The sequence below is a fragment of the Schistocerca serialis genome, chromosome 11 (genome assembly GCF_023864345.2).
Source record: "Schistocerca serialis cubense isolate TAMUIC-IGC-003099 chromosome 11, iqSchSeri2.2, whole genome shotgun sequence".
Classification (NCBI taxonomy): Eukaryota; Metazoa; Arthropoda; class Insecta; order Orthoptera; family Acrididae; genus Schistocerca; species Schistocerca serialis.
In genome coordinates, this window is record NC_064648.1 from 60,756,022 (window position 1) to 60,900,200 (window position 144,179).

Below are 144,179 nucleotides of genomic sequence, written 5' to 3' on the forward strand. Positions count from 1 at the left end.
TAAGGAGATGGAACCTGGATAAACTGACAGAAACAAAGGTTGTAGAGTTTCAGAGAGAGCATTAGGGAACGATTGACAAGAATGGGGGAGGGAAATGCAGAAGAAGAAGAATGGGTAGGTTTGAGAGATGAAATAGCAAAGGCAGCAGTGGATCAAATAGGTAAAAAGACGAGGGCTAGTAAAAATCCTTGGGTAACAGAGTAAATATTGAATTTAATTGATGAAAGGAGAAAAATATAAAAATCCAGTAAATGAAGACGCAAAAATGAATACAAACGTCTCAAAAATGAGATGGACAGGAAGTGCAAAATGGCTAAGCAGGGATGGCTAGAGGACAAATGTAAGATAGATACTGCCTACAGGAAAATTTAAAGAGACCTTTGGAGAAAAGAGAACCACTTGTATGAGTATCAACAGCTCAGATGGAAACCCAGTTTTAAGCAAAGAATGGAAAGCAGAAAGGTGGAAGGAGTATATAGAAGGTCTATACAAGGGCGATGTACTTGAGGACAATATTATGGAAATGGAAGACGACGTAGATGAAATGTGAGGTATGATACTGCGTGAAGAGTCTGACAGAACACTGAAAGACCTAGGTCGAAACAAGGCCCTAGGAGTAGGCAACATTCCTTTAGAACTACTGATAGCCTTGGGAGAAGCAGCCCTGGCAAAACTCTAGCATCTGGTGAGCAAGATGTATGAGACAGGCGAAGTACCCCGACAGGTGTGAAAAATACTTAACTATCAGTTTAATAAGTCACGGCAGCAACATACTAAGGAGTTAATGCAGCAAAAATGCCACATGAAGAGTGATGTTTTAATTTATTACTTATTTACCAATACCTGTATTCAAGACACACTTTCCACACAGTACTCACGTCTACAATTGAATGTACCAAAAAATTACATCATTGGAGGACACACAGTTCAGGAGATATTATGTCATAAACACGGAGATTAATGAAAAAATACTGCATCATGCTACATGTTTAGGTATTACTTTGTTGCCACTAAGTCTATTCACCACACATTTCGCAGGCAGTAGCCACATATGCCAACTGGCAAAATTATGACACTGAACATCACACAGTTACGAGATGTGAGCTCATTAACATTGAGCTGCCTGAAAATGGAACTGCAATGTAAAATTTGCTGGAGATACAAGTGACATACATGTACAAATTCGTGCGAAAACAAGTATATGTGAAATATAGTTCAGGCATGTACTCTTGCAAACCTATGCGTAAGACTATCATACTAAACCCTTGGAACGAGTTCAGCCAAATTTGGTACACCTCTTACTTACAATATGGAAAGAAATATTGTGGGCGTCAGAACAACCAGCCTCATACTGGGGTGAATGTGAGAACGTGGAGAGAGAAGACGGGAGGAGGTGATGGACAGAGAAAGGTAATAGGAGGACATTAACAGGAAGAGGGTTAATAGGAGACTGCTTAATATAATATTGAAATAAAGACATACCCAGTCAATATTAGGTTCTCAGCCATTAGTATTCTATTAAGGGATCCGTATTTGGTAATCCTTTAAGAGCATGTGCCTCTTTTTCCACTATGCAACCTGTTTGATACATGTACAGCCATATTCTCTTGGCTAGATAAACCGTCACCATTTGCAATGAAAGAGTCAACAGCTTGTGGTCTTTTGGCCTGCCGACTCTCCCATCAGGGAGCCCTGGTTTCGATTCCCAGCCAGGTGCAAATCTCAGCACTTCGCGCCTGAAGACGTCACGTAGCAGGTGTGACGAATTGTGTCATTTGATGACAGCCACTGTAACAGTAAATTTTTATGACAATTCGTAAATCTGTGAGATGGTTTTAAACTTGGCAGGGTACAGGCCAGAGTGCTACAATTTCATTCTTTTGGTTTTCTTTTCCTAAAAACATAAGACAGTGTTGTATACGACTTTACATTCACTACGCTCGTGCACTCTAGTACCTTGCTACTGACATGCCAGTGAACTCAGTAGCTGATTTACAGGTTGCCAGAATAACATGCGCCTCTATTACCGGCCTATAGCATATCGCACCGGCACCTTCTGCAATATTGTGGCCGTTCTGCAGAATTTTTAGACACTTCCATTGTCAGAAGTGCACTGGAAGCTATACCTGAGAAGCATGACCCAAGAAGAAAGAGTCCGATGGCTGCATGGATACTGGTATTTTAAACGACGTTTTAAGGAAGAGCTATGCAAAACAAAAGTGGAACGAAGGAAGCAATTCGTGGAGGCTAACTTAGAAACCGATCCCGGGAGTGTACCATATAAAATAGTCTGCGAGGAAATATGTTCACCAATAGCGTTATCCATATCCACGTTCAGAAGGAATTACTCGCTACAGAGGAAAGGTGCTGCTCGATACCCACGGAATCCAACAGATTTTTTTTTTTTTTTTTTTTTTGTGCTGGAACGTATCTACGCCCTTACAGATTCATTAATGTTCTGAAGGGCGGGACTAACATTCTTGACTAAGAAATGTAATGAACTGAATGTAGATTCATCATAATGTAATGTAGAGTATTAGGAAAAAATCCGCATCCATAGGCGTCTCTGAGGAGGCGGAGGTGGCAAGACGGTGCTTGGCACATGTACTGAAAGAAAACCTGCAGGCAACTTTTCTCCTTGTGGTGCTTGAGCTGCAATGTAGTCACTTTCTTTGGAATTGTTTCAAAAACTTTTTTTTTCATTCCAGTCCATAAAAATAGAAAATTTTTAAAATAAAATATTGGATCACTCCTTGCAGGATGACATGGTCCCATGGTCCCTGTGGATAGGCCCCATACGCCCATTTCATAAGCATTTGCCGGAATTATCAAGGGTGGCTTAACTTGCCAATAACTTCAACTGCGGGAGCACATACTGAACTAATGAGCATTCAGAATTATTTGAAATCATTTCAGTGTGTCTTTGTGTTCAGTGTGATACAAAGCATAGACGTTACTTAGCGAGTCTGAAACGAGAAATTTTGCTGTTAAAAGATTCATGCAGTTAATTTTGGGTCTGAGCCACTACTCCTGCACCTTTTCAGTGCTCTTCATGCTGTATTACCTATGATCACAAATGGGTCAGAGTTTGTCCATTCATTACATCATATTGGCATTGTAAATGAGCTAACTTCTAAAAAACTAGAGAGGAAGTACAATTTGGTTAGCTATCGAATTTATGTGAACTATTACAATTAAGTAAGTTTCTTAAAAAAGGATCTGATTAACTTTTTGCATTAACACTTTTTGACATTATACAAATTCACAAATTTTAACACAAAAAATTTTGTTGAGGGGCCTAAGAATGTTTACACGGAGGCCAGAAAGTCTAGTGCCCTCCCTGGCTGCAGGTACGTGTATCAATATGGAGTAGCTGCTCTTTTACGAAAATACACACCAATTACTCTGTCTTGAGATCTGTTTAAAGTCAGAAAAACTGCGCAATCAGAAATAAAGGAATTAAATAATGTAAGAAACACCATTCATTGCACTCATTTCCTCTTTAAAGTAACAAACCATCATATGACTGTTTCACTGTTTATTTAACTCAACAGTACAACAGTGAACTTGTGGTGTGTGCCTTTAAAAAATACTGTATAACTGTTGCCCAGGAACATCAAGAACTGTTTACTTATATACATGTCAAAGTTAAATTTTATTACCTGTAGTTTGATGACTTGCTTTAACATCTGAACTGTATCATAGTGAATCGTGTCAAGATTTGCGTGTGACATGAAATTTGTTTTGCTTTTGTGAGTTGCAATTTGATCCTCAGTTTTGTGTCTCTAATGAAACTACAATTACTTCAGTTGCTGAAATTTTTTACGTGTAGTACAAACAACAATCATATAAGGACAGGATTGTCTTCACATTTTGTATGTTTCAAAATGTTACTATGTCTGGTGAATGCTTTAAATGGACTTTTTGTGTCATGATGAACCAAGTGGTCTACAATAAACCATCTGTAAATTTTACAACTAAATTCACCAATTTTTTTTTCTTTTTTCTTTATTTTTATTTCATTCCCATGCTCCATTCGGGCAGGGGAGGGCTGTCAGCAGCACAATCTGCTGCTCTTCAGCTCAGAGATATTACATGAATTAAAAATGACACAAAACAAATAAGGCAGTAAAAGGGGAATATAAGAACATAATGGGGCTAAAAATACACTGACATGGAGGCGTTCACTGTGGGATACAGTTAAAAAAGGCCCACTTGCAAACAGAAACACACTCGATGATGTATGTAGCACTTAAAACACACTGGAGTCACAAGCCCAAGATGAAAGTAAGCCACAGCATTAAAATCCACACCAAAACAACAGGACTTCAAAAACACTGCACTAGGTGTGGCACACATGACAAGGATTAAAATCATGAGAAAGAAACTAGGAGAGACCTGCTGAGGGAGGGGAGGCCTGAAAGAAGGTAAGAGAAGGGAACAGAGGTGGCAGTGGGGGGACAGGGGGCTGGAGATGGTGGGATGGAAAAATGGGGTCGGATGACACACCAAGGAGCAGGAGAGGGGAGAGGAAACAGGCTTAAAGGAGAGTGAAGAGGCAGGTAAAGTGGGCCTGGTTGTAGGATTAGATGGCGTAGGTGTTCAAATGGAGGAGGCAGCAAGGGAGATCTGCTAGAGGGTGTGGGGGCATTGGAAGGGGTGTATGTTCTGGAGAACAATGATGAGTTAATGGATGATCTCTATGGCCATAGGGGGTGGGCAAAGGGAATTAGGGTGGATGGGCTGATCGGTGGGGTGAACGGTGACAGTAAGCTCGGGGCTGTTGAGAGGGGGTTTGGTGTTGCATTTGTAGAAGTAAATTGGAAGGGATTTATTGCAGGTCTTGCAGTAAAGAGGAGACGCAAGGTTAGGACACTGTTTTAGAAAAGTGGGGGGCTGCACAATGGAGGTAGGTTGGGGGTTTCTGCAATTTTGGATGAGGTGATCATTGTACAGGGGGCACCGCTGGCAGCAGTAGGACTGAGGAGGCGACAGTGAAAAATGAGATCTCCCTGAGTGAGATGATCAGTAGAGGAGGCAGACTCTGTAAACATGCGCATTAGGAAGGTAGGGCCAGAGTCGTCGTAGATGCCTCGGGCTGAGCGGATTTCTAGGGCAGGTGGGCATTCAATACCACCAATACCTCTGGTAGACAAGGAAGACAGGGCTTATCAGGACTCAGAGATGGGAAGACTGGAAAGGACAGCAACGGTGACGGACGACAGCAGTGGTGGCGGCAGCAATGGGCAACAGCATTAGCTGGTGACGGGCCCCATCGGTTGACGGCGATGGCACCAGTGTAGGCAGTGATGGCACCAGGAGTACGTGGCGACGGCACCGACAACGGGCAGCGTTGGACAGCAGCAGATGGCGATGGGCACCAGCAGTTGGCAGTGACGGGCAGCAGCAGCATCGGCTGCAGCAGATGGTGATGGCAGTGGCAGCAGGCAACAGGGGGAGCTTCCAAAACATCGATTCCGCCCATGAGAGTAGTCCAGCAGCAAAAATCTTCTGGCTTGGAAGGCGTGGGAAGCCAACACACAGGAAGATAAATTCCCCAAGCTTCTGCCATGTTTATATTAGACTGCCACCGTATGAGAGCTTTGAGGATACACTGTAGTCGCTGTTTGGTTCTCAGCCGCAATTCAGCGTTTAAGCATTGTAACTGCTTATTATACTGTTTTCTAACTCATTTTTGCAAATTGCAAAGTTCTTTCTATGTGGATAGTCATGTCACAGAATATTACCAGCACAATATAGTGGGAAGGCGTGACATTGTGGTGTGTCGCAGAGTGGGTGAGAGCCACAGTTCTGCAGACAGTCACCGGGGGCAGTGTGGGCGGTGCCAGCAGTGGTGTGGTGGGTTGCACGGCGGCCCCTACAGGCGCTCAGCTGATGCGGCTCCTGGCTGGAGGAACTGCACTGCAGACCGACGGGAGGAGAATATGGAAGCAAGTGGGGAAATCTACTGTTTTATCTGGTAACATCATAGTAAAGGTCCATTCTCTTTAGTTAAATGTGGGCCGATTGTATAGTTCCCAATGATAAGTGCATTATGAGGTGTGAATATTGATACTAATGTGACAATGTAATTAAACAAAGGAGGTACAGTACTGTACAATGTTTGGTGAATATACAGAGGTAAATAGAGTCTGATACCAGAAGTGACATTTATAGTGACAGAACTCACACACAGTAATCTCAGTAGGTTGCAAATTACAGTAGTTTGATGCAGCACCTTTTAGGCTGCTGTGAAATACTTTTCACCAATCGGATATTGGAGTAGTTGTTTTTATTCGCAATGAACTGAGTTATTTTTCAGTCCCCATTGTCTTTTCCAAAGTTAGCCTAGAAGCATACTCTACACATTTTTGCCTATTGTTACTGTGCATTCTTTGGTTAAAAGAAAGAATATTTATTGCAGAGGAGGTTGCTGGACTGGTTGCCTCACGACAGCATCTCCATCAGATGCCTCTCGTAGCACTTCCTGTCTGAGATCCAGGGTTGTGCGGCAATCTGGAGTTCTGCCTCCCCCCCCCCCCCCCCATCGGCCCCCACCACGGGCAGCGCAGCCACCACATCTGCGTGACTATTGCATGGTGCACAGTGTGCAGCGGCATCCACCAATTGTCATCCCTGGCATTTGGGTCGGCAGAGGGCACAACAGCAGCTGGGCCATAGCTGGGTGACCATTCACTGTGGCCATGTACTAAGGTATCGTCTGCTGTGAGCTGCTCCTGCCATCTACCACCGCACTCCAAGAGGCACCTCGCCCCTTCCACGTGTCCCTCCCTTGCTGCGAAGTGCAGGGCGGTCCCCCTCCAGAACGTCCTCCCACCCCCCGCCTCCGTGTCGGCCCCTGCGGTGACCAGCATCCTCAGCTCCCTCGCTGCCCCCTGCACAGCTGCCTGGAACAGCCTACTGCCTCTCTTCTCTGCAGACAAGCTCCTGCAAAAGAACACAGAAATTCCCACTTCTGCTACAAACACATAACACACAAATGGCGAGGAAAATTGCCATACCAGAAAAAACAACTATTCTAAATACAAATCTGTCCTAAAAGAAAGCTACTAAATTCCCCTCCCACACTACAAAACTGTGTGGAACTCTGCATGTATTAAGGTACAGCAGATCTGTTCTATCCTCCTTATAAAAAATCTTCATTCATCATCAAATTAAAAATTACTTTAAACTACCTCTAAATAAATTAGGTTGTCACATTTTGTCTCATTGATTCCTCGAAGTCACCCCCCTCGATCTCAAGAAGCTGTAGCTAACCAATCTCTCACCTCCACTACATCACACAATTCTTGCAGCTAATACTAGTTCTCTGTCTGCAGTTTAACTACCAGAGTTTGTAATGTTACTTGAATTACGTAACCATTACAGCAGCTCACCTGAACCTCTCGATACCAGCAATATTCTACTGTGTTTCTGTAAAGTAGTTGACATATTTCTGAGACAACATGCAGATTTGATTTCATTAATGTAGAGGTACTTTGATACATCGATATGTTTATATTGCAATGACATTATTCTTATGTCTATTCTTTCTTTTGTCACTATGATCTTTGTAGTACTTGTAACTCTGATTTTTGGGCGCGTAAGCGATTATTAGTTGTTAGAGTGTCGGACCTTGAGAAAGTCAAGTCTTGGACGTCATGTTGGAAAGACGCATATTGTAGTCAGCTTATAAAATGTGAACTTTAACAGTGAGGAAGATGTTTTCAAGTATGTTTTGTACTGTGAAGTGATGTTGTTTGTGTTACGTGATATTGCAACAAAAGCAATAAAAAGGAAATGTAACTTAAATTCGGAGTGCTGATTATTTTTTTACATCACCATTGCGCTAACTTTCAAAGGTTTAATCTTCAAGAATGGTTTGTGGAACACATCTATAAAACGTTTGAATTCAGCAGAATAAAACCTATGCCTCTTTGCATCTGAACTTGGAATCATCACCACCTAGATTTTCGACGATTGAGCCATGATTTTACAATGAGACCAGCGTGGGAAACACGAAAAGATGAGTGCCTAGTTTATTCACTATTACATAAAATGACTTTATTAACTCTTCTCTAATGACACCTGCCACATAATAACTTTGTTGTTGCCCAAAAATGCAGTATTTAGCAGCGTGAGCCACATCACAATCATTATTAAATTTTGACCTTTGTTGTGGTAGGGTTGTTAGAAGGTCCATGCAAGAAGAATCCCATCTCAAGGTTTTCAAAGAGGTACTTCTCTGATCGATGAGATTTCGGGATTGCAGCCGGATCATGTAGACTTCTTGCCACGATATTCCGGCTGGCAATCGTCCAGCCATCTTCAGGTGAGTGTCCATCACTGGAGACTGCAAGTTCCCGGTGTCAACTTTATGGCAAAAAATTGGCGCGAAAACGCATGCACATTGGCCTCCGTCACAGGAGCGTCCTCTATCGAAATCCATGCCCTCTGGAGCTACTGTTCTATCTGCATGCGTAAAGGTGAAAACTACATGTCCGCCCTCTGTCGGAATGCTCGCCTGCGTCGCTAAAAACAGACGTCAGATGTCGCCAGACACGTCACAATGAATAAAATGTCTTCTCGCAGAGGAAATTAGAGAGACCACTGGATTCCAAGCCTTGTCCAGTTGAAAACCACCATCACGATTTATAAGATTTTGTGCTAGGTATATCTCCACAGATTCTTTAATTACTGAAGCCCAGAAAGTTTTCGCTGGGGCCAAGATTTTCGTGGCAGAAAAATCCATAGCGTGTCCTGTGGTAATACAGTGCTCAGCTACGGCCGACTTACTGGGCTGCGAAAGGCGAGTGTGGCGTTCGTGTTCAACGCACCTTTCACGTACTGTGTGTGTCATCTGACAGACATAAGCTTTGCCACACTGGCAAGGAATTTTATAGATCCCGGCCTTCCGCAGACCCAGATCGTCCTTTACTGAACCGAGAAGGGCACTATTCTTCGCCGATAGCCGAAAGATCACTTTAACTTGATCTTTCCTTAGGATCCTGCCTATTTTAGATGAAAGGTTGCAGACATATGGAAGGACACTCACAATTGCCAGCCGAAATATCGTGGCAAGAAGTCTACATGATCCGGCTGCAATCTCGAAATCTCATCGATCATTCAATACGCCAAGAAAACTTCAAGAATCACAGGTACTTCTCTAATACGCAGCCAAAAAAATTTCAGTCCGTTGATTGGCCACTTTCTTTACACAGCCTCACCAAATATTGAAAGTTTCTGATACACAGACAACAATTTGATCAAAAAATTTCAGACATAATAAAGAGTGAGTTTATAACTCCTCCCCCATATTAAAAACTGTGTGTCTGTGTGTGTGTGTGAGACTTTGTGTCCCCAACAGCATGTGCACCTGTGTGTAACATGTACTATCATGCTGAAATGTATCAGAACGACCCGAATTGTGCTTCGCCTTATTTATATGCAGCCCACACGTTGAAGGTCCTCTACTCTCTTTTTGGTACAGTTATTTCACTACACAAAACAGTTACTGCAAGTGGTCACAAGTGACAGCTGCTCTGTATGGCTATCAGTCTTGATGCAAATTAGTATCACAATAATGCAAATATCACGAGACAGTTTACTACAAGTTACACAGCCATTACATTTGTAAACACGAACTTATTACGATGAACGACACTTAAAAAAACTTTCACTTTGAAATTATATGAAAAAAATTAGGATCTGAGAATACAATACAGCAACTATTCTTCCAGTTAACTAAAGATGAAATATCTTAAATATGGTTTCAGTCACATGTAACAAAGAATGCGCATGCTTAAACTTTAAATGACATGACAAAGTTTTGTGCTGACCAGAGATTCGAACCCAGCACTTAATTGGCTGCTTCACTAACCACAGTGAAACATTAGAAATCCTAGCGAGATGACAAACTGAAATGACAAAACGAAAAAGTTTTGCCTTACTGGGCTTCGAAGCCTGCAACCTATCGATGATGACTTCTAGTCACGAGTAGATGTTAAATATTGGTTTATGTTGTCAGCAGCGAAATGTATGGGTCGGAATTCTACAAAACATAACGAAAATTTGTGCTGACTAAGAATTGAGCCTTACACACGTTGTTGCTGACTACATACAAAGAGACTTTGACTATTGAATTCCTTTTCACCAGTGGTTAGGAGTGGTATGTTTGAACCTGACATGTTATGAGCAAAATTTCTGTGTCTGACTTGGAAGTCCAAACCAGTAAACATGATTATTGCTGATATAGCCCACAGGCATTGAAAGCAATAATAATTTGTCATATGTAATTTGGTGTGGGCATGTTACAACTTGAAATTACAAACCAGGGTTCGTGCCCAGACATGTGTCCTTTGTGAAGATCTTGAGGACTTTACAATCATGGGAAAAAAAATGAAACGATGGAAATGTATCATCTCAAAGGGATCAAATGTAATGAAAAGGGAGATTTTACTTCGAATCCCAGTCCAGCACCACTATTTTCCACATCTCAAACTCAAATACAATAAGAATTAAGTGCCCTGTGACCCTGCACAGCAATTGTCCCACTGGTAAAAAAAAAAAATATTATGTAAGAAAGGTGACAGACTTTCAACCTGGCATGACTTCCCCCTGTCAATGCCTAACCTATACTGACTCTTCTCCAGGTTCCTAGATGTGGACAGATGCTGTTTGTGCTTGCTAAAAATGATTGTGTGATGTGAGAAACAAACCCAGGCTTTCAGTATAGGTATCTAGCATCATTTCAATTTACCTTTTTTTTAACTAATAACTCTTACCACAAATTAAAATTCATGGAAGTGACAGGATTCGAATCCACTACATGCAGACTAGAAATTGGCTGTCATACCCAGAATTTTTTCATTTCACTTTTTAAACACTACACCATCTTTTTTTCTACACAATATCCTCTACACCAAAGTTTATTTTATTTTTTTAGGACATCAGTGCCAGGCAGCAGTGACAAAGAGGGCAGGGGTCAAGAATTCGGAGGCGTGGCCACCGTGCCACCACTCTACCTGTCACCTATCCACTCTTTTTTTTTATGTACGGACTTTTTTTCAGGAGACGTTGGCCAGCACCAAGCAGACGGGGGCAAGGAGGCCAGTGGTCAAGGATTCGGACGCATTCCCCACAGTCGTTTAATGGACAAAGTTAGAGCATATGGTCTATCAGACCAATTGTGTGATTGGATTGAAGAGTTCCTAGATAACAGAACGCAGCATGTCATTCTCAATGGAGAGAAGTCTTCCGAGGTGAGAGTGATTTCAGGTGTGCCACAGAGGAGTGTCGTAGGACCATTGCTATTCACAATATACATAAATGACCTTGTGGATGACATCGGAAGTTCATTGAGGCTTTTTGCGGATGATGCTGTAGTATATCGAGAGGTTGTAACAATGGAAAATTGTACTGAAATGCAGGAGGATCTGCAGTGAATTGACGCATGGTGCAGGGAATGGCAATTGAATCTCAATGTAGACAAGTGTAATGTGCTGCGAATACATAGAAAGAAAGATCCCTTATCATTTAGCTACAATATAGCAGTCAGCAACTGGAAGCAGTTAATTCCATAAATTATCTGGGAGTACGCATTAGGAGTGATTTAAAATGGAATGATCATATAATGTTGATCGTCGGTAAAGCAAACGCCAGACTGAGATTCATTGGAAGAATCCTAAGGAAATGCAATCCGAAAACAAAGGAAGTAGGTTACAGTACACTTGTTTGCCCACTGCTTGAATACTGCTCAGCAGTGTGGGATCCGTACCAGATAGGGTTGATAGAAGAGATAGAGAAGATCCAACGGAGAGCAGCCCGCTTTGTTACAGGATCATTTAGTAATCGCGAAAGTGTTACGGAGATGATAGATAAACTCCAGTGGAAGACTCTGCAGGAGAGACGCTCAGTAGCCCCGTACGGGCCTTTGTTGAAGTTTCGAGAACATACCTTCACCGAGGAGTCAAGCTCGGTACGGGCTTTTGTTGAAGTTTCGAGAACATACCTTCACCAAGGAGTCAAGCAGTATATTGCTCCCTCCTACGTATATCTCGCAAAGAGACCGTGAGGATAAAATCAGAGATATTAGAGCCCACACAGAGGCATACCGACAATCCTTCTTTCCATGTATAATACGAGGCTGGAAAAGAAGGGAGAACCGATAGAGGTACTCAAGGTACCCTCCGCCACACACAGTCAGGTGGCTTGCGGAGTATGGATGTAGATGTAGATGTAGATGAGTTACTCTGTTGTTTTAATGTATGATTTTTTTATTTTAATTTTATTTTTATTTTTAATACTTCATCCAGAAAACCATGTCTGCACAGAAACTATCTCAGCTGAGTGACAGCTTTGAAGTTTCTGTTCACGATCGTTTGTTTCCGAGGTTTGTTTGTCAAATTGATCTTCTCGTAATCCTGGGCACTTCACTCACTGGAAGCTCCATGCAACCATTTTGGATGCTCTGGGTAATGGTGAATGTAACGCAGAAGAACTTATACTTCTTTTGGTTAAAAGACATTTTGACACACGGAATAAAATAACAAAGGGTAATTAAAAGTACACTGTCTTACATCGTGAGGATAAAGTTTTCTGCCAAGATTTCTTCAACACAAAGTAAGGTGCTTCTGAGCTATGTATTTCACATTAGATCTCTGTTGTGATTAAAATTCTTCTGGGTATTATGCAGCATCATTGCTAAAAACTAACAACAATAATAAACTAAAACTGATGTTTCAGCCGAATTGCAATGGCCTTCCTCAGGGCATGACTGGTTTTGCATGGGGATAGGTGCTTCTATTTATTACAGACTATCGATGTCTGATGTCACTGTTGTAAAACTTTTAATTGGCCCTCTAATATGATTTCTGTTTCCTTAAGAATAAATAAATAAATAAATAATATATACGGTATGACAGAAAGAGAACAACGATTCGTTATGTTGTTCTTGTTTTTAAGTCTTTTCCTATTCACTATGCACACTATGTTTCATATAATTATATTTACTAAAAAATTTACAAAGTTTTTCTTATAGTTTTTCATCTTAGTGATCCACACGGGGATGGTGCGGAAGAGATATGTTGTTTTGTCGTTCAGGCGACATCAGCTTATACCCGGCTCTCGAGACTGTGCTAGCTTGCGATGTTTTACTTAACATCTGTTCATTTCATTTTCTTCAGTTAATCTGCTGTTTGTCCTTTTAGCCAGTTTACAGCATATCTTTATTGTAAATGCATATGGCATGTCACTAGGATTCAAAAAATCAGCAAGAAAGATGTTGGGATACTCTTCATGTTAGCGTGACTAACATTTTTCTGATAAATCGCAAAATGTCTTTCACTTGAGTGCACCTGTGTTCTTCGGTGTCTATTAGGTTGCAATTCTCACATGTTGGTGAATCACCCAGATGAATTGCATGAAGTTTTGCTCTGGTTGCTACTTTCCTGTTTACTACCCTGTACCATGTAGCTGTCACATTTGTTGGTACGTGAGGGGTGCTGATATTTTTCCAAATGACCTTATAGTTGTAATGTGGGTATTTTTGTACAATCATGTTTCTGCTTTTGTTTTCCATTAATTTCATGTATACGTTCTAAACTTTTACCATATTCAATGGGTGAACTCTGGTTTGAGTATAACTGAGTTCGAATAAAAATTGTTGAAAATGAGAAAAGCAGCAGACGCCTGTTGAACATCTATGGGTGGATTCAAGACAGTGGGAGCAGTTTCGCCTAGTCAGGCTCATGGGTGTCTTCTTCCACAGTTCGTATGTCGACCACATGAATAAAGCTTGTGACTATCTCCCAACTTCAATGAGATTTAATCGTCCAATTTCCGACAGAGGGTCTACGTGTTAAATTTTATCTTAAAAACTTTACAATGAGATACAAAATGATCCAAAGGTAAGAGAAATCTTGCTTCCACTTCGTATGCGTAAAACTTGTGCCACGTAGTTAACTTTAGAGACCATGTGCATATTTGCAGAGTCTGCCTTTTGGATGTCGTGAAGTCTTCTGATGCTATATTCTCCAACACTGGCTGGCATGCTGGCAAGGACTTTCCTAGAATTTGTAGCTGTAGTACGATTTATATTAGACCTGTAGTCAACATCCAGGATTTGCGTATGTGTGACCACATTGGGGCCTCCTGTGTTTTGCAAAGATGTTCCACACTCAACATTCGTGATGTACAATTTAGTGATGCTTAGCTTCGCACGTGATGCAAGTTCATATTTGCTGATAACCTGTAATGCCCTCTCCACATCACTTTCACTGGTGGTCATGAGGCGCACATCATCTGCGTATGCCTAGAATACATCATTTTGGCCGTGTATATGTAGCCCTCATAGCTGTTTCTGCCAACTGGCCAGCAGGGGCTCAGCAGCAATGGCAAATAAAGCCATCGACACAGGACAACCCTGTCGGACCAAACTCGTGAACGCAAGTTGCCTGGTTAGCCGACCATTAATGAGTTTTGATGTGCTGTTCTTCAAACTCTGCCAATGATGCTGACAAAGCATTAGGGAAAATCCAGTGCAGTCATTCTCTTGAGAAAGCACTGATGGCTCACCCTATCGAAAGCCTTCTCGACACCTAGTGACATTGCAGTGCACTGACACCTGAGGAAATGTCCCATAGCTCTGATGTCCTTATATTCACAAACACTTTGGATAATTGATCTGTCTCTATCCAGACAAGTTTGAAATGGACAGGTTACCTCAAGTATTATTTGCAGCCTGCGGGCAAGAATGCATGCCATAATTTTGTAATCACTATTTAGTAGAATAATTGACACACTGTGGGCGTTTCCGAACTAGCACTACGATTCCTTCCAAAATTCCTTTGAGATTTGCATGAGAATGCATTAGTTCATTACATACTGTGGGCTATTTAATTTCATCCGCGTAAGGAAAACCTCATGAAACTCTGCCAGGAGGCTGTCAGGCCCCAGTGCTCTGTTTTTGGGACTCTGCACAATTGTGGTTACCAGATCATCATCATCAATCTACTCTATAAGACTCCGAGATGCCACATTGCTATGTCTGCCTTGAAGATTTTGTAATAGTTGTTCTGCTTCGCAATTAACAGCCCTGGCCGACATTAGGTCAGCAAGATGGCCACAGGTTTCCTTTATAGTGCTGCTCTGTGTTGTCAAAACAGCCCCGTCAGTCCTGTTAAGTGCTGTGGCCATTTTCTGTGTCCTCTCTTCTGTTCACGTATGACACGAAATATAAGATTTTTCACCGAAAGTAGCACCCTGCATTACTGCATGTATTTGTAATCCTAACTGTTTTCCCACCAGAGCAAAAATTTTTCATCTGATTTGTTTGATCGCAACATAATTTTCAATGACAGATGCATCCATTTTGTGCAGGTCTGGCAGTTTTCCTGTACCAGAAGCTTTTTTCCCATAAAGTTTCAACATTTTGCTTAGTCACAGTTTCACGGATTTTAACCACCTGGCCACAGAAGAATTATAGGATGTGAACTTACTTTCGCATTTCTGCCAAGTTTTGCAGGAACACTCGTGGCATTCGGCACCTGGAAGCTAAACTGCCATGTAATGTTTGGCACTGTGGGTGCCCTGTCTCTCCACATTAAAGTACGCATCATTTATGACGGCGGCCAAGTTTAGGTTCGTTCTGCGCATCTGACATCACAAAACACAGTCAGCCAATGAACAGAGAACGACGTTGCCAGATCTCGACTGCAGTACAGAGCATGGACGAGTGTCTTCAGTTTTAGAAACGTTCAGTCATAAATAAAGTAATAGAACAAAAGCAGTGTCTTGATAGCAGACTTTCTTTTATAGAAAGTTTGGAAAAAGCATTCTTTATACCAATTGCTTCATATTCTATTAATTAATTAAACCAAACAAGCAATAAGACTCCTAATTCAGGCGATAGCAAGGAAAGGTGTTTGTATCAATCTCACGAACCGCTTTTTCGCAACAAAGAACAGCGGTAATTGTTTATTTCCTATTGTACTTCGACAAAGCGTGAGTAATTCATAGTCATACCAACAGTTTTTGTCAGTATTTTGCGTGACATGTTAGAGTCCTCCTGGCGTTCTGTGGATAGACGAGCTGCGTTAGTGTAATGTTTAAGGTGTTGGGCTTCTATGCCAAAGGTTATAAGTTCAAACCTTGTGCGGTGCGTAATATTTTCATTATTTAAAAACAATATCGAAGTGCCTTACTTCACGAATTATATTCGTTTGAATGCAATTTTTTGAAATTTCTAGTGCTTTGTCTCTTCATTAACCCTTTCGCTGCTGCAGACACGTGCTCCCCGCATTCCGCGCTGTGCGCGGTTTTGTCATCACTGCACTGCTTGCCTGTGCAGACACATGGTGTTCCCACTGCTTTGACACACTTATCATTCGATTTCACAACAACTATTTGGCCCAAAAATTTGATTTTTACACGTCTTCTTGACTGATACCTTCCCCCCTCAACTTTTACCTCTGCAAACTCTTCAAAATTTTGTGCAATGGTTTAAAATATTTAATGCTGCATAATAACTGTGTTGAACATCGAAACAAAATTAAGTCATTTATGGGGGGAAGGTATCAGTCAAGAAGACATGTAAAAATCTAATTTTTGGGCCAAATAGTTTTTGTGAAATCGAATGATAAAGTGTGTCAAAGCAGTCTGAACACCATGTGTTTGCACAGGCGAGCAGTGCAGTGATGACAAAATCGCGCACAGCGCGGAATGCGGGGAGCACGTCTTTGTAGCAGTGAAAGGGTTAATACGGCCGTGGTGGCTTTACTTCATAAACTGCGCGCTCCCCCCTAAACATAAACTTGTGAACTATGCTATACTATGGCGCTGCTTCTATTGGCTTGTGCGTCGTGTGCAACTGGCAACGCAGCAATCTCCCGCATCTGGGCGGGCATGCGCGAGCCGCCAAGATAAAAGAATTGAACTATAGTTGTGCACACACAAGTGCAGCGTGCTCAGTACAGCTGGTGGACCACACTTCTATGTGCAGGACATTAGTATCTAAGTTGTTGGATACATATAGCCTAACCAAGCGACTTGCCAAGTAATTAGTAATTAGTAATAAACCCGGGTGCGTCACGTTTTTGTACAAACACGTGTTAGTTAAATGAAACTCTTTATTTAATTTTGTATTCTAATTCAGCGCACAGGTTAAAATTAGGAGCTTGAGCTTTGGGACTTACGCCTCATTTGAAATCTCCTGCTAAAATGGTATTATCATAATGAACTCTGAATAGGGGGAATTTTCGTATCTAATAGATCTCCGCTCACTTGCTTTGTTTACTGCTACCAGATGGAGCATGTATGTTAATTGTCTGGCAGTTGTAGTCACTACAAGCTAACCCTCTACTATTTGTGAGTTGTTCACTGTGAGGAACATTATTATATTCTTTCGAGAGTATCGCTGTCACTAACTCATTTCCAGTTCCAGTTACAGCACTATGCCCCAAGATACTGTATAGTGTGGTGCCTGTTACTTCTTGAAGTACTTGTAAAATAATATAAATGTGTGCCGCATACAGAAATCCTTGAAGCTATTAAATTTCAGACAGCTGCATATGCAGTTGATGTTCAAACCTGTGATTCTGCAGGCTTGAGAGGGATTCATAATATACTATGTTTCATAAATTCAATTCTTTCATCATACGAGGTTAGTATGAAAGTCAAGAAAAAGTGTCACATACATATCCGCCACCTGTGACTTGGTACGGGTGAGGTAACCGTTCGTGATCATTGCTTCACTGGAAGTTGAAGGAGTTTCATCTCTCTATCTGCCATGGTCTCGTCCGCCCAGTTCTTCACAAACACAGATCTGAACATGGCATCTGTGGCTGTACAGAGGAATTCTCTGGTATTTTTATGGAGAGCTGCACATGCATCTTGTTGTGCTTCCGTGGGGGTCGGCACACTAGCAGCGGGTGGCGGGTGAACAGGTTCAGACTGACTATGATTAGAACCTTCCTCTGAACTTTCATTTAATTTCCAGACTGCTTGTTGGATCTTTTCGCACATCAGTGGAACAATTTGCTTAGAAGCTTTATGCACAATCCTCCATTCTATTTTTTTCTGTGGGAGCGGCTTTTCGGCGGGCTTGCAGAATTTTCTGCTGCAGTATCCCCTTCAGGTTCACTGACGTTCCACTGCACGGACAGTGCATCCAATGTCGGAATACTATTCAGAACTGGGTCATTTAGGGCTTCCTTGGAATGTTCGGCCAGTTGCACTGTGGCTGAAATGCCCTCCACTATTTGAGTGACTTCTGTCGGAGTAACGGCAGTAGTAGCATTATCAGTCTGAGGAGTGATCACAGGGGGACCGTTGGACGGGAGTCAAGTGACAGCTGCCACATACATTATGGGCATGAAGGACTCAAATGTCCAGCCCGTCAGCAGCTAGGCCACGAGCCGTCATAAGCATTGGACCCACATGTACCCTGGCGAGCTATGTCCTAGGCTGCCCTTCATACATGACAATAGTTCGGCAGTTCCACTGTAAGTTGTCTGATACCGTTCAGCACCGGACACTTATGTGAGATTGACAATTTTCTGGAATATTACTGAGCACTTTCCCATTAGTCAAGACTACTGCATTTATTTGCTCACCCAGAACTTGGAATGGAGATTCAAAAATCCTTACTGTTCTTATGCAAACACCAGTGTGGGGAATAGTAGCTTCGCTAATGTTTGTCAGAATGCTTGAATCTAAAGGTTCCTTCACTATATTTGACTATTTTCTCAGAAAGATTGGCATTAATCAACCTGACATACACAACAGCACCCACAATCCAGAAATAGATAGCAGTTATGTCATCACAACCTATCTTCACAGATCCTTCAAGAAAAGATTTTGACGATGCCATTATGGCCGTATCACTTTAGGACATGGTCTAAAAAAGATATGAGGATGGTCATTACAGATTGAAACCGGTCATCGTCTAAAGAATTCATTTGTGATCAGAGACTGGAATAAAAAAGCATTTTACAGATTTAGATTCATAAAAGTCCGATTTAACAAAGTTCCAATTAAAGGTGAACTTCAAAGTGTCTGCTGTGTTAAGTTGACTCATACCAGCATCTTCTGACATTCACAAATACACAAACACTACAGTGGAAAGCTGCAGTAAGCCCTCAGACTTAGCACAGGTGAGCAAGACACCGCAGCTTGCAGCAGTGGTCCACACTGAAGTTCACTTACCAGCAGCAAAATGTGCGCATGTCTGATTTGGAAATACATGACAAAAAATTCTGTGCTCACCGGGAATCGAACCTCACACATCTCTCCACCAGTAGGTAGGAGTGTCTGACTGAGTCTAAACAAATACATGTTGTTATTGTTGACAAAGCATGGAGAGGCAATTAAAAATCATAGCAATTTGCCACATTTACTATGACTGCTGGTTATACCAAAATAATCAGTACTCTGAGGGTAAAAATTGGGCCCATGTAGTGACAACTCACCAGAACTGAGATAGCTGCATCCTCAGGTGGAGGAGTGTGTCGGGCAGCTGTGGGCAGCACAGCTGCAGCAGGACTCTGGTTGTGATCGCTGTGGGGCTGACAGTGAGTGCCGGGGGTCGCCCTTCTCCTTTTAGTAGCTGGCGCGCTGCACAGGGAGGCAATGGGTTCACAATGGTTCGAATGGCTCCTAGCACTATGGGACTTGACTTCTGAGGTCATCAGTCCCCTAGAACTCAGAACTACTTACACCTAACTAACCTAATGACATCACACACATCCATGGCCGAGGCAGAATTCGAACCTGCGACCGTAGCTGTCGCGCGGTTCCAGACTGTAGCGCCTAGAACCACTTGCCCACTCCGGCCGGCAGGCAATGAGTGGGTGGGCATGTTCATACAGGGGCCAGGAGGCTGCTTGCCACAGGTGCTAGCGTTGACGGACTATTTACAGCAATAACAGAACATACAGTGCCAACAATAAAAGTGTCACTTAATATGACTGACTCACCAATTAACTAGACTATTTCTGCACTGCTTCTCCTACATTCCCCACTAGCATAGCTTCAGGTGCCAAACAACAAATTGTTCATAGTGAAGCCCAAACCAAAGCCCAAACATAGGGGCCAACAATTTTGCTACACTGACAAAAGAACTTTTAGACAGAATTTAAAAGCAGTTGAAGTCAACTTTTGGTTGTGAGGTTTTTGAAACCTAATAGAGGAGTGCTGAATGATATCACTGCAGAAAAACAGAGAGAGAGAGAGAGAGAGAGAGAGAGAGAGAGAGGTGGGGGGAGGATAGTGAAAACACTCTAGTCAGTTGCGGTATCAACTTACTATGGAAACTATGTGAAGCCTGTCATGGATATGCAGAAGTTGTTTGATAAATTGACATTATGACAAACAGTGGAAAACTACTGTGCAATAATGCATGAAGTCTGAGGGAATGAAGAAAAATTGACAGGAATTACAACAGCTATGCTAAAAAAGTTATCAAGAATAGTTTCAAAATTTGCTTTTGAGTAAAGCAAATAGAACTATATATGCATGTAATGTCTCCGTAATTTGACTCCTAGAAAAGACAGCAGAGGTGATGTGTTTCTCAAACAATAACTTTCATCTTGAGAAGTTTCGAATACAAGCTACCATTAAATGAGAAATATGGGCTAGGCAGTGTAGGCAATATTATCTCATGGACAATGTTTACAATCATCAAGTGATACAAAGAGCATGGCATGGATATTTTTAAAAAATTCAAAAGCAAAGGATAAGACTGTAATAGTGTGTGCGAATTTTGTGTGTGTGTGTGTGTGTGTGTGTGTGTGTGTGTGGTATCAGATAGACAGAGGTAACAAATGGGTCATTCCATGACAAGTGGCCTAAGGGTCCCCACTCGTCCATCTTCAATTTTGATGAAATTTTTACAGGATGTACATATAGAACTTACATGAAGCACTGCCAAATAACACCTTCATAAGTAGTATGGTGGGGCCAGTAGCCACCTTTTCGTAAAGGCTCATTTTTTGACATTGTGACTGAAATGAATAAATGATCAACTTTGTTTTACCACTTGTTCAGGATCTAAGAGACCTGTTGTGCTGAAACTTTGTGATCCTGTTCAACTTTTTGGGTAAAATAGCTTTGTTGCAGTACAAAAGGTCAAACTATGGTAAATTCATCATAGTGTGCTATCAAAGTAGCTCATAAATCTTGCAGTGCCAAATTTTGACTATATTGCCTTGTATCTACTGAAAGAATAATTTTCTGAAGCTGATACCCTAGTTATCTGCAACCTGTCAGCATGTCACAAAGCTCTGCAAGTGGCATCCAGATTGCTCAAATAATAACTGAGTTATCTGAGCTCGCCTTGTCTGATCAGAAAAAGTTGTTTTCATTTTGGAGGCAGACCAGTTTAGTGTCAACAATGTTTAGTGTCAACAATGGAGTTTGGTAACATTCTTCAACAATCAGTCTGAAGCACATTATTGTGTAGTGAAGAGTGTTCAGATGTTGTGTGTGCCTTTTTAAATGATGTAAAGTTTGTTGTCATTACTGGATAAACATCTTTTTTTCGGTAATTAACAATTATTTCAAGATAAGGGGTGACTCTTTAGAAATGTTTATCAGATTATTTTAATTTTTTTCTGTTGTATTCTCATTATCTATGATTGTTTCATATTTTTCAGTTGAAATATACACTACTTCTACTTTATCTAATATTGAAACAAATGGCAATTGGAAGCATAAATTTAATTGTAGTGTAATGGATATCAACGAGGTTTCAGTACCATGTGTCATTGTCCTTGCAGATAATTCTGCATGCCATCTGAAAATACACACACATCAACAAGGCTTCATGCCAATCAAAGAATTTTCAGTACAGCAACAGGAATTAATAAAGCAGTTAAGCCTTATCGAAAATGCGCAAATATTCCTTCATCACAAAGCAATACTTGTGGTCAAATATGATTTTCTACAGAGATCTTGTTGTAATCATTTTGGTGCAAAAAACCATTCTATTAAAAAGGGTTACGGATTGTCAATGTGGAAACAGCAAAACAGTTGCAAGCCGTGACTAAGAGCAATGTGAAACCTGTTCGGAAGATCTGTCCAACTTGCAGAAACAATTTTTAGCAAAGAAAGCAAAAAAATCACAATCAACTTCAAACCAGTCAGAAGATGAAGCATATCCAGAAGTATCAATTAATTCAAGTCTAACTGCTTTTAGGGTCTCCCCTCTAAAGTTTCAGAGAGTACCAAAAATGGATGTGAAAGGTTACGCAAAATGAAAACTAAGCGAAGCTCAAGAGGCAATTGCAAATAACATTTTTGCTGCTGGAGGATTCACCCCAAAAGATCTTCAAACACCTAGTACAAGCAAGACATGTCCTGATTGTGAAGATTATAAGCAGCTGATTAAAGAATTGAAAGAGAAGTTGCAATTTTCAATGCTGTCTGAAAAACTGCAAATATTGGCATTAGTACCACAAAGTTGGACTGCAAAACAGACAATGCAAGAATTTGGTGCTTCAGAAAGAAAATTTTAACATTAAAAACTGAGCAGAAAGCAAGGTTCAGAAATGGCTGCATAGTACCAGGGACAAGAGAGAATCATCATTTTGTGCCATTAAATGAAAAGCAAGTATGTATTAGAAGAGTATCAAATGACACAAATTTTTTGGGGGCAAATGTTGACCAAAGTCATATAGTTTCATTCAGAAATATTACAGCCTTATAACCGGGCCAATATATTGCCTGTATATATGATGGAAAATGATGGATTGGAAATGCGTCTTAAGCTTCAGAAGAAGACAATGATGTTATAGTCAGTTTCATGCACCCCAATGGCCCTGCACATTCATTCTATTGGCCAGCTAGGCAGGATGTTTGTTGGATTCGAAACCAACACATTATTTCTGTCATTCCAGCTCCATCAGCAACAAGAATGAGCTGACATTATAGCTTGTTAGAATCAACCGTAATTGCTATTAGTAACAAATTTCAGCAAATGAATCAATAATAACTGAAATATTTGGCTTGGGAACCACAAAGAGTACAACTGGCACATATATTTTTTAATGTAATACAAATGTACGTTTATTTGGTATGACAAGATTTATGGGCCACTTTGATACCACACTATGGTTAATTTACTATAGTTTGACCTTTTGTTTGACAGCTAGGATATTGTTCCCAAAAAGTTGAACAGGATCACAAAGTTTCAGTATGAGAGGTCTCTTAGATCCTGAGTAATGGTAAATGGAAGTTGATCATTTATTCGTTTAAGTCGCATTGTCGAGAAAAGTAATGGAATGAAAGTATAAGTTTATTAGTTCTTATATTCAAAGTCTCCAAAATAAAAAGAACTTTTTATGATCAAACAAGGTGAGCTCTTTTCAATGGTGCCAAGACAAATCAAATTTGAGTGATCCCTTTTGAGATATGACCTTTTGAAAGTGAGCCAAAATTGACAGATTAAATTTTTAGCACACTTTGAACTTCGATAACTCAGTTATTATTTGAGCAATCTGGATGCCACTTTTGGAGCTTTATGACATGCCAACAGGTTGCAGATACCTAAAGCTTCAGCTTAAGAAAGTTATTCTTTCAGTAGATACAAGGCAATAAATTACAGTCAAAATCTGGCACAACAAGATTTATGAGTCACTTCAACAGCACACTATGATGAATTTACCACAGTTTGACGTTTGTTTTACAGCTAAGATATTGTACCCAAAAAGTTGAACAGGATCACAAAGTTTCAGCACGACAGGTCTCCTATATCCTGAACAATGGTAAAACAAAGTTGATCATTTATTCATTTCAGTTGCAATGTTAAAAAACGAGCCTTTAGGAAAAGGTGGCTAGCGACCCCACCACACTGCTTATGAAGCTGCAATTTGGCAGTCCTTCACGTAAGGTCTATATGTACATCCTGTAAAAATTTCATCAAAATTGGAGATGGTCGAGTGGGGAGCTTTTCTAAATTTTGGCGACTTGACACGGAATGACCAAAATGCTAGTTGTATCTAACTGTCCCACAGTGCTGACGTTGTGGAAGATATATGAAACACCAACAGATGAACAGCAAATATAATTTGCTGTACCCTAGTAGAAGAAAACCCGATGGGATTCGCTGGACAACCTGTAGTAAAAAAACAGAGAACTTCAAGCAAGACAGGAGGGCAGGAATTTGGCACCTGCTCCTCCAGCAGGTAGCACAGTGAGGTAACCAGTACACAGCTTTCCTGAGTGTTTGTAAAAGGTAACACATGAAACATATTCTGGGTGATGGCTGAACAGAGACGAGAACAAAATGTAACTGTACGGCGCAGCATTGAGTGGATTATTCTCTTGGTGTTTGCTCACGGTGTGTATGAGCAGCCCCTGTGCTCACAGCACATGCTTTACTGGATACCTGGCCAGGAGTCATAATCTCTTCTTTGGAGCCTGTGGTCTATGGGTAGTGTCTTTTATTTGTAATCAAAAACATACTCGGTCCCAGGTTTGAAACTCTTCATTGCTCAAATTTTGAATAAAAATCATCACCATTGGTGGCTAACGACTTCCGGTATCAGAAGTCACCCTCATTCAGCCAACAGCCTGGTAGGAGGGTGGAGGAGTGGATAGAAGTTCAGGGCACTATCTTTCCCTTGGGATTGGAAACTGCTCCTAAAGGAGGAAGAATTGGCAATGATCAACAGCACGAAGATGTAGAAGCAATGGACAACACTGCATTAAAGACACATAATGTGCATCAACGTGACATGTGACCTGTAATTGAAAAAGTGTCATAATGGCACCTCCATTCAAACCTCTGCTAGGGGACTGCAAAGGGGGATGTGACTGTGACAAAAAGATTGAGTAAGCAATGAAAGGATAATGTTCTGTAAGTCTGAATGTGGAATGTAAGGAGTCTGACTGTGGCACGGAAGCTATAAAACAAGGAAAGGGAAATACTGAGAATGTATGTAACCATAGTGAGGGACAGTGAAGTGGAAAGGAAAGGATTTCTGGTCAGATGAGAATAGAGTACTATCACAGCAAAATGGTTCAAATGGCTCTGAGCACTATGGGACTTAACATCTGTGGTCATCAGTCCCCTAGAACTTAGAACTACTTAAACCTAACTAACCGAAGGACATCACACAACACCCAGCCATCACGAGGCAGAGAAAATCCCTGACCCCGCCGGGAATCGAACCCGGGCGTGGGAAGCGAGAACGCTACCGCACGACCACGAGCTGCGGGCACTATCACAGCAGCAGAAAATGGTACAACAGGAATAGGGTTCATTATGAACAGAAAGGTATGAGAGAGAGTGAGTTACTGTGAACAGTTCAGTGATAGGGTTATTCTCTTGTGGATCAACTGCAAACCAACATCAAGAATGATAGTTCAGGTATACATGCTGATGTCACAAATTGCAGACGAAGAGACAGAAAAAGTATGAGGTTATTGATCAGGTAATTCACAATCTAAAGGGAGATAAAAATCTAATAGTCACAGGGGGACAGAAATTGAGTTGTAGGGAAGGAGCAGAAGAAAGGATTACACAAGAATATCGACTTGAGACACGGAATGAGAGAAAGATTAGTTGTGTTCTACAACAATTTCAGCTGGTAATAGTGAATGCTCTGTTCAAAACTCACTAGAGATGGAGGCATAAAAGGACCAAAATATGGGATGATTGAGTTAGATTACATCATCATCAGACAGACATTCCAAAATCAGATAATGAACTGTAAGGCATATCCAGGAGCAGATACAGACCCAGATCACAATTTAGTAGTGATAAAGAGTAGACTGAAGTTTCGAGGTGAGTTACAAACAATAAATGCACAAAGAAGTGGAGAATGGTTGTACAAAGTAATGAAGGGATAAGCTTGAATTTCTCTGAGGCTATAGATATTGCTATAATGAACAGCTCAATAGGTAGTTCAGTTGAAGAGGAACGGACATCTCTAAAAACGACAATAATAGAAGTTGGAACGGAAAAGATACGAACAGAGAGCTAACTGTGAAGAAAGAATGGGTAACAGAAGAAATACTTCTGTTGATCAAATGGAAGAAGGAAGAACAAAAAGGTTGAGGGAAATTCTGGAATAGATAAACGTAAGTCAGTTACAAATGAAATAAATAGGAAGGGCAGGGAAGCTGAGGCAACATGGCCACATGAAAAAAGAAATCGTAAAAGAAATGATTGTCAGAAGGACTAACATTACGAGTGCAATGGTAATTCCACTGTTAAACACAGAGGAGTGAGAGGTAGGTAGAAAGAGTAAACTGGAAACCTCTCTGATGGAGAAGACTTGTCCAACCACATGATACAGGAAGAAACAGTAGTCAATAAGGAAGAGATAGTTGATGCAGTATTGGAATCAGAATTTAGAAGAGCTTTGGAAAATTTACGATCAAATAAGGGAGAATGGATAGATAACATTCCATCAGAATATCTAAAATCATTGGGGGACATGGAAACAAAAAGATCTATTCACTTTGGTGCGTACAATGCTTGAGTCTGATGATATACCATCTGACTTTCAGAAAAATATCAACACAGTTCCGAAGGTTGCAAGAGCTGAAAAGTGTGAGAATTATTACAAAATCAACTTAACAGCTCATGAATCCGAGTTGGTGACAAGAATAACATACAGAAGAATGAAAATAAAAACAGAAGTTCCATTAGGTGATGATCAGTTTGGCTCTCGGGTAGGTAGGGGCACAAGAGAGGCAGTTCTGACATTGTAGTTGATAACGAAAGCAAGAATGAAGAAAACTCAACACACATTTGTAGGATTTGTGGACCTGGAGAAAGCATTCAACAGTGTAAAATGGTGCAATATGTTTGAAATTCTGAGAAAAATAGAATAAGTTATAGGGAAACATAGGTAATATACAACAGGTACAAAAGCCAGGAGCATACAAGAGGAACAGAAGACCAAGAACAAAGTGCTCAGAGCCTACTGTTCAATCTATACATCGAAGAAGTAATGATGGAAATGAAGGAAAATTTCAAGAGTGGAATTAAAATTCAAGGTGAAATGATGTGAATGATAACATCCACTCATGACATTGCTATCGTCAGTGAAAGTGAAGAATTACAAGGTTTTTTGAAAGGAATTAAGTCTAATGAGAACAAAATATAGACAGAGTAAATCAAAGAAAAGTGAAAGTGATGAGAAGTAGCAGAAATGAGAACAGCGAGGAAGTTAACATCAGGACTGATGATCAGAAAGTAGATGAAGGGTATTATGCTACCTAGGCAGCAAAGTAACCCATGACGAACCAAGCAAGGAGGACGTCAAATGCAGACTAGTACTGGCAAAAAAGGTATTCCTGGTCAATATAAGTCTACTAGTATCAAACATAGGCCTTAATTTGAGGAACAAATTCCTGAGAATGTACATTTGGAGCACAGCGTTGTATGGTAGTGAAACACTGATTGTGGGAAAAGTGGAACAGAAGAGAATCGAAGAATCTGAGATGATGTGCTACAGAAGAATGTTGAAAATTAGGAGGACTGATACGGTAATCAAAGAGGATGTTCTCCACAGAATCAGCAAGCAAGGAATCTCTGGAAAACACTGACAAAAAGAAGGAACAGGATGATATGACATCTGTTAAGACATCAAGGTATAACTTCGATGGTGCTAGAGGGAGCTGTAGATGGTAAAAACTTTTTTGAATGTTTCCAGCAAATAATTGAGGGCGTAGGTTACAAGTGCTACTCTGAGATAATGAAGTTGGCACCGCTAAGGCATTCATGGTGGGTGACACCAAGACAACCAGAAGACTTATGAGTTGAAAAAAGAAATTATTTAATATTTATTGTGAGTTATACTGCTTGCGGGGAGGGGGCGGGTAGCAAAATAATTTTGTAATTAAGTTGCTAGCATATTGTGTAATGCATACAGCCAATTATGTGGCTCACAAGGCCACTGTGTGTCCTGTACTGTGTTTAATGCATGATCTAGTATGACAGGAATGCCAGCTCTTGATTACTCTGACTCATACATCTCACTTCTGATTAAGTGCCTCATGATTATGAGACATTGGCTTTTAATATTCTCAAGTGTGATCATCAATATAGCTGCAAGGCCATCCATCTGTGCCAACATTGTGTGAGACGCTTGTGAAAGCTGCGACTCTCAGGAGCTGGGCTTTCAACCTGTGCACAGGTCTGGCTGTCAGCTCTAAAGTGCCATCATGGCAGCCAAGTGCATACAGCGAGACCTCAATGTGCCACCAATGATGCAATGGTAATACGCTTTAGCACGCCTATAAGTTGCAACAAGCCAGAATTTCCCACATGGCAACAAGAGAAATGTGAAGTTGTGAATATTTTGCTGTCCCCTTGGCCAGTGGTGCAGCACACTAAAATGATTCATGTGTTGGCTTTGGACAACATATTTAATCATCTTCAACTTGTTTTTATGCAGCATGATGCCATTTAGAGCTATCATACTGTCAGCTGCAGCAGTGGTAGCAAACAACTGAAGGCTTCTTTTTGTGAAGTGGCCATACATCACGGCACAGGCATTCACCTGGTTTCACCAACTGCGACATAATTGCATATACAAACAGTGATCCAATACTGTAAAATGCTTTTTTATTTCAGTTTCTGATCACAATATGAATTCTTTAGACGATGACTGGTTTCAGTCTGTATTGACCATCCTCAGAATCGATTCTACACCATATTTCAGATCCATGTGACGATGCTATACTGATTATATTTATATGTTTTGACGATGCCATTATGACCGTATCACTTTAGGACATGGTGTAAAATAGATCTGAGGATGGTCAATACAGACTGAAACCGGTCATCGTCTAAAGAATTCATATTGTGATCAGAAACTGAAATAAAAAAGCATTCAGCTGGCTGGCTATAAACTGCACACGTCACTGTCTTCCTTTCGTGCCCACAGTAGTAGTCTCGCTAGATACACCGTCAATGTGTCCTTTGGTCAGAGGCTTCATGCCGAAATGCATTGCATGCATGTGTTATACCAAAACAAATCACTGCAAATGAGGACAGATTGCTTAAATGTTGAGATGGGCCATGATTTATTTAGTTAACGTAACTGCTACCAAAAACAGTTCAATTTGGAGCCTGTCATGAAAAGACAATGACAGCATTGTGAGCTATCAGCAAAAGGGAATAAATGAAGGAGTACTGTACAGCACAGATACATCTACATCTACATTTATACTACGCAAGCCACCCAACGGTGTGTGGCGGAGGGCACTTTACAAGCCACTGTCATTACCTCCCTTTTCTGTTCCAGTCGCATATGCTTCGCGGGAAGAACGACTGCCAGAAAGCCTCTGTGCCCACTCGAATCTCTATAATTTTACATTCGTGGTCTCCTCGCGAGGTATAAGTAGGGGGGAAGCAATATATTCGATACCTCACCCAGAAACGCACCCTCTCGAAACCTGGACAGCAAGCTACACCGCAATGCAGAGTGCCTCTCTTGCAGAGTCTGCCACTCCAGTTTGCTAAACATCTCCGTAACGCTATCACGCTTACCAAATACCGCTGTGACAAAACGCGCCGCTCTTCTTTGGATCTTCTCTATCTCCGCTGTCAACCCGTCCTGGTATGGATCCCACACTGATGAGCAGTACTTAAGTATAGGTCAAACAAGTGTTTTGTAAGCCACCTCCTTTGGGTCAGTTTCCCGAAAAGAGTTGACCAGTGCAATTCGCCCGGAAAACATGCATTCACTTAAGAGACTGGCACTTGTTTAGTAACGAGAAAGTTGACTGCTCTTCTCTAGCGGTGAACTCACCACCCCAGTGCCGGCAGAATGGCCTGATTCGTGTCCGCAGGAACGCCTGCAGTGGCTCACACCTTGAAACTACGACAGCGAGAGAGCCGTCCTTTCACTCCTGAGAGCGATAGTTACGGCACGAGGAGGGTATTCCTACCACAGCACTTTTTTTGCACTCAGCATCCTGCGGCCGTTTCCCTGTCCCTGCTATGCCACACGACAATTTACTGCGTGGGAAAACGCGCCGTTTGTCGGCGGGTAAAGTGTTCGACCATATCAGTTCCCACACCAACTATCAGTCTGCTGTTTGGAGAACGGTAGAATGGATGATAACGTTATTTGCTGTCGGTGTGTGCACTTTCGGTTGTGAAACCACACAATCAGTCTGTTGTGTGAAGTATGATAAGAGTGGATCATAACGTTATTTACTGTCACTGTGTGCACTTTCGGCTGTGAAACTCTATGTAGACTGTGTTTTGTGAGGCTTCCCAGGGAAAGGTGTGTGGTCCGTTTTTCTTTCCTGAGAATACTGTTACAAGAAGCACATATCTCAATATGCTTCAGAACTTTCTTTCACCATACATCTATATCTACATTTATACTCCGCAAGCCACCCAACGGTGTGTGGCGGAGGGCACTTTACGTGCCACTGTCATTACCCCCTTTTCCTGTTCCAGTCACGTATGGTTCGCGGGAAGAACGACTGCCGGAAAGCCTCCGAGCGCACTCGAATCTCTCCAATTTTACATTCGTAATCTCCTCGGAAGGTATAAGTAGGGGGAAGCAATATATTTGAAACCTCATCCAGACACACACCCTCTCGAAACCTGGCGAGCAAGCTACACCGCGATGCAGAGTGCCTCTCTTGCAGAGTATGCCACTCGAGTTTGCTAAACATTTCCGTAATGCTATCACACTTACGAAATAACCCTGTGACGAAACACACTGCTCTTCTTTGGATCTTCTCTATCTCCTCCGTCAACCCGACATGGTACGGATCCCACACTGATGAGCAATAGTCAAGTATAGGTCGAACGAGTGTTATGTAAGCCACCTCCTTTGTTGACGGACTACATTTTCTAAGGACTCTCCCAATGAATCTCAACCTGGTACCCGCCTTACCAACAGTTAATTTTATGTGATCATTCCACTTCAAATCGTTCCGCACGCATACTCCCAGATATTTTACAGAAGTAACTGCTACCAGTGTTTGGTCCGCTATCGTATAATCATACAATAAAGGATCCTTCTTTCTATGCATTCGCAATACATTACATTTGTCTATGTTAAGGGTCAGTTGCCACTCCCTGCACCAAGTGCCTATCCGCTGCAGATCTTCCTGCATTTCGCTACAATTTTCTAATGCTCTCTCTCTCTCTCTCTCTCTCTCTCTCTCTCTCGCTCTGTAACACACACACACACACACACACACACACACACACACACACACACACACACAACACAACACATTATTGCTAAACTCAGAAGTCTTACCTGGCATCTGCTGGTGGCTCTCCGAGCAGACGACTCACTTCAGTGACATCTTCTGGGTACTTGAGCACAGAGTCTGCCCAGCTCTGCATGGCCATCACCTCAGAGTGGTCCTTTACGAAGGGGACGGCAACCACAGCAAGGATGGGGCACGAGAGCCTCAGTGCAAGTAGAGCTACATCCGACGCAGTCTCCACTGCCAGCTATGCAGCCACCTGCTGCTCACACACAGCCTCCAGGGCGAACCAGCTGTACTTGTCAGCTGCTGCCAGCAGTTGGGGGACCACACCAGGCAGTTGGTGGGCCTAGAGGGTGTACACGTAGCCCAGCAGCTGCCTCAGCACCGCGCCCTCCACGTCCGTGACATCGACCTGGCCGCAGGTGGTCTCCGGAGCGTTGTGCCTGAGGATTGCTTCGAACGTGGGACTCCCGTCTGCCAGGACGGCCATGTGTGCCACCAGCCGCGTCACCCAGCCACCGACGTCACCAGGGCACTGACCCCGTCGCCTGGTAGGGCGCCCAGGTCCGCGGCCGCGGTCTCTTGAACCTCAATGACTGGTGACGTGGCGGATGATTCTGAAACACAGCATCACTGTGCCAACCTCATACAGCACTCTCGACTCTTGTATGATGCACAAGTTGACGTGTATGGAACAACAGCTCGTAAATGTTGTCCATCATAAAACTATTACAAAGTCACGATATCCAGTCTGTGTTAAGACTCGTGCCACACACGAAGAGCTGCTTATCTCCAACAACACAATTTTCTGTCTACAGAGTAATGTTGCTCGATAATGATGTCTTTCCAAATGGAGATAGTAACCATCCCAACCTCTCCAGTTTTGTACGAAAACTATTATACTTGATGCCTGAAATCTGTATTACTCGCTCTTAAGGGGGGTAGGACATCAAACGGGCCGACTTGGAGCAGGAGAGGCACCACAGGACATTTTAATTTCCACTGTCTATACTTTTACAAGTAAGTTCATAAAACTTTGTCAGTATGACCAGGAAGGATTCAGGATTCACACTTGTAGCAGCGAAAGTTCAAAAACATAACAAAATAATTTTGTTTACATGTGAAATTTCATCGTTTTTTCACTTACTATTGGCTCCATTTATTGCTATAGGTACACTTTTCTTCATAAGTAAGAGAGACTGTTCAATGAATTTTGCACAGCATACAAACCATACTTACAGGTGTCTGAAACTCTAGAATCTATTTAATTTATGAAAAAATGAAGGAGCTGTTACGTTTTAAACTTTATGTTTAGAAAAAATCAAATTTTGTAGTTAATTATCTCAATTTTTACCACAGATTTTAATAGATTTGGAAGATTCTAGAGTTTCATACACCTGTAAGTATGGTTTGCATGCTGTGCAAAATTCATCAAAGAATCTCTCTTACCTGTGAAGAAAAATGTACCTATAGCAACAAATGCAGCCAACAGTAAGTGAAAAAATGATGAAATTTCATATCTAATAAAAAATTTATTTTGTTATGGTTTTGCACTTCCACTGCTATGAGTGTGAATCCTGAATTCTTCCTGGTCATGCTGACAAAGTTTTATGAATTTATTTGTAAAAGTATAGACAGTAGAAAATAAAATGTCCTGTGGTGCCTCTCCTGCTCCAAGTCGGCCCGTTTGACGTCCTACCCCCCTTAACAGTATTTGTGCGTGTCTTGTAGGAGCTGCTTCACACAATGCAGTGACCATCGGCTGCTAAAGTTTGGGGTGACTTAATAGCAAAAACTGCCACGGTTGTAGCTGTCACACTCAAACTACAAATCCTTCTCAACATTTCAAACAGATTCTAACAAGACAACACCAAACCACAAATTGGTAGGTTGTTCAGCAACTCGTAAAGAATGTGTCTTTCAATTAGCTGAGACATGTGATATAATTTTGTAACTGATGTCGACACCAAAAACGTAAGAGACGGCTCAAAACAGCATGGATTTCATTTATCTTATTTCTCAGTTGCAAGTACCGATTCCAGCGGATCAAATTGTTAATTACAGTCCACATTCAGTGTTTGTAATTTCTATATTAGGTGGTCACGGTAGTCACTGAAACCAGCAGCGCAGCCGACCTGAATGGCCGAGCGGTTCTAGGCGCTACAGTCTGGAACCGCGCGACCGCTGTGGTCGCAGGTTCGAATCCTGCCTCGGGCATGGATATGTGTGTAATGTCCTTAGGTTAGTTAGGTTTAAGTAGTGCTAAGTTCTATGGGACTGATGACCATAGACGTTAAGTCCCATAGTGCTCAGAGCCATTTGAACCAGCAGCGCAAATAGCTGCCCATTATTAATCCAGTTAATTTAACACCCTAAATTCGGTCGAGGCATAATATCGACATATACTCTGATATTAACTACACGCACCATGTCTCTATATTTCATACTTTCTCACTAACGTATTTAAGACTGATGATCTGTGCCTAACAGCCTCATTGTCCTGTATTGCAAGACACGCTTCCCTTGGTTAAATTTTCTCCCTCATACTATATGATTACAAGCGATCACAATTTCTCAACACCCTCTTCTTCTGCGAGTTAATCTCAAACAACCGTCTGTTACCTAATAGAGCAAAGACGTGTGCCTCTTGTCTGTTGATCCAGCACACTTTGTTCTGTGTGTCATCGTATTTTCACTGTTGGTGTACCGTATTTTGTGGAGCGAAAATCAAGAACCAGACCAACATTAACGTAAACGAGTGTGGGAAACCGCCTATAAACCACACTAAGTTGAGCTGGTGCAGCACCAACTATGGTCGATAATCTACCGTGCGTTATTTCGACTTCGCCTAGATTAGATTAAGTACTTGTTCCATAGATCATGAATACGACACTTCGTAATGATGTGGAACGTGTCAGGTTAATAAAAGGTGTCTATATAAGATATTACATGAGACAAAATATTTTGACACTCAATATTTTTTTTATATTGAGGTTGGGAAATTACCCACTTACTATATCCAAAAATTCATCTAATGAATAGAAGGAGTTGCCATTAAGAAATTCTTTTAATTTCCTTTTAAATGCTATATAGCTATCTGTCAGACTTTTGATGCTGTTAGGTAAGTGACCAAAGACTTTTGTGGCAGCATAATTTACCCCTTTCTGAGCCAAAGTCAGATTTAACCTTTGGTAGTGAAGATCATCCTTTCATCTTGGATGAGCTCCAGCAATTATTCTCCTTACAAGCTTTTGTGCAACGAACACTCCTGTACTCAATGATGAGTTACCTCAGAATATGATGCCATACGAAAGCAGAGACTGAAAATAGGCGTGGTAAGGTAATTTACTCAGATGTAAGTCGCCAAAATTTGCAATGACCCTAATAGCATAAGAAGCTGAACTCGAACGTTTCAGCAGATCATCAGTGTGTTTCTTCCAGTTCAACCCCTCATCAATGCATACACCTACAAATTCTGAATATTCTACCTTAGCTACCGATTTCTGATCGAAATCTATATTTATTAATGGTGTCATTTCATTTACTGTGTGGAACTGTATGTACTGTGTTTTGTCAAAGTTTAATGAGAGCCGATTTGCAGAGAGCGACTTAATGATTGTCTGAAAAACATCGTTTACAATTTCGCCAGTTAATACTTGTCTGTCGCGTGCGATAGCTATACTTGTATCATCGGCAAAAAGTACCAGCTTTGCATCTTTGTGAATATAGAATGGCAAGTCATTAATAGATAATGCTTTTACACTGCACGTTACACTATACGAGTGACGAATTACATTTTCCCCGCTTACGTCGGTATTGGTCGTTTGAGAGGGGTGATCGTCTGTCATGGCAATACGGCACCTGCTAGCAACGTGAAGGAACTGTGGAGCGGCCCCTGCAGCGCCTCCGCTCATCCCAGAGTCAGGGACGCGTGACGTCACGAAGTGAGCTCAGCACACAAAACAACCATCACACGCTGGACTCCCAGTGTAGGCAGGGGCAGCCCCCCCTCCTCCCCCCAACCACTCGTGGCCTTCCGCTGACGACCGGTACTGAGGCCACGTGACATCACTCGGTCTAGCGCTTGCTGTGGACGTCACCGTCATGAGATGACCCGTACCGTGTCGTCCCTGATCTAGAGTGGGCCACGTGACTAGGCTCGTGCTCTGTCTATCTTCGCCCACTGACCCTACTACCTTTGAGGAAAGGAAAATTTCGACAAGTGAAGGCGTTCGATACAGTTCCACATTGTCACCTGATAAACAAAGTAAGAGCCTACGGAATATGAGACCAGCTGTGTGGCTGGATTGAAGAGTTTTTTGCAAACAGAACACAGAATGTTGTTCTCAATGAAGAGACGTCTACAGGCGTTAAAGTAACCTCTGGCGTGCCACAGGGGAGTGTTATGGGACCATTGCTTTTCACAATATATATAAATGACCTAGTAGATAGTGTCGGAAGTTCCATGCGGCTTTTCGCGGATGATGAACTAGTGTACAGAGAAGTTGTACCATTAGATAATTGCAGCGAAATGCAGGAAGATCTGCAGCGGATAGGCACTTGGTGCAGGGAGTGGCAACTGACCCTTCACATAGACAAATGTAATGTATTGCGAATACATAGAAAGAAGGATCCTTTATTGTATGATTATTTGATAGCGGAACAAACACTGGTAGCAGTTACGTCTGTAAAATATCTGGGAGTATGCGTACGGAACGATTTGAAATGGAATGATCATATAAAATTAATTGTTGGTAAGGCGGGTGCCAGGTTGAGATTCATTGGGAGAGTCCTTATAAAAGGTAGTCCATTAACAAAGGAGGTGGCTTACAAAACACTCGTTCGACCTATACCTGAGTATTGCTCATCAGTGTGGGATCCGTACCAGATCGGGTTGACGGAGGAGATAGAGAAGATCCAAAGAAGAGCGGCGCGTTTCGTCACAGGGTTATTTGGTAACCGTGATAGCGTTACGGAGATGTTTAGCAAACTCAAGTGGCAGACTCTGCAAGAGAGTCGCTCTGCATCGCGGTGTAGCTTGCTGTCCAGGTTTCGAGAGGGTGCGTTTCTGGATGAGACATCGAATATATTGCTTCCCCCTGCTTATAACTCCCGAGGAGATCACGAATGTAAAATTAGAGAGATTCAAGCGCGCACGTAGGCTTTCCGGCAGTCGTTCTTCCCGCGAACCGTACGCGACTGGAACAGAAAAGGGAGGGAATGACAGAGGCACGTAAAGTGCCCTCCGCCACACGCCGTTGGGTGGCTTGCGGAGTATAAATGTAGATGTAGATGTGTGTTGGGTCTGTTTGAAACTTGGCGCTGTCCCACTACTAATGCCATCTCTCATGTTTCAGTTCAAACATGGCATATTATTTCTCTAAATGTCACACTCCCTTCGAATGAATCCGTACACGTTTGCTTCTACGGGAAGCGTTACACTCACTGTGGTGATCGCTCCCCGTGACGTCACTATAAAGTGAACATGCTGTTTCGACCTCAGCGCTATTAATCGATTTTCTTTTCGTATTGAGTTCTGAGGAGACACCATACTGGATTTCGTTGTTTTAGTTTAAGCTTCTATTTGACGGGTTTTATATTACGATGTACGTCGTATGAATATATGCTGTTTGAAACATTGAGGATGGGAGGTCTCTGTGTACAGCATCGCTATAACGCTACTTAAATTTCCTAATTGTTCAAATGCAAGCTCTCAATTACACTGAGACTGAATATATTTTATGCTCCTAGGTTTCCATCCTTCTCCGTAGCGCAGCGGTAGCGTTGCCGCAAGGGATCCCGGGTTCGATTCCCGGCAGGGGACTGGGTGTTGTGTGACATTCATCATCACTTTCATCATCATTGGCATGCAAGTCGCCAATATGGCGTCAAATAAAAAGACTTTCAATACGGCGGCCGAACCCTGAAGGGGATGTTGTTGTTGTTGTTGTGGTCTTCAGTCCTGAGACTGGTTTCATGCAGCTCTCCATGCTACTCTATCCTGTGCAAGCTTCTTCATCTCCCAGTACTTACTGCAACCTACATCCTTCTGAATCTGCTTAGTGTATTCATCTCTTGGTCTCCCTCTACGATTTTTACCCTCCACGTTGCCCTCCAATGCTAAATTTGTGATTCCTTGATGCCTCAAAACATGTCCTACCAACCGATCCCTTCTTCTAGTCAAGTTGTGCCACAAACTTCTCTTCTCCCCAATCCTATTCAATACCTCCTCATTAGTTACGTGATCTACCCACCTTATCTTCAGCATTCTTCTGTAGCACATTTCGAAAGCTTCTATTCTCTTCTTGTCCAAACTAGTTATCATCCATGTTTCACTTCCATACATGGCTACACTCCATACAAATACTTTCAGAAACGACTTCCTGACACTTAAATCTATACTCGATGTTAACAAATTTTTCTTCTTCAGAAACGATTTCCTTGCCATTGCCAGTCTACATTTTATATCCTCTCTACTTCGACCGTCATCAGTTATTTTGCTCCCCAAATAGCAAAACTCCTTTACTACTTTAATTGTCTCATTTCCTAATCTAATTCCCTAAGCATCACCCGACTTAATTCGACTACATTCCATTATCCTCGTTTTGCTTTTGTTGTTGTTCATCTTATACCCTCCTTTCAAGACACTGTCCATTCCGTTCAACTGCTCTTCCAAGTCCTTTGCTGTCTCTGACAGAATTACAATGTCATCGGCGAACCTCAAACTTTTTATTTCTTCTGCATGGATTTTAATACCTACTCCGAATTGTTCTTTTGTTTCCTTCACTGCTTGCTCAATATACAGATTGAATAATATCGGGGAGAGACTACAACCCTGTCTCACTCCCTTCCCAACCACTGCTTCCCTTTCATGTCCCTCGACTCTTTATAACTGCCATCTGGTTTCCGTACAAATTGAGAATAGCCTTTCGCTCCCTGTATTTTACCCCTGCCACCTTCAGAATTCGAAAGAGTATTCCAGTCAACATTGTCAAATGGCTTCTGTAAGTCTACAAATGCTAGAAACGTAGGTTTGACTTTCCTTAATCTTTCTTCTAAGAGAAGTCGTAGGGACAGTACTGCCTCAGGTGTTCCAACATAGTTGTTGTATACGGCGCATTTCCTTTGCAACTGAAGTTTTAGTTTCCTTTATTTTCTCTCGTTCATGTTTTGTTGCCACAGTATTACTCTGCAATACCGGGATACAGTAATATCCTTTGTAAGAGTATTGGTTTTTACCAGTCAAAATCACAAAAATTTAACGGAAAACTAAAACAATGGAAAATTCCCGGAATTCTAAACAATTCCGGGGTTTTTCCGGTTTTCTCCCGGATGAAAATATTCACGGGTTTTTCCCGGATGTCCCGGGTCGTATAAACCCTGCTCACAGTTATTTATAACCATTTAAATAATCGTTGCAAAATGTAGGTGTGGCCGTGATAACGGTTACTCCAAAATAACCGTTTGGCCCGCCTCTGGGCGTCGCCCCGCGAGCGACTGTTCCAGAACCGGCGGGGCAGCGGCTCCGGGGTCACGTGACCCCCCCCCCTCCCCCTCATTCGCACTATATAGCATCGAACTTGGCCAGCCCTGACCTTCGCTTTCTAGCAGGTTTCCTTTCTTTTTCGCTCCAAGGAGTGAGCACTGTCAACGCTTCCTGCGCCCCCAGATCACGTAAGACACAGATTGACCGTCCTTACGGCGGAACAGGCAACCGTAAAAATAGTTTTCCCGTCGGTCAACAGATGTCGCAGGCGACGCTACAATGCTAACTGACCTGTCCACGTCGCGGAACTGGCAACGCTGTATCTTCGGTGACGTGAATGACGCTGATTTGTGTTCGGCTAGAGCGCTGCGCGCGAAATGCATTCGTCACACTGAGTGCTGACTGTAGCTCATGATCGGCTGTGGTTTTTCCTGAGTTTTCAATCGAAGAACGTACGAGGGCTATCCACAAAGTACATAACGTTTTGGAACTAAAAATAAATAAAGTATTGGAAATTTTTTTTATTATAGACAGATGAAAGCCTCACTTTAGTACTACTTTTCTACATAGTTGCCATTTAAATTAAGGCACTTATCGTAGCGATGGACGAGCTTGGAAATTCCTTCGTCGTAAAATTCGGCCGCCTGCGCCTTCAAGTTCGAAGTAATTCCGAATGTTGCTGGAAATATTAAACCATCTAGTTCCATTTAATTTTGCCTTCACGTTGTAAATCAACTAAGAACAATGAACAGTGCAGATTCAAGACGCACACAGCAGTCGATGTATACAGAATGCAATGCACACAACAGTCGATAGGACAAGTGAAACTCATGATGACGCACGCCTACGTGAAGTAGGGCTCTCCTCAGCTGGCGTGAAATGAATGCTACCCCATGCGTTCGGACGATGTTGCCACATATCTCACAGAACGGAGTGCCACCTAGTGGCTGGTGCCACAAGTAAGGGTGTGACGCTGTTGCCGCCTGGTGGTCGTTCCCTGACAAGGGTTGCCTGCTAGACCAAGCGATCGGGCAATCTGTTTCCTACGTGATCTGGGCTGCGGCAGAACTCTGCATTCCGAACTACCAATTCCGTCCTCCGTTCTCTCAACCTTGTTCAGTAATGACACGACTGAGATCGTAATCGCATATTTTGACACGTAAACCCTAACGTCCCAGACGCGACATCACAGACCGCTAGCGTTATTTGTTGCTCTGTTGCTAATGCGTATTGGTGGGGCGTTATCTAACTGTTCTTTCCCGAAGCTGCCGTGGTTTCCTTTGCCAGTAGCCACTTTAATGTGACGTGGAGCTATACTATTACTGCTTCTTTCGTGCTAGCGGTCTCTGAGACCGCACCTGGATTCAGTAGCCGAGTCTTCCGTCTGCTTTTCGTGTCACGGCCCGGCCGCTGTGGCCGAGCGGTTGTAGGCGCTCCAGTCCGGAACCGCGCTGCTGCTGCGGTCGCAGGTTCGAATCCTGCCCCGGACATGGACGCGTGTGATGTCCTTAGGTTAGTTAGGTTTAAATAGTTCTAAGTCCAGGGGACTGATGACCTCAGATGTTAAGTCCCATAGTTCTTAGAGCCATTTGAACCATTTTTTCGTGTCACGATCCCCGACTCTGAGGATACTGTTTTAAAACGGTCTGAGGACAGCTTAGGAAGTCATGTTGGATTGGATAGTGGGAATGAAATTGAAAGTGAACACAATTCGGAATAGGAACAATGCGAAAGTGAAGACCAGTTTATTTTGCCACCTGTGACATTCTTGAACAAAGCGAGCGAAGTGATAAAGACGGAATGGTAGAGACTTGGTTAAAAGTTCTGATATGTACATATTTGATTGAATATCGCTGGTCGTAGATTTGGCAATATTTTTCCGCATGTTCGACGTGGGAAGTGGCGTGAATGCGTTGTCTTTCACATTTCCTACAAAAACGATACTCAGGTGAGCGGCTTTAATTTTTTGAGGAAGCTTACGAACTTGTTGCTGACGCCACAGATAATAATCTAGTCAACCACTATCACATAGCCCGGTGAACCTGGTCTATCAATTCAGCTTGTTTTGGGTGTAGCAGAACCAAGAGTGGAAGTCGTCGTGGAACGATTGGAGAAACTCAAAACATCCTCCATCAATGATTCAGACACGAAGAGAATGACATCTTATGTTTTCCACTGTTGCAAGAAACCAATCTAGCTTGATTTCTCTACCAAAAATTCAAGCTAGTGCAAAGAAAACCTCTGGGAAGAAAACTAAAAGCCTGAAAACTACTAGTCTAATTTTGATTTTCTTGAATGATTTGTGTGTGTTTTGAATGTCTTTATTGTGACACGTATAATAAAAACTAAAAATATAGCAAACGGTAAAATTTAGGGTGCAAAGTATTTAAGTTTTCGTAGCATTAACATTATTATGTAATACATTCATTTTGGGAAACTCTTTTTGTTTGAATGCGTTTTATCGTAAAAAAAATTTAGAACTTACTTGAATACATTTCTTGTGTAGTATTAATGCAACCCTCCCCCCCCATGAACCACGGGCCTTGCCGTTGGTGGGGAGGCTTGCGTGCCTCAGCGATACAGATAGCCGTACCGTAGGTGCAACCACAACGGAGGGGTATCTGTTGAGAGGCCAGACAAACGCGTGGTTCCTGAAGAGGAGCGCCAGCTTGGATGATTATCCGATCTAGCCTTTTAACAGCAACCAAAATTGTCTTTCTACGCGGGTATTGCGAACAGCTGAAAACAGGGGTAAACTACAGTCGTAATTTTTCCGGATGGCATGCAACTCTGCTGTGTGGTTAAATGACGATGGCGTCCTCTTGGATAAAATATTTCGGAGCTAAAATAGTGCCCCACGTTCGGATCTCCGGGTGGGGACTTCTCAGGAGGACGTCGTCATCACAAAAAACAAAACTGGCGTTGTACGGATCAGAGCGTGGGATGTCAGATCCCTCGATTGGGCAGGTGGGCTAGAAAATTTAAAAAGGGAAACGGATAGGTTGAAGTTAGATACAGTTGGTATTAGCGAACTTTGGTGGCAGGAGGTCTAGAAGTTCCGATAAGGTGAATACAGTTATAAATACAAAATCAAATAGGGGTAATGCAGGAGTAGGTTTAATAATCAATAAAACAATAGGAACGCGGATAACCATACTGAAGGCATTATTGTAGCCAAGATAGACACGAAGCCCACATCGAGCACAGTAGTACAAGCTTATATGCTAACTAGCTCCGCAGATGAGGAGGAGATCAAGGAAATGTATGATGAGGTAAGACAAATTATTCAAACAGTTAAGGGACACGAATATTTAATAGTCAAGGGCGACTGGAATTCGTTTGCGCTAAAGGAAGAGAAGGAAAAGTAGCTGGCGAATATGTAGTGGGGGAAAGGAGTGAAAGAGGAAGCCGCCTGGTAGATTTTTGCACAGAGCGTAATTTAATCATAGCTAACACTTGGTTAAGAAGCGTAAAAGAAAGTTGTATACGAGGAAGATCCTGAAGGTTTCAGATTGATAATATAATGGTAAGGCAGAGATTTCAGAACCAGATTTTAAACTGGAAGACATTTTCAACGACATATGAGGACTGACCACAATTTATTGGTTATTAACTGCAGATTAAAACAGAAGAAACTGCAAAAAGGTAGGAATTTAAAGAGATAGGACCTGGATAAACTGAAAGAACGACACGTTGTATAGAGTTTCAGAGCAGGGGAACGATCGACAAGTATAGGGCAAAGGAACACATAGAAGAAGAATGGGTAGCTTAGAGAGATGAAATAGTGAAAGCAGCAGAGGAGCAATAGCTGAAAAGACGAGGGCTATTAAAAATGCTTGGGTAACACAAGAGATATTGAATTTAATCGATGAAAGGAGAAAATACAACAATGCAGTAGATGAAGGAGGCGAAAAGGAATACAAAAATGGCTAAACAGGGATGGCTATACGACAAATGTAAGTATGTAGAAGCATATATCACTAGGGGTAAGATTGATGCTGCCTACAGGAAAATTAAGGAGGCCTTTGGAGAAAAGGGGTCCACCTGTATGAATATCAAGAGCTCATATGAAAAATATAGAAGGGAAAGCAGAAAAAGGTGGAAGGAGTATATACAGCGTCTATACAAGGGAGATGTACTTGAGCGCAATATTACGGAAATGGAAGAAGACGTAGAGGAAGACGAGAAGGGAGATATATGATACTTCGTGAAGAACTTGGTAAAGCACTGAAAGACTTAAGCGGAAAAACCAAAATGACGTTCACAACTACTAAAAAGAATCGAGCAACGGCTTTCTCTAAAGTATAGTGGGCGATGTGGCGAATGTTCCGATTGTATATCAGGTTACCTTCCATTCGAATAGTGGGTGCACTAAGCGACTGTATGTGACTTATAAATTATACTACCCTACTACAGTGGGTAGTATTCAAAGAACTATGACTGACGACCGAACAACAGGGACGTACATGCATTGAGAATAAAAAATAGTGCATTGAGAATGGCTAGCTACTAGCTGAAATCTGGATTTGCGTAATAAAAACTTAGAAGGACGACTGATTGCTACACTCTATAGTTTATAATAAATATTTTTACTGGTGCTGAATTATTACACATACAGTCAGTGATACTTCAGTGATACTTTCTGTACCACTGTAAACAGCGTTCGCAGTTTGTCCTTTGACCATTCCTGAACACGAGAATGACCAGAACTCTCTCAATCGCTTTGTATCACTCGTTCAAGCGACCTGCCATACCCAACTTCTGGGACGGGAGAAAGTTCTTTCTCACAATCTCTGTAGAACCTTGCAGGTATCTCATCCGGCACGGATGCTTTTCCACCGTTGTGGGTTTTTAGGTGATTTCGTATTCGCAATAACTTAATATCTTACATTTCGGTGTTAGTGCGAAGACTGAAAGGAGGACCCTTATCCCGATCTCCCCGTAAGAAATAATTTAGGAAGAAAGAAGAAAGTGCTGGGCTACTACAAACGATTATTTCATTTCCAGACATCCATATTTAGCAAAGTATTGCCTATGAAAATATGATCGGTGGCGTGAACAAAATCGTACAGTCAGCAACTTTACATTTTACACTCTACAAATGTTCTACGAGTAGCTCCTCTGCTGACACGAAACAGACCCAAGCGGAATTCAGGCTCGTTCCACACATTACATAGCAACGTCCTATCAGTGATCAGTACAGAAAAACTGATGCGTCCCTAATAGACACCCTAAGGAAAAAATCACCCGTTAAGTGTCCAAGGATTAGAAAAGCAACTGAAATCACTCAACAGAGGAAAGTCCACTGGACCTGACGGGATACCAATTCGATTCTACACAGAGTACGCGAAAGAACTTGCCCCCCTTCTAACAGCCGTGTACCGCAAGTCTCTAGAGGAACGGAAGGTTCCAAATGATTGGAAAAGAGCACAGGTTGTCCCAGTTTTCAAGAAGGGTCGTCGAGCAGATGCACAAAACTATAGGCCTGTATCTCTGACGTCGATCTGTTGTAGAATTTTAGAACATGTTTTTTGCTCGCGTATCATGTCATTTCTGGAAACCCAGAATCTACTCTGTAGGAATCAACATGGATTCCGAAAAAAGCGATCGTGTCACACCCAAGTCGCTTTATTTGTTCATCAGACCCAGAAAATATTAGATACAGGTTCCCAGGTAGATAGATGCCATTTTCCTTGACTTCCGGAAGGCGTTCGATACAGTTCCGCACTGTCGCCTGATAAACAATGTAAGAGCCTACGGAATATCAGACCAGCTGTGTGGTTGGATTCAAGAGTTTTTGGCCAACAGAACGCAGCATGTCGTTCTCAATGGAGAGACGTCTACAGACGTTAAAGTAACCTCTGGCGTGCCACAGGGGAGTGTTATGGGACCATTGCTTTTCACAATATATATACATGACCTAGTAGATAGTGTCGGAAGTTTCATGCGGGTTTTCGCGGATGATGCTGTAGTATACAGGGAAGTTGCAGCATTAGAAAATTGCAGCGAAATGCAGGAAGATCTGCAGCGGATAGGCACTTGGTGCAGGGAGTGGCAACACGGGCAAATGTAATGTATTGCGAATACATAGAAAGAAGGATCCTTTATTGTACGATTATATGATAGCGGAACAAACATTGGTAGCAGTTACTTCTGTAAAATATCTGGGAGTATGCGTACGGAACAATTTGAACTGGAATGATCATATAAAATTAATTGTTGGTAAGGCGGGTGCCAGGTTGAGATTCATTGGGAGAGTCCTTAGAAAATGTAGTCCATCAACAAAGGAGGTGGCCTACAAAACACTCGTTCGACCTATACTTGAGGATTGCTCATCAGTGTGGGATCCGTACCAGGTTGGGTTGACACAGGAGATAGAGAAGATCCAAAGAAGAGCGGCGCGTTTCGTCACAGGGTTATTTGGTAAGCGTGATAGCGTTACGGAGATGTTTAGCAAACTCGAGTGGCAGACTCTGCAAGAGATGCGCTCTGCATCGCGGTGTACCTTGCTGTCCGGGCTTCGAGAGGGTGCCTTGTCTGGACGAGTTGTCGAGTATATTGCTTCTCCCTACTTATACCTCCCGAGGAGATCACGAATGTAAAATTTGAGAGATTGGAGCGCGCACGGAGGCTTTCCGGCTGTCGTTCTTCCCGCGAACCATACGCTAGTGGTACAGGAAAGGGAGGTAATGACAGTGGCACGTAAAACGCCCTCCGCCACACACCGTTGGGTGGCTTGCAGTATAAATGTAGATGTAGGTGTAGGTCAGGTGACTTGGAGGACCAAGGGAACAGAGGCACATTATCATCACCACTACAGCCTACCCAGCGATGCGAAAGTTCGTCGTTTAGGTAGAGACAAACATCGACGCTCCCATCAGGGGTAGGGTGGGGGGGTGGGGGGAGGCTAGTTGGAAGATGAAATTCCTGGAATCAGCGGTCATTTGTCGAAACAACCACAACTGCAACATATCGAGGTAACTGGTACGCGCCACAGTTTTCTCAAGGAATAAAAACGGCCCATTCAGCTTCGTCTGTAACACTGCACACTTAACCTTCGACGAATCTCGTTCATGTGTCGCAGTTTCATAAGGATTTACAGTAGCACACATTCTCACATTGCAGGGATAAACTTTTTCAGATAAACGCAAGGTTACGTTTGTTTGTGTGGACATCTTCAGCTGTTAACATCTGAGGTTATAGGTTATCTGTCTTATGCGTCTGGTGTAATTCTTTTTAATTACATTGCAGTCAGCTCAAGAGAGATGCCCTATAATAACAAACGGAAGGTTGCTTCGTCGCTTAATATCAGCATTGAGGCGAAATCTTCCAGTGCTCCCTCCATTGTGACGCAAATTGAAGGCGCCGGCCGTAGCTGTATGGGTTAATTGTTGTACGAGCTGCAGACGCATGATCTTCCGCACACTTTGCTGCTGTATTTAAGATTCCGCGGCTTGTGCATACTAGTGACTTCCTTGTACTGGGTACAAAAATTTCACTCATTTCCCTCGACCGTTACAACTGCCACATTTGGTCAAATATCTCCCATGTTCAACACTCGAAACGTTTCTCTTGCATTTTGGCAAGGCGCTGAATTCGTCAAGTGCTCATCACAATTTAAACTCACTGAGTTTGCGGTTACACTGATGCACGAATTACATTTGTAGGCCTACATGTTATATTTCGGAAAGTTTAGAATTCTGGAAACGAGTTAATCATTTGTTGTAGCGTTGTATTTCACCTTCTCTCTGTCGTCTTCCGTTTAGGTGCCAGTATGGTCACTGATCGACTCAATTCAAGATTTCGATCCGCTTGCTGATTTTATGTATCAGATCGGTTTACAATACAGTATTTACGAATTCTTTGAATAATACAGATAATATTTGTACACGCAATCTGCCTCCATGGATACCCCTGACAATATTAACAATCAAAGTACTTCTGTGTCACTAAAAATAATCACTGCAGCGCCTAATACTCCATTCACAGAATGCACCAGCACTTCCGTACTTCCTGGCCACACAGTGCCGACACTACATGTAGTGACTTCACTGCCACTACTGTGTACATCACTACGGTATGCAATCTTTCCGTAAGCAATCAACCATAAGAACGTAAATGGTGAGTATGTGCCTGCTTGCATCGGACCTGTTCTACTCCTTTCCGGTACACAATTTACTTGTGTATGTGCATGCAACCCAAGGCAATTTCGCATCTGACTGACGTACCCACGGACAAAGACCCAGGTATCGTTACTAGGTTGCGCGTGTAAGTGTTTGAATTCCAAAATTATATCTAGAAGTTCATTCTGTGCAGACTCAAAAAGAACGAATACACCAATGGCTTCTTCTGCAAAATAATGCTGAGGAATTTATAGACCTTAATGTTTTGTAACACGTAAGTACTTAGTATATTGTGAGCTATCAGTGTTGCTATTCACTGACTTTTCATCAACGTCTCACTGACACTTTGTTCACTTGTAGTGTAATTGGGGCGTGGATCCTTTCCTCATCTAAAATTCCGATTACAACATACCAAGAGCCACAGCAACTGATCAAACGTTCTTTAAAGCGCAGTTATACCTCTACTATATGGCTGACGTGTACAGATAATTAATTAATCTTTGTCACCACTCACGAATGATTCTGTCTCTCGTTTATTTATTTTTCACTGAAGGCATACTGAATTTGTAGTTAAGTTCACCATTGCGTTTCATTTAGTATTGTGGTCCCCGAACGCAAAACTGCGAAGTAGTCATTTCCGTGGGAAAATTTACTCGATAATTTTACACGTCGCCGATCGTGGAGATTTGGTATAGTGTACAGAAACGTATATTCTTTCAAATGGCCGTTAACGCAAGTGTTCATCACCTTTTAAAAGCCGTCTGACAATGGATTTTTGAAAATCTGAAACCGGTAAAGGTTTTGCGTAAGTAATCATACTTGTGCTTGCTTGCTCTAGTTAAGTTATAATGTTTTAGAGAATGTTAAAAAGAAACTGAAGCTCGTAACCGGCTTGCAGTGTTTTGAGAAAAGCTGGTGCTTCTGCTCACTCATTTGAATACTGATTGCCGGCTGTTCCGCACTGAATGTATTTCAAACACTTAAGTACAATCGACAATGTGCAAACTTGTAATTTAGATTAGGGTCAAGGCGATCAGACTTCTTGAGCTTGAGGAAGAGAAGGTGTCCGATTTATAAATGACACTTCACTCCGTACCTGAGGTGTGTTCCCTACAACTTTGTTTTATCCTCAGCACAGGAATATGTAGTTTTAGAGACGTGAAGAAATCTGCAATTACCTCACAGTATGAACATCCCTATGTACAGAATTAGTTTTTTTAATTTTTTTATGAAGATTTCGGTTCCCAGCTCTAAAGCCAACTTAACTACAAGTTTGCAGGAATAAATTCACGGTTACTTAATTACCTTCTTCAAACTGACCTCTACTTACAAGGGAACCTGCCCATCGCACCCACCTCAGATTTAGTTATAAGTTCGCCCAGTGGATATGCCTTGATAAACTGAACACAGATCAATCGAGAAAAGAGGAAGAAGTTGTGTGGAACTATGAAAAAAATAAGTAAAATATACAAACTGAGTAGTCCATGCGGAAGATAGGTAACATCCAGGAAAGTGCGAGCTCACGAGCGCCATGGTCCCGTGGTTAGCGTGAGCAGCTACAGAACGAGAGGTCCTTGGTTCGAGTCTTCCCTCGAGTGAAGAGTTTAATTTTTTATTATCAGACAATTATTATCTGTCCGTCCGTCCGCTATATTTGCTGGATTCATATTGTCCACGGAATACATCTCACGTATTTAATGCACTCTCGTCCAAAGTAGCGAACAGTCAACTGCCAGCCAGGGAGCCTCGTTAGCAGGAATACTCTCTCTTCCGTGCGCTGTGGTCGACTGACGTCATGTGTTTCGATGTTTGTTTAGGTGTAGCGTCCCCATACTACGGCGCAGTTACCTCGCATCGGACGGACGGACGGACAGATAATAATTGTCTGAAAATAAAAAATTAAAGTTTTCACTCGAGGGAGGTCTTGAACCAAGGACCTCTCGTTCCGCAGCTGCTCACGCAATAACCACGGGAACACGGCGCTCCTGAGTTTATACTCTCCTTGATGTTCCTGCTTATTTTTTTCATACTTCCACACAACTTCTTCCTGTTTTCTCGATTGATCTGTGTTCAATTTTTCAAGGTCTATCCACTGTGCCAACTTATAACTAAATCTGAGGGGGGTGCGATGGGGAGGTTCCCTTGTTAATACGGACACAAACTGCGGAAGTACTTGCAGCCCAATGGCTACCATCTTTAAGGTTTTGGATTTATTATAATTAATTAAAAACTGCCACGTTACTTTAAAGCAAAGAGAATAATTTAGCAAGTTATCAAAGCGACCACAAGATTTAATTGAAGCAAATACAGTTCTTTTAAGCAATGACACTGTTACACGGTGATACACGAAGATATGCAAATATGTTTGTATGCTATTCTACAAGTAAAACTAAAGAAAAAAGTTCAGATAAACATAGGTCCGCAAATGTTGAGTTACGGAGTTACGGCTGATAAAAAGATTTCGCCTAAAATTTAGCAGCTTTGCTAACACGAAGCCATCGCAAAACTGTACGAGGTTAAAGTAAAACGCGATTATCATTTATTTTGTTGTTACTGGTCTGGCGAATTTAATAAAACATGTCCCACACGTGTATCTACAGTAGTTTTCCAGAACATCCAGAGAAGCAAAGATTATTAAACAAGTAAATTTGTTTACTATCCATTAAGAATGTAGAAACGTTTATGTCATTGTTGGTAACCGTTCAAACGAGTTAGTTTCCTGTACTGTTCAGTGGAAGAACATAATAACAGTGTACTCAAGTGTGCTATGGTATTAATAAAAGCAGAGTATCTGACATTCATACAGTTTCAGTTAACGCTATTACCAACTTTTTTCAAAATTAAATTCTCTACAACTTCTGTGGAAAATTTTATGAAATTATCTGGAATTTAAAAAAGAAATTGGGCCAAGTAGTTAATAAATTAAAAAATTTACGAAATTACTTATTGGCTTCTCTGGATGTTCTGAAAAACCACTGCAGATACCCGTCTGGGAAATGTTTTATTAGGTTCACCAGACAAATAACAACAAAATAAATGGAAATCGTGCTTTACTTTAGCCTCGTACAGTTTTGCGGTGGCTTTATATTAGCAAAGTTGCTAAATTTCAGGCGAAATCTTTTATCAGCCGCAACTCCGTAACTAAACATTTGCGGACCTATGTTTATTTGAACTTTTTCCTTTTGTTTTACTTTTAGCATATTTTAATATTTGCATTTCTTCGTGAGTCACCTTGTATTTAAATCTTGACTGTCACTTACGACAAACATGCTTTGCCGATGAACTTCGATTCTGATACGGTGTTCCAAATCTAGTAGCACAAAATTAGTGCTCTAGGAGTAATAAATAATAAGGAACACCTACTTCTGGCCACTTTACGGTGTGTGGAGGAGGGTACTTGGGGCGGTGTGCGGGCATTTGTTACGCCGGACATTTGCCACGGCGGACATCTGCCACGATTTTACCCGCTCCGAAGGGTTCGGTCCCTTGTCTCCCCCTCCTCCTCATTCGCCGCCAGACCCGCAGTAAAGGTACTTACTGAGCCTTTCCGCTGGTTTACTTAACATAGGACCAGAATCTCTATGGATTTTTCGCCACATTCGTAGAGAGAGTTTCGTTGTGGAAACTATTAAATGCATCTCGCATTGAAATCCGCACCAAATTTCGAGCCACAGTAAAACTTCGCCAATCTTAGAGATTTTGGGTTCGTCTAAATTATATGTGCCTTTTTCGGTGCTCCTGCAGCAGCTTTCTGTCGTCTTTTTGTGTACCATGGGGGATCAGTTCCGTCTGATATTAATTTATTTGGTATGAATCTCTCGAGTGCTGTTGATACTATTTCCCTGAGCTTAAGCCACATATGGTCTTCACTTACATAATTTGGAAGGATTGGAGACTGTCTCTTAGAAAGACGGTCAACCGGAGTTTTAGTTGCTTAATATATATATTTCGCGTTTAGTTTTGGTGAATTTCTTTGTTACGGGATTGATTGGAGACTGTCTCTTAGAAAGACGTCAACCGAAGTTTTAGTTGCTTTTATAAATATATATATGTCGCGTTTAGTTTTGGTGAATTCCTTTGTTACGGAATTGAGCCTCGCTACGACTGTGTGTTCACTAATTCCTGTAGCCGTCATGATGCTCAGGATAATTTGTGGCTAAGACATCAAGTGTGTTTTCTTAACCATTTACAATTTGAATGGCCTCGTGAACTAATTGTTCACAATAATTTTATAAAAAGCATTTAGAACAATTATGGAAGTTGTTTTCTTTCTACAGTAGGGTCTGAAAATGTATTTTTGTCGACATACGGAAGGTAGATTGAAGTCACTGCCAACTATAATTGTATGAGATTCGAGTTTTCTTTGAAATGTTCAGAAACTGTTTCATCTGAAACCGGGGGTTGGTAAAAGGAGCCAGTTATTAATTTATTCCGGTTGTGGAATATAACCTCTGTCCATACTAAGTCACAGGAACTACCTGCTTCAATGTCGCTTGTGAGCTGGAACACACATTACATTATTTTTCCTTAAGTTGTGCTTCTTGTTTCTGTTGTAGTGGAGATCATTACAATTACGGCTTTTCCCTCCAAAACCTAGGATGCTTACTCTGTGACCCTGTAAATACCAGAGCTAAACAATGTAGAACAACAACGCACGGTACAAGCATAGCATTCTGTATTACTTCATTTCCTTACGTCTAACATTTTAAAATTGTACGTCGACTTTAGATGACATGTCAATCATAGATGTTCTTATGTCTGTTTATGAACGTACTTCCAGTCATGTTTTGAACATTGTCCCGCTACACTTTATTAACTAATGTTTCGCCGCAAGGGATATCGGATTTTAGAGTAAATTAATATGAAGTATGTCCGTTCTTCTTTTCAAACATTCACATACCCATTTCTTCTTTCCTTATTGTCTTTTGGGCATGCAGTTGTAGCAATTAAAGTAGGCACAAATGCAGCGATAAAAAAGAAATGGTTATTGTACATTCGCATTCTGTTTACACCGTTCCTTTCTGGCTGCTCCCATGGCGATGGACTGTTTCTATCGCAATCAGTAAGCGTGAAAGGACGCTACGTACACACAGAGGGACATATATTTATACTTGGCAGAACTAATTACATACTGACAATAGTCGGAATTGCTTTCGTTTCCCAAAAGATACAAATATTTCGATTTCGGAAAAGAAGCTCTGTATTTGGCCAAGATGTCGAAGAAGAAGGTCCCTTACGTACTGGTTGTATCGAGTGAGATGTGGAGAAGGCGGTTTGAAAGCGGACAGACGTAGTGCGGGGAAGGGCGTCCCTTACCTGAGGGATCGCTACCTGGCGAAGGGACACGTGTGGCGTGGCAAGTGTCCGGCATTCACTTGGGGCACCAAGGTTGCGGTCCGCCGTCGCGTCAGCTTCGCTTCCCTCCCTCTCGTCCTTCTCCACCCCCCCCCCCCCCCCCCCCACAACCAGTGTGCAACCACCAGTGTGGCCGCATTGCGTCACCTGGGGTGTGGCAGCTTCCTGTTGACAGACCGCTCTTTCGCAACGTCGACGTACTGTATCTCCCGAGTATTTAGACTTGCGGCCACAGTATTTACTTCTGCGCCTATCAAAACGCCAACCAGTCCCGAATATCCTGGCAGCTCAGACGTTTATGCCCCAAAAGAGATTTCCAACGCGGAACGTTCACTCTTGCCTGCTGAGCTATCCGCCAACGCCTTTACGACCCAAGTTGAAACTTACCTAGACATGCAAGCTTCATCCACCGTGCTTCACAAAATTAAAGCGTCAGGAAGTTTCACAACAGTATAAGCAACCCTGCAGACTTGACGATTCATTGTTAAGTCAACTCGTTAATACAGAAGATAAGCAAGCGTAACATCTGACACTAGTGGAAAACTTACAAAATCGCAATTTCTTCGATTTTTCTTGCCTATGCACAAGTTGTTACGGCGTGACAAACACATCCACCACACAAACGTTGCCATCGACATTTAGGTTCATCTAGATGGGGAACAGTTTCATATTTATTGCGAACTGTATTCGTATTTCGCGAATCCGAACTGACGTCCGCTGTTCGCGGAACATGAGAATTTGTGCCGAAGCGGGACTCGAACCCGTATTCCGCACAAACTTCCACGTGCTGCAAACAGGTCACGTCAATCCGGATTCGCGAAATGCGAATCCGTTTCGTAGTGCTTACTACAACTCTAATCGTCAGAACAGTGGGTCTACACGTCTGAGAGGCACCGTACAAAGATTGTAACCACCGAGTTATGTTTGTTTCAGAGTAACTAGGCACTATGTTAGTTCGATTTAGAATCTAGGTAAACACACTGGAATACGCAGTTAGAATTATCGTGCACTGAGGCCGGTTACTAGCTTCAGATTTCTCATAGTACTCTTGTCAGAGCGTAAACGTGCGCCTAGCCTTGTTTCTCTATTCGAAAGTACGCTGTCTAATTCATCAGCGATAGCTTTACCCCTCGTTTTGTTTTTGCAAAGACGCAGTAACATTTCTCATGCAAGACGGCGTTTCTGAGGGAACCTGTAATTTTCTTTCAATTCTATTCCGAGCTCAGTGGCAACCCGCATTCGTCAATGATGTTAGCAGGAGGGCGTCGTACACATTCCGGCCTTTTGATATCACTTACACAATCTGAAAATAACTTCTTCCTTAGAGGTTAAACACAGCAAATATCGATAATTCTGTAATTCAACTGTGCTTTTATCTCTTTAAACTGATGTCAGCATATTAGCACCGTTAACAGGCGTTAATTCTTTTGTGAGTACAGTCGACAGACTCCCGACAACAAGACGGGCCACAAGTCGTACAAACAAATATGCCCTTCTATATGTAGCCTGTGTCGGCAGCTTCCAGTTCATTTACGCTGAAACGGGAACATATATGACCCTGCTTTCAGCTGTAAAAACAATTTCTATGTGTCAGCCCTGTACGATCAAACCATAGATGTACCAGGGGTAAGGCAGCCACCGGCAACATTCTTAAACCCAAACTCCAGAAATTAAATTGCCTAATACCCTCAGACTTCAAGAAGAATATAATAATTCCAATCCCAAAGAAAGCAGGTGTTGACAGATGTGAAATTTACCGAACTATCAGTTTAATAAGCCACGGATGCAAAATAGTAACACAAATTCCAATGGAAAAACTGGTAGAAGCCGACCTCAGCCGAATCAGTTTGGATTCCGCAGAAATGTTGGAACACGTGAGGCAATACTGACCCTACGACTTATCTTAGAAAACAGATTAAGGAAAGGCAAACCTACGTTTCTAGCATTTGTAGACTTAGAGAAAGCTTTTGACAATGTTGAGTGGAATACTCTCAAATTCTGAAGGTGGCAGGGGTAAAATACAGGGAGCGAAACGCTATTTACAATTTGTACAGAAACCAGATGACAGTTACAAGAGTCGAGGGACATGAAAGGGAAGCAGTGGTTGGGAAAGGAGTGAGACAGGGTTGTGGCCTTTCCCCGATGTTATTCAATCTGCATATTGAGCAAGCAGTAAAGGAAACTGTGGTGTCACCGCCAGACACCACACTTGCTAGGTGGTAGCTTAAATCGGCCGCGGTCCATTTAGTACATGTCGGACCCGCGTGTCGCCACTGTGATCGCAGACCTAGCGCCACCACCAAGGCAGGTCTCGTGATACGGGAGAGTGGACTCGCCCCAGTTGTACGAGAACCTAGCTACCGCCCAGTTGTACGAGAACCTAGCTACCGCCCAGATGTACGAAGCCTTTCTCTCTCATTAGCCGAGAGACAGAATAGCCATCAGCTAAGTTAATGGCTACTAACTAGCAAGGCGCCATTTGTATCACTGCCTATAGCTTACGAGTATTCAAGAGAGATGTATTCCAAGGACTAATAAAAAGATAAGTAATAAGCATCTACATACTTTTCTTCTTATTCATTTATAAGTTCTCATGTTCCAGACTTCACGCCCGTCTGCTTTAGCCGTGCGTGCCCTATCGGCTACAGCGTTAGTCTAGAGTTCATTTTCAGCCATCTAAACTTCACGGTGTCGGCCCAGCTACCGACACAACAGAAACAAAAGAAAAATACCGAGTAGGTATTAAAATCCATGGAGAAGAAATAAAAACTTTGAGGTTCGCTGATGACATTGTAATTCTGTCAGAGACAGCAAAGGACCTGCAAGAGCAGTTGAACGGAATGAACAAAACAATGTCTTGAAAGGAGGATATAAGATGAACATCTACAAAAGCAAAACGTGGATAATGGAATGTAGTCGAATTAAATCGAGTAATGCTGCCGGAATTAGATTAGGAAATGAGACACTTAAAGTCGTAAAGGAGTTCTGCTATTTGGGGAGCAAAATAACTGATGATGGTCGAAGTAGAGAGGATATAAAATGTAGACTAGCAATGGCAAGGAAAGAGAAACTCTGAAGAAGAGAAACTTGTTAACATCGAGTATATATTTAAGTGTCAGGAAGTCGTTTCTGAAAGTATTTGTATGGAGCGTAGCCATGTATGGAAGTGAAACATGGATGATAACTAGTTTGGACAAGAAGAGAACAGAAGCTTTCGAAATGTGGTGCTACAAAAGAATGCTGAAGATTAGATGGGTAGATCACATAACTAATGAGGACGTATTGAATAGAATTGGAGAGAAGAGAAATTTTTGGCACAACTTGACTAGAAGAAGGGATCGGTTGATAGGGCATATTCTGAGGCATCAAGGGATCACCAATTTAGTATTGGAGGGCAGCGTGGAGGGTAAAAATGGTAGCGGGAGACCAAGGGATCAGTACAGGAAACAGATTGAGAAGGATGTAGGCTGCAGTAGGTACTGGGAGATGAAGAAGCTTGCACAGGATAGAGTAGCATGGAGAGCTGCATCAAACTAGTCTCTGGACTGAAGACCACAACAACAACAATACACTGAAGAGCGTAAGAAACTGTACATCTCGCTGATGTCGAGTAGGGCCCTCGCCAGCACGCAGAAGTGCCGCAACACGACGTTGCATGGACTCTACTAATGTCTGAAGTAGTGCTGGAGGGAACTGGCACCATGATTCCTGCAGGGCTATCTACAAATCCGTTAGAATACGAAGAGGTGAAGATCTCTTCTGAACAGCACGTTGCAAGGTATCCCAGATATGCTCAATAATGTTCCTGGGCCTTCGCATTGTCCTGCTGGAAATGCCCAAGTCTGTCGGAATTCACAATGGACACGAATGGATGCAGGTGATCAGACACGATGCTTACATACATGTCACCTGTCAGAGTCGTATCTAGACGTATCAGAGGTCCCACACCACTCCAACTGCACACCATTGCGGAGCATGCAGCAGCTTGAACAGTCCCCTGCTGATAAGCAGGGTCCATGGATTCATGAGGCTGTCTCCATATCCGCTCGATACAATTTGAAACGAGACTCGTCCGACCAGACAATGTGTTTTCAGTGATCAACAGTCCAGTGTCGGGGCTGAAGGGCCCAGCCGAGGCGTAAAGCTTTGTGTCGTGCTGTCATCAAGGGTGCATGAGTGGGCCTTCGGCTCCAAAAGTCGATATAGATGATTTTTGGCCGAATGTTTTGCACATTGCCACTTGTTGATGCCCCAATTCTGCAGCTATTCTGTCACGTTGAACGATTCTCTTCAGTCGTCGTTGGTCCCTTTCTTGCAGAATCTTCGTCCGGCCGCAACGATGTCGGACATTTGATGTTTCACCGGACTGCTGATACTCACAGTACATTCGTGAAATGGTTGTCGTACGAGAAAATCCCCACTTCATCGCTACCTCGGAGATTCTGTGTCCCATCGCTCGTGCGCCGACTACAGCACCACGTTCAAACTCACTTAAATATTGATAATCTGCCCTGATTTCACAACTGCACCACACACTTGTTTTATACAGGGTGAAAAGTATTTAAATCGACAAACTCTGGGAGGTTGTAGGGGACATCAAAACAAATATTTTTCCCTAATGTCATTTTTTTCCTATGAGGAGTATTTAAACCGGTAGAGGAAGATTTCTCTGGCGGAAAATTAATTCAATCAACAAATACTTGTCCATTTTTTTACGACCAAGAGACAACACATTAACACAATCCAATTTAAATTACAGCAGATTTTCATAAATGCCTCCATTGACACGTACACTAAGGTTACAACCGTCGGTCCTGGAATCGACGCACACGACGACTGAAATGTGCCGGCACCCCGTCATCTTGGAACCGCATGTGTTGTCTTGTAGGGAGCGGGACGTCTTCCAGCAATTCTGGCAATGCTCTGGCGAGAAAATTGTAATAGTGCCTGCCATTTAATGGCCTAGGTAGAAGATACGGCCCAATTAAACAGTCCTCAACAACCCGACCACACATTAACGAAGAACCGCACTTGATGAGCGCTAGTAACTGTGGCATGTGGGTTATCCTTACTCCAAACACGCGAATTGTGCATATTGAAGACTCCATCACGCCCAAACGTTGCTTCATCGGTAAACACAGAGGAGGGACATGTAGGATGCATTTCACACAGTTCCAGGTACCACTGCGAAAACTGTGCTCTGGGTGGATAATCAACTGGTTCCAGGTTGTGGCCGGCCAGAGTGGCCGTGCGGTTGTAGGCGCTACAGCCTGGAGCCGAGCGACCGCTACGGTCGCAGGTTCGAATCCTGCCTCGGGCATGGATATGTGTGACGTCCTTAGGTTTGTTAGGTTTAATTCTAAGTTCTAGGCGACTAATGACGTCAGAAGTTAAGTCGCATAGTGCTCAGAAACATTTGAACCATTTTGAACCAGGTTGTGGACACGATCTAAGTGAGATGGACGTAACAATTGCTCTCGAAGGACTGTTCTTACATTCGTCTCATTCGTCCCCATGTTACGTGCAATTGCACGAGTGCTGATTGAAGGATCCTGCTCCACATGCTGCAAGACAGCTTCCTCAAATTGCAGCTTTCTTACCGTGCGACGGCGTCCCTGTCCAGGTAATCTGCTAAATGACCCGGTATCACGCACACGTTGGTACACCGCAGCAGAGGTCGTATGATGCGGGATACGGCGATTAGGATATTGTTGTTGATAAACCCGCTGTGCAGCTCGTCCGTTGTGGTGCGCTACGTAGTACGCACCAACCATATCAGTGTACTCACTCCAGGTGTATCGCTCCGTTAGTAAACAGAGACAATGCACTACTACACTGGTGGACAGCAGTTGCCTACAACTGAAGAGTGTAATACGCTCTCTAACAAATGAAGATCGTAATACGGCCTCCACCGGTTTAAATAATCCTCATAGGAACAAATGACATTGGAGAAAAATATTTGTTTTGATGTTTCCTACAACCTCCCAGAGTTTGTCGGTTTTAAATACCTTTCACCGTGTATAGGCGTTACTACCGCAGCCCCGTATTCTGCCTGTTTACGTATCTCTTTTTGCATACGAACGCCTGTACCAGTTTCTTTGGCAGTTCATTGTATTCCAGCACTAATGAGACGATTACTAGTTCATCATCAGCAACTAATGCGATAGTGTAAAAGATGATATAATGTTTTCCAACAGAATATATTAATCAAAATCGAGTGAGGAAACCTTTGTGCCTTTGTGTACGTCACGGACACACGCACTGCGAGAAGTCTTAACATCCAATGGCGGCTGTCTCGTAAACATCCATTTATATGGTCGCGGCTCCTGCATATATTGATCCACTACAGGCCTTTTATGGTTTGGAAGGGTGTTTCACACGCCTGCTCACGAAACTGCATGACAGGAGCTAAGAAACAGGCACTAGTGAATTCTAGGGAAATGAACCGTGTAATACGTTTGTTTCGGAGCAACGATGCGATAAAATTTTTGCTCGCCATCTTGTGGTGATGACACGGGAACACTACATCTACATTTATACTCCGCAAGCCACCCAGCGGTGTGTGGCGGAGGGCACTTTACATGCCACTGTCATTACCTCCTTTTCCTATTCCAGTCGCGTATGGTTCGCGGGAAGAACGACTGCCGGAAAGCCTCCGTGCGCGCTCGAATCTAATTTTACATTCGTGATTTCCTCGGGAGTTATAAGTAGGGGGAAGCAATATATTCGATACCTCATCCAGAAACGCACTCTCTCGAAACCGGGACAGCAAGCTACACAGCGATGCAGAGCGCCTCTCTTGCAGAGTCTGCCACTCGAGTTTGCTAAACATCTCCGTAACGCTATCATGCTTACCAAATAACCCTGTGACGAAACGCGCCGCTCTTCTTTGGATCTTCTCTATCTCCTCTATCAACCCGACCTGGTACGGATCCCACACTGATGAGCAATACTCAAGTATAGGTCGAACGAGTTTTTTGTAAGCCACCTACTTGGGGTCAGTTTCCCACAATTCGCCTACAAAACCTGCCTTCACTTAACTGGCGAGAAAGTTGTCTGCCTTCTCTAGCGGCGCGAACTTGCCACCCCAGTACCTGCAGAACGGCCTCATTTTACCGCGTGGGAAAACGCGCCGTTTGTCGACGTGTAAAGTGTTCCACCGTGTCCGTTCCCACACAGACTATCAGTCTGCTGTTTGGATAACGGTAGAATGGACGATAATGTTATTTGCTGTCGGTGTGTGCACTTTCGGTTGTGAAACCACACAATCAGTCTGTTGTGTGAAGTATGATAAGAGTGGACGATAACGTTATTTGCTGTCACTGTGTGCACTTTCGGCTGTGGAACTCTATGGCTGGCTGAGGAAAAACAGGAGAAGGAGATCAAAGTTTAGGATGAAGACATTGTTGCAAAGAAGAGAGGTGTTCCCTCGCTTAAAGCTGTTGCCACTTTTTGAGTGCGACGATTTCGAGAATTACATAAGAATGAATGAAGCGTACTTGCTTTCCCTTGTCAGTCCTTGTCTACAACGAGGACACGCTGATGACAAGAGCTGTAGCACCGAATGAGAAATCAGCAGCAACATTAAGATACACTACGCGATAAAAAGTATCCCGATACCCCCATAAACATACGTTTTTCATGTTAGGTGCACTGTGCTGCCACCTACTGCCCGGTACTCCATATCAGCGACCTCAGTATTCATCAGACATGGTAAGAGCAGAATGGGGCGCTCCGCGGAACTCACGCACTTCGAACGTGGTCAGGTGATTGGGTGTCACTTGTCATACGTCTGTACGCGAGATTTCCAGTCTCCTAAACATCCCTAGGTCCCCTGTTTCCAATGTCATAGTGAAGTGGAAACATGATGGGACACGTACAGCCCAAAAGTGTACAGGCCAACCACGTCTGTTGACTGACAAGAGACAGTGCACAGTTGAAAAGGGTCGTAATGTCTAACAGGCACACATCTATCCAGACCATCACACAGGAATTCCAAACTGCATCAGGATCCACTGCAAGTACTATGACAGTTCGGCGGGGGTTGAGAAAACTTTGATTTCATGGTCATAAGCCACACATCAAGCTGGCAAATGCCAGACGACGCCTCATTTGGTGTAAGGGGCGTAAATATTGGACGATTGAAGAGTGGAAAAACGTTGTGTGGAGTGACGAGTCACGGTACACAATGCGGCGATTCGATGGCAGGGTATGAGCATGACGAATGCCTGGTGAACGTTATCTGCCAGCGTGTGTAGCGCCAAGAGTAAAATTCGGAGGCGGTGCTGTTATGGTGTGGTAATGTGTTTTTCATGGAGGGGGATTGCACCCCTTGTTTTGCGTGGTACTATCACAGCACAGGCCAACATTGATGTTTTAAGCGCCTTCTTGCTTCCCACTGTTGAAGAGAAATTCAGGGATGGCGATTGCATCTTTCAACACGATCGAGCACCTGTTCATAATGCACGGCCTGTGGCGGAGTGGTTACACGACAATAACAACCCTGTAATGGACTGGCCTGCACAGAGCCCTGACCTGACTCCTACAGAACACCTCTGGGATGTTTTGGAATGCAGACTTCGTGCCAGGCCTCACCGACCGACATCGATACCTTTCCTCAGTGCAGCACTCCGCGAAGAATGGGCTGGCATTCCCCAATAAATCTTCTAAACACCTGCCAGAATGGAAGCTGTCATCAAGGCTACGCGTGGGCCAACACCGTATTGAATTCCAGCGTTACCGATGGAGGGCGCCACGAAGTTGTAAGTCATTTTAAGCCACGTGTCCGGATACTTTTGATTACATAGTGTAGTTAGCTAATGACCGTAACTAAGTACTCATTTACACTACAGCGCGGTTACTCCATAAGCAAGAGTCTCTAACATTATGCCAGAAACTTGTGCCGCAATTTTCAATGCTTTGAGAAATGAAGGTACATCTACATCTAGACTTACACCTACTTGGATATTCTGCAAATTACACTTCAGTGCCTGGTAGAGGGTTCATCGAACCACCTTCACAATAATTCTCTATTCCTCCAATCTCCAACAGCGCGTGGAAAAAACCAACGCCTCAATCTCTCCGTGCGAGTTCTGATTTGCCTTGTGCTACTATGATGATCGTTTCTCTTCCTGTGTAAGCGGGCGTCAGCAAAATATTTTCGCATTCCGAGGAGACAGCTGGTGATTGAAATTTCATGAGAAGACTCATCCACTACGTTTGTTTTAACGATATCAACCTCAAATCCTGTAACATGTCAGTGACACTCTCTTCTCTATCTCGCGATAATACAAAACGCGTTGCTCATCTTTTAACTTTCTCGAAGTACTCCGTTACTCCTATCTGGTAAGAATCCCACACCACGCAGCAGTACTCCGAAAGACGAGGGATAAGCATAGTGTAGACAGTCTTTTAGTAGGTCCTGCTACATTTTTCAAGTGTTCAGCGAATAAAACTCAGTCTTTGATTTGCCTTCCCCACGACATTTTCTGTGTCTTCTTTCCAATTTAAATTGTTTGTAATTCTAATTCCTAGGTATTTACATGAATTTGCGGCTTTCAGGATATACTGATTTATCGTGCAACTGAAGTTTCACGGATTTCTTTTAGCACTCGTGAAGCAAACCTCATACTTCTCATTATTTGGATTCGATTGCCAATTATCACACCATTCGGATATCTTTCCTAATTTGTTTCGATCTTCTGATGAGTTAACTAGACGATAAAGGTAAGTTGTAAATTCAAAAAAATAGCAAAGTAATAATTCAAGGCTTCTGCTTCTTTGTAGCTGTGTTTTTTTCTTCGTATGTTTCAGTTTCCAAGGTCTCACGGAATGGATTTACATTGCGGAAAAAGTTTGAAGAAAATGACAATTTCCAAAATGTCTTGGTCGTATCGATGGCAAACACTTGCGGATTAATCCTCTTTCTGAAGATTGATAACTATAACGGCAACCGTAGCATCGTTTTGCATGCGATACTAAACGCAAATGACGAGTCCATTATGGTAGACTTTGGAACCAATGACCGGATATCTGACGGTGTTGTTATTGAAAACTATATTTTACGACAAGCTGAAGAAAAATAAGTTGAAAATACCGTGTGAATCTTGTGTTGTGGCTCAGAAACTGCGGTATGTTTTTGTAGGAGACGAAGCCTTCGCCAAGAGCCATGATTTTATGTAGCCCTATAGAGTGAAGGTACTAAACCGTAAGAGGATGGTTTTCAATTACCGCCTATCCCGTTGTCGAATAATTGCGGCGAATGTGTTTGGGATTCTAGCTTTCAGATTACAAATCAATCATAAAACGATAGACTCGAATACAGAAAATAAAGAGAATGTGGTGCTTGTGTCCTGTGTACTCCATAACTAATTCGACAGAGCACCAGGCACATTTTACGCAGAAAGGTACTTTTGCTGAAGTAGAGCTGCCATGTTATCAATCTTTTTATGGACGTCCCGCCAGGAACCGTAAAGCAACAGCGAAAACAGTGCGCCAAAAGTTTTCGACGTACTTGCACAATGAGGGAGCACTGCAGTGGCAGAGTCTGTATACTAATGCTTTTCAATTTTTGTACGCATCGTGGATAATGTCATATTCGAACTCAACATTTCATACTTACATTTAATTTTGATATGTTTTCAGTTAGAATTAGCAATGTCGTATGGAACAATGGACACACGTTTAAGAGAATTCAGAGGAATGACCACCATCTTATTTTCAAGAGCAACTTTTTAGCATGAGTAAAGTAGTTAGCATTCGCAAAACACGTAAATTTTATTTTTAGGACACATACAACAACACACAGAAGAGCCGAAGAAACGGGTACACCTGTCTAACATCGTGTAGGATCCCCGCAAACACGCAGAAGTGCCGCAACACGACGAGGCATGGACTCTACTAATGTCTAAAGTAGTGCTGGAGGTAGCTGAGACCATGAATCCTGCTAGGGGTGTCCGTAACAGTACGAGGGGCTGGAGATCTGTTCTGAACAAAACGTCGCAAGACACCCCAGATATGCTAAATAATGTTCATCTCTGGGGAGTTCGGTGGCCAGCGGAAGTGTTTAAACTCAGAAAATTGTTCCTAGAGCCACTCTGTAGCTATTGTGGACATGTGTCGCATTGTCCTGCTGGAATTGCCCTAGTCCGTCGGAATTCACAATGAGCACGGATGCAGGTGATCAGACAGGATGCTCACGTACGTGTCACCTGTCAGAGTCGTATCTAGACGTATGAGGGGTCCTGTATCACTATAACGGCAGAAGATCCACAACATTACAGAGCGAAATTAGAATTATATATTAATACCTTCAGCTGCTGACGGGCTTTGATATATACCAATGGGGACAGGTGAAAATGTGTGCCCCGAGCGGGACTCGAACCCGGGATCTCCCGAACTCCTAGCAGTTGGTAAGAATGTATTTCACGAGTAATGACTGTGTTGGATAGGGAAATTACGTATGTAGTGTGCGGACTTATAAGGTGAGATTGTGGGTCTCGCGGACGGCGTCTGCGAGATAGTCCCTTCAGTCGTACTATCCTGTGTGTCCTCGGTGGCTCAGATGGATAAGGCGTTTGCCATGTAAGCAGCAGCAGCTGAGCCCGCATCTCGTGGTCGTGCGGTAGCGTTCTCGCTTCCCACGCCCGGGTTCCCGGGTTCGATTCCCGGCGGGGTCAGGGATTTTCTCTGCCTCGTGATGGCTGGGTGTTGTGTGCTGTCCTTAGGTTAGTTAGGTTTAAGTAGTTCTAAGTTCTAGGGGACTAATGACCATAGATGTTAAGTCCCATAGTGCTCAGAGCCATTTGAACCAAGCAGCAGCTGACGGTATTAATATATAATTCTAATTCCGTTCTAGACGGCTGCAAGTCATCAATGGTGTCTGTTCTTTCGGACATGTCTGAGCATATCTCGGATTCTATGCAATGCGCTGTTCAGAAGAGATCTCAACCTTTTCGTACACTTTACGGATTTATCGATGGACTCTACAGGAATCATGATGTCAGTTCAATCCAGCACTACTGCAGACATGCTGAGTCCATGCCACGTCGTGTTGCGCCACTTCTGCGTGCTCGTGTGGGGCCCTACACGGTATTCAGCAGGTGTACCACTTTCTTTGGCTCTTCAGTGTCTAATACGCACTTTTCATTTTCCATAGGCAAGGAGTGAAAGCCTTGCAGTTAATAACACTAATTCTCCGCTCCTGCTATATTTGTCACGTGCAGTGTAGCAAAACTTTTGAGGGGAAAATCTGCGTTTCTATATCGCACACGGGAATACGCGCAGCTTACCGAGTGAGAAGCCATGTTACAGGGCGGGGAAGACGTGCACCTTATTGCTATTCCACACGACAGGTTCGCCGCGATCAAGCTGCGACAGGTTCGCCGTGGTCAAGCTGCACCGTCTTCCCCCGCTGTGAAACGTCCTGTGGAATAGCCTTGTTCGGACACACTATTGCGCCGGATCCCCCCGGCAGCACCCCTATTGGGAAAACGCGCCGTAAAAATACTGTGCAATACCGCCATAGAAAAAGCAACAGAATCCAAGTCAGGGGTAGCCAAGAATTCTGCGTGTGGGCCGTGCCCTGACACGAGTGCCATTGGAGCAGACAAACTGTGGAGGTGCCGCATTTACCAGGTGTACAAGTGTTGTGTTGTGGTCTTAAGTCCAGACTCTCGTTTAACGCAGCTCTCCATGCTACTCTATCCTGTGCAAGCTTCTTCATCTCCCAGTACCTACTGCAGCCTACATACTTCTGAATCTGCTTAGTGTATTCATCTCTTGGTCTTCCTCTACGATTTTTACCCTCCACGCTGCCCTCCAATACTAAACTGGTGATCCCCTTTAAGCGTCAGAATATGTCCTACCAACCGATCCCTACTTCTAGTCAAGTTGTGCCATAAATTTGTCTTCTCCCCAATTCTATTTAATACCTCCTCATTAGTTGGTTCAAATGGCTCTGAGCACTATGGGACTTAACATCTGTGGTCATCAGTCCCCTAGAACTTAGAACTACTTAAACCTAACTAACCTAAGGACATCACACACACCCATGCCCGAGGCAGGATTCGAACCTGCGACCGTAGCAGTCGCGCGGTTCCGGACTGAGCGCCTAGAACTGCGAAACCACCGCGGCCGGCTCCTCATTAGTCATGTGATGTACCCATCTAATCTTCAGCATTCTTCTGTAGCACCACATTTCGAAAGCTTCTATTCTCTTTTTGTGTGCCGGCCAGGGTGGCCGAGCGGTTCTAGGCGCTACAGTCTGGAACCGCGCGACCGCTACGGTCACAAGTTCGAATCCTGCCTCGGGCATGGATGTGTGTGATGTCCTTAGATTAGTTAGGTTTAAGTAGTTCTAACTTCTTGGGGACTGATGACCTCAGAAGTTAAGTCCCATAGCGCTCAGAGCCATTTGAACAATTTTTTTTTTCTTTTTGTGTAAACTAGTTATCGTTCACGTTTCCTTTCCATACATGGCTACACTCCATACAAATACTTTCAGAAAAGACTTCCCGACACTTAAACCTATACTCGATGTTAACACATTTCTCTTCTTCAGAAACGCTTTCCTTGCCATTGCCAGTCTACATTTTATATCCTCTCTACTTTGACCATCATCAGTTATTTTGCTCCCCAAATAGCAAAACTCCTTTACTACTTTAAGCGTCTCATTTCCTAATCTAATACCCTCAGCATCACGCGATTTAATTCGACTACATTCCATTATCCTCGTTTTGCTTTTGTTGATGTTCAACTTATATCCTCCTTTCAAGACACTCTCCATTCCGTTCAACTGCTCTTCCAGATCCTTTGTTGTATCTGACTGAATTACAATGTCATCGGCGAACCTCAAAGTTTTTATTTCTTCTCCATGGATTTTTAATACCTACTCCGAATTTTTCTTTTGTTTCCTTTACTGCTTGCTCAATATACAGATTGAGTAACATCGGGGAGAGGCTACAACCCTGTCTCACTCCCTTCCGAACCACTACTTCCCTTTCATGCCCCTCGACTCTTATAACTGCCATCTGGTTTCTGTACAAATTGTAAATGCCTTTCGCTCCATGTATTTTAACCCTGCCATCTTCTGAATTTGAAAGAGAGTATTCCAGTCAATATTGTCACACGCTTTCTCTAAGTCTACAAATGATAGAAATGTATGTTTGCCTTTCCTTAATCTATTTTCTAAGATAAGTCGTCGGGTCAGTATCGCCTCACGTGTTCCAACACATCTACGAAGAAGTATGAAACTGGAATTTCCCTACAGAAGCTGCTAGCCGTCAGTGTAAGGCCCGTGAGACCGCGTCTGCAGCCCCATCTGCTTCCTGTAACGGCGGACGACGAATATCAACACACAGTAACCCAAGTCCCGTACATCGGTATCTGTCTCAAACACATAAACATCTCGAGTTTTGTGCCTACGAACTACGATTTGCGGACAGTATTGGTTTTCTGTTATCATTTGAACTGCTGCAGGATCGCTTCGAGTGCTTGTCGGAGCTTTCGGCGAACATGCTCTTTGGAAAAAACAGTGTTTCGAGACGTTCAAAAAATTCAAAACTGGCGATTTTGACTTGAGAAGCAACGAGCGCGGGAAACCACCGAAAAAGTTCAAAGACAGCCAATCGCAGGCCTTATTTGACGAAGATGATACTCAACAGGAATTCGCGGACCAATTGAATGTGACGCAGAAAGCGGTTTCTCTTCGGTTGAAATCTGTGGGAAAGGTGCAGAAAGTGGGAGAATGGGTGCGCAAGCAAATAGAGAGAACACCAGGTACAAAACAAAGTCGTTTCTCTATCGAATAGTGGCAGATGATGAAAAATGGATATATTTTGAGAGTCCTAAGCGACGTAAATCAAGAAGTGAATTCGGGCAAAGCATCAACATCCACTGCAAGAGCAAATCGCTTTGGAACGAAGACAATGCTCTGTGATTGGTGGGATCAGAAGGGTGTCATGTATTATGAGCTGCTAATACGTGGTGAGACCGTTAACACTGATCGCTACCAACAGCAAATGATCGATTTAAATCGAGCATTCCGTGAAAAACGAAGGGAATATGAAAAAAAGGCAAAACAGTCATATTGCTCCATGATACCGCCCCATCACACACAGCAAAACGAGCCAAGGAAAACGATCGATGCGTTCAGTTAGGAAATACTAGGGCATGCGGCTTATTCTCCAGACTTGGCTCCGTCCAATTATCATGCATTAACATCACTGGGACACGCTCTAGCTTATGAAAATGCACGAAAATGGCTCGCTGACTTGTTCGCTTGAAAACAACTGTTTTTCTGGAGCGGTATTCATAGCCTGCCGGAGAGATGGGAGAAATTTCTAAGTGGCAATGGAGATTATTTTGACTAAAATACTGTTTCTTATTTTCAAACACGAGACGTGTAATTAATGCAGCCACAATTCGGTTTCATACTTCTACGCCTGGCAAATTGCAGTGTTGCCGCATTGCCTAAGACTGGGTTTTATATTTCATATTTTCCAACAACACACACACAAAAAAAAAAAACACGACAAATTTTTCTGTATTTATTTTTGGTGCAAGGAAGACATACTTTTCATATGGTACAAAATGTCGGCATACGGACAGATTCAAGACAATTTTGCGGATTGTCGCACCCAAGGTGCCTCGTTATAGCGCTTTTTTAATCTCATAATAGGAAAAAAGTCTTACACACATATGTTGATCAAAATATTTTAGAATTTCTCCAATCTCATTATGGAGACGTGGGTACTCTACGTGCGGAAAGCAATGTAGACGTCTTGGACAGTTTTAACGCTGCAGGGATTTGTCTTTGAAACGAGACTTGGCTTGCAGATGAGTCAGTCATGTCTGCAGATGGTCAGGGGCGCTTTCCACCAAAAAGGCAAACGGTCTCGGAAACAGAAGTAAGGTTGGGAGTTCATCCAAACTAGTAACAAAATATAAACGGTTGCCAAGCAACAGCAGAATAATGCTTGCGAGTTCAGGAATTTTCTGTTCGTACCACCAATTTCTCCAAGTGCTCCAAATTCTTGTTGTAGAAGACAATGAATCCCGTCTGCAGCGCGTTGTAACTTATGCCTCTTTCATTGGCGGCTAAATCTTCGAATTTTGTTGTATGGTACTGCAATGTCATTTCACAGCAAATTTTACGTACCCATCGGTTATTCGACCGCACAATATATAATGAAAATTCTTATCCTCTCTCCGATCTTTCCCATTCATTTTTAACGGCTTTTTGTGCAAACAGCCACTGCACGTGTGGGCGTCTTCCATACCACGAACAAACAACGGAAGGTAAACTGCAATTGTAGACTTAGAGAAAGCTTTTGACGATGTTGACCGGAATACTCATTTCAAATTCTGAAGATAGCAGTGGTGAATTATGGGGAGCAGAAGGCTATTTACAGACTGTACGGAAAGCAGACAACAGTTAGAAGAGTCAAAGGGGAAACAGTGGTTCAGAAGGGAGTGAGACGCTATTCTAAACTACAACTGACATGCAATCTCTACATTGGGCGAGCAGTAAAGGAATAAAAGAAAAATTTGGAGTAAAAATTGAAGTACAGGGAGAAGGAATAAAAAGTCTGGGGTTTTGGCAATGGCATTGTAACCCTATTAGAGGCAGCAACGAAGTTGGAAGAGCAGCTGAACGGAACGGGCAGTGTGTTGAAAGGTGGATATAAAATGAACATCAACAGAAGCAAACCAAGGATAATGGAATGCAGTCAAAGTAAATACGGTGATACTGAGGGAATTACATTAGGAAACGAGACACTTACGGCAGTAGATGAGTTTTGCTATTTGGGCAGTAAAATAAATGATGGCCAAATTACTGAATATACAAGGTGTTACAAAAAGGTACGGCCAAATTTTCAGGAAACATTCCTCACGCACAAAGAAAGAAAATATGTTATGTGGACATGTGTCCGGAAACGCTTACTTTCCATGTTAGAGCTCATTTTATTGCTTCTCTTCAAATCACATTAATCATGGAATGGAAACACATAGTAACAGAACGTACCAGCGTGACTTCAAACACTTTGTTACAGGAAATGGTCACAATGTCCTCCGTTAGCGAGGATTCATGCATCCACCCTCCGTCGCATGGAATCCCTGATGCGCTGATGCAGCCCTGAAGAATGGCGTATTGTATCACAGCCGTCCACAATACGAGCACGAAGAGTCTCTACATTTGGTACCGGGGTTGCGTAGACAAGAGCTTCCTAGTGCCCCCATAAATGAAAGTCAAGAGGGTTGAGGTCAGGAGAGCGTGGAGGCCACGGAATTGGTCCGCCTCTACCAATCCGTCGGTCACCTAATCTGTTGTTGAGAAGCGTACGAACACTTCGACTGAAATGTGCAGGAGCTCCATCGTGCACGAACCACATGTTGTGTCGTACTTGTAAAGGCACATGTTCTAACAGCACAGGTAGAGTATCCCGTATGAAATGATGATAACGTGCTCCATTGAGCGTAGGTGGAAGAACATGGGGCCCAATCGAGACATCACCAACAATGCCTGTTCAAACGTTCACAGAAAATCTGTGTTGATGACGTGATTGCACAATTGCGTGCGGATTCTTGTCAGTCCGCACATGTCGATTATGAAAATTTACAATTTGATCACGTTGGAATGAAGCCTCATCCGTAAAGAGAACATTTGCACTGAAATTAGCATTGACACATTGTCGGATGAACAATTCGCAGAAGTGTACCCGTGGAGGCCAATCAGCTGCTGATAGTGCCTGCACACGCTGTACACGGTACGGAAACAACTGGTTCTCCCGTAGCACTCTCCATACAGTGACGTGGTCAACGTTACCTTGTACAGCAGCAACTTCTCTGACGCTGACATTAGGGTTATCGTCAACTGCACGAAGAATTTCCTCGTCCATTGCAGGTGTCCTCGTCGTTCTAGGTCTTCTCCAGTCGCGAGTCATAGGCTAGAATGTTCCGTGCTCCCTAAGACGCCGATCAATTGCTTCGAACGTCTTCCTGTCGGGACACCTTCGTTCTGGAAATCTGTCTCGATACAAACGTACCGCGCCACGGCTATTGCCCCGTGCTAATCCATACATCAAATGGGCATCTGCCAACTCCGCATTTGTAAACATTGCACTGACTGCAAAACCACGTTCGTGATGAACGCTAACCTGTTGATGCTACGTACTGATGTGCTTGATGCTAGTAATGTAGAGCAATGAGTCGCATGTCAACACAAACACCGAAGTCAACAGTACCTTCCTTCAATTGGGCCAACTGGCGGTGAATCGAGGAAGTACAGTACATACTGACGAAACTAAAATGAGCTCTAACATGGAAATTAAACGTTTCCGGACACATGCCCACATAACATATTTTCTTTATTTGTGTGTGAGGAATGTTTCCTGAAACTTGGCCCGTACCTTTTTGTAACACTCTGTATAAAATGTATACGGGCAATGGCAAGAAAAGCGTTTCTGAAGAAAAATTTGTTATTATCAGATACAGAATTAAACAATGGGGAGGACTTCTGAATGTGTAGCGATATATGGAAGTGAAAGCTGGACAATTAGCAGTGTAGACAAGAAGAGAACAGAAGCTCCTGAAATGGTGTGCTGCAGAAGAATGCTGAGGGCTGAATGGGTAGATCATGTCACTCATGAGGTGGTACTGAATAGAATTTAGGAGAAAACTCGTGGCACAAACTGACTAGGAGAAGGGATCAGCTGATAGGACATCCTGAGACATCAAGAGATGGCCTATTTAGTATTTACAAATTAAAAATCGTGGAGCGAGACCGAGAGATGAAAGCAGTAAGCAGATCCAGAAGGATGTAGGTTGTAGTAGTTACTTGGAGATGGAGCGGCTTGCGCAGGATGGAGCAGAATGGACAGCTGCATCAAACCAGTCGCTGGACTAACGACCACAGCGACAAGATATCAAATTTATAAAATATCTCCTTACCACAAAGGACTAAAATCATGCAGTAACATTTCTCATACAAATCATATTTTCAAATGTTGTAATCTTTTAGAAATGGATTAAGGGACGATTATTACGATTGAAATTTTGGTAGCAAAGTGCCTTTTTGGTGAAGACAAATAGTGGATACAGTCCTAAACGTCAGGCCACAACGGATTAACAACAGCAACTTTTTGATCAGAAGAAAGTCTCAAACTTTCGCAGTTTTTAGTCCGAATTCTTGGTAGTACAATAGTAACTTGATGCATCAATTCTGTTGATATTACACTTTGTTGAAACAATTAGGTCTTCAAAAGAACAATATGAGAACTTACCTGGAAAGATAAACTTTGAATACAATTTTGAATTGGTTCAAATGGCTCTAAGCACTATGGGACTTAACATCAGTCCCCTAGACTTAGAACTACTTAAACGTAACTAACCTAAGGACATTACACACATCCATGCCCTTGGCAGGATTCGAACCTGCGAGCGCAGCAGCCGTGTGGTTCCAGACCGAAGTGCCTAGAACTGCTCGGCCACCACGGCTGGCCAATTCTGAAGGGTCGATTACGTTACCTTTTTGTGTGAAATGGTTCAAGGCGGTTCAAAATATACAGATAAAATTCTCAAGTTTAATTTTTCGTTGTGGGCATACTGAATTTGTGAGGGAGTTCACCATTGGTTTACACCTATACTCTGTTCACCATAGGAATAAACCTGATGTAACCATTACGCCATGTATTCTTCAGCGTTTGCTTCAATCTCATTGGATTTCGTTTCACGTGGAGCGGAAGTCAAGATGTGACCAGTACAGTCAAGTGCGATCATAAGGATACGTTTTGTGCTGTGTTACACGCACACAGTCTGGGCGATAATGCGGGACATCAGCTTTACCGGCTCATTAAAGTTGGACAGCGCAGGCCAGCCAGCGGTCCAGTTGCAGTTCAGATGTGCAAAGAGACGAACCAAAAACAACATAGCTTCGAATGGCATCAATTTTTAAAGAGAATGAAGTAATAATCGTAGAAAATTCCAGTACTAGCACGTTTTTCTTAGGTGACCAGACGGAAGGCACAAAATGCACTCGTTCCCACCTGACACAGAATTCTGATTGCAAACAAGAGTGAAATTTTTCTGAGCGAGCTGTGTTTCACCGTACTGTTCAATACTGAAGCCGGGTATTAATTACAGTCAGTCGTCTGGTAATCTCTTAGCTCCTTCCTGATCCGAATCCAAGAAATACATTCCAGTTCTGGAAGCGTCGCCTGCTACTTTGATAACGTGCCTATCAACAACAGAATCCACGAAGCCAACCAGGCGCCGCATTTTCTCTCCCCCTTTTGTGACCAGCTGTTCTATATCCCGCCAGCATTCGGCAGTGACGTGTGCAAAAGCTCCGTCCGTTAGTTCGACCACGCCTGGCAGCTTTAACGGTCTTGTTATATCTCGCGACAAATCCCTTAACTTGCCTCCGTATCAGTTCTGTTGGGTTCACATTAATTAAATATTTTATTGTTTAAGCAATAGCATCGACAATACTATCATTTTCGGTTCTGCTGATTCAGATAAAGTATCCAACAGGATGAGAAAGAGAATTTATTCCTTCAATAATAATCAGATCCAGATTACAATAAAAGATCGGAGCTGCACCTTTCCGTCTCTGATTTCCAGAAGTCATGGGTGCTTCAAGCTGAAATAACTGCTTAACATTAGCAAATGAAAAAATGGAGCATTTGTATGATTTGCTCGATGCTGTGAAAATGATTGTTTTTCATGTTTCTACCTCTGAGGTACAAAACGATGGACATAGTCCAAATAGAGAGGATCTGGTTTTTTTTTATTTTTGCCTTAAAAATTAAATTGTTAAGTTTTCTTAATTTAAGCAACTTTTACGAACACTCTTTCATACAACATCGATAATTAAGAATTTGTATTTGAAATGAATACTGGAATTTCGCGTTCAATATGTAAAAACAAGAATTATTCATACAAAATGATGATGACTTTTATAATTACGAGATGTAGGTATTTCAAACTCAACGAGAAAACAAATGATAGTGGCGAGATTTGAACTAGCGAACATTAACTGAATTTCGTTAAACATTTCATTATGCTACCGAATCCGCTACGCGTACGAGCTGGGTTTACGTACCAATTGCATTACATACAGTGACTGGGAAAACTTCAAAGTCGATTACCTCTGTAAATTTACGAAAAACATTAAGAACAGTCTATTTCTCGCCACTTTTTAACCGTATTCCATACGCGTGTTTCACTACGGAACAGATGTTTAAATGTGTGTGAACTCTTATGGGACTTCACTGCTAAGGTCATGTCCCTAAGCTTAACACTACTTAATGTACATTATCCTAAGGACAAACACACACACACCCATGCCGGAGGGAGGACTCGAACCTCGGCCTGGACCAGTCGCACAGTCCATGACTGCAGCGCCTGAGACCGCTCGGCTTATCTCGCGCGGCACGGAACAGAAAGCAGCCTCAGCCATTTTCATACTGCGCATTAACAGCGCGACAATCAGAGCACATGGCTGCAGAGGCTGTAACTGTACACAATGTTTCAAATTAAAAAAAAAAACTACGTGGCCGAATCGTGATTACGAAAAACGTTGACGGCTGTTAATACATTTGGATATCTTAAAGTTTCATTTAACGTAGCTTAGTAATAAGATATCTAATACATAAGTAGGACCTACTTTCAAGAGCCTAACAACACCAGTGTACGTGTGCTACGGCTTCTGACCAACCACCCCGTTTGTGTTTGTTTACATCAGGTTTATTCTTATGATGAACAGATCAGAGCAGTGTGATCTCCGAACACAAAGCTCCGAAGTAGTTATTTGTATGGAAAAATTTACTCGATAATTTCACATCTCTAGGGAAAAAACGATCGTGGAGATTTAATATTTTGTACAGAAACGGATTTTCTTCCAAATGACGGCTAACGTAAGTACGCCTCAGCTTGTGAAAGCCATCTGCCAATGGACTTTTGATAATCAGAAACCGGTATGGTTTTGCATAAATGAACTTTGCGTATCATACTTTGTGGTTGGTTGCTGTAGCATATTTGAGTTACATTTATAACTCTACTACAGCCCAGTTTCTCGATGTTAAGTTTTCGACAATGTAGCGATAAGAAGAGGGCTTCACTGCGCTAAAAGAAATATTCGGAGTAGGTATTAAAATCCATGGAGAAGAAATAAAAACTTTGAGGTTCGCCGATGACATTGTAATTCTGTCAGAGACAGCAAAGGATTTGGAAGAGCAGTTGAACGGAATGGACAGTGTCTTGAAAGGAGGATATATGATGAACATCAATAAAAGCAAAACGAGAATAATGGAATGTAGTCGAATTAAGTCGGGTGATGATGAGGGAATTAGATTAGGAAATGAGGCGCTTAAAGTAAAGGAGTTTTGCTATTTAGGGAGGATATACAATGTATACTGGCAATGGCAAGGAAAGCGTTAACATCGAGTATAGATTTAAGTGTCAGGAAGTCGTTTCTGAAAGAATTTGTATGGAGTGTAGCCATGTATGGAAGTGAAGCGTGGACGATAAATAGTTTGGACAAGAAGAGAATAGAAGCTTTCGAAATGTGGTGCTACAAAAGAATGCTGAAGATTTGATGGGTTGACGACATAACTAATGAGGAGGTATTGAATAAAATTGGGGAGGAGTTCATGGCACAACTTGACTAGAAGAAGGGATCGGTTTGTAGGACATGTTCTGAAGCATCAAGGGATCACCAATTTAGTATTGGAGGGCAGCGTGGAGGGTAAAAATCGTAGAGGGAGACCAAGAGATGAATACACGAAGCAGATGCAGAAGGATGTAGGTTGCAATAAGTACTGGGAGACGAAGAAGCTTGCACAGGATAGAGTAGCATGGAGAGCTGCATCAAACCAGTCTCAGGACTGAAGACAACAACAACATCATATCCACTATGTGTGTATCAAATGAAGTAAAATATTATTCAGCAGGCCATTAGTCATAGATATGCGTTGCCATTGCAATGAAGAAAGGCACGTTTCGTCATAATATTAGCACCAGAAAGTCCAACTCGAGTATTCATTACACATTTGAGTAGTCATACTAGGTGCTAGCGATAACTCGCGTCGAGTGCGCACGGTAATATTCTTCAGATCCATCTGTTCCTCTTTAGAACAGGTAATATTCTTCAGATCCATCTGTTCCTCTTTAGACCACTCGGCCAATGGGCCAAGGAGAATTTGAATGCGCACGAGAAACGGAACCTTAATAGGCATACGTAGTAAAAGGAAGCAAACGAAAAAAAAAATACGCTGTGGACACAACAGCAGGGTCGGTATTGTCTGGGAGGTGGAGAGACTTGTGCCAGCGTGCGGTGGGCCGTGCACATTTATCAGACGTTATCATGTGTGGCTGCACCGATGCCTCTTCGTGCAACGGAGACCGCTTATAAAACACTAATACAACCTATTCTTGTGTACTGTTCGAGCGTTTGGGATCGCTATCAGGTCGGAATGAGGGAGGACATAGAAGCAATTCAGAGGCGGGCTGCTAGATTTGTTACTGGTAGGTTTGATCATCACGCCAGTGTTACGGAAATGCTTCAGGAACTCGGGTGGGAGACACTAGAGGAAAGGAGGCGTTCTTTTCGTGAATCGCTACTGAGGAAACTTAGAGAACCAGCATTTGAGGCTGACTGCAGTACAATTTTACTGCCGCCAACTTACATTTCGCGGAAAGACCACAAAGATAAGAGAGATTAGGGCTCGTGCAGAGGCATATAGTCAGTCATTTTTCTCTCGTTCTGTTTGGGAGTGTAAGAGGGAGAGAAGATACTAATTGTGGTATGAGGTACCCTCCGCCACGCACCGTATGGTGGTGGATTGGGAAGTGCGTAAATGTAGATGTAGAAAGGCTGCGTGCATCTTGTGCATACGGAAAGTTACACTACAGACGACCGGTGCCCAATGCTGAAACATAATGAACTTTCCAACTGCTTCGATCCATGATGTCATCAAAACTAACATAAAACACTCTTCGAAATCCTAACACGAGTAAAAAATACGCGCCATAGGAAGAATTATTGTTATTATCACGTCCCATTTCTTTGGCTCCGCAAACTGCCAACCATTCAGTCACCTGTCAACCTAACCTAGACCTCGGGTTACGCAAATCACTCTGCCACCACAACCTACAAACCAGACGGAGAAAATTTTACGAATTTTCTTCTTTTTATGGAGGCATGAACGTACCGGGTGGTTATAATGAAATGCAGTTACTAACGAAGGTAATTATCATGTTGCGCAATACTTGGTAGATATGCTAATTTGTTAAGGCGGGGTTACAATTACGAATTCTATAATTTGGTACTCAAAACTGCGCTTCATAACGATGTGTAGTTTAACTGACTAACCACATGTCTAAACTCTACCAAATGGGTCATTTTCAGTAATTTTTGTCATGCTAAAGTGTCAGTAAATGATGTCACTGGCTTTCCAAAAGAGTGACTTACCATCAGTTACGTTAAGGCTTCTGGAACATTTAGTACGTGGTCAACCGAATTAAAATTTGCTATAGGTTTCTGTCAAACATAATTAGCAAATGCCTCCACAAATGTAATTCCTATGTGATTCTGTCTTTTAATTGAAACTAATAACGGAGAAGTCTACCACGTTTCTCGCAATTATTGCACTGAAAATTACACATTAAATCTAGATTCTATTATCGTTATAGGCTGCACATAAAGCATTACACTGCACATTAATCATGTCATTTGAACGTCAAGTAACGAAAGTGATGACAGCGTCACAAACGGTAACCTTCATTCTTCTGCAACAAAAGATACGACTAACGCGCAAGCACCTTTGCAACAACTTTGCTGCACAACAAACTGCATGGAACTCCAAGCGTCTGAAAGAGATCTTTGTTGCGTTCAATTGTCATGACACCATGCTCTCCTATCACGCAAATTTTAAAACGAGAACAGGCACACAAACCGCCGCAGCGTTGCACAGAACAAAAAAAGTGTGGGGTTCTGATCGCTTCCCCTTCCATCAGCAAATCACAGAAGTGGAGACGTCACAGAACGACAAAAAGAGGATAGGAAAGGTTTTATTTTACGAAGCACGAACATTATGTTAATTTTTCAAGAATTCGCCAACTACTAACCAAATCTTCTCCTCCATCTAACCAAAATGTTTGGAAACGCAACAGGCCGTTCGTTAATCACAAATTAAATTCCAGAAAGTTGTAAAAATATTGAAATAAATGCGCAGTGTATCATCGCCAGAACCATGTTGGCATGACGCCACATGTTCCTGATTCACGAGCCCATGACGCCTGGTTACTTTTACAAGTTGAGTTAACGTTTATAATATTTTACGTTAAGTATGTAAGCGAGGAAAAATTTAGTAACGGTTTTAAATTATTCTTTGTGTGTGTTCGAAGTCACGAAGTACTTTCATTATGAAACATTAGATAGATATGAAGGGCTTATTTCAACAGTGGTACAAGTCCATTACCTCCACTTTTCTGCTTATAATGCTTCCGACATTAATGATCCAAACAAACTGAAAGAAAAGTGCATCTCTAGCAAGAAGCCATATGCTTGAATATTTCTGGTATCTCAACTGCAGATTTTTCAGCGCTCATTTAACTTTAGGACTCTGTATCTCAATATGAACAAAAATGGGACTTGTACCACTATTGAAATAAGCCCTTCATACAGTCTTCGTTTGCTTATAAATAAATCAACTGCTACCAGTCACGATTTTCTTTATTTACTTTTCACACGTCTCGGGAAATGATCCCCATTGTCAAGTGGCATCACACACAAAAAGCGCACTTGAAAACAGGAATCATTTCCCGAAACCCGTCGTGTGAAAAGTAAATAAAGAAAATCGTGACTGGCCGCAGAAGATTTATTTGTAAAGAAACCTATTGTTTTCACAGTCATAGGCTTTCAAAAACCACTTATAATGGATCAGATCAGACAGTCTTTGTTAGTCTGCGCTCCGTTTTAAACAGAAGAAAGTTTTTCCCAAGTATAAATGTTTATGACGTCATCTCTGCTGACGTGTGTCCCGTACAATGATATAATTTTGCCGATACTTTCAATGCTGGGTGTGCATACTGTCCGCTCACTGTGTAGCGAATAGAGTCTGTTCCAACGAAGCAATCAATTAAAACTTGTTGTCTGATGCCGAAGCTGACTGCACTAACAGCAAAACTGTGTGTGTGTGGGGGGGGGGAGGGGGGGGGGAGGAAGAAATATCTCTTTTGAATACATTATGGGATTGACAGTGATCAATATGTTACAAATATTTACTATTAAAAAGAGTCTTCATCACAATTTATTTAGTACGGTGACCGGTTTCGACCACTACTGTGGTTATCTTCAGACTAGAGATGTGGCGATTCGTGAATGAGTCGTTCATTTGTACGACTCTAAATAAAGAATCGTAAGAATCGAATCGTGATACGGACGAATCGTCGTTCAAAAGAATCGTAAGAACGATTGCGTGTTTCCGAGTCGTGACGATTCCAAGTTCCAACGGTTCATCGATTCTTAGTACGCACTACGCTATGCTTCGAAGGCAACTTCCGAATCATGCCGAGTCGTGACGAATGATTACGACCGCCAGATGGCAGTCAAGTGGAGGATGCATGTGAACAAAGGAAGCAATTTTGCACCACCTTTCGCACAAATCGACTCCTCTTCCCTGGCATACTGAAATAAAACAATAGATGCAATCAAATCAAACATGACCTTTCGTCAATTAAGGCATTACACGTATAAATCGAGAATCACACTTGTAACGTCATATGCATGTTTAGTCATAAATACACTATTTCTGACACAGTTCGATTCTAACCCCATTGACGATTTCAGACATGTCCTGCCATCTGTGAGTAAGGTGTAGAACTTTTTGCATTCCGTAACAATCGTGTCATCGCAGACTAGAATGAATCGTGAACGAATCGTAGGAATCGATTCGCAATGTGAGATTGAATCGTAGGAATCGAATCGGGAAAAAGAATCGTGTTGCCCAACTCTACTTCAGACCAATGAACCTCCTCCTGCTAGAGAATCACTAGTAGTGACCGGTTTCGATCACTACTGTGGTCATCTTCAGACCAATGAGTAAGAGCCTCCTTCTGCTAGAGAATCACTACTAGTGAAACTGGTCACAGTACTAAATAAATTGTGATCAAGACTGTTTTTAATAGTAAACAGAAATATCTCTAGTGTTCGAAATGTTGAGAGTTTGTTGTAAGTCGCCACCATTCTCAAAAGTGAGTAATGTCCGGGTATTTTAGCGTCGTGAGTTCCGCTGCCTCGAGACACGTTAAGTTTCCAGTTGTAATACTTTCCTTACGGTGTGAAACCCATAATATAAGAGTATACCTCTTAACCAGTAGTATATGACAGCAGTTTAAAGGTTTAAATTCGGTCAAATTACGTGAAATGTTGAAAATTAAATCTATGTTAGCCCTATAACCTGTCTCTGGTTGCTGGCTGGCGGTTCAATAATACGGATAACCGCGACTGGTAGAATCAGAGGCAGAAAACTCACTTGGTCCTAAGTGCTAAATTTTATGGTTTTCACGAACTTGCGTCCTACGAACGTATGGTATTTCGATGCAGTGACATAATCAAGTACGCGCGGTTTTCATTTTAAGCATCTGTAGTACGACAATTCTGCAGGGATCGACAATGGCACATCGGAACACTACCTCACTGAATGTGGCGCTATTTTCCGTTCGTTCCACGTTATTCTCGCTCAAGTTTTCGGCGGTTAAATGACTAACACGGCGATAAATAACATGTAATAAATTATTAAGTACTCGATACGGTAACTTAACACACTATTCGCCACCCGTTTATTCGTAGCGGCCTTGGTTCAAACGGCTCTGAGCACTATCGGACTTAACACCTGAGGTCATCAGTCCCCTAGACTTAGAACTACTTAAACCTAACTAACCTAAGGACATCACACTCATCCATGCCCGAGGCAGGATTCGAACCTGCGACCGTAGGGATCGCGCGGTTCCAGACAATAGCGCCTAGAACCGCACGGCCAAACAAGCCGGCCGTAGCGGCCATATTGTAAGAATGAATTAGAGAGGTGCAGTTCCTTGACTTCGCTCTGTTACGCGACTATAGCACACAAAAGCGTGCAGAACAACATCAGCAGCTTCCAGAAATTCCAGTAGAAGTCAGCTGACCGCCTTACCTTCCTGTGGTATTCCCGCGTAGAGAAGACACGTAGAACCTCCGAGAATACACTGCTACGTTATGCGCTGATAGCCGCCTGGCTCTTCAGTCTGAACCGCGCCGCAGAAATAGCAGGGGCGCGCTCTGCCCCCCACCCAGCGCTGACGTCACAGTGCACCGTTGCCAGTTCGATCCACGGCAGGCGAGGGAACGGCTGCGGCAGAGCGAGCGAGGCGTCTACGTCGGTGTCAGCACTGCCGCACCTCCTGCCTCCTTCCACGTCACACAGTCTGTTCGTCTGGTACTGCGCCGTACAACTAGCAATACACACTCTATTTACATGGGGCTCCCAGAACAGTATTTCGTAAACCGATTTCCCATTACCGCTCTGGGTGGTACAAAATCGATTCTGGAAATCAGTTTCTAATCGCCGGTTTTCCAATGCCGAAACCGATTTCCGCTTCCGTGTAAGCGCAACCGGTTTTGAAATGTGCTTAGGCTGTCAGCTTTCGCCATGTTTTTAAAAATTTTCGGATAATATGGACGGAGTGGCTTTTTGTACAGTGGAACTATCAGACTGAAGCAATTTACACCTCGTCTGAAGAGAAATAGTGATTGCGCCGACTAAATCAGAGACTGTAACTGCTGTTTTCCAGTAGCAATATTTAACTGGGCTAGCAAATCCGCTTCAGACCTTAGCGTGTAAACACGACAGCGAAAAACGGTTACCGAAATTCGGTTGTTCTACGTTTACATGCGACACATCTTCCGGAGGTTGCTTGAGTTAAGAAAACATAACAATTTAATTTTGTAAGGCAAAAATGAAAAACAAATACCCTTTATTTGGACTATGTCCATTGTTTTATACCACAGATGTGTCGCAGAAACATGAAAAACAATCATTTTCACAGCATCGAGATCATCGTACAAATGCTGCATTTTTATTGTCACTGTACCGTTACAATATGAAGCCTACAGAACTGATCTGGAGCCAATTTAAGTGATTTGTCGCGAGAAATAACAAGACTGTTAAGCTTTCAGACGTACAGGAACTAACGCACGCAGTTTTTTCACATGTCACTGCCGAACACTGGCGGGATATAGTTCGGCAGTAATAAAAGAAGAGGAGAAAATGCGGCACCTGGGTGGCTTACTGGATTTTGTTGTTGATCTACTCGTTTTCAACGTGGCAGATGTCAGTTCCAACTGAAATGTATTTCTCGGGTTCGGATCAGGAAGGAGCTAAGAGTTTACGAGACGACTCAATGTAAGTAATACCTCCAGTGGCTTCAGTATTCAACAATACAGTGAAATCCATGGAGTATGCTCTTGCATCACACATAGCTCGGTCAGAAAAATTACCCTGTGTTTAAGTTAGGAATTTTCATCACTCTTGTTTGTAATTAGGATACTATGTCAGGTGATAACGAGAGCAGTTTATGCTTTCCGTCTGGTCACCTAAGAAGTGGACGTTAGTGCTGGAGTTTTGCCGAAAATTATTTCACTCTGTTTAAAAATTAAATGACATTCGATGGCAAATTCTTTGTCTGCTCGTCTCCTTCTACGTCTGAACTGCACCTGCACACATCACTGCAGGTTAGCTGGACCGCTGGCTAGCGAGTGCTGTCCAAGTTTAATGCGCCAGTAATGCTGTTGTCCCGCACATTTTCGCTCAATCTATGTCTGAGTCTCAGTCTATCTTAGAAAAAAAATTAAGGAAAGGCAAACCTACGTTTTTAGCATTTGTAGACTTACGGAAACCGTTTGACAATGTTGACTGGAATACTCTCTTTCAAATTCTGAAGGTAGCAGGAGTAAAATACTGGGAGTGAAAGGCTATTTGCAATTTCTAGAGAAACCAGATGGCAGTTATAAGAGTGGAGGGGCATGAAAGGGAAGCAGTGGCTGGGAAAAGAGTGAGACAGGGTTGTAGCCTCTCCCCGATGTTATTCAATCTGTATATTGAGCAAGCAGTAAAGGAAACAAAAGAAAAAAATCGGAGTAGGAATTAAAATCCACGGAGAAGAAATAAAAAAATTGAGTTTGTAATGCTGTCAGAGACAGCAAAGGACGTGGAACAGCAGTTGAACGGAATGGACAGTGTCTTGAAAGGAGGATATAAGATGAACATACACAAAAGCCAAACGAGGATAATGGAATGTAGTCGAATTAAGTCGGGTGATGCCGAGGGAATTAGATTAGGAAATGAGACACTTAAAGTAATAAATGAGTTTTGCTATTTGGGGAGCAAAGTAACTGATGATGGTCGAAGTAGAGAGGATATAAAATGTAGACTAGCAATGGCAAGGAAAGTGTTTCTGAAGAAGAGAAATTTGTTAACATCTAGTATCGATTTAAGTGTCAGGAAGTCGTTTCTGAAAATATTTGTATGGAGTGTAGCCATGTGTGGAAGTGAAACGTGGACGATAAATAGTTTAGACAAGAAGAGAATAGAAGCTTAGGGCATATTCTGAGGCACCAGTTTAGTATTGGAGGGCAGCGTGGAGGGTAAAAATCGTAGAGGGAGACCAAGAGATGAATAAACTAAGCAGATTCAGAAGGATGTAGGTTGCAGTAGGTACTGGGAGATGAAGAAGCTTGCACGGGATAGAGTAGCATGGAGAGCTGCATCAAACCAGTCACTGAACTGAAGACCACAACAACAACAACAACAACACGTGCGTGTAAGACAGCATGAAACGTGTCCTTACGATCGAACTTGACTCTAGTGGTCACAGCTTGACTTCCGCTCCACCTCAAACGAAATCCAATGAATTTCAAACAAACGCGGAAGAATACATGGCGTAATGTTACACAAGGTTTAATCTTACGATGAACAGAGTATGGCAACAGAAAATCGTGACTAATCCAGTCAAACGCGTGATTAAAATCAATAAAAAGTAAAACTCCTGACACAGTAACGGTCGAAGCAATCGAGATGGGATCACGGCATTCAACATCGGGAGTTAGAAGAGTGCGACCTGCGACAACATGAACAACAAAACCGACCAGCGGCTATTGATCGCTCGCGCTACGATTTTATAATCAAAACTAAGTAGCGTTATCGGTCGGACCTGACCCACAGACAGACGTCCCGTCTTTCTGGACATTAAAACAATTTTTTCAACTTTAAAGGAGGGCATAATGGGTAACACTTGCTCCGCTTCAATCACCATGGATGTTATTGTATCGCCTATTAGATGTCAAAACCGAAGATAAAATACTTTGGAAAGTCCATCGAAACTCGGCGGTTTGCGGGAAAGAGGGCGAACGACGATGTGAGGTACCTTACCACGGTGAAGAGCTGCCAGAAAGTCATGGTGAGCTGGCGTAACAACACTACCAAGCAGAAAATCAAAATCAGCAGGCGTTACACCGTCTGTTGCTAGTCCACTGTAAAGATCGCAAAAATATCGGGCAAGTTCACGCATTAATGATGTTGGGATGACCACTCACGTCCATCTATAGAACACGTTCTTTGCGATCGCTTTTTAAGCCGAATTAGATAATAATAGGCACGCCAACTCATGGTGGAGAATCGGACGTGGCTGGGATCGCATATGAAGACCATCTAATTGCGTCTCACCGTCTAATTGCGACACTTTACACTATATGATCAAAAGTATCCGGACACGCCCAAAAACAAACGTTTTTAATATTAGGTGCATTGTGCTGCCACCTACTACCAGGTTCTGCATATCAGCGATCTCACTGGTCACTGGGCAACGTGAGAGACAGAATGGGGCGCTCCGCGGAACTCACGGACTTCGAATGTGTTCAGGTGATTTGGCGTCACTTGTGTCATATGTCTGTACGCGACATTTCCACACACCTAAACATCCCTACGTCCACTGTTTCCGATGTGATAGTGAAGTGGAAACGTGAAGGGACAAGTACACCACAAAAAATGGTTCTAATGGCTCCGAGCACAATGGGACTTAACTTCTGAGGTCATCAGTCCCCTAGAACTTAGAACTACTTAGCCGGCCGTGGTGACCGAGCGGTTCTAGGCGCTACAGTCTGGAACCGCGCGATTGCTACGGTCGCAGGTTCGAATCCTGCCTCGGGCATGGATATGTGTGCTGTCCTTAGGTTAGTTAGGTTTAAGTAGTTCGAAGTTCTACGGGACTGATGACCATAGATGTTGTCCCATAGTGCTCAGAGTCATTTGAACCATTTTTTTGACGCCTCGCTTTGTGTAAGGAGCGTAAACATTGGACGATTGAACAGTGGTAAAACGTTGTGTGGAGTGATGAATCACGGTGCACAATGTGGTGACCCGATGGCAGGATGTGGGCATGGCGAATGCCCAGTGAACGTCATCTGCCAGTGTGTGTAGTGCCAACACTAAAATTCGGAGGCGGTGTTGTTATGGTGTGGTCGTGTTTTTGATGGAGGGAGCTTGCACCCCTTGTTGTTTTGCGTGGCACTATCACAGCACAGGCCTACACTGATGGTTTGCTTCCCACTGTTGAAGAGCAATTCGGGGATGGCGACTGCATCTTTCAACACGGTCGAGCACATGTTGATAATGCAAGCCTGTTGCCGAGTGGTTACACGACAATAACATCCCTGTCATGGACTGGCCTGCACAGAGTCCTGGCCTGAATCCTATAGAACACTATTGGGATGTTTTGGAACGCCGACTTCGTGCCATATCTCACCGACCTAGATCGATACCTTCCCTCAGTGCAGCACTCCGTGAAGAATGGGCTGTCATTCCCCAAGAAACCTTGTCGTGTATCGACGCCCTGTCTTTCCTTTTCCTACTTCCGTCTGCTACTGTGAATGTGTGACTTGTCTGTGTGTGATGTTTCAGTATTATTTGGTTGCAAGAAAGTTTCTGTGGACGTTACGAGCAGATTAGCCAACCTTTGTGTGGAGTTTGAATAGATCTACGTTGAGTCGAAGTGACTTTGTAACTAACCTGTTTCTACGGGTTATTACGTTATTATTGAGAATGTAAATACTTATTGCTTGTGAAGTTAACATGAGAAGATTAGGGTCGCCACCGACTCTAACCATACAACTAATCGAAGGTTTGGTCGAGTCGGAAAATAAATTAATTTGATCACAGACCAAAAACTCACAAAAATGCATACGTTGTGATGTCGCTCATAGCGGATACGATGTAATTAATAGTATTGCCCGTGCACTGTTCACGACAATCAAACATTTAAAATAAAATAGAAAATGCATGAACACTGCATAAGATCAGCTTCCAGCAACACACCTGAAAATAAGACTTAATCTAAAGCATTTGTTATAAAATACAAGTGTAGACTAATCACTGGACCTGTGCGTAAGGAAACTCGTTGGATGTGCTAACAGGAAAGCTACGAGGTGAGTGGCTTACGTGCAAAAACGTAACCTGGGAATGCAAGAGAAAATTGAAGATAAAATCATTTATTCCTAAGATATGAAAAAGGAGGCATGTACACAATTTCTGATAACATTAATTCCTAAAACATTAACGAAAAGCGTCGTTACGTTCACCGCTATAATCTACAACTAAAATCATTGGTGTGAATCATTCGTACAACTGCTGTTGCCTGATAACTGATCGGAATAACTCGTGAAACGGTACACGTTTCGCAGTACACCCGCGTGCCCACGTGGTTTGTGGAGACGCAATTTCTAGGTATCGTGGCCAAGTTGCAACAATATCACATCACACAATAATGAACAGTTAAACGTTCTTTAAAACAAACGTGAGACCGGACAGTTCGTGATGACGGTAGCCCAACAAAACTTTAATGTTCAACCACGTGGTCGGCTCCCCACGGACGAAAGATATATAAAGCAAGGAAAATTTACGAGAAGGCAAAGCTATTAATATTTACAAAAATGAAAGCTTATACAGGCGCAGCTGAAGGCAGACATTCATACAGAAGCGAGTGCTCACTTCTTATCGACACCTTTGTGTGGCGCTCTTCCGGTGGATCCAGGTCTGCTATAGAAATTTACTACAAGAAAAATCTGCCAAAGTTTTGCATTCCTTGCTGCGACAAGGCAAAGCAATCTTTCAGAGTTGAAAAGCGAGACCAAAAGCTGACAGCTCTCCTCTCGCCAAGTAACAGCGCGCCACGCGGTCAGACTAACTCACCCTCCTTTGACTGGAGCACAGCTGTGGACGCTTCCCGTTCCGGCGGCAGACTGCCTCCCTTCTTACTTCCCCAGCCTCTTCCACGCTCCGCGTGGCCCGGAAAACCCAAAGATGCCATTTCCACCACCAACCTAACGCAGGTGGATTTCTCACAAGTAGCGAAAACCTCTTTGCCTACTTGACCACTACGAGAGTTGGCTATTCTGTACAACTGCTGCTTAATCTGTACGACTATCGCAGACTTTCTGCAGCAGACTACGCCACTGTCTAGCAACGTGACACACAACCACATTCATTCAATCACGCCACTATGATAATTATGAGAAAAGAGAAACAAGGAAGGAAAGAGAAAATCTAGTGAAAATGGGCTACCGGACTAATGAAAGATGGCTACAGGACCCTTTCAACATTAGCGACCACTAGTCAACAGCTGTTGTAAGGTTGGCACAGGTAGCCACTGTGCACACTCTCCGAGCGTTTCCGGCCTATGCGAGGACCCGAGATATGGAGGGGTGCAAGCTGTACTTTTCTACAAATCCCCAGTGAGGAAGGGTGGTCTGACTAGTAGCGTAGCTCTAAACTTGTAAGACTTGTATTCACTTGAATTTCTAGTAGCCCTTCAGTGTAGGCATCGGCAATGTTGCTGTTCGAATCATTTCAGTTAGGGGCCGGTTTCATTTTTATTAATATTCAGTTTACTTGGTGTGGTCCGTTGTTGATTTGCAACTTAGCGGTAGCGAGCGGTGTCAAAACTCAGTTTTGTATGCCACGTATGAATGTGTTGCGTGCTTTTCTGTCTGCTAGCACTAAATTTTATTTGATTTATCGTCCGTTTCATATTTTCTTTTCATGGGTTTAGTCAGTTGTGTTCTGCTGCCTCACATGCATTTCTTTGTACGTTGTGAGGCTGTGATCCGACTTACTCACGCCTCAGTCCCACTACGGACCAGACGTGGTTTTATTTGATGATTGTACCGTCGGCCGAGCGGTTAAAGGCGCTACAGTCTGGAACCGCACGACCGCTACGGTCGCAGGTTCGAATCCTGCCTCGGGCGTGGATGTGTGTGATGTCCTTAGATTAGTTAGGTTTAAGTAGTTCTAAGTTCTTGGGGACTTATGACCACAGCAGTTGAGTCCCATAGTGCTGACAGCTATTTGATTGTACCGTCAAATCTGTGAATTTAAACTGAAGGCTTCGAACGGGCCTTTGTCTTCAGAAATTAACTGTCGAAACTAGTTACTGTCTGTCCTAGTGTACTTAAACGTAGAATATGCAAGCATTCTTCTGATCTGTGTGCCTTATGCTGTATGTATGGTCAGTGTGAAGTTGGTGTGTGTGCATCAAGTAAATCCTACCCGTTATTTGGCAGACAGGGTGCTACGTATGGAGGCTGCGTTCTTGACAGGTACTACACGTCGAAGTTCAAGAAATTACTTTGTTTAATATTTTCGTGTGTTTTAATTTACATATAAATGTTCTGTGATTCTTTACTTACAACTGGTACATCTCATAGCACAACCATACTTCCTAGTCAGGCTCCTTAAAATCATTCAGTCCTTGAATGAGATTTTCACTCTGCAGCGGAGTCCTCACGAGATACTGGCAGAAGTAAAGCTGTGAGGACCGGGCGTGAGTCGTGCTCCGGTAGCTCAAATGGTAGAGCACTTGCCCGCGAAAGGCAAAGGTCCCGAGTTCGAGTCTCGGTCGGGCACACAGTTTTAATCTGCTAGGAAGTTTCATTCAGTCCTTGTTGTTGTTGTGGTCTTCAGTCCAGAGACTAGTTTGATGCAGCTCTCCATGCTACTCTATCCTGTGCAAGATTCTTCATCTCCCAGTACTTACTGCAACCTACATCCTTCTGAATCTGCTTGGTGTATTCATCTCTTGGTCTCCCTCTACGGTTTTTACCCTCCACGCTGCCCACCAATACTAAATTGGTGATCCCTTGATGCCTCAGAATATGCCCTACCATCCGATCCCTACTTCTATCAAGATGCGCCACAAAATTCTCATCTCTCTAATTCTATTCAATACCTCCTCATTAGTTATGTGATCTACCAATCTAATCTTCAGCATTCTTCTGTAGCACCACATTTCGAAAGCTTCTATTCTCTTCTTGTCCGAACTATTTATCGTCCACGTTTTACTTCAATACATGGCTACACTCTATACAAATACTTCTCGAAACGACTTCCTGACACTTAAATCTATACTCGATGTTAACAAATTTCTCTTCTTCAGAAACGCTTTCCTTGCCATTGCCAGTCTACATTTTATATCCTCTCTACTTCTACCATCATCAGTTATTTTGCTCCCCAAATAGCAAAACTCCTTTACTACTTTAAGTGTCTCATTTCCTAATCTAACTCCCGCAGCATCGCCCGATTTAATTGTACTACAGTCCATTATCCTCGTTTTGCTTTTGTTGATGCTCATCTTATATTCTCCTTTCAAGACACTGTCCATTCCGTTCAGCTGCTTTTCCAGGTCCTTTGCTGGTATTTATTTAATTTTTTATACTTTGGTTGCTAGGTTGCCTTTGTTGTTGGTTTTGTTTAGGGTTTATGATTTTTCTAATACTTTATATTTCCCTTTATTGGTTGATTTTGGTTCTTATTATTTTATATGTTATGTATTTACAATTTTGGCTTTTTTAGTTAAGATGCCAATATTTCAATGTCATCGACGAACCTCAAAGTTTTTTTTCTTCTCCATGGATTTCAATTCCTACTTCGAATTTTTCTTTTGTTTCCTTTACTGCTTGCTCAATATACAGATTGAATAACATCAAGGATAGGCTACAACCGTCTCGATTGGTAAGGTGAAGTCCTAGTTATATAATCTCACAGATGTTGACTGACCGGATTGTCCAGTTAGAGGAGGCTGGAATAAGAATTAATGCATTCACCTCAGACGGCAGTCAGCGAAATGAAATGTTTTGGAAACATCTACGGATTTCGAGAATATAAATATAAAGTCACTTGTTCTAGATCGAACGCCGTTGATGAAATGAGAAGTAAATGACTTCTTTCAAGGCTATCATTTAACAAAACGCGTAAGAAAATTTTTGTTATGAAACTAATGCACTTTTTAAAGATAAATTGAGCGACTGCAATGTTCATAGACTAGGTTATCTACAGTGTAACTCTAAGCAATTAGCTAGACTGAGAATTTGCCACAAATTAATCCCCGACTCTCTGGGATAAGACGTCGGTTCAACAGACGAGATTAGCTCTGCAGCTGATCACTAGCTCAGCAGTCAAGAGCCCAAAATTCTTCAGGGAAACGAAAGCTCTAGTATAGTAGTGAGCTAAAGAAGTGATGCTCGTTGGGTGTGAACAATTTAAGAGGCATACTTAACCGTTCTTTTCCTAGCGATGCTTTGTGTAAAAACGGCACCTCGCAAAAATATTGTGAAGTCTAGAGAGATTATCGCCCATGATACAAATCCATTTCCTTCTGAAAGAAGTGTAATGATCCTAGCATTAACTATTCCAAGTGCCTTACGAATGTCTGAATGTAGTTGTGAAAAAGAGGATTTGGCTGTGTCCTGAAGGCAGAATTTAATGTCACCACTTGAAACAATGTCATTTCAGCGTCGTCAGATGTCTGGGTTCCAGTGGTGATCCACCAGTAACAGACTTCCTCACTCTGCACGTTTAGCTCTTCAAATGGCTCTGAGCACTATGGGACTGAACTTCTGAGGTCATCAGTCCCCTAGAACTTAGAACTAACCTAAGGACATCACACACATCCATGCCCGAGGCAGGACTCGAACCTGCCACCGTGGTCGCGCGGTTCCAGATTGTAGCGCCTAGAACCGCTCGACCACTCCGGGCGACCGTTTAGCTGTAAATAGCTTCTGGTAGGTACGATGAATACAACTGTCAGCGTTCGTTGCCAACATATGCAAGCTATGTGTGGACATTACCGAGACCTTGGGGCAAAACCAGGAGTTTTGCAAATGGAAAATGTGGTGTCACCGCCAGACACCACACTTGCTAGGTGGTAGCTTAAATCGGCCGCGGTCCATTGAGTACATGTCGGACCCGCGTGTCGCCACTGTGTGATCGCAGACCTAGCGCCACCACAAGGCAGGTCTCGGGAGACGAGATACCACTCGCCCCAGTTGTACGAGGAGATTGCTAGCGACCATACGGACGAAGCCTTCCTCTCATTTGCCGAGAGCCAGTTAGAATAGCCTTCTGCTAAGTCCATGGCTACGACCTAGCAAGGCGCCATTAGCCTTACCTACTTTGAGAGTTATAGTATAAATGTCTCTAGAAGAATGCTGTAGTCATCAAATAATAAAGTTAAGTATAAAGCAGCTACGTACTTTTCTTGCTACCATTCAATAGTTATCCTGTTCCAGAATTGACGCCCGTCGGCGTGAGTGTGTACGCGTGCCTTTCTATTGGCTACCCGTCACTGTGGACTGGCTGCCTTGTCAGTCCACTTCAGAAAATATTGTTAAGCAAACACTGCGTGTTCCAGACACAGTGTCTGCACAAAAGTTTAAGACGACTCATAAAAAACACCTGCAGGCTGTCGACTTAGGTCGGACTCCAAAATTTCCAGGAATCCTTTGAACTTGTGGGTAGAAACGAGAAAAAAACTAGATAACTGGGACAGAGTAAATGAGAATTTAACTTGGAATCGACCGAAGAAAAAGTAGGAGATCCTGCGAACGAACAGCCAGCTCAAGAATGTGCAGTAGAAAGCTGCTGCAGAAATCCTACGATAAAAAAAAAAAAAAAGGAAATGAGAAGAGAATGGGCTGAAACTAATGATACCATGTTAAAAAGCATCCTTCACAGAGTTACCGCCGTGGTCTGACCTTGCAGCTGTGTTAAGGGCAACACACGGTTCAACTGACTTTGTGCAAATGTGGCGTCGTTTTGACGACACTGGCTGTACCGAAGACTGAACGAGTCGTCTACGACTTGCGCTATCGTTCGGTTCACGACACGCAAGGCGAAGATGACGTTCACATTCATCTGCAGTGGAGGTACTGCAGGTCACGGTTTCTCTTTACTGCAGGGTACGTTAACCTCCAAGTTATACAGGGTGATTCAAAAAGAATACCACAACTTTAAAAATGTGTATTTAATGAAAGAAACATAATATAACCTTCTGTTATACATCATTACAAAGAGTATTTAAAAACGTTTTTTTTCACTCAAAAACAAGTTCAGAGATGTTCAATATGGCCCCCTCCAGACACACGAGCAATATCAACCCGATACTCCAACTCGTTCCACACTCTCTGTAGCATACCAGGCGTAACAGTTTGGATAGCTACTGTTATTTCTCGTTTGAAATCATCAATGGTGGCTGGGAGAGGTGGCCGAAACACCATATCCTTAACATACCCCCATAAGAAAAAATCGCAGGGGGTAAGATCAGGGCTTCTTGGAGGCCAGTGATGAAGTGCTCTGTCACGGGCTGCCTGGTGGCCGATCCATCGCCTCGGGTAGTTGACGTTTTTCGTAGGACTCTCCATACAGTTGATTGTGGAATTTGCAGCTCTCTGCTAGCTCTGCGAGTCGATTTTCCTGGGCTGCGAACAAATGCTTGCTGGATGCGTGCTACATTTTCATCACTCGTTCTCGGACGTCCAGAACTTTTCCCTTTGCACATACACCAATTCTGTGTAAACTGTTTATACCAACGTTTAATACACCACCTATCAGGAGGTTTAACACCATACTTCGTTCGAAATGCACGCTGAACAACTGTCGTCGATTCACTTCTGCCGTACTCAATAACACAAAAAGCTTTCTGTTGAGCGGTCGCCATCTTAGCATCAACTGACGCTGACGCCTAGTCAACAGCGCCTCAAGCGAACAAATGTACAACTAAATGAAACTTTATAGCTCCCTTGATTCGCCGAAAGATAGTGCTTAGCTCTGCCTTTTGTCGTTGCAGAGTTTTAAATTCCTAAAGTTGTGGTATTCTTTTTGAATTACCCTGTATAATTTATAAATGTATTGATTTCCGCATTCATGTGGACTGGGCTCTGGGTGAGAGATTGAAGTGTTGGCGAGAATTAGCTCCGAAAATTACTGAAAAAGTTGTACTAATTTCTTTTCCTACGTTATATAAAGTATCGCTCTGTGATTACGTATTTTGAGTAGTGGAGCTTGTACTGCGTTATGCCACTTTGATCTATGTAGAGTGGCGTGTTACTCTAATCTGTATACTGGCAATAGCCCTGCCTTCAAGACCAGACACAGCTCGTCCCAGCACATCACTATATTTTAGTCCAAGATTTTTAATCGTGTGAGTGTAATAGGAACTGCGCACAAACTACGATTTCGACTAAAGCAGAAGTACGCAGATTACATGCGCCTATTACATAGTACACACTCTGTCAATACTACACTCGTCAATAGTATTGCAATGGGCTGAAGTGGTGAATGATCAACACACTTTAGTATCGGTACTTCTCGTTATAGGCATAAGGGCTCGATTGGACCTTGTGCACATTGCACCTTACCTGAGACATAAATACACTCGTTCAGTGTGCCGTAACGTGGGTTGCTATTGACAACAACAGTTCAACAACTTTCAGTAAAACTGCGTTCGTTATAATTCGTAATTAGCCCCAATTGTGGCGTTATTATTAATTATTTAAATTATTAGAACCTCTTAACGACAGCAAACAACTCTATAACGCGAAATAACTATAGCTATCGCTGGTTATTTACGTTACAGACGCTAACGATCCGCGCGAAAATCTTTCACTCACTACAATAAAATAAAATCATCTAGAAACGTGTAATAAATATTTACCGCGAGCAGTGTTTCACATACTTACGGTAAATCTCGATTTCGTACACCCTCTTTCAGTTAAATTTGATCAATCGTTTCTTATTACGATAATACCAATTCGCTTCTACACAGAGTACGCGAAAGAACTTGCCCCCCTTCTAACACTCCGGGATGATGATGGCATTGAAACAGAGGATGACACGCATAAAGCTGAAATACTAAACACCTTTTTCCAAAGCTGTTTCACAGAGGAAGACCGCACTGCAGTTCCTCCTCTAAATCCTCGCACAAACGTAAAAATGGCTGACATCGAAATAAGTGTCCAAGGAATAGAAAAGCAACGGGAATCACTCAACAGAGGGAAGTCCACTGGACCTGACAGGATGCCAATTCGATTTTACACAGAGTACGCGAAAGAACTTCCCCCCCTTCTAACAGCCGTGTACCGCAAGTCTCTAGAGGAACGGAAGGTTCCAAATGATTGGAAAAGAGCACAGGTAGTCCCAGTCTTCAAGAAGGGTCGTCGAGCAGATGCACAAAACTATAGGCCTGTATCTCTGACGTCGATCTGTTGTAGAATTTTAGAACATGTTTTTTGCTCGCGTATCATGTCATTTCTGGAAACCCAGAATCTACTCTGTAGGAATCAACATGGATTCCGGAAACAGCGATCGTGTGAGACCCAACTCGCTCTATTTGTTCATGAGACCCAGAAAATAGTAGATACAGGTTCCCAGGTAGATAGATGCCATTTTTCTTGATTTCCGGAAGGCGTTCGATACAGTTCCGCACTGTCGCCTGATAAACAAAGTAAGAGCCTACGGAATATCAGACCAGCTGTGTGGCTGGATTGAAGAGTTTTTAGCAAACAGAACACAGCAGGTTGTTATCAATGGAGAGACGTCTACAGACGTTAAAGTAACCTCTGGCGTGCCACAGGGGAGTGTTATGGGACCATTACTTTTCACAATATGTACAAATGACCTAGTAGATAGTGTCGGAAGTTCCATGCGGCTTTTCGCGGATGATGCTGTAGTATACAGAGAAGTTGCAGCACTAGAAAATTGCAGCGAAATGCAGGAAGATCTGCAGCGGAGAGGCACTCGGTGCAGGGAGTGGCAACATAAACAAATGTAATGTATTGCGAATACATAGAAAGAAGGATCCTATATTTATTTATTTTATTTATTTATTTATTTAACCTGATCAGATTAGGGCCATCAGGCCCTCTCTTACATCGGACCAGTGTTCCACACATGCAGCATTTCACACATCAGAGTTACATCATGTTGAATAATGCTTTTCGTGCAGTCAGAGGACGTCGTGTTACGACTCGAACTGTGCACAATAGGCTGCATGATGCGCAACTTCTCTCCCGACGTCCATGGCGAGGTCCATCTTTGTAACCACGACGCCATGCAGCGCGGTACAGATGGGCCCAACAACATGCCGAATGGACCACTCAGGCATGGTCCCGAGTTCGAGTCTCGGTCGGGCACACAGTTTTAATCTGCCAGGAAGTTTCATCATGACAATAGTTTAAATGAGAAAATTAGATTACTCTAGTGACAATATGAATAAAGAGTAATGACTAAGACCTAATAAAGTAGATGCTGGCAGTATTTTTACAACAGGTGCTATACATACAAATTATGATAATAGTAATAATAATAACAGTAAAAAAATAAATCAAATAATAATGACAGACATGAGAAAAATTTGCAATAGTAATGAAGATTTGTGCAGATGTACATTAATATCTTGGTGTGTAAAGTAGATGTTTACTAGTATAGCGAGTTTTGGGGGAAGGAGATTTAAGGAGGGGGAAAAAGGGAAGTAATGAGGTGAAGTGCATTCATGTAGAGAGGAAGGCACTACTGTTGTTTGAGTAGATACGCCATTAACTGTTTTTTGAAGCCGGACATATTTTTAAGTTCTCTAACATAACGAGGGAGGTTATTCCAGAGTCGGGTTCCCGCTACTGTAAAGGACTTGGTGAAGGTGACTGAGCGATGCAGTGGAACAGAGAGGATTTTGTTATGATGGGAACGTGTGTTTCTGTCATGTTGTTCCGACATGAGCGTTAGGGACGAGGAGAGATATGAGGGACAGTGTACATTTATAAGGCAGTAGATGAGACAGAGTGTATGGAAATCTCTGAGTTTGTCTGCACGCAGCCAGGACAATTTTGCATATGCTGGGGAAATGTGATCAAAAAGTCGAACGTCACAGGCATATCGGACGCAGGCATTCATGACCAGTTCCAGACGTCGCCAATCTTCCTGAAAGAGGCCTTGTAGGATAATATCGCTGTAGTCAATGATTGGGAGTATAAGCGTTTGTACTGATTTCTTTTTCAGATCGAAAGGGAAGAGTTTTTTATATTTTTGTTGGACATGAAGGGATGCTGATGCTTTTTTGCACACTGCAGTTACGTGCTTTGTCAAATTTAGATTTTCATCTATTATTACTCCCAAGCTCTTTGCTGAGGGAGAGAAGTTAATATTTGTCCCATTTAGGATAAGAGATGGTACGGATTCCCGATGTTTTGGGCTAATGAGCTTATAGTGACCAACAAGTACCGCTTGGGCTTTAGATGGGTTTAGTTTTAGTCCTATGTCCTGTGCCCATTTTGATAGTGCATCGAGGTCAGTATTGAAATTTTCAATAGCTTTCTTAAGATTGCTTGGTTTGGCACTTAGATACAACTGAAGGTCATCAGCATACATATGATATTTGCAATAAGTCAGAACCGATGACACATCATTGTCATACAGAGAGAAGAGTATAGGACCTAACACTGAGCCTTGGGGAACGCCTGACACTACCTGCCGCCATTGTGACTTTATATTCCCGGACAGGACGCGTTGCTGACGAGGCGTCATGTATGAGCGAAACCATTGCACTGCACTTGGTGAGAAATTTAGACCGCTAAGTTTGGCTAGTAAGATGTCGAAGTTGACAGTATCAAATGCTTTGCTGAAATCTAAGAAGCAAATGATAGTCGCTTCTTGTCTGCCCATGGCAAGTTTCAGGTCATCTGTCACCTTTATCAGTACGGATGTTGTGCTTCGATGTTTACGGAAACCTGATTGGTATTCGTCTAGCAGGTTGTTAGTAGTTAGGTAGTTGGTGAGCTGGTCATGGACTGTATATTCTAAGGCCTTTGATAGTGCAGGAAGAAGGCAGATGGGGCGATAGTCAGAGGGTGCTGTGGCGATGTCCTTTCTAGGCAGTGGCTTAATTTGTCCCAGTTTCCAGGCCTCAGGGAAAACACTTGTGATTAATGAATCGTTGAAAATGTCTGTTATAGAGGGCAGTAGTTGGTCAATAATAAGTTTTACCATCTGGATAGTGATGCCATCATGTCCAGTAGATGCTGATCTAATCCGCATTATGGCTTTCTGGACAGTATTGCAAGTGACGTGCTGTAGACAGAATTTTTCTTTGCTACAGTCGTTCATCCCCATGTAGTAATCAATGATTCTCTGCGGTTTTTTTTGCGGTTCAATTGTGGTTGCAGGTAATGTGAAGAATCGGTTAAGTTCTTCAGCTGGGACCATGGGATTTTCTGCAAATTTTGCCTAAACCGAGACTACGGAGATTTTTCCACAGGCTAGCTGGTCTACATCTATTGTCAGCTAATGTACGGGCATGCCTGAGCTTAGCGTCTCTCACCGCTTGACTGACTATGTTTCTGCTTGTATACAGTATGATTTTCAGGTGTAGGGTGTATCTTGTATGGTCGATGTGCAGCGTCTCTGAGATTCATGAGCTGTTTTAGTTCATCAGTCAGCCAAGGTGCAGGTTTCCTTTTTACTTTTCTGGTCTTTATTGGAGCATATTTGTCATATAGTTTGGTAATTTTGTTAGTGAAATCCTGGAGTTTGTCGTTTATGTCCATGAGGGGAGCAGAGGTCGTCCCCCAAACTATTTCTTGTGCCTCGTTTCGAGTTCAGGGAAATTTATGCGTTTGAAGTCTCGATATGTAGACAGTTTTTGTTTCTTTCTAGGACATTCTAATGAATACGTTATGAAAATGATGTCATGGGCAGACATGCCAGGCGCAGATATTTGAGAGGTGCGGATTATTCTGTTTGGAGATTTCGTTGCAAATATATCTATGAATGTGTGACAGGTAGTCGTGTGATGAGTAGGTGCCAGCTGAAGTAGCGTCATATATGAGGAAGAAAGCATCCTCTTAAATTTTCCAGTGGAAGGACTATTGCGCAGAAAATAAATGTTAGTGTCACCTGCTATAATCACATGTTCATATAACGATTCGAGAGAGGGTAGTTTCGAAGCTGGCGAACCCGCGTACTTTAGGAGGTTTGTAAAGGACACATATTAAGCACTTTCTGTTAAGGGATTTGATCTCTATGAACATATATTCCTCTTGTTTATCTACATTGTTGTCGGATGTATGTAGTACAGTAGGTGACAAATCAGAGTGTATGTACGCCCCTACTCCGCCCCCTCGTCTGTTGCATCTTTCGTGCCTGAGAAAGATATAGCCATCTAGGTTTACGGAAGTTGTAGGAATACTTGGTTTGAGCCAAGTCTCTGACAAAAGTATTACGTGTATATCAGTAGCCTGAAATATATATTTGAACTCGTCGAAGTGAGCTGGCAGAGACTGGACATTTGCATGTGCAATATGCAGCTTGGTGCGCTCGGGTGTTGATTGCCCGAGGAGGCTGCCTACAGATGTTTGCGGGTCGTGGTTAGCGGTGACATGAGGGTCTAGCATGAGGAATGCTGAAGGCGTGTGAAGGAAGTGGGGGTGAGGGAGTGTCCTCCCAGTTCTGTGCAGTGAAAGCGGCCGGTAGGGGGAGGGGGTGGGTCCCCGGGGAGGCAACGGGATCTGCGGCCAAGGTCAGCGAGGTCTGCAACGGTTCTGGAAGTAGCCGTGGGCCGGCAGGGGAAGGAATTTCGCTAAACACAACGGGAGTAATCTGCACGTTACGACAGAGTGTGATATTAATTGCACTTATGAGGATAACAACTGAAGTATGATGGTGGGTTGCTAATTGGATGTGAGACTACCTTATGTAATAATTAACAAAATTACATGAGAAAAACAATCAGAGATGAAAATAGTCATATGGAGAAACCAAAAGTTGATAATACAAATAATAAAATTACACGAGAAAAACAATTAGTGATAAAAATAGTCATGTGGAGAAACGAAAAATCTGATAATAAATTAGCTAAGTTATGGTTGACAGTGTAAACAATATAAACATACAGGTTAGTGGCAGCAAGATTAGACATGATTTAGCTTTTAAAGCACAGGTTTTCGAGTTCATTAGCACTGCAAATTGTTCTCTTTCCGTTTTCGGTCTTAACCATTATTGTATGATTATATGATAGCGAAACAAACACGTAGCAGTTACTTCTGTAAAATATCTGGGAGTATGCGTACGGAACGATTTGAAGTGGAATGATCATATAAAATTAATTGTTGGTAAGGCGGTTGCCAGATTGAGATTCATTGGGAGAGTCCTTAGAAAATGTAGTCCATTAACAAAGGAGGTGGACCTATACTTGAGTATTGCTCATCAGTGTGAGATCCGTACCAGGTCGGGTTAACAGAGGATTAACAGAGGAGATAGAAAAGATCCAAAGAAGAGCGGCGCGTTTCGTCACAGGGTTATTTGGTAAGCGTGATAGCGTTACGGAGGTGTTTAGCAAACTCGAGTGGCAGACTCTGAAAGACAGGCGCTTTTCATCGAGATGTAGCTTGCTGTCCAGGTTTCGAGAGGGTGCCTTGTCTGGTTGAGGTATCGAATATATTGTTTCCACCTGTTTGTACCTCCCGAGGAGATCACGAATGTAAAATTAGAGAGATTCGAGCGCGCACGGAGGCTTTCCGGCAGTCGTTCTTCCCGCGAACCATACGCGAGTGGAACAGGAAATGGAGGTAATGACAGTGGCACATAAAGTGCCCTCCGCCACACACCGTTGGGTAGCTTGCGGAGTATAAATGTAGATGTAGAATACCGAACGTAGCAACCAAAGTTATAATTTCATTGCAAACCAGCGATATAGCGATAGCTATGTCTGCGATACTGCTAATTCTCTCACAGTCTGTAAACGTTATTCTTGTTGCCCCTTTTCCTTATTTCTTTCTTTTTAAATCCTTGAAACAAGTGAATAAAGTAGTTAAGACCTTTGTCTTTTCTTAATGAAATCTAATTATTTTTTCTCTTATTACTGCTTTTAAATAGTAATACATTCTCAATAAGATATTCATCCTTTGACCCATAACTGACTTATCTTTGCAAGACTGACTTTTAACTGCTTTGCATTAAAGTAGCTCTTTATTATTTATGCCACTTGGGAAATTGGTTTTTGATTGCTCGGTTAGAATACCTGTTTCAGTGTTTCTGGAAATTCAGCCTCTAAGGGTGCGCAAAATTTTTGAGAAAATATTTCGTTACATTAAAAAAAAATTTTAAAGCTAAATTGATGAAAATTGGTATTTCAATTCCTGGTTATATATTAAGAAATGTTTGTTATGGGCCGGAAGTTGCTTTGGAAATATGTCCCCAAGAAACGCCAAAGGCATGATTAACAATAACTTCGGACTCCAGCTACCAGAATCGTTTTTTGGTCAGAAGTACATTCGGGAAAGACCATGCTTACATGGTCTTAATCAGCGTGAAAACGACACAAAAATTCGATTAAATAGAAACAAAAAGAAAATCAATGCATGCCATAGAGTCTACACGAGCGAAGCAGCGTGTAGTGAGATAGTTAAACGATAAGGTTCAAATGGCTCTGAGAACTATGGAAATTAACATCTGAGGTCATCAGTCCCCTAGAACTTAGAACTACTTAAACCTAGCTAACCTAAGGATATCACACACATCCATGCCCGAGGCAGGATTCGAACCTGCGACCGTAGCGGTCGCGCGGTTCCAGACTGAAGCGCCTAGAACCGCTCGGCCACAGCGGCCAGCTAACGATAAGGGTGACGTCTTCAGTGCGCCGTTACCCTGAAATAGCATACTGCAAGTTATAATGCAAATAAATATGGCGTCTGCAGCATGGAGTCACCACTGCGTGGAGCAGATGCGTGCTGCAGGTTCAACCTCTTCGCAGTCGACAATGGGGCGGCCAGCTTTGCGCTCTCCCAGCTTCCTTTTCTGTGAAGTCACATCACGCTGTCAATTGTTGATCGTTTGTCAAAACACTAGGATAACGCCTGTCAAATGTCACATTGTTAATAAAAAGTTTAGTTCTTTTGTACTCTTTAGGTTTTCGTTTGAATTAGCCGCATCATCGGGTGCTGTTCTTTTTCGCTGGTTTCATTTATTCTTCGCATGCCCAGTTTCTTGAAATTCAGCTTGTAATGATTGAAAGAGAGCTCGTAAGAGCTTGATCCAGACAGAATACGTTCCATCTTACAACCGCACCGTTCCTAATAGTTGGGCTATATTCGCAATCAACGAAAAGCATATCTTGTCAAAACTAGACGTATTCGTCTTTATGGAGTGTCCGCGATCATGACTTATATAAAAAAAAGTGTCCAAATTCAGTCCCCAGTTCGCTTCCTTTTATATCCATGTGACCAGTTCCGGGGCAGCTGCCTATCTTCAGATCATTTGTCACAGTTACAAAGTAACCGGTCGACTGTGGAACTGAAAATTCGCTGTCATGTTGACTGTCATATGAAGGGCTTATTTCAATAGTGGTACAAGTCCATTTTTGTTCATATTGGGATACAGGGTCCTAAAGTTAAATAAGCGCTGAAAAATCTGCAGTTGAGATACCAGAAATATTCAAGTATATGGCTTAGAGATGAACCTTTCTTTCTGTTTGTTTGGATCATTAATTTCAGAAGCATTATAGGCAGAGAAGTGGAGGTAATGGACTTGTACCAGTATTGAGATAAGCCCTTCATATGAGAGTCTTCGGTTCCATGTTCGACAGGTTACTCTGTAACTGTATCTGAAGATGGGCAGCTGTGCCGAAACTGGTGGTCCATACACATTATAAAAAATAGCTGTATGTATGTAGTGTGGGTGCGTGTGTGTCTGTGTGTGTGTATGTGTGTGTGTTCCAAATCTCCTCCGTTTTAAACCAGTCTCGGTAGACATACTCCCCTTACTGTCAGCCAACAATTGCTCTAGAAGTAAGAACCACCTACATACCACAGTTCAGGAGATATGACTTCAGAAAAAATGAGTTGCATGAAAAACTGTTCCACCATGCATGACGTTTAAATTGATTACTTCTTTGCTACCAATTCTATGCGCAACATATTTTGCAGCCAGTAACCACATCTGCCACTTAATGTGCCTACACAAATATATCATTGTATGACATGTAGTTGAAGAGAGATGACGCCATAAACCCTGAGATGCGTGAAAAAACGCCTGATCGTGTTAAAGTCTTAAAAAATATATTATTCTTTACTACTAAGTTTATATGCCAACTAGCTCTGCAGATGATGAAGAAATTGATGAAATGTGTGATGAGATAAAAGAAATTATTCAGGTAGTGAAGGGAGACGAGAATTTAATAGTCATGGGTGACTGGAATTCGACAGTAGGAAAAGGAAGAGAAGGAAACGTAGTAGGTGAATATGGATTGAGGCTAAGAAATTAACGAGGAAGCCGCCTGGTAGAATTTTGCACAGAGCATAACTTAATCATAGCTAACACTTGGTTCAAGAATCATAAAAAAAAGGTTGTATACGTGGAAGAACCCTGGAGATACTGAAAGGTTTCAGATAGATTATATAATGGTAAGACAGAGATTTAGGAGCGAGGTTTTAAATTGTAAGACATTTCTAGGGGCAGATGTGGACTCTGACCACAATCTATTGGTTATGAACTGTAGATTAAAACTGAAGAAACTGCAAAAAGGAGGGAATTTAAGGAGATGGGACTTGAATAAACTGAAAGGACCAGAGGTTGTACAGAGTTTCAGGGAGAGCATAAGGAAACAATTGACAGGAATGGGGGAAAGAAATACACTAGAAGAAGAATGGGTAGCATTGAGGAATGAAATAGTGAAGGCAGCAGAGGATCAAGTAGGTAAAAAGACGAAGGCTAGTAGAAATCCTTGGGTAACAGAAGAGATACTGAATTAAATTGATGAATGGAGAAAATACAAAAATGCAGTAAGTGAACCAGGCAAAAGGGAATATAAACGTCTCAAAAATGAGATGAACAGGAAGTGCAAAATGGCTAAGCAGGGGTGGCTGGAGGACAAATATAGGGATGTAGAGACTTATCTCACTAGGGCTAAGATAGATGCTGCCTACAGGAAAATTAAGGAGACCTTTGGAGAAAAGAGAACCACTTGTATGAATATCAAGAGCTCAGATGGAAACCCAGTTCTAAGCAGAGAAGGGAAAGCAGAGAGGTGGAAGGAGTATATAGAGTGTCTATACAGGGGGCGATGTTCTTGAGGACAATATTATTGAAATGGAAGAGGATGTAGATGAAGATGAAATGGGAGATAAGATACTGCGTGAAGAGTCTGACAGAGCACTGAAAGACCTGAGTCGAAACAAGGCCCCGACAGTAGACGACATTCCATTAGAACTACTGATGGCCTTGGGAGAGCCAGTCATGACAAAACTCTACCATCTGGTGAGCAAGATGTATGAGACAGGCGAAATTCCCTCAGACTTCAAGAAGAATATCATAATTCCAATCCCAAAGAAAATAGGTGTTGACAAATGCGAAAATTACCGAACTATCAGTTTAATAAGCCACGGCTGCAAAATACTAACGCATATACTACACAGACGAATGGCAAAACTGGTAGAAGCTGACTTCGGGGAAGATCAGTTTGGATTCCATAGAAATGTTGGAACACGTGAGGCAATACTGACCCTACGACTTATCTTAGAAGAAAGATTAGGGAAAGGCAAACCTGCTAGCATTTGTAGACTTAGAGAAAGCTTTTGACAATGTTGACTGGAGTACTCTCTTTCAAATTCTGAAGGTGGCAGGGGTAAAATACAGGGAGCGAAAGGCTATTTAGAATTTGTACAGAGACCAGATGGCAGTTATAAGAGTCGAGGGACATGAAAGGGAAGCAGTGGTTGGGAAGGTAGTGAGACAGGGTTGTAGCCTCTCCCCGATGCTATTCAATCTGTATATTGAGCAACCAGTAAAGGAAACAAAAGAAAAGTTCGGAGTAGGTATTAAAATCCATGGAGAAGAAATAAAAACTTTGAGGTTCGCCGATGACATTGTAATTCTATCAGAGACAGCAAAGGACTTGGAAGTGCAGTTGAACGGAATGGACAGTGTCTTGAAATGAGGGTACAAAATGAACATCAACAAAAGCAAAACGAGGATAATGGAATGTAGTCGAATTAAGTCGGGTCATGCTGAGGGAATTAGATTAGGAAATGAGACACTTAAAGTAGTAAAGGAGTTTTGCTATTTGGGGAGCAAGATAACTGATGATGGTCGAAGTAGAGAGGATATAAAATGTAGACTGGCAACGGCAAGGAAACCGTTTCTGAAGAAGAGAAATTTGTTAAGATCGAGTATAGATTTAAGTGTCTGGTTCGGCAGGGTAGGTCTGTGTGTTACCTCTCCTGCCGACGGCGGAATAGTGGCTTCCGCCGCTTTCGTCTTACTATTTGATCAAGCTCCACACGCGTTATGTTGCTGAATTCCTCTTCAAAGCCTCCTCTCAACCAAGCACAGAAAATTATACTCTTCCAGTAACGAAAAAAAAATGGGTCGCTCTGGGTGGTTTTGGAACTGCGTCCCGAATCATAACATTGTGGCAACCTTACGAGGCGCGTGTTATACTGTCTACCGAAAGTATGTGACATCTACATCTTCATAGATACTCCGCAAGCACCGTACGGTGCGTGATGGAGGGTACCTTGTACCAATACTTGTCATTCCCTCCCCTATTCCACTCGCAAATAGAGCGAGGGAAACAAGACTGTCTATATGCCTTCGTATGAGCCTTTAATTGCTGTATCTTACCTTCCTGGTCTTTATGCTCAGTATATGTTGGCGGCACTAGGATCGTTCGGGCAGTCACCTTCAGATGCCGGTTCTCTAAATTTTCTCAACAGCATTCCCCGAAAAGAGCGTTGCCTTTCGTCCAGGGATTCACATTTGACTTCCAGAAGCATCTCCGCAACAGTTACAAGGTGTTCGAACCTACCGGTAACAAATATAGCAGCCCGCCTCTAAACTGCATAGCCGGCCGCGGTGGTCTCGCGGTTCTAGGCGCTCAGTCCGGAACCGCGCGACTGCTGCGGTCGCAGGTTCGAATCCTGCATCGGGCATGGATGTGCGTGATGTCCTTAGGTTAGTTAGGTTTAAGCAGTTCTAAGTTCTAGGGGACTGATGACCACAGATGTTAAGTCCCATAGTGCTCAGAGCCATTTGAACCTAAACTGCATTGATGTGTTGGTTCGATACGACCTGGTACGGATCACAAACAGTCTAGCAGTATTCAAGAATGAGTCGCGCCAGCGTCCTATATGCGGTCTCCTTTACAGATGAAGCACAGTTTCCAAAAATTCTCCCAAAAAACTGACGTCACCACTCGAATTCGCTAGTACAGTTCTTTCATGTTCGTTCCAAATGGTTCAAATGGCTCTGAGCACTATGGGACTCAACTTCTGAGGTTATTAGTCCCCTAGAACTTAGAACTAGTTAAACCTAACTAACCTAAGGACATCACAAACATCCATGCCCGAGGCAGGATTCGAACCTGCGACCGTAGCGGTCTTGCGGTTCCAGACTGCAGCGCCTTTAACCGCACGGCCACTTCGGCCGGCTGTTCGTTCCACCTCATATCGCTTCACAACGTTACGTCCAGATACTTAAACGACTTGACTTTGCTGAGCAGTGCACTAGGTAGTACTGTATCCGAACATTACAGGTTTGTTCTTCCTACCCATCCGCATTAACCCTTAACTCGAGAGGTGACTTTTCTGTAACACGTACCATGAGGTGGGATCTCTGGCAGCCCTATGTTTAAACCGAGATTTAAGGCAAAGATCATTTGAAATTTTTAAGTTATGCTATATAACATTTATTTTTGCGATTATTTAAGTGTTGTTTCAATGCTTCTAGTTTATTTTGTTGCACTAAACAAAGCGTGCAGCATTTTACTATTTATCACATAAAAACACATAATTTTGTTTGGTTCTTTTAAATAGTACACATAAATAGACTTTTGGAGTACCGAATTTCACATTCCGAAAAACTGTACAACCTCTGTAGCAATAGATAATACTATATTCCAGGGTTTAAATTTGCGCACAAAAATTCCACCCGATACAATAAGAAAGTCTGTCAAATTGACAAAAAAAATGGTTCAAATGGCTCTGAGCACTATGGGACTTAACATCTGTGGTCATCAGTCCCCTATACCTTAGAACTACTTAAACCTAACTAACCTAAGGACATCATACACATCCATGCCCGAGGCAGGATTCGAACCTGCGACCGTAGCAGGCGCGCGGTTCCGGACTGAGCGCCTAGAACCGCGAGACCACCGCGGCCGGCTGTCAAATTGACATTCATTGCTGGGAACTACATTTTTATCACCACTCAGAATACATTGGATTTCAACAGACGCTTTAAGTATTTCATTGAAGAAACAGACAGATCCCCATCACAACTTTCCTAATGTTCTTTCTCTGAATGTTACTCTTATTCGATAGCAGAACTGTGATCACTGGCTGATGTAAAATCGTCGTCTTTATCGTTTATTTCTTCATATATATCACTGACGCCTACCTCCATAGACCAACTAGCAATGTCATCATACTCAGGAAAGTTAAAAATGACACATTCATGCCAACAAATTTCGAGCTTTGCGGTACCGTACTGAAGAAAACACGAGGCGCGGTCTGGGAGACTCCAACACCTGTCAGTAACACGTGTCAATAATAAACACAGAAGGCAATAACGCAACCGACAGCAAAACATCGTAGGCTTGGCAATTACGGAGATGTTTAGCAAACTGAAGTGGCAGACTCTGCAAGAGAGGCGCTCTGCATCGCGGTGTAGCTTGCTCGCCAGGTTTCGAGAGGGTGCGTTTCTGGATGAGGTATCGAATATATTGCTTCCCCCTACTTATACCTCCCGAGGAGATCACGAATGTAAAATTAGAGAGATTCGAGCGCGCACGGAGGCTTTCAGACAGTCGTTCTTCCCGCGAATCATACGCGACTGGAACAGATAAGGGAGGTAATGACAGTGGCACGTAAAGTGCCCTCCGCCACACACCGTTGGGTGGCTTGCGGAGTATAAATTAGATGCAGATGTAATCAGGGTAGGGGGAATATAGAAGCATTCCACCACAAGGAGCATTCAACCAAAACGGGCCTTGAAGACCGAGTTCGAAAATTTTCGCGCTTTCTAAGTTAACTTACATTTTTCCACATTTAGAGCTAGCTATCATTTATTAAACAAGCTGGAAATGTTGTCTATGTCGTTTTGTATCTTCCTACAGCCACTCAACTTCGACACCTTACCGTAGGCCGCACCATCATCAGTAAACAACCGCTGATTGCTGCCCATCCTGTCCGCTAATCATTTATATATACAGGGTGTTACAAAAAGGTAGGGCCAAACTTTCAGGAAACATTCCTCACACACAAAGAAAGAAAATATGTTATGTGGACATGTGTCCGGAATCGCTTACTTTCCATGTTAGAGCTCATTTTATTACTTCTCTTCAAATCACATTAATCATGGAATGGAAACACACAGCAACAGAACGTACCAGCGTGACTTCAAACACTTTGTTACAGCAAATGTTCAAAATGTCCTCCGTTAGCGAGGATACGTGCATCAACCCTCCGTCGCATGGAATCCCTGATGCGCTGATGCAGCCCTGGAGAATGGCGTATTGTATCACAGCCGTCCACAATACGAGCACGGAGAGTCTCTACATTTGGTACCGGGGTTGCGTAGACAAGAGCTTTCAAATGCCCCCATAAATGAAAGTCAAGAGGATTGAGGTCAGGAGAGCGTGGAGGCCACGGAATTGGTCCGCCTCTACCAATCCGTCGGTCACCGAATCTGTTGTTGAGAAGCGTACGAACACTTCGACGGAAATGTGCAGGAGCTCCATCGTGCACGAACCACATGTTGTGTCGTAGTTGTAAAGGCACATGTTCTAGCAGCACAGGTAGAGTATCCCGTATGAAATCATGATAACGTGCTCCATTGAGCGTAGGTGGAAGAACATGGGGCCCAATCGAGACATCACCAACAATACCTGCCCAAACGTTCACAGAAAATCTGTGTTGATGACGTGATTGCACAACTGCGTGCAGATTCTCGTCAGCCCACACATGTCGATTGTGAAAATTTACAATTTGATCACGTTGTAATGAAGCCTCATCCGTAAAGAGAACATTTGCACTGAAATGAGGATTGACACATTGTCGGATGAACCATTCGCAGAAGTGTACCCGTGGAGGCCAATCAGCTGTCGATAGTGCCTGCACACGCTGTACACGGTACGGAAACAACTGGTTCTCCCGTAGCACTCTCCATACAGTGACGTGGTCAACGTTACCTTGTACAGCAGCAACTTTTCTGACGCTGACATTAGGATTGTCGTCAACTGCACGAAGAATTGCCTCGTCCATTGCAGGTGTCCTCGTCGTTCTAGGTCTTCCCCAGTCGCGAGTCATAGGCTGGAATGTTCCGTGCTCCCTAAGGCCCGTTGCACACTTTACGCGGATGGTCCGCGCTCCGCTTTCCGCGCGCGGTTGGTGGACCCGCGTCATGGTTCACACAGTCGGGCGGACGCGCGCGGTTCTGTGCAGTCGAGTGAACGGGGTCTTCCCTGCACTGTGCTGGATCTCATCCGTGGAGTTACACATCGTTCTGTTCGATCGGATGTACAGGGATGAGCTCGCTGCAAGTAAAGGTCATTTCAGCCTATATGATGCACAAAAAGAGAAATTCCACTCGCGACAGACGGTTTTGGGTGCATCATATGGTGGAACAAAGATGTACGAAAGGAGCGTTCGTCACACTGTATTCCGAATTGCGCAAAGACGAAAACAAATTTAATACATATTTTCGTATGTCTATTCGTTGCTTTGACGAGCTTGTCGGCAAAATACAAGGCAACCTGACACTTGAAAGTCTCACAAGGATACCTATTACTCCGACAGAACGAGTGGCAGTAACCTTAAGGTAAGAATATGAATATGTATACGGATGACGATTAATTTTAATAATATATTTAATCATTCAAAGCTTTGCTACGACTATGTATTACATTCGTTTGGCAATAGACAATTTTACATTTGTATTGTATTACTACTGAATTCCAATAATTTTTATAACATCTCCCAAGATGGTGATGACGTTGATTGGGCTGGAGAGGGGTGGAGAGTCGCAACTTGTGTCTGTACGGACGGATGCTCGCGGTACTGTATTGATTGGTTAGGATGCTGTTGGGATATTGAAGGTGGGGCGTAGGTAAAAGAGGTCGGTGGATAGTGGAAGGAGCTGATGAGAGCTGTGGTGTATGTTTAAATTAGCCTGATTTGTTTGCTTAATCGACATAAGCAGTTGAAGTACCTGAGTACGAAATAATAGCTTCTGATCAACATTTAATGTCTTCACACGGGGCAACAGCAAAACAAAGAATGCTCGGTCGTCGTCTTCCTCCTTTTCCTTACCATCTTTTAATAATGTAAGTAAATTATCTTTAAATGTTGTGTTCTTGATAGGCCTCTTCCTCTTGAAGGATTGTTTTTCGGTGTTGACATTCAGTTGGACATCATCGGTTTGTTCTTCAGAGGGTTCGTCTCTACTGGTTTCTGCGAGTGCATTGTTGTTATACAGATTACATTGCACGACCGATACTGAGTCAAAGTTACTCTCTGTCGGCGCATCTCGGAGACGGTCAAGAAAGTGTAACTGCTCATGGTAGATGTATTTTGGTCTCTTAGTTCCTGCTGATCCGGACCTCGTATGCTTTATTCTAGTGAGGCTTTTAAAATAGGCATCCGGTGCAGTTTTCCATCTCGTCTGGACCTTGTCAACTGAAATAACAAGGCCGATAAGTCTTTTATTACTGAGGACGCGTACATATATTATTTTAAGAAGGAATACATCTAAGGTCTTATGTCAGCGTAGCCGACTTAATACCTAGAATTAAGTCTACTTTCCTCTGTGAATGTACATAAGTATCAAATATATGCTTTATACGTTACAGGTATCTTGGAAGCGGAAACACATTTACAGATCTGATTACTCCTGTTGTAAGTAGGCTGTTTAGGTTTTTTTATTGGTAACGCCACCTCTGTATGAAAATCACTGGCTGTGCTGTGTGCAGTCTGTGGCTAGTTTGCATTGTTGTCTGCCATTGTAGTGTTGGGCAGCGGCAGCTGGATGTGAACAGCGCGTAGCGTTGCGCAGTTGGAGGTGAGCCGCCAGCAGTGGTGGATGTGGGGAGAGAGATGGCGGAGTTTTGAAATTTGTCATGAACTGTTATATTTATATATGATGATATCAAGGTAAATACATTGTTTGTTCTCTATTAATATCTTTCATTTGCTAACTCTTCCTATCAGTAGTTAGCGCCTTCCATAGTTTGAATCTTTTATTTAGCTGGCAGTAGTGGCGCTCGCTGTATTGCAGTAGCTTGAGCAGCGAAGATTTTTGTGAGGTAAGTGATTTGTGAAAGGTATAGTTTAATGTTAGTCAGGGCCATTCTTTTGTAGCGAATTTTGAAAGTCAGATTGCGTTGCGCTAACAAAATATTGTGTGTCAGTTTAAGCACAGTCTTTTGTAATTGTTCAAAAAGGGGACGTTTCATATGTCGACCCTTAGTCGAGGATTCCTCACTGGAATCTTCTGATTTTTTCTTGTAGTTTGTGTAATCAGTGTAGATTTTGTTTATTGCTAGCGCGTAATTGTAGAGAGAATCTCCTTTGTAGCTGCAGTCTTTCATTGTTGTACAGTAAAACAGTTGTGGCATGCATGTAGATTTGCACCAAGTATTTCGCAGCTGCAATTAACTAGATATTATTTTCAGTGCTATGTTAATGTGTTCTCTTATTTTTGGTCTTCAAATTGTGTTTTTCTGTGTTGTCGTGTGAAATACAGTGACAATAATGGCGTGTGAAAAACGTAATACTAGGCTCCAAAGTAAACTGAGAAATGACAGTGAAAATGAAAGCAGTGTGTTAGCGCCGCAGAGTAATGAATTAACTAATGTTCAAAGTAGTAATTTGGTAATTGCGCATAGGGAAATGGAGCGGGCAGCAAACAATGGTGTAGACAGTGAAACAGGTAGTGAACAGGGAAGCATTATCGATCGATCGCTCGGCAACAGCTCGCCTCAGGAATCGGGAATGACAGAACACAATATTGCAAATACTGCAGACTCAGGTTTTGGGTTCTCACCGTTTTCTCAAATGAGTCAAGACACATTTTCCGCTTGTCAAAATGTGAATGTTGCCGGTGCAACTTCACTGCCGAAAAGCACTGAGGAACATGTTTCAGACACCAGTGCATTATTATTACAATTAATGCAACAAATGGGACAAAAGCTTGAAAAGTTAGACACAATGGAACAACACCAGAGACAAACACAGCAACAGTTACACACAATGGAACAAAATCAGAGACAAACACAGCAAAAGCTTCAAAAGTTAGACTCATTGGAACAAACTCTCGAACAAACACGTGAAGATTTAACTGCTGAGTTACATAACATTGAATCGAAATGTCAGAAAGTGTGTAATGACGTAAAAACACAAATTTGTGAGCATTTTCAACCTATTTTTTCGCGGCATGAAAATGCATTACAGAATCACGAAGCAGCCATAAAAGAACTGCAAACCATTGTTCATGAAAATCATGAGACCTTGTCGGCTAAAATTGACTCAGTTGCATCTACCGATTCGGTTACGCAACTTGCAAAAACTCAAGAAAACTTAAAGGACACAGTAGATTCGATTTCAACACAAATGGACACTCTGAAGCTTGGTTCAGAAAAACACACTGAGGAAATGTGTTTATTATCAGAGAAAGTAGTTGAACTTTCGGATCAGCTAAATAATTTATCTACGAAGGTAGATGATAATCTGAATGACACAAAACCGGTAGTCTTTAATAACACAGAAGAGAGCAAACAAATTAGGAAACTGAAACAAAATCTGAATCAAATTGATACGCAACACCAAAGAGAAATCCGGGAAGTACAAGATCAGCTAACACAGGTAATACAAGAATTACGTATTTCAGAGGACACTCGCGCCCCAATAGGGGAAGAGGGACATAGAAATACGGAACAGCCACAAAATAATAACATAGGGCATTTCGGAAGTTATGAAAGAAATTGGCAATGTGCACCGAATTTTGAGTTGGAACCGCCGAAGCGACGTAACAATGACCGACATGCGACTCGCCGACATGATGATTTTGACTATAAGCCGTTCATTACTACACGTAAATTCAAAACGTTTAAGAATTCTGCCAACGACGTTCATCCACAAGCGTGGCTCCATCAGTTCTCTCATTGTTTTCCTCCCAACTGGTCATTGGAGCACAGGTTAGAATTTATGTGTGGCTACTTGGAGAATGAACCAGCTGTAAGAATGCGATCGGTCATTCACGATTGTCACAGTGAAGGAGAATTTTACCATGCCTTCCTCTCAGCATATTGGTCTCAAGCTACACAAGACCGTGTAAAACATGGCATCATAATGATGAAACATTTCGAACAATCTGAATTCTCCAGTCTTGTGAAATATTTTGAAGACATGTTGCACAAGAATCAGTACCTGTCAAACCCATACAGCCCCTCAGAACTCATCCGCATTTGCTTACTCAAATTGCCTGAACATTTACGACATATTATTTTAGCAGGATGTTGCAAAGATGACATTGAAGCTTTTCAGGGTCTGTTACAAGAATTGGAAATTGACACTGACAATCGGGGAACGCGGAAACAGGAGCACAACAATTACAGGTCACATCTGTCACAATTCCACGATGAAAGAAATAATAACTGGACACGACAAGGCTATTCTCACAACACATATCGTGACCAAAACAGACACCACCCGTATGACAACCGTTGGCAGAGTAGTAATAATTACAGGGAAAGATCACCTCTCCGTGGTAATGACTATCACAGAGACAATCAGAGAAACAGACAATATGGGAACCAAAATAATTATTATTACGGGAGACAGAATAACTTTAGACGCAACGGTCCAGCGCGCAGTTACGATTCAGGGAGAAATTCTCCACCACTTAACCGACAAGAAAGAAACTACAGGAACTACCGACATGACGACAGACGATGTGATCGTAACGACAGACCTGAATTGCATCAGAACTGGCGGGATTCAAACAGAGCTGGGCCCTCTCGTCACGGTGAATTTGTAGAAGTTAGGTCTCCAAATCCCAATAACGGCGCGCGCCAACACAGAGACAGACAATGACTCGCACAGCAGGCAGCCACGTGCGCCGGCTGGCTCCGAGAAAAATAACATTATAACTGGTACTGCTAATGAGATTTTAATGCAACATTTTGGTTTACTTGAAAATACATTCTGGGTTTAAAGTACTTTCTGTGAGATACCAGACGACACAGTGGTTAGTTTATGTGACAGCTACACGATTTTATCACGACGCTACTAATGAGTGACAATTTACAATGTTGCTTTTGCAGTGTTTCTGTTTTATATCTGCACAGTTTTTCTGAATTCTTCTGGAAAGTAAAACAGGTTTTAGTAGTAACTTTTGTAGTATAGCTACAATGAGACAGGGTTTTCCGTAGCACAACAATACGTTACAGTACAGTACTTTCTTCATCACAACAATAAGCGTAATAACTACGATATCTATACACAAAGCATTTTACTTTTGTTTATCATGAGGTAAGTACATTGACTTTAGCAGAACTTTGCTTACAGAGGACGATAACTACGACAGTTCCACAGAATTATCTTACAGCAAGACGCGCATTTAGCGCTACAGGACACGCATTTGAGTGATTAATCTTATACTTAAAGCACTTATTTTTAAAGATTTTTTAATTACAAAGAAAGTTTTCCGTGATACATTTCATTCCATTGCTGTAATCTGTAACACCTGAGGGTATAATTACATTAATCCTCAGGGGGGTACACGCTTACTTTGTGTACCATGTGTGTGGCAACCACAAGGAACCCTAGCTAATATGGTATTTGCTTATACAACTTTACACATCGGTACCATATTTCTCTAACACACAAATTACACAGCTATCTGATCATGTAACTGAGAGATAAACTTTTTTTATTACATCAGTGACAGATGTTTACGCAATTACACAGTTGGATAACTTCACACTTATGAAATTGTATTTTGTCTGTACTTTGTGAAATGCTCATATTTTTTCGGAACCATTGTGATACTATGAGAGCTTTGAATGATATATTTGGTAAGGGAGCATGATTTTAAAGTACGTTTGAGGTAGATGACACTATTGAAATGAGCAGAGAATTTTTTTAGGTTTTGAAATTATTGCAGAAAGCTACGACGTTTTTGAGGTTTGACTGAAGTGTTATGATGTTATTATTACGACGACGATGTGTACTATGCTGTTGAGATATGTTTATGATCAATAAGATGATGCTACCGTATATGAGGAATAAGAAGTATGTTGGAAACCAAGAATCGTACTTTAAGAGTTATGAAATGTGCGTAAATTCGTGACTGTATCACAATGCTGATGAATATTTTATTTGGACACTTATATTTATAGGATTTTCTTTCTACAGAATTGCAACGCTAATTCTTGACCTGTGAAATATTTTTATGTGAGACTGTCACTGTAGCGGAAACTGCTGTCGTAAACATTTCCGTAAGAAAGTTAAGTGACCACCTGCACGTAATGCATCGCGGGCACCCACCTGGGCGACAGCCGCCCGAAAAAAAAGCCATTAGCCTTACAGCGGCACAGGTAAAAAAAAAAAAAAACAAAAGGGGGGGCCATTATACTCGCTATTGACATTTCCTTGTCGAAAGCATACTGTGGAGCTCGTAATTTACGATATTTACTGAAATGCTTATAAACTGATGGGAAATATTCTTACATCTGCAAACCTGATTATGACAAGTGTCTTTCTACGAGAGTTGAGAGCTACTGACTTACGAAATGCCACATGACTATTGAATGATATTTTTATGCTTTGGTTTGCGTAATTGCTTATTTCATTTGACATCTGTTTTCCAGCTGTGTTGCAGCATTGCTTTTATAAAATGAAATGCATTTGCTAATGTGAACACTTTCTGTCAACAGATCTATTAAATAATTATTTTATGATCCACATTCTTTAAAAAAGGAGCACTTGGAAAGGAAAGAACAATAAGAAGGAACTAGTAACAGTAACACATAATTTTCTTTTCAAGTACATGGTAATATTTTTTTTACAATAAGTTGTTGTGGTGCACCACTTTAATTACTTAGACATTAAGATGTGATTATACATTTCCCTTATCTGCATTGTTATCTTTAGTGTACTATTTTTTCTGCTTGAGCTATGTCATGTTTAGATATAAGCTGCTGTTTGCCAGGCATAGTGCTACTGAACTTTAATTTGTTTTACTCTGCTAAGCCAGATTTATTTTTTTGTTGCTGCACATTGGCTCATATTAGTTGTAATGTTGCATTGCTTGGTAATTTAGATTTACTGTAGCTTGCTTTGCAATTTTCCAATTTTTTGGTCATTGCTGTTTGTGTTACTTATTTTGTGCTGCTGCATTGCCTCGTCCCTTAGTTTAGCATCTGAGCTCAGTAGATTTAAGTTAGCTTAAGAGGGGGTAGCCTCTAAGAGAATGAGTTGCGATGAATAGGAAGAAATGCATTCAGAAGTTATACAAAAAAAAGTACAGAAAACAGGTTTAGGTAGGATTTTCTTGGAAATAAATGTTGAGGTAAGAAATGTGTGAACATATAAATACAGAAAGCATGCTTAGATAGAATTTTTTTGGTGGAAACAAAGGATGAAATAAGAGGAAAGATATATGAAGTTTTGGGTTGGACTGCAGTACCAAATGTTACACTGAAAACGAACCCTGTCCTTTCCTATTGGTGTTATCCCACTATGTGTTTGTGTACCCTTGAGTATTTGTTTTCTTCCTGTCTCTGTGTAGTTTCATAGAATTTTTTCTTCTTTTAATATTAAGCTACATTCACTATGATGAGGAATACTGTTATCCTCGAATATAATTGGAATTAATAATATGTTATTTACTTTGTAAAGATGTTAGACATTATTAATTCTGTTCTGTTCAATGCTCATGTGTGAAGTTGATGTTTCAAAAGTTATTGTGATCCTTTATGTATGTACTCATGTCATAATTCCACTGATGTATATGTTTATTTCTATTCTTTTGTAAAGCCTGTGTTACTACAAATGTTATCTGTTTTGTTATGTTCTTTAATGATGTATTTTGTACCTTTGTAATTGTATTTTCATGTTGTAAATTTATAATTGTACAGACACCAGTTCTTCAAATTAAGTTACATTTCACTGCACACGTTTCTGTTGGTCATAGTATATGGACAATATGTGAGAAGTAGGGACTGTTAGTGTTTGCACGTGTGTTAATAATTCAGCAAGGGACTGGATAACAGCATTGCTGGTTCTAAGGACATGTCAAACAAATTTTTTGTGAGTGCACACGTGGTGGTTTATGGACTTGCTATATTCTCCGCAAGACTCTTCGATGGTGAATGTGCACCTGCACAATCGCAACAGATGGCTGCTGGCCATCTCTACAAGGACTACAGTGGGTCGGTACCTCTGGTTGCCCACCAATACCGTAATCTCTACCAGGACTACAGCGGGTCTGCTCTGTGATGACCTACCTACCAATATTCTTCAAAACGTCGAATGACTCTGCTGTGGGTTTGCTCTGTTGTAGCCTATTACCTGTGTGCATGTCGAGAGTCAGCGCTGTCTTTCCGTTGGAAGGACAACACTACTTCTTCAAGACTGAATGGAAATCCACTACTTCTGTGTGCAATTTCTTTTACTAATGAGACTTTGCGAAAAAAAACTGTAATTACTATTATGATGAATGATCAGGACTGTCTTTATGGACTGTGACAAAATTTTAGCTTTTGACCAACATTGTATCAATAAGTGTGTGCATTTGATTTCTTTGTTATTGTAATTATGAAAAATTTTTTCAAATCTGTATTGGCCACTGCCCAAACCAATTTGTAAAATTTTTTGTGGGGAGCATGGGGGCTATGTAAGTAGGCTGTTTAGGTTTTTTTATTGGTAACGCCACCTCTGTATGAAAATCACTGGCTGTGCTGTGTGCAGTCTGTGGCTAGTTTGCATTGTTGTCTGCCATTGTAGTGTTGGGCAGCGGCAGCTGGATGTGAACAGCGTGTAGCGTTGCGCAGTTGGAGGTGAGCCGCCAGCAGTGGTGGATGTGGGGAGAGAGATGGCGGAGTTTTGAAATTTGTCATGAACTGTTATATTTATATATGATGATATCAAGGTAAATACATTGTTTGTTCTCTATTAATATCTTTCATTTGCTAACTATCCCTATCAGTAGTTAGTGCCTTCAGTAGTTTGAATCTTTTATTTAGCTGGCAGTAGTGGCGCTTGCTGTATTGCAGTAGCTTGAGCAGCGAAGATTTTTGTGAGGTAAGTGATTTGTGAAAGGTATAGTTTAATGTTAGTCAGGGCCATTCTTTTGTAGCGAATTTTGAAAGTCAGATTGCGTTGCGCTAACAAAATATTGTGTGTCAGTTTAAGGACAGTCTTTTGTAATTGTTCAAAAAGGGGACGTTTCACTGTTTCATGGGTGCATCAACAATTGGACAGATTACGAGGCAGGTGAGACCCGTGTTAAGAGAAGAATGCATGCCTGAGCCCTCAACAGACAAATGGAACGAAATTAGCCATGGTTTCCAAAATGTCGCCAATTTTCCTCATTGCATCGGAGCCCTGGATGGAAAACATATTCGTCTAGTAAGACATATCAAAAGTGGTTCACTTTCCTTCAATTACAAGAATTATTTCTCCATTATTCTTATGGCCATCTGTGACACTAACTATTGTTTCACTTTCATTGATGTCGGAGGATACGGAAGGAACTGTGATGGTTCAAATGGCTCTGAGCACTATGCAACGTAACTTCTGAGGTCATGTCGCCTAGAACTTAGAACTAATTAAACCTAACTAACGTAAGGACATCACACACATCTATGCCCGAGGCAGGATTCGAACCTGCGACCGTAGCGGCCGCTCGGCTCCAGACGTAGCGCCTAGAACAGCACGGCCACTCCGGCCGGTAGATAAAATTAATTAAAATATATTTAAAAGCAGCGCATTTTAGGGGAAAATGGAAAAAGGAAAATTAGCGTTATCGCATTAACACAACATGTGTTAAGGCCGTATGCGCGAAAAAACACGACTCACAAAAAGAATATTTTCAATTACCGACTTACCCGAGCTCGAAGGTTTATTGAATGTACTTTCGGAATATTAAGCCAGAAGTCGAGGGTTTTTCACCGGCCCCTGAATGTCAACCTTGATCTAGCAGTATCTATTGTCAAAACGTGCTACATTTTGCATAATTTTGTTCGAGTAAGAGACGGATACAGCTTTGAAGACACCCTGTATGTTACCGGCTTCGAGGATGTGGCAGAAACTGCACCTGTCAGTAAATCGGGTAATACTGAAAGAGATAAATTTGCGGAATATTTTGTCGGTAGAGGAGCTGTGCCCTGGCAGGAATCAGAAATTCACTGACGCAGGCCACTTATCTCAGTGACAGACATTTGCCGTTGTGTACAATTTTTCTACATAATCAATGTTTGTACTGCGGATAAACTGAAATTGTGAATGTCTATAATTGTAAATAATTGTATTTTGTATAGCAGTACAACAAAAATACAAGGAAAATATGCGTCTACTTACCACACATTTTTCTGATCTGCGTCTTTCGAACCTTCAAACCCGAGTATTATATTTGCACAGACGTCTAGCCACACCTTCAATCGAATTTCACGGTTCTTGTAGTCCCATATGTGAGGCCTTCCTTCAACTTCGGCAATTAACATGTCTGTATCGATTTCACAAGACATTCTGGAAACTCCTTCAATCACACCCACATTTACCACACTAGTCGAATGCTACGGCTGAAATGAAGTACTCTGCTTCTACTGCGCGCGCAGTATCCGCAGGACTGCGCACGCGCCACCTCGTTTCTATGTATTCAACTGACGCGGACGGTCCGCGGCGCGCAAGGGCTGAGCGGACGGCTCGGCCGCGTGCGGACCGTCCGCCTAACTGTGAGGTGGCCCATTGGAATACGTGACTATCACCAGCGCGCGGAACGCGGACCATCCGCGTAAGTGTGCAACTAGAGATGGGTCTAACTCGTTCATTCCCGTGAACTACTTCATTCATTTCACTCTTTGCCGTGAAGCGTTCAAATGAAGTAGTTCATTCATGAAGTACGGAAGCCTGGCGAAGTTGCCCAGTTCGCCGCTCAGCCGCGGCTACGCTGGAATCGCCTCGCTCGTACAATAAAGCTTCGTAATACTTCATAAGTTTACCAACAGATGGCCGAACTATGCAGTAACGTGCACGCAACGTTTTACATACATACAGCGTCTGAGTTAACTTAAACAGAGCATGGTCGAAGGGGACAAAGGAAAGATAAACAGAGAAGCCTGTCACATATAAAGAAGGTATTACGTTTAGTGAAGCTCGACATTTTCTCACGAAGCGCCCAAAAAAGTCTTTATCTGCCAAGTGAAACCTTATTTGTTGTATTCATGGACTGAAAACTACAAAATAGAATGAGTATGTTTACCACTGTCACAAAGTCTATATACCTACGTTAAGTAATTATTCAGAAGTTTTCCTGTAGATTTTATTTTTGTTGAGAGTAATAACCCTCAAAATTCAAAACGTAAACTGTCACCTGTAGTCATTGGTACTATTTCAGGTAAAATCCCACTTTATTTTATTCGGAAAGCAGTTTTTGTGTTTATTCACGCTTGTACAATGGCTAGCAACTCGCGATCGCGTAAAAGTAGTGAAATTTGGGGTTTCTTCGCCGATTTAGGTGATGGGAAAGCAAAGTGTAGCTGCTGCTCTAAGATTATTTCGTCGCGCGATTCGTCGACGGGCAGTAGAGGGAGGACTGAAGTGAAGGGAGAATGAGTGACGTAGCGCCGATGTAGTGGGAGAGGGAGAGGGGAAGAGAGTGAGTGAACTAGAAAAAAGTGTGGAGTGTGCTATCTGTGAAGAGTTTGAGGTACCAGTTCATTGAAATTGAGTGGTTAGTTCACACTTCACTGGAGTGAAGCGTTCATTTGAACGACTCATTCACGAGCTCCCCATCACTATGTGCAACGGACCTAAGACGCCGATCAATTGCTTCTAACGTCTTCCTGTCGGGACACCTTCGTTCTGGAAATCTCTCTCGATACAAACGTACCGCGCCACGGCTATTGCCCCGTGCTAATCCGTACATCAAATGGGCATCTGCCAACTCCGCATTCGTAAACATTGCACTGACTGCAAAACCACGTTCGTGATGAACACTAACCTGTTGATGCTACGTACTGATGTGCTTGATGCTAGTACTGTAGAGCAATGAGTCGCATGTGAACACAAGCACCGAAGTCAACATTACCTTCCTTCAATTGGGCCAACTGGCGGTGAATCGAGGAAGTACAGTACACACTGACGAAACTAAAATGAGCTCTAACATGGAAATTAAGCATTTCCGGACACATGTCCACATAACATATTTTCTTTATTTGTGTGTGAGGAATGTTTCCTGAAAGTTGGGCCGTACCTTTTTGTAACACCCTGTATAGAGACCAGCAGCGGTCCTACCACACTTTCCTCGGATACTACTGTCAATAACCCTATCTCTGATGAACACTTGCCATTGAGGACAGTCTAGTGGGTTCTATTATTTAACAAGTCGTCGGGCCAATCACATACCTGCGAACTTGTTCCACATGCTCGTACCTTCGTTTGCAGCCAATAGTTTGGTGCCGTGTCAAATGCTTTCCGGAAATCTGCCCCGAGCGGCAATTTGAGGGGGGCGCAAAATTCAGATTTTTGAAGAAATACACCTTGTTTCACAAAGCGCCTAGCATCCTACACACGTTGGTCTATCGATTATTCATATGATTTTGAAACGCATCCCAGTTGGTTACTGAACATTTTTGAACACATTCTACGTTGACTTCTGAATGAATCATACGATGATTTTTGAATGCATGCATAGCGCACGTGATGTCGCTGCCAGGGGAATCCACATCGCACTAGAAATAAAAAAAAAAAAAAAGCCTTTCCCGCAGACAGAAGAAGACGGGGCTACGCGAGCCGAGACGAATAAACGCGAACGGTTTAACACCAATCGCTGTTTGTTTGTGTGGTTGATTGGCTGTGCGAATGATCGGCGTCGTTATAATTATTAGCGAAATCCACAGGTTGAGACTACCAGAGTGGAAACAAACGCCTAACGGGTATAACAGACGAGAAAGATTACACATTATCTTCTCGGTATATCCAAGAAAACGAAATTATGACAGAAAGTTTTTGCCGGATCGCTACACCGGTAACGGTCTCGGAAACTGACACACGGCCGGGAAAGCGGTGTGCTGACCACATGCCCCTCCATATCCGCATCTAGTGACGCCTATGGGCTGAAGTACCGTTGGGCCATCATGGCGTGTTCGGGACGACTTTAATTTTAGCTACTCTGTTAACCAGAAGTTGTTCAGTCCAAATTTAGCAACCGCCTTAAGTTCTATACTCGAAATAGCACGGAAAAAGCTTTATACGAAAACGTAAATAACGCCTAACCGGAGAATAAACGCGAGACAACTGAACCGGTGATTCTAACATGGCTAGGGAAGTTAACCAGAGAATAAGTATTGACAATGACGAGAATAGTTACAGAATTAGTGGTGTCAAGATTTTTTGTTAGCACGAGCAAGGAGAAGAAACGGAGACATCACACAAATTATATGGAAGAATATGATTCCAAATTTATATTAAAATTTCGTACTACCACTTTTCGATCTCGTGGATGAGAAACTGGAGTGTATAAATCAAATGTCAAACTATTTACTAACATAAAACTGCTAATTATATTTATATGTTTTGACGATGCCATTATGGCCTTTTCACTTTAGGACATAGTGTAAAAAAAATATGAGGATGGTCATTACGGACTGAAACCAGTCATCGTCTAAAGAATTGATGTTGTTGTTGTGGTCTTCAATCCTGAGACTGGTTTGATGCAGCTCTCCATGCTACTCTATCCTGTGCAAGCTTCTTCATCTCCCAGTACCTACTGCAGCCTACATCCTTCTGAATCTGCTTAGTGTATTCATCTCTTGGTTTCCCTCTACGATTTTTACCCTCCACGCTGCCCTCCAATACTAAATTTGTGATCGCTTGATGCCTCAGAATATGTCCTACCAACGATCCCTTCTTCTAGTCAAGTTGTGCCACAAACTCCTCTTCTCCCCAATTCTATTCAATACCTCCTCATTAGTTATGTGATCTACCCATCAATCTTCAGCATTCTTCTGTAGCACCACATATCGAAAGCTTCAATTCTCTTCTTGTTCAAACTATTTATCGTCCATGTTTCACTTCCATACATGGCTACACTCCATACAAATACTTTGAGAAAAGACTTCCTGACACTTAGATCTACACTCGATGTTAACAAATTTCTCTTCTTCAGAAACGCTTTCCTTGCCATTGTTAGTCTACATTTTATATCCTCTCTACTTCGACCATCATCAGTTATTTTGCTCCCCAAATAGCAAAACTCCTTTACTAGTCTAAGTGTCTCATTTCCTAATCTAATTCCCTCAGCATCACCCGACTTAATTCGACTACATTCCATTTGCTTTTGTTGATGTTCATCTTATATCCTTCTTTCAAGACACTGTCCATTCCGTTCAACTGCTCTTCCAAGTTCTTTGCTGTCTCTGACATAATTACTATATCATCGGCGAACCTCAAAGTTTTTATTTCTTCTCCATGGATTTTAATACCTACTCCAATTTTTCTTTTGTTTCCTTTACTACTTGCTCAACATACAGATTGAATAACATTGGGGAGAGGCTACAACCCTGTCTCACTCTTTTCCCAACCGCTGCTTCCCTTTCATGCCCCTCGACTCTTGATAGACACGAAGGCTATGCTTACTACAGTAGTACAAGTTTATATGCAAACTAGCTGTGCAGATGATGAAGAAATTGATGAAATTTATAACAAGATAAAAGAAATTATTCAGGTAGTGAAGGGAGACGAATATTTAATAGTCATGGGTGACTGGAATTCGAGAGTAAGGAAAGGGAGACAAGGAAACATAGTAGGTGAATATGGATTGAGGGTAAGAAATAAAAGAGGAAGCCGCCTGGTAGAAGTTTGCACAGAGCATAACTTAATCATAGCTAACACTTGGTTCAAGAATCATAAAAAAAGGTTGTATAGATGGAAGAATCCTGGAGGTATTAGAAGGTATCAGATAGATTATATAATGGTAAGACAGATTTAGGAACCAGGTTATAAATTGTAATACAATTCCAGGGGCAGATGTGGACTCTGACCACAATCTATTGGTTATGAACTGTAGATTAAAACTGAAGAACCTGCAAAAAGGAGGGAATTTAAGATGGGACCTGGATAAACTGACTAAACCAGAGGTTGTACAGAGTTTCAGGGAGAGCATAAGAGAACAACTGACAGGAATGGGGGAAAGAAATACACTAGAAGAAGAATAGGTAGCTCTGAGGGATGAAGTAGTGAAGGCAGCAGATGATGAAGTAAGTAAAAAGACGAAGGCTAGTAGAAATCCTTGGGTAAAAGAAGAAATATTGAATTTAATTGATGAAAGGAGAAAATATAGAAACGCAGTAAATGAAGCAGGCAAAAAGGAATACAAACGTCTCAAAAATGAGATCGACAGGAAGTGCAAAATGGCTAAGCAGGGATGGCTAAAGGACTAATGTAAGGAGGTAGAGAATTATCTCGCTAGGCGTAAGATAGATACTGCCTACAGGAAAATTAAAGAGACCTTTGGAGAAAAGAGAAGCACTTGCATCCATCACATCAAGAGCTCAGATGGAAACCCAGTTCTAAGCAAAGAAGGGAAAGCAGAAAGGTGGAAGGAGTATATAGAGGGTCTATACAAGGGCGATGTACTTGAGGACAATATTATGGAAATGGAAGAGGATGTAGATGAAGATGAAATGGGAGAAACGATACTGCGTGAAGAGTTTGACAGAGCACTGAAAGACCTGAGTCGAAACAAGGCCCCGGGAGTAGACAACATTCCATTAGAACTACTGACGGCCTTGGGAGAGCCAGTCCTGACAAAACTCTACCATCTGGTGAGCAAGATACATGAGACAGACGAAATACCCTCAGACTTCAAGAAGAATATAATAATTCCAATCCCAAAGGATGCAGGTGTTGACAGACGTGAAAATTACCGAACTATCAGTTTAATAAGTCACAGCTGCAGAATTCTAACGCGAATTCTTTACAGCTGAATGGAAAAACAGGTAGAAGCCGACCTCGGGGAGGATCAGTTTGGATTCCGTAGAAATGTTGGAACACGTGAGGCAATACTGACCCTACAACTTAGCTTAGAAAATAGATTAAGGAAAGGCAAACCTCCTTTTCTAGCATTTGTAGACTTAGAGAAAGCTTTTGACAATGTTGACTGGAATACTCTCTCAAGAAATGATATTGTGATCAAAGACTGGAATAAAAAACATTTAACATAACACTTGTTGTTTGTAGTAGGCTAATAGGCATTTGATACTGGTACTTTATGAATTATATTCAGTAGTGTTATTTATGTAAATCAGATAGATAAGCCGGCCGAAGTGGCCGTGCGGTTAAAGGCGCTGCAGTCTGGAACCGCAAGACCGCTACGGTCGCAGGTTCTAATCCTGCCTCGGGCATGGATGTTTGTGATGTCCTTAGGTTAGTTAGGTTTAAGTAGTTCTAAGTTCTAGGGGACTAATGACCTCAGCAATTGAGTCCCATAGTGCTCAGAGCCATTTGAACCATTTTTAGATAGATAAACGTGACCATTTGCGGCAAAACAGTCTGGCTTATTCCGCGTGTATTACGACTTCTGCATTATGAGAAAGGTCTATTTCGTTTTCTGTGGCAGACAGTTACAAATTAGACGTAATCGAAATCGAAAAGTCACACGAGTACTATTCATGTTAACAGCTTTTTCTGTATTGCACAACGACATTTTTATTTTTCATGCAGCAAAACGTTTGATGAACTTAGATGAGGTAGTTGATTCTTTCGTAGAAAGGAAAGCAGGCCGTGTAAAGCTGTAACAAAACAAGACAGGAAAAAAATGCTGGGACCTAAGGACTGAAAATACTGTCGTGTTTGTCTCCTGTCTTTAGCGCTTTTGTGTTTCTTATATTTTATTTTATGTCACACAAAAGACAGAGTTATTAGTTAATGGGCAATGAGAAGTGCAGATTTTCTGAAGACTTCTTATTCTGTCGGTCACAAATAATCCGACCCTGTATTAATTGTGAGTTCTTTTATGTGGATTAGAATGTCAAACCGGTCGACTGGGAGCAGGAGAGGCACCACAAGACATTTTAATTTCCACTGTCCTGAATATAGGTTCGATGGCGTCCATTACAAAATGTACACGTTTGAGTTCCACAGAGCGAAATACAGTGACGTGCGATAGGTGAATGCTGTAAAGAGGGATGGTACTGCAGTTTGGCACACTCGAGGCCAAACAACATGTCTTAGATTTCCTCCAACATATGTGTTTTATATATCAAACTGTTCAGAAAGACGTGCGCTACAAAATGAACATATTTTTGAGAAATAGATTTTTTTTAAAATTTTGGCCACCCTGATAGCTGAGTGGTCAGCGCGGTGGTCTGTCACACCAAGGGGCCCGCGTTCGATTCCCGGTTGGGTCGGAGACTTTCTCCACTCAGGGATTGGGTGCTGTGCTGTCCTCATTATCATTTCATCATCATCAGTGGAAGGAAACGGGAAACCACCACTGGAATCACTTCCCTAGACGCTCATGCGGTGGACCTCTCTGACGAGGATTCCCCCATGACAAGACCTGCCCTAAGGCAGAACACAAAGTTCAGGGGAAGAAATCCAAAGTGCACTCCGTGTGCATACCGGGTGGAGTCATTCCAGATGTGGAAAGGGTCCTCCCGGATGCCATGAAGAGCACAGGTGGTGGCTCACGTCGGTACCAATGATGTGTGTCGTTATGGATCAGAAGAGATTCTCTCTGGTTTCGAGTGACTAACAGAAGCGGTAAAGGCTGCCAGTCTTACTTGCAAGATGAAAGCACAGTTAACCATTTGCAGCAAAGTCGACAGGACCGATTGCGGACCTCTGGTACAGAGCCGGATGGAGGGTCTGAATCAGAGGCTCAGACGGTTCTGCGACCGTCAAGGCTGTAGATTCCACAATTTGCGCCAAAGGATGGTTGGGTTTCAGGTTCCGATGATTAGGTCAGGTGACCACTATGTGCAGGAGGCGGCTACACGGGTAGCAGGGGCTGCGTAGCGTGGACTGGGCGGTTTTTTATGTTAGAGGGTCTCGGGAAATGGGCTTCAGTCACAAAGGGTGCAGGCTGAACACAGGAAAAACGTAGATACAGGAACCATTGGTATAAGAGTTGTAAATTGTCGTAGCTGTGTTGGGAAAGTACCAGAGCTCCAAGCGCTAATAGAAAGCACTGATGCTCAAATCGTTATAGGCACTGAAAGCTGGCTAAAGCTGGATATAAGCTCAGCCGAAATTTTTGCTAAGAACCTAACGGTGTTCCAAAAGAATAGGCTAAACACGGTTGGCGGTGGCGTGTTTGTTGCTGTTAAAAGTACTCTAGTGGCCATTAAAATTGCTACACCATGAAGATGACGTGCTACAGACGCGAAATTTAACCGACAGGAAAATATGCTGTGATATGCAAGTGATTAGTTTTTCAGAGCATTCACGCAAGGTTGGCGCCGATGGCGACACCTACAACGTACTGACATGAGGAAAGTTTCCACCCGATTTATAATACACAAACAGCAGTTGACCGACGTTGCCTGGTGAAACGTTGTTGTGATGCCTCGTGTAAGGAGGAGAAATGCGTACCATCACGTTTCCGACTTTGATAAAGGTCGGATTGTAGCCTATCGCGATTGCGGTTCATCGTATCGCGACATTGCTGTCGCGTCGGTCGAGATCCGATGACTATTAGCAGAATATGGAATCGGTGGGTTCAGGAGGATAATACGGAACGCCGTGCTGGATCCCAACGGCCTCGTCCCAGTAACAGTCGAGATGACAGGCATCTTGTCCGCACGGCTGTAACGGATAGTGCAGCCACGTCTCGATCCCCGAGTCAACAGATGGGGACGTTTGCAAGACAACAACCATCTGCACGAACAGTTCGACGACGTTTGCAGCAGCAAAGGACTATCAGCTCGGAGACCGTGGTTGCGTTTACCCTTGACGCTGCATCACAGACAGGAGCACCTGCGACGGTGTACTCGACGACGAACCTGGGTGCACGAATGGCAAAACGTCATTTTTTCGGATGAATCCAGGTTCTGTTTACAGCATCGTGATGGTCGCATCCGCGTTTGGCGACATTGCGGTGAACGCACATTGGAAGCGTGTATTCGTCATCGCCATATTGGCATATCACCCGGCGTGATGGTATGGGGTGCCATTGTTTACACATCTCGGTCACCTCTTGTTCTCATTGACGGTACTTTGAACAGTGGAAATTACATTTCAGATGTGTTACGACCCGTGGCTCTACCCTTCATTCGATCCGTGGGAAACCCTACATTTCAGCAGGATAATGCACGACCGCATGTTGCAGGTCCTGTACGGGCCTTTCTGGATACAGAAAATGTTCGACTGCTGCCATGGCCAGCACATTCTCCAGATCTCTCACCAATTGAAAACCTCTGGTCAATGGTGGCCGAGCAACTGGCTCGTCACAATACGCCAGTCACTACTCTTGATGAACTGTGGTATCGTGCTGAAGCTGCATGGGCAGCTCTGCCTGTACACACCATCCAAGCTCTGTTTGACTCAATGCCCAGGCGTATCAAAGCCGTTATTATGGCCACAGGTGGTTGTTCTGGGTACTGATTTCTCAGGATCTATGCACCCAAATTGCGTGAAAATGTAATCACATGTCAGTTCTAGTATAATATATTTGTCCAATGAATACCCGTTTATCATCTTCGTTTCTTCTTGGTGTAGCAATTTTAATGGCCAGTAGTGTAGTTTATCCTGTCACGAAATTGAAGTAGATACTTCCTGTGAGTTAGTATGGGCAGAGGTCATTGTTGGCAACCAGAATAAAATAATAATTGGATCCTTATACCGACCTCCCAATTCAGGTGATACAGTTGCTGAAAGGTTCAAAGAAAACTTGAGTCTGATTTCAAACAAGTACCCGACTCATACAATAATAGTTGGAGGTGACTTTAATTTACCTCGATACGTTGGCGAAAATACATGTTTAATTCCGGAGGTACGCATAAAATATCATCCGAAATTGTGCTAAACGCATTCTCTTAAAATTATGTCCAGCAGTTAGTTCATGAGCCCACACGAATAGTAAACTGTTGTGAAAACACACTTGACCTCTTAGCAACAAATAATCCTGAGTGAATAACGAGCGTCAAAACCGATTCAGGGATCAGTGAACACAGGGTTGTCGTAGCGAGATTGAATACTGAAATCCCCAAATCCTCGAAAAGTAAGCGAAAAATATACCTATTCAAAAAAGCAGATAAAAATTCACTTGACGCATTCCTGAGAGACAATTTCCACTCATTCCAAATTAATAATATAAGTGTAGACCAGATGTGGTTTAAATTCAGAGAAATAGTATCGGCAGCAATTGAGAGATTTATACCAAATAAATTAACAAACGACGGAGCTGATCCTCCTTGGTACACAAAACGGGTTAGAACACTGCCAAATTTAAACAGACGCAAAATCCCCAAGGCTGGCGACCTTTTACAGAAGCTCGAAATTTTGCGCGGACTTCAATGCGAGATGCCTATAACAGCTTCCACAACGAAACTTTGTCTCGCAACCTGGCAGAAAATCCTAAGAGATTCTGGTCGTATATGAAGTATGTTAGCGTCAAGAAACAATCAATGCCTTCTCTGCACGATAGCAATGGAGATACTATCGAATACAGTGCTCCCAAAGCAGAGTTACTAAACACATCCTTTCGAAATATGTTCAAAAAAGAAGACTAAGTAAATATTCCAGAATTCGAATCGAGAACAGCTGCCAACATGAGTAACGTAGAAGAAAATAACCTCGGAGTAGTGAAGCAAGTCTTCTGGTCCAGACTGTATACCAATTAGGTTCCTTTCGGAGTATGCTGGAGCATTAGCTGCATACTTAACCATCATATACAACCGTTCGTTCGACGAGAGATCTGTACCCAAAGACTGGAAAGTTGCACAGGTCACACCAATATTTAAGAAAGCTACTAGGAGTAATCTACTACACTACAGGCCCACATCGTTAACGTCGATATGCAGCAGGGATTTGAAACATATATTGTGTTCGAACATTATGAATTACCTCGAAGAAAACGGTCTATTGGCACACAGTCAACATGGGTTTAGAAGGCATCGTTCCTGTGAAACACAACTATCTCTATTCACATGAAGTGTTTAGTGCTATTGACAAGGGATTTCAGATCGATTCCGTATTTCTGGATTTCCAGAAGGCTTTTGATACTGTACCACACAAGCGGCTCGCAGTGAAATTGCGTGCTTATGGAATATCGTCTCAGTTATGTGCCTGGATTTGCGATTTCCTGACAGAGAGGTCACTGTTCGTAGTAACTGACGGAAAGTCATCGAATAAAACAGAAGTGATTTCAGGCGTTCCCCAAAGTAGTGTTATAGGCCCTTTGCTGTTCATTATCAATATTAACGATTCTGGAGACAATCTGAGCAGCCGTCTTCGGTTATTTGCAGATGACGCTGTCGTTTATCGACTAATAAAGCCATCAGAAGACCAAAATATACTGCAAAACGATTTAGAAAAAATATCTTAATGGTATGAAAAGTGGCAGTTGATCCAAACTAACGAAAAGTGTGAGGTCATCCACATGAGTGCTAATAGGAACTCGTTAAACTTCGGTTACACAATAAATCAGTCTAATCTAAAAACCGTAAATTCAAGTAAATACCTAGGTATTACAATTACGAACAAGTTAATTTGCAAGAAACACACAGAAAATGTTGTGGGCAAGGCTAATCAAAGACTGTGTTTCATTGGCAGAACACTTAGGGGCCGGTGCCACTATCAAGTTTTTGCCCCAGTTCGGAAATATCGTAGATCCGGAGCTGATTCAGATTATACCTTTGTTAATATTTCTGGTAATGAAAGGTGGGTGGAGGTAGGAGCTATCACGCTTTTCATAAACGATGTCAGTACGATCATTCACAAACTTAGAATCTAAGCTTACTTCTAAAGAAGATGGTGAAAAGACGCTGTGGTATCTTCTCCACTTCCGTACGTTGCCAATAATATTTTTAGTCATCGCTAATCAAAGACTGTGTTTCATTGGCAGAACACTTAGAAAATGTAACAGGTCTACTAAGGAGACTGCCTACACTACGCTTGACCGTGCTCTTTTAGAATACTGCTGCGCGGTGTCGGATCCTTACCAGATAGGACTGACGGAGTACATCGAAAAAGTTCAAAGAAAGGCAGCACGCTTTGTATTATCGCGAAATATGGGAGAGTGTGTCACAGAAATGATACAGGATTTGGGCTGGACATCATTAAAAGAAACGCGTTTTTCGTTGCGACGGAATATTTGCACGAAATTCCAGTCACCTACTTTCTCCTCTGAATGCGAAAATATTTTGTCGACACCGACCTACATAAGGAGGAACGATCACTAAGACAAAATAAGGAAAGATATAGGTGTTCATTCTTTCCACACGCTGTAAAAGATTGGAATAATAGAGACTTGTGACGGTGGTTCGATGAACCCTCTGCCAGACACTTAAATGTGATTTGCAGAGTATCCATGTAGATGTAGATGTATCTCAAACGTTCGTGGGGAGGAGGGGCCGGTGCCACTATCAAGTTTTTGCCCCAGTTCGGAAATATCGTAGATCCGGAGCTGATTCAGATTATACCTTTGTTAATATTTCTGGTAATGAAAGGTGGGTGGAGGTAGGAGCTATCACGCTTTTCATAAACGATGTCAGTACGATCATTCACAAACTTAGAATCTAAGCTTACTTCTAAAGAAGATGGTGAAAAGACGCTGTGGTATCTTCTCCACTTCCGTACGTTGCCAATAATATTTTTAGTCATCGCTATATCGAGTGACTGAAAATGTGAGTCCGATACCTGTGAACGTAACGACGCGGTTAGAATACGTGTGCTAAACATGAACTCTTCTGGCGCTTTGTGGCAATGTGTGTTGTGGTTCTCAACATCACACTATCAATATCTCACACTTGTTCCATTAATACAAAATTAAAGCCAAAGAAAGAAGTAAAATACACTTGCTAGCGACTAATCATCATGTGGTGTTGCAGTTCTTCATATGTCCGTGCTTGTTCCGGAAATACCACGATATCAAAACCATGAGAAGTTGTAGATTGTGTAGCAGAATAGCTACCAAAATACATGTCCAATAGCATCATGTAAGTTAGAAAATACAAAACAACCCACCGAAGAGAGCACGACAGTGCTGAACCATGTATGGGTGAAACAAAGAAAGAAAAGGTGTCTTGCATAAGGCGGAGTTCCCATTTGCTACCGACTGTTTTGTTGATAGGAAATTTTGTTTGTGAGCAAGAGTATCTCTCGTATATCGTGCCAGAGCTGAGAAGAATCGTTAGAAATATTAATAATACCATTTCACGGAACTTCTTGTCAATTGGGTTACTGAAATGCTAATATTAAATCCTTACAAGTAATCGCCTACACACGCGAGAACATATTTATTGATTGTATCTACAGAATTACAGTTGTTGTTGTTGTAGTTGTTGTCTTCTGTCGTGAGACTGGTTTGATGCAGCTCTCCATGCTACTCTATCCTGTGCAAGCTTCTTCATCTCCCAATACGTACTGCAACCCACATCCTTCTGAATCTGCTTAGTGTATTCATCTCTTGGTCTCCCTCTACAATTTTTACCCTCCACGCTGCCCTCCAATGCTAAATTTGTGATCGCTTGATGCCTCAGAACATGTCCTACCAACCGGTCCCTTCTTCTTGTCAAGTTGTGCCACAAACTCCTCCCCAATTCTATTCAATACCTCCTCATTAGTTATGTGATTTACTCATCTAATCTTCAGCATTCTTCTGTAGCACCACATTTCGAAAGCTATTCTCTCCTTGTCCAAGCTATTTATCATCCAGGTTGCACTTTCATACATGGCTACACTCCATACAAATACTTTCAGAAACGACTTTCTGACACTTAAATTTATACTCGATGTTAACAAATTTCTCTTCTTCAGAAACGCTTTCCTTGCCATTGCCAGTCTACATTTTATATCCTCTCTACTTCGACCATCATCAATTATTTTGCTCCCCAAATAGCAAAAATCCTTTACTGTTTTAAGTGTCTCATTTCCTAATCTGATTCCCTCAGCATCACGCGACTTAATTCGACTACATTCCATTATCCTCGTTTTGCTTTTGTTGATGTTCATCTTATACCCTCCTTTCAAGACACTGTCCATTTCGTTCAACTCCTCTTCCAAGTCCTTTGCTGTCTCTGACAGAATTACAATGTCATCGGCGAGCTTCAAAGTTTTTATTTCTTCTGCATGGATTTTAATACCTACTCCGAATTTTTCTATTGAACGACAACGGGGCGAGGCTACAACCCTGTCTCACTCCCGTCCCAACCGCTGCTTCCCTTTCATGCCCCTAGACTCTTATAACTGCGATCCGGTCTCTGTGCAAATTGTAAATAGCCTTTCGCTCCCTGTGTTTTACCCCTGCTACCTTTAGAATTTGAAAGAGAGTATTCCAGTCAACATTACTTGCGACTAATGACAGGTGCAAGATCTACCAGTGCTAAATCGCGCAAAGCGCAGAAATCGCAGACGGCACAGAAATCGCGTACATAACAGAAGTAGCAAGAATTGCAGAAATAGCATTAGTGGCGTGCGGAGGGAATACGAATTGTGAATTCGTTAACTGCCATTCTTAATTGCAACAAATCACAGTTAAGAAGCGCAGTTACCGAAAAGTAGCATTTACAGATATCACTGATTCTGGAAATTCGCAGTTTAGCCCATGCATATGCAGAAGTGTCGGGTCGGTTAACTGCCAAGCTGCACGGTACGAAGGTCACGCCTGGCGCAGGCCGCGAGTGGGATGGTACGTTAGGGGGGGGAGGGGAATCACGTGACGTTCCAACTGCGGCTTTGGCTGGCGTAGAACAGTTGCTCGAGAGACGTGGCAGCGGTGGGAAGTGTTAACGGCAGACAGCGTTGCTTTTCATCTCTGCTCAGCAGGACGTGTGAACACACAGCAGGTAGGAGAGATGAGCTGGCTAGCCCTCTTCTGTGCACATTTTGCAACGTGCCGCATTACCAAGTGAAATTTAGAAGTACTTAGTACTGGTGCACAAGCAGCAGCATAGGGTGAAAAGCTCCGGTGTCCTGTGTGCGAGCGGCCATGTCGCGCTACAAGATGGCTGCTTTAGCCGGCCAGCTGTTTGTATAAAAGAGCGCCCCCTAAGCTGTAGAATACCGCACCTGGAGTGTAAGCCTACAAAAATAGGGTTTACTTCAGAAAATATAGCGAAAAGGAATTGTGTGCGTGAACTTTACAACGGGAGGAATTTCCGTGGATAGTTTCATAAATATAAAGTACGAAGATAATCATATTCTTCGAATAACCGTGAATGAACAGAGGAGCATTCGATTATCTCATCAACAAATTAAAGACGAATGGTTTTTACATGATCAAGAAGTTTTAACAGGCTATAAATGCGGAAGAATCACTTAGTATCCTAAATACGCACACACAAAATGGCGACAGCAGCTAGCTGCGGTATAGCGGTATCGTTGCAGCGGCGTACCACGTACTTTTTGTATTTTAACTGACTCAGTTACAGTTCCGTATACTAAGTTTTACATATACTGTTTACATTGCATCGCTAACTATATTTTTAGGTCTTGCCGAAGAACATCTGTAAGTGTTTACGCACCTATCCCAGTATATCTCATTAAATTCCTAATAAATTACAATGAACCATGAAATTTTACAGATTTTTGCTGTTGCGAACGTAATTCATCAGCAGTCAGTGTTAAGGCCAAGTGTTTCAATTAATCTAAATAGTCTAAAAGTAGAGCGTACAAAATTTTTGAAAAGGGAGTCAAACGTTGTGTGGAATGATTTGCCCAAAAGTATGAAATGAAAAATATTAGGGAAACGTTGGGTCCACCTGATTTTCTATTCACGATTTCGAGCATCATTCAAAGGCACGTAGAACGTTTTTCTACTGTACTTGTTTCTTTTACACAAATCATTTCACAAAATAATTGACAGATTTCTTTCCTTTTTTATTTTCAAGTGTTATTCAGAAAGCATGATATTACTCCTCGTTTGCCTTCCTAACGTTTTTCTGTTCTCGAAAATTCGAACTTTGGTACTTGATTCCAAGGAAGTCTTTTTGGCATTTAAATACCGCACCAGTCAGTGTATCTTACGTCCAAAATAGCTAGGCGTTGAATAGATGAAATTTTTGACACTTCATTTATTTGCTTGGCAGCAGCTTTTCGTGAAATATTTCAATTTTTCCTGAACTCATTAAGTTTTCGTTAATCACCCTGATTACTTTCAAGCAGTTAAATATTTTCATGCAAAACTAGACCTCACGCTGGTCACGTTTACCCGTTTCTCTCTTTTTTTGATATGAAAATTCGGACAAAACCTCGCGGTGTAATTTATAGTAAGTGTTGTTTTCGCTCTGCTTACGCGTCTACAAACACGTATCGAGCGTTAATCACACGATAAAATAGTCCTTTCTGATTGCTGTCATTTACAAAAATCGTCATTTCGGTATCTTGAACCGTTTGAGATACGATTTTTACGACCACTTGATTCCCGAAGTGCAGGAAAGGTTCGGACGCGCCGCGAGCGACCCGTCCGCGGATACAACAATCAGTATCCCGAGAATGAAGAGAGATGTTCCGGTCTCAACTTTAAATGCAATTGAGATATATTGATTATTTCATACGCAGTAATGTACGGTTTTAAATTAACTATACGGAAAGTCTATGCAATGTGGTTTTACCTCTGCAAGTTCTTAAAAATGTCGTGCAGCCATGTACTCAATTTCGTGCATCACAGTAACTATGACGAATAACGAAAATAGACCTTCGTCGAGTAAAGATATAAGATTGTATAAATTACTCCCTGAAAATTTGAATACTCGACTCGAAGTGGTTTCTGAGATTTAAGGAAAAACGAAAGCGTAAATTTTTAGGAACGGCTTCTGAAGTATCAAGACTGTAACTCAATATATGCTTAATTTTTTTTTTATTCGCTCAGAAGCACCCTGTACCATACTGTGTATCATTCTCTTCATCTTTTTTCGAGTTTCTTCTTCTTTCTGGACTCCTTAGTGGCCAGCTGTGCTCAATACTCTGCTTTATCAATGCGAAAGTTGTCCGTCTGTTAAAGTTCTCAGATGCAGTTTGCTCCAGGATTAATTGCTATTGCTATGCTGTAGCACTTTCACCCTACCAGTGTTGCCATCATTAAAAGCAATAACAGCATCAAACCTCCCCCCCCCCCCCCCACTTTAGTGTCTTCATTCCAACAAAACATTTCTTGGTAATAGTCCACGTAAGATTACTGAACGCCTCATTGGGATTTTGAGTCTGACCATGCAGACACCTCTTCAGCAATTCAGGATTTGCCAGGACTCTGTAAATAGGTTTTATGATATCCATGACTGCTTCTGCACCATGAATTTGGTTTTACATCAGTTGACAGTCTGTGTAAGAAGTAGCCCATACTGCCTGCTTCATTTTCAACAAATCTTCAGTATTATTTCTAATGGACATCCCATAATACTGCTGTAGTTCATCAATTATTTTGCATGTTACCCTGCCTCTTACGGTTTTACCGTCGGGAAGTTTCTTGTTTCTCAAACATTGTCAACTTCCTCAACCTCATGCCCATCCTCTTATGGACGTGACCAACACTGTTAACCTTTATAACTCGGCAATCCGCAGCCTTCTACATAAAAAAATACCTATTTTATTAGATCTTGAAGTAATGCACGTAAAAATTTTAACATTTTCAACCGGTGTAGATTGTATTAAAAGAAAATAAAATGCTTCCCATGCGAGTTTATAAGTGATAAAATTTTATTCGGAAGATTGCAAATTTTATGAGATAAAAATCCGAGAATGAAAAAATTTCCGTTCTGACTCCCCTCAAAAGACAGGAATTCAGCAGTGACGGCTTCTTAAGTTTTTCTCGCGTATCTTTCTCTAGGTAACTTAACAAGGTGCCAGTTTAAGCCATGAAGGACGTGCAGTATTAATGCGATATTGCAGAGCCTATGTTCTTCGGGCATGTCTGACCGAAGAAACATTGCATCGCATTCCTGAACAACAAAGGCACTGCAGTGCCGTATTTATTATACACAGACACCTGGCAAACTACTTTAAATTAACATGTGCCGCTCCTCGGGAATATACACAATGAAAGAGTACATATTGTTGACATATGGTGTGGCTGTGAGTCGAGTTGAAACAGCCTAATTGCAACGCAAGTGCTCGCAGTAGGCAGGAAATCCGGCTTCGCCTCCTGGTCCGACACAAATTTTCATTGTCGTCGCTCCATTATACAGTTCGTGGTTGTTCATATTCGTAATTGCGAGTACGTTTCGTGTGCAGCATTAATGTCTAGACCTACCTAGATTTTCAGGTAACTGTTCGTTAAAAAAATTAATAACCACGTCTCAGCTTCGCATTACTGCTGTTCGATTACTGAATTACCTTTCCAGTATTGGTTTTTATATATATATATATATATATATATATATATATATATATATATATATACGAACTTAATTCCCAGAGTCCTTTAAGAATGTAGTTGTGGTTGCCTTCCATCTGATACACCTCAGCTGATACCATGATGTTTAAAGAGTGTTGCTGTCGTATTGAAATTACTTTCAAAGCCGGATTTTATTTATTTACACGCCCAGTTCAGTAGGGCCAAGCTGATCTAAATTTTCGTTGAAGATGTCAGTACTTCTAATTTCAATATAAAAGTAATACCATAAAATAAAATGTATATGAACCCAAGAATTCAAGCCATAAGTTTAAGTAAACTGAATCAACAATACAGCATAAGAATGAGCTTAATTTTTCAAGTAACTCCTCAAGAGGATAGGAGTTACACATGAGTAAACTCCTCAGTTTCGATTTGGAAGCGCGTGTATTACTGCGAAGCTTATGAATTTTTTCAGTAGCTTACCGAAAACGATGCAGCAGTATACTGCACACCTTGCTGCACAAGAGTTAAGTGCTATACAAATGCAGATTGGGTTTCTGCCTAGTATTAACTCAGTTGTTTGTTGTTGTGGTCTTCAGTCCTGAGACTGGTTTGATGCAGCTCTCCATGCTACTCTATCCTGTGCAAGCTTTTTCATCTCCCAGTACCTACTGCAACCTACATCCTTCTGAATCTGCTTAGTGTATTCATCTCTTGGTCTCCCTCTACGATTTTTACCCTCCACGCTGCCCTCCAATACTAAATTGGTGATCCCTTGATGCCTCAGAACATGTCCTACCAACCGATCCCTTCTTCTGGTCAAGTTGTGCCACGAACTTCTCCCCAATCCTATTCAATACTTCCTCATTAGTTATGTGATCTACCCATCTAATCTTCAGCATTCTTCTGTAGCACCAAATTTCGAAAGCTTCTATTCTCTTCTTGTCCAAACTATTTATCGTCCATGTTTCACTTCCATACATGGCTACACTCCATACGAATACTTTCAGAAATGACTTTCTGACACTTAAATCAATACTGGATGTTAACAAATTTCTCTTCTTCACAAACGCTTTCCTTGCCATTGCCAGCCTACATTTTATATCCTCTCTACTTCGACCATCATCAGTTATTTTGCTCCCCAAATAGCAAAACTCCTTTACTACTTTAAGTGCCTCATTTCCTAATCTAATTCCCTCAGCATCAGCCGACTTAATTCGACTACATTCCATTATCCTCGTTTTGCTTTTGTTGATGTTCATCTTATATCCTCCTTTCAGGACACTGTCCATTCCATTCAACTGCTCTTCCAAGTCCTTTGCTGTCTCTGACAGAATTACAGTGTTATCGGCGAACCTCAAAGTTTTTATTTCTTCTCCATGAATTTTAATACCTACTCCGAATTTTTCTTTTTTCTTTTTCTTTTTTTTTTTAACTCAGTGAAAGCTGCTAATTCTTGGGAGTAAGTTGGTATTGTTAACAAGAAACTGTAGTAAAGAATATGTATATTGAGAGGTCAATGTCAAAATACCCAGACTAGCGAACAGGGGTCGACAAAGAGGTTCGAAAACTTAACACCACTCATTGCTCGAACTGGCAGTTTCTGAGCCAAAAATATCCTTTTAGTCGAGAGTTACCCCAAAATATTACACCATACGACATAAGCGAATGAAAATAAGCAAAGTAGACAAATTTTCCCGTCGAACGCTCACTTACTTAATATACCGTTGGAATAGTAAAAATGACTGCATAAGTCTTTGAACAAGATCATGAACGATGGCTTTCCACGACCGTTTCCTATGTATCCGAAGACCTAGAAATTTGAACTGTTCAATTTCACTAATCATATGCCCATTCTGTGAAATTAAAACGTAGAGTTTTGCTGAATTGTGTTACAAATTATTAAAACTGAGTCGTACTGTGATTTAGGGTTAATTTTGCACAAGCCATTCTTGTCACAAACTGTACTATTCGAAACAGAGCCAATGTTGCACACAACATCCTTTACTACCAAGCTAGGGCCATCAGCAAACAGAAATATTTTAGAGTTACTCGTAATACAAGAGGGCATATCATTTGCATAAATAACATACAGGAGCGGCCCCTACACTGATTCCTTGCCCCCACCCCAATTTGACAGTACCCCACTCACAAGGGGAGGCCGCCAATTGTGAAATTCAGATTCGATTCATACTGTGCATAATAAAAGCTCATGGCCAGAGGTGTAATGTGGCAAAGCACCAAGATGCACTTCTCAGCCGTTGTCGACAAAATCGACAGTTAAAAGAAACCGTTCGGTGAAATACTCTCTACGCTTAATAATTTCCTAGAGCGTCGTGGCGCAGCGGTAAGCGCTCGGGTTCGTATTGTAATTCAAATGTGCACACACACACACACACACATATATATATATATATATATATATATATATATATATATATATATATATTTGAAATAAATCCAATCCATCGTCCACCACCAATTTTTTTCTCCGATTTTTGCCGATATGATACGATACGCGTGGTATGCATCAAACCTGACGAACGATAGAACAATTTTTCAGAATGTCAATCGGGTGTGTTTCCGAACAGATAATTTAAAAAACAATTGTTCTTGTAAAAACGCATCGTTTATCAGATGTGCTCGATGCCGTTCTGTTTCCTGCTTTCCATGTTTCTATGATAACTATCGCTCTGGTTCGTGCGATACTCCAGCTACTTCTGGTCACTAATTGTTAATTATGTGCGAGTGTATACCGAACTTATCAATAAATTGTATCCACTTGAATATTATTTGTGTTTTATTTCAAGTTTTATTTTTCCACGACAAACGATTTTCAACAACTTATATGCATATTGTTGCAACTGATTGCCGGGAATTATATATATATATATATATATATATATATATATATATTTGAATTCCAAAAAACAAATAATAAAAAAAGTAGCATGGCGCGGGATTCGATCCGGCAACCTTCGGATTACGAGCCCGAGCGCTTGCCGCTGCGCCACGACGCTGTAGAAAACTATTAATCGTAGAGAGGACTTTACCAAACGGTTTCTTTTAAATGTCGATTTTCTCGACAACGGCTGAGAAGTGCATCTTGGTGCTTTGCCACATTACACCTCTGGCCATGAGCTTTTATTATGCGCAGTATGAATCGAATCTGAATTTCACAATTGGCGGCCTCCCCTTGTCAGACCGCACATGGCAGCCGTTCTCAACAATGTGAATAATGACCTTTCGCTGTCTGTCGTTCAAGCAAGAGGTGAACCGATTGTGAGCTACTCCCTATATTCCGTAATGGTCCAACTTCAATGGTTCAATCTGAGTCATCTCTTCCCAGTATATAAACTCGATATGCTCCTAGCTGCATGACGCAGAATACTGTAAATCCAGTGGCATAACATTTATTATTAACTTTACCTAACATCTGTTAACTGTTACTGGATGTAATTATGTGGGTGACTTTTTATAGAGAGACCAGCTACAGATGAATGTCGTAATTTTTCTCTGTTTAATTTGAGAGGGAGAGGATCTTTTCTGATTCTTTTTGTGATATCAAAAGACAGGAGAATTCCTGCGTTCTTCTATTGACGTCACTTACATGGAATTAATCAGTTTTCTACTAAGTGGGAGAGTAGAGACGAAAGAAAATTACAGTGCCTCGGAACTATATTCTCGCGTAACAAACGTTTTTCAATGTGTAGCAAGCAAACTAGAATTTAAAGCACTGCTGATGAAGTAGTTACCATACTTCGAGTGGATAAAATTCCCCCATAAAGGAACCTCTATCTACGTAGATGTGACACAACCAATAATACAGTAAACCTTTGGCACCGTGACGTCAGCGAAAACATGACGGTTGCCGATCGATACTTGCAAAACACTGATTTGCAGGTTCTTTCGCGTTACATACTTAGTGCAATGTGAGGCAATAAGTTTGCCCGGCCCGAACTATTTGAAGTCAAGAGCATTGCGCATGCTCCGTTCTAGAGATGGGCAAACTGAAACACGTAACTGTTTCGAAACAAATGAAACAGTGCAATGTAATGTTCCGATACGCTGTTTCGAAACAGTGAAACAGTTTGTGTTTTGTAATCTAATAAACCTACACGTTTTATCATCTTGAATGTCTACTGTATAAGTATGTCCATATAAACACAAACGAGGTGCGAGAGCGCTAATCATGTCGCAGAACTGCAGAAACAACGGATATTCTACGGGCAGTCCCACATTCCGTTAGTATGGGTAATATACCCGTCCTGCTAATTTCCATGTACACAAAGGGAATCATTGTGGATAATAGGCACAGTGACTATAGACTCACAAATAACGCCAAATAATTCGAATAAATAACAAAATATAACAGAAAAATTTTTTGTCTTTCAAGGTGTTTCGAACCGTTACTATAAATTCACCATGCTTCCCAGCCCTTCCCGTACACCATTACACTATCAGTGATTTGTCAAAGAGATTGCTTGCAATTATACCTACATCAAATTTATGTATATGTCTAATAAGTGTCACTCTACGCCTTTTTTTATTCAAAATGTTCTAGGTTTACTTGCGTTTCTTAATGTGATTACTGTACATGAACAGAGAAGCGTGTGTTATAAAAAAAGTGTAATTTAGCTGAATGATTTTCACATATTTATTATTTTGAATGTGAATAGTATGCGTTGTTTTATTGTTTCGTTAGTGGTCATAAAGCAGATGTTACGCCATTTCGAAACAAGATAGTCAGCTAGAAACGAAGCTTTATTTTCGCATATCTTAAGCTTCATGTTATTGCTTGTCAAAAAGATTTCGACACTCTGGAAAGAGTTTCATGAAGTGAAGTGGTATGTTGTGTTTCAGTACCTGTGCCGAGCCCGAATCTCGTCCGACACAGAATGGAATGAAACATCACTGTTTCGATACAATTAGTCCGTTCCAGGCACAGGTGGACTGAAACAGCCTTATTTTGAAACAACGATACAGTTTCTGTGTGTGGCTCGAGATCGAATCTGGTCCGAGACAGGGGCGGAATGAAACACCACTGTTTCGAAACAGTGAACCACAACCGTTCCGAAACACTGAAACAGTTCCACGTATCGATACACTGTATCGAAACAGAAACAGTGGCCTAGTCTACTCCGTTCAGAAGTTCCGGCGTTCAGAACTGTGGAGGCCTGTGAAGCTACAGCTTGGTATTTACATCGTCAAAGAGAAGCAATATGATAGTTTGCAGACAGTATACGTCGAGACTCATTGCAATTTAACTCGTCGTATTATTTCTTTTGAAAATAATTATTCGAGCACGTCGACGTGGTTCAAATATAGTAACCCCACGCCGGTAGGATTACAACAATGAGCGTTTCACATGTTTGAAAGGGCAGGGTAGATAGACTGACGTAAAGGACGAGCTTTCGGGTCCAACTGGAGTCAATTGCCCTTTTTCTTTTGTTTAGACTTGGGTGAGTAATAGTTTAAACCTTAATTCGCTACAAATTGTGCAGTTCTAGGCTTTTCTAGGGTCCACATTTTTCAAAAGATTCCATTTTATAATCGTCTAATCTTTATACAAGGAGACAAATTATCATACTAGAAATATTGAAAATGGATGTATTTATTTGTAAATACTTGGATCGCCACCTAGTGTTTCTGTACTTTTCACGTAAGAGAAACGTACCGGTTGACTGGCATACTATAAATAATGTTGTTCTGCATGTGAGGATGAGAATACGAATCAGATAATTAATAATATTTCAAAGTGTTAAGATCAAGCAATGTTGTTTCCTATCGCATTGTCAGGCGTGCGAACAATGGCATTGGCGGCTGAGGTCGTTCGTTTGCTAAGTATTTCTGCATTATCGTGTGCCTTGCAACTTCCCGAAACAAAATATCGCACTTCTTGCAATAAAATTGCTGTGAAGATTGACTTATGGTTCTTTTATGCTAGGACTTTGTAATTTTTCATCAGATTGCTCACAAACCTCTCCCATGTCGCAGCCGATTACATCATTGTTAAAATTACTAAAATGAAAAAATACAGAGAGATTAACGAAATACATATTCAAGAACTCACATATGCACATAAATTATTAAGACACTTTCATATAAATAATTGTTGCTTGGTAGTATATCAATGTAAATCAGTACATCGATGCGCGTCTTTACATCTGCCTATGTTCAGTATGTAATAAAATGTCTAGAGTTGTGGAGCAATGACAAAATGCGTCCGTACAGGAACAATTATCTCAACACTCCCAGTAGCCCGCGAGGAGAAAACGCTAAAGTACAATATTAAAACACTTTGTTTTTTCACCGCAATTACATATTGTTTATCGACAGTGCTTCATACCATGTCTTTGACAGCGTGAAAAAACACGGAATAGGTGTTCAAAATAGCTGATGTGAATGTTCGCGAGCTATCGAGCGAATAATTGCTCCCTTTGAAAACGGAGTTGGGCATCTAAGGCAGGAGGACGTCTTTACGGTGTTGATGGTTCCACAAAGGAGATGGATTAAAGGGCTTCGAGATAATGGCGATGTAGCGAGAGGTCCGGTACTTGGAAGACGACACGTATCTACACGGAGACAGGATGAAGAATTGGTCAGGGCAGCCTAGAATGATCCTTTGTCAGTCATCTGGGAATGAGGCAGAGCTTCTCATTTCCCGGACTCTTCGAGAACTGCTCTGCTTTTATAGATATAATTGTACAGTAAGTTACTACACACCATTTGCAACTCATTTTCCGAAACGTAAATTCGAAAACAAGACATCACCGTGAGTTAGCATTGTGGCATAGGGAACAGCGAGCTAGTCAGTGAGTGACGTCATACGCATCACACGACTCCAGTGGAGCTTTCTAGCGGGCGTTCGAATTATTTGAATTTAATTTCCGTTTTTTAGAATAATACTGAAATTCTAGAGGGAAAAAAGCACGTTGGGAGCATAAAATCACGTAATCAATCATTTAAGACTGTTTCCAGAAAACAGTTTCATTGTATTATGTTGTTCTGTTGGAAAGGCTAAGGTAATCGATTGTAATTCTTTGACTGTTTTCAATTCACTGTCGCTAGTGTTAAGGTCAATAGGTTAAAGCAGTACCTGGCTATTCTGGAGCAAATGCAAAAACTTTTCCCATCTAGATGAACCTACGGTGTGCACTAACGTCTTATATTTCTTTCGCCTGGCAACTTCTTTATCAGGGAAGTTTGAACACTGGTTAATAACTTTTAAGGTTGCAATTACTGTGTCTGAAGTGAGGCTTGAATGTCTTATTTCAGAAAGTTCGCATCACTACGTTGTAATCTAAAATGAGTCCTGAACTCTACAGTGTAGTTATTGACGTTGAGAAACTTGCAGATACTTCATATTTATCCAAAATACTTCAGAATCAATGCTGTAGGTCTGGATGTGTTCCGAGCAGCGTTGTGATGCGTGGTCGGATGGTCCCCCCTCTCTCCCCCTCCCCCACCCCTCGCCTTCCACCGCTCACTTCGCTCACTTCGCCCTCACCTAACCCGCCCCCCTCCCCCCAGAACTCTGACGACTGGTCTGACAACTAGTGGCGATGGACGCTGCAGTATACACGCTCGCTGCAAGCATGGGACACAGACGTGTAAAGCCAGCGAAATGAGGGATGCTCAACTACCCGACCTACCGATAGATGGCTCTAGCGTCAAGCTACCGTGATCCTTTACGAGTCCAGGTGTCTCGGGTCACGCTCAACTACAGGATCAAACGATAGATGACGCTACGGTCACGTTACCATGATCCTTTGCGACGCCTGTAATACGAAGCGACAAAGAAATTCCAACTCCTGCTTATTCTATACATCTATAATCTGATCTGTGAATGATGGCTGTTCGCGCAGATCGAGATATGGTCGGGGATTGCACTGTCTG

At 42.2% G+C, this 144,179-nt stretch overlaps 1 protein-coding gene across 1 annotated transcript; it reads right to left on the bottom strand.

Moving 5' to 3' along the window:
* Positions 1 to 6,464: 6,464 nt before the first annotated feature.
* Positions 6,465 to 80,453, bottom strand: LOC126426441 (uncharacterized). Its single transcript, XM_050088357.1, has 4 exons — positions 80,358 to 80,453; positions 31,242 to 31,814; positions 19,467 to 19,611; positions 6,465 to 6,948 (listed from the first exon to the last, which is right to left on the bottom strand). Exons 2-4 carry the CDS (start codon positions 31,246 to 31,248, stop codon positions 6,465 to 6,467), a joined length of 636 nt encoding a protein of 211 aa, XP_049944314.1. The 5' UTR covers positions 31,249 to 31,814; positions 80,358 to 80,453.
* Between the last annotated feature and the right edge of the window lie 63,726 nt (positions 80,454 to 144,179).

Coding starts and splice junctions, on each gene's coding strand:
- LOC126426441 (XM_050088357.1), bottom strand. Junction 6,949..19,466: donor ATGCAGCTATCTCAGTTCTG/GTGAGTTGTCAC, acceptor GTTCTTTTGCAG/GAGCTTGTCTGCAGAGAAGA.